Raw genomic sequence first — 144,179 nt, forward strand, 5'->3', positions numbered from 1 at the left:
AAACACACTGTTTTAATTTATGTGCCATCTATGCATTTTCTTATTTGTTCCATTCACACTGTTTGGAAAGACTGAAGTGAATAGTACAGAATGGCAAGATACTGGGTTCCTGTTATGCTATGATTTTCCCCGAAGAAGCAAGATGTGCCACAGCAAGCAGGTTTAACATAACAGAAGCATTTAGAATTGAATTCAGGAAGGGTGTGTACAGGTATGCTTTTATGAATTTGATTTCAATGGGACAAGTTCATGTGAAGGATTATATTGGATTCAAAGCAGTACTTGCATATCCTCATATTTCATTGTTATAAAACCCCCACAGATCATTTCCTACCACACAGTTCTGATAAAAACACTTAAATATGGTTGGAATGTAACAGATGAGAAGAGTTGTTTTTAAAGGCTGCTTGCTATAGGTTAAGTGGCAGAACAGCAGTTTTTCATATATTCCTTTGTAGATCTGCAGTGAAGAATTCCAGGGAAGATTTAGCAACAAACAGATAAAGTGGTTGGGATGTCTTGGTCTAATGATATTTTGCATTATTTTTTTTAAAATGGAGGAGTTTATTCCAGATCCTTATCCAAACATCTATTTGTTTAAGCAGTTTCCACAGTAATTGGCCATTGCAAACACCCAGAGTCTTATAGGGCTGGCATAATGGCCCTGCTCTTAATTTGTAAGAATAAATCACAACTTAGATGTCGTATCGCAGTTCCATGTAGGGAACTGATAGCCAGCTGGAGAATGTTAACAATATGGTAGTTTACTTTTTTTTTAATACAATGGCAGGAAATTTGTTTCCAAGGTTGACCAAAACCACAAGAAAACATAACAGCATCAAGACTGGTTAGCACAAGCCAATACTTTGGGTCCTCATTGTTTTCAGTGTGGAAACTGGCTTTTGGTGAACTGTACATCAGAGAACTCTTCAAATTACGTACACACATACACAGGTACCGTATAATTACGTATCTTTCCAATGTAAGGTTATTCCCTGCTGTTAATTTCTTGAAGCTGTATGAGCATCTTCCCCAAAACTGGCAACAGTCACCAGCTAGATCTGCCTGGAAGACAGGAATTTCCATTTTTATTAATATCTTAGAGTCTTCAGCATTTGTTTTGTCCTGCTGTTTTTGGAAGAAAAAGCACATTGGAATAAAAATTGCACTGGAACAAAATATTCCCCTCTTAGGAGAAATAAGAAAGACCAGCCCTACCATTGCAATACATATTGAGGGACAGATACTACAACTGTGCCGTTAAGGGAGACTAAGGTTCAGACCCCTGCTTTGTCTCCTTTGGCCACCTGTGGCTTCTGGGCTACAAAATCAGCCTGTTGTCCTCATTAATAGACTGTATTTATATACTAGCAAAACCAATGCCAACCAAAACAAACATCTTTTGTTGAAGTAGTAATTTCCAAACCAACTGAAATGCCTCCACAACCACAATAATTAGTAGTTGCTTACAACAGAACCACAAAGTCCGTGAACCTTATATTTGTGCATGTAAAATAAGACAAACTTTATCCCATGCAATAAAAGCTAGTTAAAAAAATAAACAACTCTTGCACCAGAATGAACCTTTCAACAACAGATAAAGGATACATCCATTATTGACAGAACGTTTTTCACTAAATAATAGTTCTATTTCTGAGCTGACAGAGATGATTTTGCAGGGAAGCACATCTTTAGAATGTGTGTCTGGAAAACTGATATTTGTTATTCTATTAGATATAAATACACATTGACCTGCTACAGATACTGGTTTTATAGCTCATTACAATCTTGTCGCCCACATGCTGATCTCACTCTATGTCACATACATAGCAAAATAACCCTCTCATCCAAAAAATTTAACTACTCTTTTTCATCTCAATTCAACTAAATTATCAGTCCAAATGGAATAATGTAAGACCTTTTAAAACCTATATTTATCTTTAAGTTTCATGCTCTGACAGACCTAATTGCATTATTTTTTTTTCAGTCTCTTGTTTCTCTTTTCCAGCTATGTCTGCTGGAGTAAGAAGGTACTATATTTCCCTATGACACTTGCTTCTCTGTCTTCTGAGTTACAACATTCCTACTATTAAGTTATATACTTCAAGTTTCATTTCAATTTCTTATTGTTAGTAACAAAGGTGAAATCTAGTATTTGAAGTAGATTATGCTGTATCATCTTCCTGAAAGGGTTTTGCAAAGCTTTTCTATCACTGTTAGTCATTGCTGTCACGTTTAAGATACCAGAAAATGCCACATAACCTGTATTCTATGTAATTCTTGTGTACTTGGCTAACTAAAATGGTCCAAAAAGTCAAATTAAAGCCATCTTCCCATTCTGCTGCTGCTTCTAAGTTGCTGTTCTCAGCTGTCTCTCCTTCTCTCGCTGCATGTGACGTTGCTCAGAAGGCACCCAGTCAACACCCTATTTTGACACTTACAGAGACAAAGGGACATCTGCAAGACAGACTGGAAATATAAGGTCTGTGGATTTTAGCGAGGTAAAAGAGAAGGGATGCACCAGAAAGGACTGGTATAAGGCATGCAAACCATGTAGTTTTGTTTATTTTGACCTATAATTCAGGAGCAGAGGGAAAGCAGTAGAAAAGTCTGTAAATATAAAACTGATGAAAGGGAAGGGATATTTCAGCCATAGTCCAATTCAGTTACCTTTTCTCTGTGTCTATTTTGCACAGCTAAAAAGAGTGGAAACCAGTAACAGAATGCTAGATTCTTTTAATGTTAGAAATTATAACTGCATATAGACCAGAAGTAGCTATCTTGAGTAAAAATGTATCATCAGACTTACAAAGCTACTTTAAAGCTTACTAAAGCTTACTAAGCCAGTTATTAATAGAATCCTTCAACTTTAAAATACTAACAAATATGTATTTTAAAATATATTGCAATAATTGTGCAATATATATTGCACAGTTTATAGTTACTGTGAAGGGAGAACCCTAAATCTAATATAACCTTTAAAGTCACTTGTTTCCGGACATGAAATGTTCAGAACGATGAATAGTCAGGATAATAATCAGTCAAGATAATGATGTTTTGCATGCACTTATGTGCACATAAGTGGGAATACTGTGTGTGAGGAAACAGAGGATTAGTCCCCATTCACTTTAAAAATTTTTTAAAACATTAAAAATTATCATTTTAAACAATGGTAAAAAGATCACTCACTCTCTAGTGTAACTGAGATAAAAAAGTAGGCTGCCATAGATTTTAAGAGGTTATCCAGTCCATTCTCCTACCGTAGGCAGGGTTACATATAAGCAAACTTCAGTCTCAAACTCACCTGGCAAATGTTTGTCTAAATTGCTCTTTAAATCTCTAGTGAAAGACTCCACAGCTTCCTGAAGCAACCTAATCCAGCACTTCACTATCTTGCCATTAAAAAGCTTTTTTTGCTAATGCCTACCCTAATTCTGTTGAGGCAATTCAAACACATCATGTCTTGTCCTGTTCATAGTGGCTGTTATCATGTCTCTGCACAGTCTTCCCTTCCCTAGACTAAACAAAACCAACTCTTTCGATCTTTTCTCGTGAGTTGTGTTTTCTGGACCTCTAATAATTCTTGTTGCTCACTTCTGGGTTCTTGCCAATTGGCACAGACATTTCTCGAACTGTTATCTGCCCTTAGCTGGACATACCATCCCAGACGAGAGAGAGAAGAATTACTTCCTGTACCTTTTATAGAGCACCCCCGTTTATACAGCCTGTATGAGGGTTCCTTTTTTTGCTGCAGGATAAATCTGCTGACTCACATTCAAATTCCATTTTGTAGGTCTACCGCCTACTCAGTTGTTCCACATCACGTATTTGTCCCCTTCACTGTTCCTATCAAGGTACAGCACTTCTTCCTCTTTTTCTTTTTACTGGGGCACTTCTTTGAATTCTTGAATTAAAAAAAAGAGCAATTTCTGACTTCAAAAGATGTGATGCTCCAATCCAAAAGAGGAATTGTACAGTGGTTTATAATGATGGACGCACGAAAAAATTTGTTGCCATATAAAATTAGATGCAATTTCACGACTCCAAAGTTATCATTAACAGAGTCTCTAATCTCTCATTGTAAATGATGACAGTAAAGTGACCTCTGGTACAAATTACTTCATTCTGGCAACATTTGAATTTTGACTTAATAAAAGGAATCAATAACTTCCTACTTATAATTTGTAAATAAAAGTATGTGATCTTTAAGAAAATTAGTGAATAGAAGGACTTCAGAGAAACGCAAAAGGATGTGTGGGACTTACAGTCTTCTCTAGAAAATTCAGGAAAAGAACTGCATTTTCTTTACTTCCTGTTTACTTTTTAGAGCAGGAATTTTAATTCTCTTCAATTGAAAGGTTGAGAAAAAGTCCATATCTACAAAGAAGTACTTCAGTACAAGTCATCTTCTTTTCTAGGAACATGAATCATTCCATGATCAGCAGAACTCCTGAAGCCTGATTGCCTGGAGTTCCAGGTTTTGTGTTTGAGCTCTCCTCTAAATAACAAATTCTGGACAAAGCTTGTTTTATGACCAGAGCACTAACATTGCCTTGCTGCTCTGTTGACGCTCTGGTTTCTGATATTATATTTGAGCTTCTGCTCCAGGTTTTCTCTCAGTAAAGACTGCTTGGGATCTTCTTCTGTCCCAGCCACCAATTTATTGAAATTTGCAGTTTAATGTCTCTGAAAAATGAAGTTATCTGTCAGAACTAGCTGAAAATGGAAAAGGGTTTCGAGATTATGAGTAGAGAGGACAATAACAGATATCAAAACTGGTTGTTAACGTGAATCTTGTTTCCACAGGAAATCAAGCTAGAAAGCCTGCTGCTGTCTATGCACTACCACATGGCTTACTACAAAATACCAACTGCTTTGTTCAGGCTTTCTAGAAATAAACAGGACCAAAAAGAAGGACTGGCTATAAAAGAAACTTTTTGAGGATCTGAGTGTGAAACAAAACCAAGGAAAAGGCTCCCATTTTCCAGAGAGAGTTTGTGTAAAACTCATAGAACACTGAGAAAAGGGGTAAAATGAAAACTGAAATTTTGTGCTTAATTGTAGCAGGCATCAGTGAAATCCCCTCTCATAATTCACTCCGCAGCAACAGCAAAGATGTTATAATGACGCTATCATTTAAATGGCAGTGATAGAAGAACAGACATGTTGGAATTTGAGCTGGCCAAAGGTTTAAGGTTTTTCATTTTAAATAATTCACACATTTCTGTTACTTTCCCCTCTTCCCCTCTTCCTTTAGAGATATTGGGAACTCTCAGGTGTAAAAAGCAAACTGTGGAAAAACTGTGGAAAACACTGAAAATTTTATGAGATCTCAGCCTAGGTGTTTTCTAGGGTCATATATCTGAAAAGTGAAGCAATAGCCTACTTGTCAATTTTCAGTTCTGATGTATTTTCTTTTTCAAAAAGTAAACAAAATCCAGTCCTTCTCTCCTCCCTTCCAAACCAAAGAACTGTCAGGGTGATAATTACATGTATTTCCACTTAAACATTTTTTTCTGAGGAAAAGGATTTTTAAAAAGAGAGAGAGAGGAAATAAACTAGCAAAAGTATCTCTGATCTGTTTTGAACTTGATCATTAAATAGATAATTTTTCCTACCTTCTTGCTTTTCCAAGGTCCCCTCTGTCTTTCCTTCAGAAATTCTTTGCATTGTTTCAACAGCAGTTCCTAGTTCATTAATTCAGGCTTAGGCATCCAGTTCTTTTAAAACAGGGTTCCCTCAGTCATTTTCTGGTCATGCAAGTAACTTTCTTCTCAAATAGTACTTTCTTTTTTCTCTCAAAAGTAAATCCACCAGTATTATATTTCCCTACCAGAGAACAAATATATGAATTACAAATTCTTCCTTCTCCCCCCTCTCCCCAACAGCCTATTGATTTCATGCACACTTTCCCAGAAAATCCAGCAGCTTCACATTCTCCCTGCCCCCAAATCCATCAGATTTCCCATTCCCACAGTCTACTCCGGCCCCTCTGAACACACCATCCTTCTTATTCCCAAGGACTCAATAAACAGCCCAGAAGCAGGGTGTCTTCGCTGGCAGCTCTTCCGTATAACAGCACCAGCATGACAGTGGCAGCAGATCGGCTGCCTTGCAAGCCTCTGCTAACAGCACGATGTGACAAACCAGTCTTCCTGTGGGGCTCTAATTTTTGGCTGGTTGGCAGGCTAGGAAGTGGGAGAATCTGACCTCCCTCATTTCTGTACATTAGACAGGAAACAAAAGCCTTCCCCTCCCTCACTGATTTCAGAGAGAGACAGGCTTAAGACCTTCACATTGTGCAGACAACACAGACTGCCCCATCCTCCTTTACAGAGCTGGAGAAGGTAAATGCTTCCCACTGCTACATCATCTGCCTTCCCATGGCATGCCAGGAAGATGATTCCTGCTGTATACACCTGCCTCTCTTGCTTCCAAACCACAGAAAAAGGACAGATTGCTGTTCCCTTGCCTCAGTGATGAGCAAAGTATAGTGTGTGTGTGTATGTGTGTGTGTGTTTGGTAAAGATCCTCAAACCTTTTGGAGATACTTTCTTTGAAAATAATGGCAATTTCTATCATGATACCTCAACTGTAAGTAGTGAATTTCCAAGTATTCTATTTCTTTAACTTGTTTGCCTGCTGGATTTATTAGGCTCAGCCCTCTAAACATTCATGAATGTTTTTATGTTACTAATATTATTATATGGAAATCAGTTCAGGCAAGTTCACACAGTCAAAAAGAATAGGTGTTAGGAAATTTGGCTGCAAAAATCAAGGTTATTATAATGAAAGGGAAGCTCTTTCATTTTCCTGCATGGCAGAAACAAAATGAAGATCACCATTTGCAATTTTACTTTGGGGAACAACTCCCAAAGGCTGTCCTTTAATATCCTTTCAAAGTAATTGAATTACTTATTATTTGATCATCCAAATATGGCATATGGAGCTTCATAATAAAGACAGGGTGCTGTATTCTGTTAACAAATGTAACTTTATTAGCATTTACGTCACTGTAACACTAAATAATTACAACATGAAAAATTATTTTACTTAGAAGAATATCCTAACGTAAAACCAACTGATTTCTCACAATATTTCTCACAAACTGATCTATTACAAATACCAATTTTCTCTCTTCTTTCTCTGCTTTGGAAACACACTCCAGTTCTGACAAACTGACAGACCATAAAATAGTTACAAGCTAATCCTTGCGGACTGGAAACTCCCAAGATTTCTTGTTCCCCTCCCCCTTGGCAAGAATTAAAGACTTCCTCTTTCACACGGCAAATCTTTTCCCACATATTTGCTGTCAGAGCTGTGTTTCACTAGGCCCTTTACCTTACAAATCCAAATTCTTTCTGTTTTTTTTTTTTTTCCTGAAATCCATATCTACAGGCAATAGAAGTAGTAAGAATACACATACTCTTCCTCCTCCTGTACTTAGAAGTTCATATATACCTTGCATATGTATAGAAAAAAAATGCTGTGATTCCTGTCAGATCGCTCATCCATGTCACCTCTTCCTCCGTGAGTTGCAGAGGCGGTACAGATGAGGAAAAATGTGGGTTGGGGGCTGTTCTGCCTCGATGGAGGAAGTACAGGAAAACCAGCATTATCCCCAGTTTTACATTACTTCATAGCTGCTGGAAACCCCCCTCGTTCCTCAGTTGACACCTCCTTGCATCAGTGAAGGTTAAAACTGTAACAGTCCACCTTCCACATGAAACGCATCTGCAAACATAAGTGTTTCTGCATGAACATAGCTAAACAGTTTACTTACAATCGTTCCCATCCTTTTCCCTTGGAAAAATATGCTTGTGTGTTACCACTCCCACTGCACATTCATAATTCTCTAACTTCAACCTTTAGGAATCTGATTACGTACAGATCTATATAGCTGCATTATATGTGTATTCAAAACTCCCCTGTAAAGTTGATCACAGTTTGTAATGGGCTTGCAAAAGTTTCTGTCAAATTAGTCATATCTTGACTTTTATGGTGTGAAATGTATAGTAATTATTTGTTCCAGACTCAAACACTAACTCTACAGTGAGTGTTTAATGGTAAGTATACTACCTAGCATGCTTTTGTCTCAGGCCAGCTATCCCTGGTGTGGTTCAGGGAAGGTCATAGCCCCAAAACTGCATCCAATAGGCACTTTAGATGCAGCCACCCTGTTTCAGGGAGAAAGAAAGTTTAGGCACATGGACATAGAGCCAGGCCATGGCACTTGGCTTACGCTGCTGGTTGTGAGCATCTTAATGCAGAAGGCAAGACACGAGGTAATTTCTTACAGCCAAATCCATTGTCAGCTTGGACATTACGACCCATTCTTGGCACTTGTGAGCCAAGTCAGAGGCACCAGTTTGGGGCTGGGTTTTTTAGTAGTACAGACAAAATCTACATCCTATGCAGTGTGGTTTTGTATTTCTCCTGTGAAAAATAACATATTGAAATAGGTGACTTTGATTGAAGGACCAATTTAAAACACGTAAGTTACGCATGCTTTCCTGCTCTGTTATTCTGGCAAATTGTACATTAGAAAGGAGCAAGAAATTATGAAAAGATATTTTTCCCATTAAAAACAGATTTTTTTAAAAAAATACTAGTATTAAAAGCCAAAAATGGTCAAATAAAAGTAATCTAGTTATTCAACTATTTTTTTTTCCAGTAAAAAAAAATCCCTTGATAACAGGCTGTTGTATGTAAATTGTTATTCAGGACAGATTTCCCTGCTAATCATTGATGATGTTTTCCCCACTACTTTTTTGACTCCACAGTTATTCCAATATTGAACGGATTCCAAGACTATGCAGTTAATGTTCAATTGGCTCCATTTTTCCTCTGCTCACTTTCAGAGATTTTTTTTGCAGGAGGCTTTAGTAATGTCATCAGTCCACTGGATTTTGGGAATATGGGCTGAGTTCTGTGCTGATTTACACACTGCAGAACATAGAGTCTGTTGGTATCAGTCAGGCTACACAAGATTGCATGGAGAAGAATTTAGAACCAGTATATTCTTATTGCATGTTCTCTATTAGTTTGCTTAACGTCCACAGAATGAGATTTTTTTTTGCTCTAGAAGAGTTTTATCTAACTGGATAAGAAAGGTTTACCTTCAGATTTTTTATAATGAGATTTCTTTCTTGTATACAATATAAGAATGCTGGAGAATCAATGGTAGTATTAAGTAACATTTTTGGTGTGGTGGGTTTTTTTGCACTGCAGACAAAACCTTCTGAATACAAGGCATGAACGTATGTGCAGCATTTTCTGCATGAAATAACTGTGGAGAAAGAATGTACCTGAGTCAAATTGCCTGGGTGACAGGAAAGTCCTTTGCAAATGTGGTAATGATAACTTGTGAGTGCTAAGCTTTCTTTTTTCTCCAGCTTTGTTGCTTGGTCTAATAAAAACATCTGTCCCTGCAAGGTTTTCTTCACTTAAAGTGCTGATGTCACTATAAAAGTAGAGTTGATATACACTGCATACTTTAACTAAAGACTGTCATTGGCAAATCAATATGTTGGCTGAGATGAGAGTAATTTAGACTTAACTTAAACTATCCAGGGTCTAAGATTTTGAACCACTAATGGCTTTGAAATAAAAGAGTCAGCTAGTCCTATAAATACATCAGGCAGTAGTCAGAATTTCTACTTCTGGTTTTGATAAGAAACAAATCTGTCACCATTCCTGGAGATGTAGAATGAAGCTTTATCATCAGCAGAAAGAGGGTACTCAAGTGACAATGAACTACTCGTAAACACATCAAGAATGCATTAAGGACTGAGACCGCTTTTGGTGTGCCTGTGCTCATACCTACTTGTGTATGTTTTTATGGCTTTGCTTGAAGGCTTTCCATGATACCTAGTTATGCATTAAGATGTCTGACGAGTTTAAGGAAAGGAGCTTTACCTTTGGGCTTTGTCTGGAAAATCAACTAGAAAAGAATAAAGTTACAGCATGTCAGATAAAATTCTTTAGCGACACTGATATTTTGAATTCTTCCAAGGGTGGTTTTTGTGTCATTAAAACCTGCATCAGCCTAAATCAGTGCGTCAATGTATACATATAGGTATATCTAGGGTCTTGTTATCACTAGAACCAAGAAAAACCTTTCAAATTTTCAGCCCCTGCTGCATAGTCAGGAATATATGTGTCTTCTAGACTGAAATGTTACTTGTCTGTTACTCAGTTTAATTAACACTCCAGGTAAAAATGCTTTGTTAAGTGATTTATCAATTAGCCAGGACGTTTATTGCCTTAAAACAAAACAAAACAAAACAAAACAGTATTAAGAAAATGCCAGTAGTTCAGGACTTTTTAACAGACAGTTAAGGCCTGATTACATAAGTTTGAATTTCAGTAGGCATCCTTCTGGGGTAACAGTGTTAGGGTATCCTTCAGATTCTGCTTCTGATTTGGTTTTGGAGGCTTCCCCCCTTTTTAAAGAAAGGTAGAGCATCTCTTTTTGTTCACAGACACACACATTGAAGTATAGGAGTTCTCAGATCAGTTGTTATATCTGCATTCACTGTGGCATTCTCCTCAATCTGTCTTAATGCTTCATATGTAAATCAAAGGGTCATCTTCACATAAGATGACAGCTACCTTCTGCTGGCTGGTCCATAGGGGAATAGAGCACTGACTCAATCACCATTCCCTCTCTCCTTTTCCAGTAAAAGTTCATAGAGGAATAAAGCAAATAGTGCATGCACTCCTAAGACTTACCACTTTGACTTTTATATGGGTTACCTGTTTTGTAGGATCTCCTCACTTACTGGAGATCTGCATGAAAATCGAGAAGCATTTAGCATGGTGAAAGCAAACTGGTTGGCTGCTGATGTCTGTCCTTCACCATTTTCCTACCTCCTGCTTCACGCTTGTGGCACAGGTCAACCATTTACTGCTTTGTTGGGATTATACTTTCTCAACCATAGATCTCAAGCATCAATTTCACACACCAGATCCCTAAAGCTTGATCAAATAGTGTATATCCAGTTTATGTGTTGCTCTCCAAGCGATATGTATCTTCACTAATTCAGGTCTCAAAATTGAGCCAAGAATGCTACAGAAATACAGGACTGTAAAATACTGTTGTAATTTTAGTAAGGACTAAAACTGTTGCAAAATTAGTAAGGACTTATGTGGATGAGGATCAGGCCACTTTTGCAAACTGGTGCATAGATTGAGATGATTATAATTTAAAGATATAATTCAGAAAGGATTTAAAGCTGTGCTTAATTTTCACATGTAGGCAGTCTCAAAGAAATCAATGGGATTTTTCATGTACATAAAGTTAAATGCACCCATAAATCTCTGTGAAGCCATGACCCAAGGATCCAATCTTTCATTTATCTTCAATATGGATTTTACAACTAGAGTCAATTTCATTGATGACTTGAATACATAGTAGTATCTCATATTCATGGCTGCACGTATCTGGTTGATCAGGTCCTTAGATAATAAGGAGAGTGGCAGAAAAGAGATATTTTTTTTTCGGTCAGCTCACTTTTAGCATTGTAACCCCAAACATCTTTAAATAACCCTCTTTCCTTGCATTTTAGCTTTGAAAAGATAGAAAATATTCCTTAATACTAAGTTAGTTCATTTCTTCAGTGTTTCTTCAGTGTTTCTTCAGGACTTCTGATTCCACCACCCATGGTGCTTAACTTTAGTTTATAATTATATCATTAGTGATAAATTGCTCTTCTCCTTACCCATGTTTGGACTAAATCATATTTGATTCTTTTATTATGGCTAGTTTAGTGATCCCTTTCTTGTAGGAATTTCCTTTCCCTTTACCTGGGCAAATATGATCTGCTCTCATGTAACTGCTTTATTTTTGACCCTTTGACACTCATTGATGTATATTCAAGCATCTTCAATTAAATATAACTGGGCTAAAGAGAGGGCTGACCCCATATTTTTACAGCTGTATCACAATTTCTTCTCCCCAAGGATTTCAAATTGTATTTGTTACTATTCACCACTTCTCATTAAAGATATATCAGAAAAATATTTTTTATATTTATTGAGAATATCCTGATGTTTACACTCATCTGCCCTAAAATTCTAAAATTTCCACACCTATCTTCAAAGAATTAACTGGATTCTCATCACCTTCCTTTGAATGACTGTTATCTGAAAATTTTCTGTCTTCAAAACACTAATTCTGTAAACCTGAAAGATAATTTCTCCTAACGAGCTTCCTCGTTAATACTGATTCTCCACTCTGCCATTGAGTCTTAATGCAGTATATCTCTACAGATTTCAGTAAAATCACACTGATATGGAAACATCATAAAAGCAGAGGAAGAGACCACATCAATTTGAATCATATGGTTTGGAACCACAATTCTGGTTTTCCTTCACGGGTTCCACAAAAAATGACATTTATTAACTAACAGCAGCAGAATTGTATTGGTCCAATACCTGTATACAATCAGAATCAATATTTACATAATATGGTCAGACAGATGGAAGCTGGAAAAAATGCAATCATCCAAATTTACAATTATCTGCCAGTCACTGTATATTGCTCTGAAAAACACGTAGTGGCTATAACCTGAATTTAATCAGTTATTAAACCCTTCTACGTGTTTGGGCATATGGTGTCCAAAATGCTTTAATACGATCACATATTATTTTTAGAGTTAGCTAAGTTTGACTTTGGTAATATTACTTACCACTTTTAGCTAATCCTTCCATCCAGCAGGTTTACTATAGCAAGGAGGCTGCTAGCTATTCTCCCCCGTGAAGGTTGTGCTTGGGCTGCATATGTTGTGTTGCAACAACTTGGGGTTTAAGGTTGATTTAATGTGTTTTAAAATCTGTCCACAGGCTTGAATTTTCCTGATACCCCCTATCTACATGCACATGGGTGAAAATTGAGCTACCCCAGAAATGGTTTCCTGAGGCATAGAGTCCAGTATAAAACAAAGCTCTCCGGATGGTCTGCTGCCTCCCCTGCTGCTTGTTTTGGCTCACCTGGGGCTCAGCCAAGGACCCCTGTCATGCTCAGTCTGTTTCAGCCCTTCAGGGGAAGACATGATAAAAAGGTTACTGAAGGGCAAGTTTGGAAGATAAACATGCAGTCTGGAAACAACACTTATATCAAGCCTATGTAAGGGTGTTCCCAGACAGACCACTGTCATGGTATTGGAATGCTTCAAGGTGATGTGCTATGTTCACTTATTCTGGCCATAATCAAAACCCCCAGGGTGAACACGCCACATGGAGAAGTGATCTACACCCATCCTGGACTTATACACATTTCAGGGTGGCTTTGTTTTAATGAGTCTGGCCTGGCACCATGGGCTGAATTTGTAGCTGGCATGCGGTAGGTGTGCTTCTGGGCTTCTCCTTCCAGGTTAATTTCATCCCAAAGGAAAACACTTTATGTTCTTGGAGAAAACCCTGTGATATAAAGCACAGCATGGTATTAAACTTACTGAGACCAAGCTTCTCTGGAACTAGTGCCATAATCTGACTAAGAGAGGGAAAAGGCTGATCCACATAGAAATCAGAAAATGCCTGTCTTTCTAGTGAATGTTTCAGATGCTGAAATTATTGCTAGTTATGAAGAATAGTATTACTTTCTGATTTAAAAAAAAAAAAAAAAGAGAGAAATTGAACAAACTGATCAGTGAAAAAAAACCACAATCCTTTATAAATGCATGTTTAAGTCTGACAGTTCCAATCACACAGTTCAGCAAAACTCAAGCCCATAAACCCTAGGAAATTAAGACTGATGGTACACACTGCAATTTTACTGTTCCCAAACAACCCCCTATAATGTCCAAATGCATGTACTCTGCCTCGGTCTTGGTATTGTCCAGACAATTGGGTATATGACCACAAAAGAGGGAGCTAGTATGAAGCACCTTCACCATGCTAAAGCAAAACTGATGTTTGAAAGAAATGCAATAAGCTGCATTTGCTGTGCCCTTTGAGCACATTCTCAAATAAGAGCTCCATACCTACTCCATTTTAGCACCCTTTCATACAGGTTCCCATCTTTACTTGCTCTTTATGTCCTGCTGCCTCCCAGCTGACAATATCCCTGGTAAAATGACCCTGGGCATCATTGCTGAAATGGACACAAACATAGCATCAAAATGCAGTAAGCTGAACCTCTTGAAGTGCACATGCACCTGTTTCTTTTCATTCAGTGGCAGTGAAGGGCTGCTAGACATGACCCCAAATAACCTTCCATCACAGTCCAAGCACTGTTAAGGTTTTGCAACTAATGCCTTCCTTCACCATTAGTCCATTTATACTTAACTCAGTGAATGCAACTGGGTTATATGTAGGAAGTTTTTAGCAGGAATTGATAGCTTCAAGGTTGGAAGAACAGAGTCATGGTTCATGGATATAATATTGTACTTCCCTGTTTTCAGAAACCCTAATTTGAATTCCTTTAGGTGTTAAGTCCTTAAATTAGTACCAAAGGAAGGAGGGAGGGAGTTTATTTATTTCTCAGGAGAAAAAAACTTCTTAGGAGAAAGACAGACTGTGGAAGAGACACTAGGATTTAGGAGAATATACCATGATTTAGGAGAAGGTACCTTAATGCTTGGGTTTGCTGTAGTCTTTTTGTAGCTTGCATCATTTACTTTCATCAAGTCTCCCAGACCTTCAGGGTCATTGTGACCTTTCTTCTGCCTGTTTGTTATGCCTGCTGCCGACAAGAAAATATAATTTCCATCCCTAACAGTCAGTCCATGGTTCAAAGTTTGTTTCAGAATCTCAGTGAAGTTTTAATCTGACCAAAAAGAAACTCTGAAAACTGTCAAGTAAGAAACAGCCCAATGTTTCACTTGATTAATGCCAAATACTTGTTTCTGAAAGTAGTTGTTAGAATCACATTAAGAGCTGGATTCATGTCACATAACTTGACATATAGGCATGGCATTTAGGGCACACTGGCTGCCAAGACTTGTTCTGCAGCTGAATGAGAGAATACCTAAAGAGGCAGCTCATCCCATTTTCCTGGGGTGAATGAATACATTCTTGGAGGTGTTGCTTCTTTAACCACAAGGGTTGCCTAGATATCTAGCATTGACTGGATACCTGTAAGACATCAATGTGAAATAATGTACAATCTACACCACAAGACCCTAAAAGCCTCATGAAATGAAACAAAACTCCCAAATTTTGATGTTATGTAAAGGAACAGGAAAATTGAGGGGTTTCGTCTAGATTTGAAATGCCGTGGACATGCTTATTTTTTGTAAAATAAATGCAGCTTCTTCTTCAATCAGGCTGCCAGAAAAGGGTTTGACAGCATATTTTGACCAATTCTAGTTATAACCTTGGGTGCTGGCTTGACAAAGGTCTCTGGTCTTTTAATGCTCAGCATTTGAAGAGTGCCTAGTCACAGGAGGGCTATTGTTCAGCAGGGTTTGTAGGGAGCTTGGTCAGCCAGACAATGATAACTAATTTACAAGCTGTGGACTTAAAATTTTATAAGTTCCATGAGAACAAGGTTTACAACATGCAGAAGCTTACAATCACGGAAGAAACCACTTCCTATGCTCTGTATGGACCCTATCACATGATTTTTTTTACTGCTAAAATGTTACATAGTGGACTTCTTATGCATTTAAGGACACATATTATTACATCCATATTATTTTCATCTTCTCTTTTTCTCCAAGTGTCTAACAATATTTAGTGTTCCACAGTGGGATACAGATTTTACTTTTTAATTTGCCAATACATTTCAGAAAGTGTCTTCCAGTTGTCAGAGAAAAATCCTATAGCTTTAAAATACTACTGAAGTTTTATGTCATTGCTTCTTTAAGCAATTTTTGGATGTTGTAATGAGCCAGGGAGGCAGATTTCTAGAAATTTCAGAAAAAAATCTCACATTGTGCAAACTTTCCTGACTCAATGTCTTATTAGACTGTAGCTGAGGTTTAACGTGGTCTGCTTCTCTTCGGGATGCCAGGTGTATTACTGTTTTAAACGACTATTTCATAAAACTATTTAGCACCAATGTGCTATGAATCACTAAAAATGTTGCTTGCAAGATGGCTTTCATCTTCGTCATGTTTTGCTGTAGTAAATTTCCACTTTAATACAAGTTACAACTACATCTTTAAGTGGAAATTCATTACCCTTAAGCTGAGTGAAGATATCTGCAAACAGAGCTTAGCTTTTGCTCTTGTTGTTAACTATTAACATTTAATAGGTTCTGACAACATGTTCAGCCAAATGCAAGACAGAAAAGACAGCCTTTTGACTCTTAGTGATTTCAAAAAAAAAAAAAGTGACAGTAGTCACATGTCAGTTCAGACAGCTAGGGACAGAACCGGTGGACTTTATTCAGATACTGATTCTGTAGGTGACAGGATCCTGCCAGAAGCATAGCCAATAAATCCCCTACAGATCACCACTTTTGTGCATACTTCTTTATAGCTCCAAAATGTGAGCAATAGTGTGAGTAAGTCTCTTCAACAGCACAGAGGAGGAAAACTGAGATACGAGCACAACAGGAACAGAGAAGTCTGTGGCCATGTAGGAAGTGATCCACTGAATTACTGTTTCTGAGGTGGTCACATTTGTGTTTTATAGATGCTTGGGCTGCCAGCCATGATTGATGGCTACTCATGAACTGCACATAGAGTAAGCTATTACTGTGGGCTTTTCACCTAAAAGTTTGTCTGATGGATCAAGTCACAGCCATCACAGATAGCTGCTATTGTGTTTTGGTCTACATTGTTTGTTTCGTCTTTTGCCTGAATCATACCGTCCTTTCATTTTTACCGTACTGACTGGATTGTAACAAAACACCCATCTTCAACAAGCCTGGTAAAGGGTGAGTGCTCCCATTCTTAATCCTGAAGAAAGATCCTGAACATTGAAGAGAAGAGATGGTGAGAAAAGAAATTTGATATGGCAGGTAAGGGAAATTGCATTGAGGCCACAGCAATGCTGTATTTTTGAAATGCTAGTATGTCTTAATAGAGAACAAAGGATAACATAATGGCAGATAGTTTAAAGCAATGGAGGAGTTTTGCAATAATTTTCCAGGCATTTCTGCAATTTCAGAAATAAAACACGAAATACAAGCAAATCTGTAGTTGGTTAGAAATAGTTTCTCCCATTTGTTATTCTGAACTTGAAAAATCAGTCAAAATTTAGATAATTATTTGAAACATTTTGCTAGCTTTCGCCAGTACTCTTATTGCTGTCCTCATTACTTCTATTACAGAACTAGATGGGAGTTCAACTTATGGACCAGACCACACTGTGTAAACACAGCCCTACCCTAGTCTTATTGTTTCTGTTTAATACAAGAGAAAACATCGCTCAAGAAAAACAGGGTGCCACAAGGAAGCAATGCAGCAATGCTGCTTAGCATAGCAGAAAGATCAGCATGTTAACCACTAGCTTCCCCGTAAGCATCACCGCAAAAGAGAGGCTAAAAGAGGGATGTGAAGAAAAGTGGCAATGTTTTGCTAGAGGGAAGTCCACCAAAAGGGAGGAAAGTTTGAGAGAAGGGTTAGCAATGACTGTCAGCTAAATTTAATTAACGATTTGTGGAGACTGGCATAAAGGACAGAGGGAAGAGTCAGCACCTACAAGCAAATAAGAAAAGAGAGTCTGAATGGGAATAGAGCACAAAATGCACTGAAAAAAATAAAATCAGCACCTTACTTAGAAAGACAAGAGAAGAAAACAAAGAAACAACATTCTGAGAACATCTTCTGGGGATTGAGGATCTCTAGAAAAGAATAAAACCAAACTTTCCTACAACTCATTCCCCAAAGAAAACCAATCACCTTATTGCTGCGAGACACAGTATAAAGAAATGACCCAGCAGAGTATGGGCGCGCAGTGGTTAGCTCAATACAAAGGCCTGTTTTGCCTTAACCAAATACATTTAGAGTGGGAGTATTTGTCACTTCTGAGAGTAGTAGTTCTGAGAGGAATATCTCATAGCAAGTATTTCTTTAAGCTGGATAGCATCTTCCAGGTGCTCCTAGCAGAACCAGACATATGACTGTACAGTCTCTCCAAACACAGGTTGTGAGATGTTTTTCCTTAAGGTCAAGGGGCAAAAAGGAGCACAGGCAACATAACACTACTGAGCTCAGTTTGCTAAGTGGGCCTGATTTAGAAGAGCCATTAGAGAAACCCCCATACACTTTAACTTGTCTTCTGAGTAGAGCCTTCCTCCTAAGCCATGCTAGAAAAGTTGATAGTCCTTCTAATTTTAAGAGTCACTCCATGGTTGCAAAATCATGAACAAAAGAACCAACTCACAGGCAACACTTAGAAGAATCCCTCAAACTCAAAGTAAAGGCCCTGACAATCTCTCTCTAGTGACCCAGAAAGAGGAACACAAAACCTGAAATTTGCAATATACCAAACCTCAGGGAGAATAAAGATTAACCCTGCATGATGCGATATTGTGTATGGTACTACTGTACTACCCACAGCCATGTAATTCATTGACCTGCATACATTTTACTACTTCACCTTTCCCCTCCAACTGTCCTTAGCTCTGTCTCCTTCTGGTCCTGCCTTTTCGGAGGTAGGGAACCTTTCTGAATAGCTTCTGTACTCGTCCTCTTCAGCATGCCACTTCAACTTTAGTTTTCCTGAAGTCCTGAATGTACAGAACTATCTTTAAGCACATCGTTAAATGGGATTGACGCTTCAGTATGTTGGATTCATCAGGAATGAATAGAAAATAGAAAGTAGAAAGAAAACCTAAACAAAACATCTTTACTTCAAACAAGATTTTTTGATGGGAACCCAATCCAGTTCTTAAAACTACATTGTTTAATTATTTATGATGTTTAAAAAAATTCCCCGCAGTCACTTTTTTGCACTTCAACTTGAAAAATTTAACATGTCCATCCAAGGCTTTTTCTTAATAATTTTAAACTTGTACAGTTATATAAAATTTTAGCCTCTGCATCTTTCCCTGTAGATATCTTTCTTAATTTGGGGGAAACCAGGTGTAATAAGAACTGTTCCACTTTGCATTCACAGGACAGATAGAGAGGAAGATAAGGTTATGGTCATTGAAGCTGTACAGTTTGGGCCCTTTTGGCCACACATTCATACTTTGTATATTTTTAATCCCTTGCATTCTCTCCTTTTTCTGCATTCACTGGGCAAGTGTCAGAACAGTGATGCTTCTACTACACTTGGGAACTAGATCATTATGGGTGAGATTCATCTTTATTGCATGCACTAATTTTTGGGTCTTGTCCTGTAATTCTTGTGCACTCCAAGGTTACATTCAATATAATGGATAGTTTGGCTTTGCAAAGAATTTAGTTTCAGGTTATAAGTGTTTAATATCCTACAGCAGAGTAATGACAGGCATTACTGTGGATTCTGCAGTTACCAGTCAGTCCCAATCTTCAGAACAGCTAAATCACAAACTATCTATCATAACCATGGATTTGGGAACTTTGAGTGAATGAAGGCTAGGCGTTTTTTACAGGTTTTAAATATTTGGAGCTGAAATTCTCAAAATATCTATTTTAATAAACAGACAAAGTTATTTCCAGTGAAAAAAGATTAGGAAGAAAAGACTACCTGTCATCTCTGGTCATGATATCGATTAAGATTGTTAGAGGAACCTAGGAAATTTCTTGCATCACTGGCAGTTTCCATGTGTTCTTCAGAAGAGAGGAGCACAGAAAGGATAAAAAATCTGTTTAGTTCCAAACAATGGTTTGAAACCCTGAGGTGTACTACTTTTTATTTTAAAAAATTAGCTGAAAAACATTCTTCTGATGTGTCTCTCAAATGTTTCACAAATTAATATATTTCAGGTAAAACCAATACAGACAGATAACTAACACCTGTGATCTGCCTCTTATTCCGTGGAACTATTTTGGAGAATATTTATTAATGAAGCATATATTTGCTGATGTAAATACTTCATAAATACTTCATGAATAGCCATAAAGCAATTCAAGCTAGACATGCTTTTTCTTATTGGGAAAAAAAAAAAAAAAGAGAAAGCTCATTTTTCAGCTAGGAGTTTGGGTAAAAAGAAACGCTACTCCTTTACTCTATGCTACTATTTAATGAAAGGAATATTTTAAACCTTTATTTCTGAAAATCTTTTAAAACCTCTTGTCATATTTCAGAATTTTGTTATGAAGGCCTCAAGATATTTATGTCTCTCTCTAAAGTAATAATAATAAAACCCACATAAAATTGTAGAAAGAAAAATTTGAATTTAAAATATTTTAAAAATATTTTTAAAATTCTACATAGAAAAGTCTATGTCTGCAAAAATTTTGATTTGAGGTACACTTTTCAGCCAGGCACATTTGTATTCATATAAACCCGATGTGCCCTATGTTGAATTGTATGTAACTTAAAGGATGGGGTGTCAGATTTAGCTTTAACATTCAAATGGACTCTGTGTAACAGCCTTCTTTCATATTGTTTTCTTGTCCAAGATTTCTATTCTAAATTTGAATATAGCATGCTCAGGTTCCTTCTTATAAATATAATCAAGAAACAATTATAACAGTACTTTCTGAGGTTAAAAGAATTCAGAAAAACATGTTGGATGGGATGGATTCTTTAACTTATAGTAAGTTTTAGCACTAATCATTCTCTGTAGGCTAGGATAGGCACTGGATTAACTTCAGTGGCACTACTTTTAATTTAAAACAGTGGGAAAACAAAGTCAGGTCTCTGTGTGCAATGACTCACCACAGGTATTATAATGCATTATCCTACAATCTGTCTGTTAGGTAAACAGAGTGGCTATTGACTTGAACAACAGTCAAAGAGGTCTGTACTGAGTTAGAAGTTGTTGAGTGAATTTAAGAAAAATGTGTGTTACTATTTAATATTAAGGGAAACCTCATGATAGCAAGAGGGATGAAGAAACATCCAAAACTTTTCACATCCTAAGTTTCATTCATCCATTCATTTGTTCATCTTTCCTTTAATATAGTCCTCCTGTTTTTAATTATTACTTGATTTAAAGGCAACAAAACCAAAATAATCTGCAACTGAAGGCTACTGTGTTTATTAGCTAAGTTTAACCTGGAATTTTATATGAAATTTGTCATGAAACATAAATGAGTATTACTTAACTGTCTTTACAGATCACCAGCTATAGTCAATGAGATTATTGTCCTCTCACATTAACTTGTGGTTTGACTATAATCTGGTTCTACTGTGAATGTCCCATGGCTTTGCCCTGAAGGAAATTTTGTTCACTGCCATAAACAATAAGCCTGAGTCTCCTTGATTCCCCCGCCCCAGAAAATTAGAGAAAAATAGAGCCTCTTTTTTTCTTTTTTTTTTTGTTTTTTTCTCAGTAGTTTCTTATGGCTTGCAGTCAGATTTGGTGTCAGTATTCAAAAAGGGGAAAATTATACTTTAAAACCTAGTGCTGCAACTTTTGTATATATGAGTAGACTAATGTTCATGAAGAAATGAGCCCTGAGCCGTGCTCAGCCTGAATATATGGTTGGAGGTAGTTAATCCGAGAAAGAGAATGGGATACTGATTCTGTACACATAGAGAACCCTTTTCGGTAAACCTCGTTTACATTGTGAAGGGCAGGAGTACTTGCATGAGTAAAGGCTACAGTACATAGACTATAAATTATATACAAAGCATCATAGGAAAGAAAATAAGATGAACCTGTTAGACAGTAAGACCTGAAAAACTCCTTTTTTTAATCTACACAGAGACCCAACTCGGACATTTCTTCTAACTCTTCTGAAATCAGCCTCATGTGCACAAAAAGCTACATGAAGACATGTGTGAGGAAAGGAAGCTCTATTTCTCTGTGAAGACAGATAGGTTCAGGACAAAGACAAAGCAGAGACTGAGTCAGTGCACAGTGTGTAGCAGCAAGAAAGGCGGGGAGAAATTTAATGAAATATAACAAGGGCAAGTGTAGAGTCCTGCATCTGGGCAAGAACAACCCCATGTATGAGTACAAGTTGGGGACAGACCTGTTGGAGAGCAGCATAGGGGAAAGGGACGTGGGGGCCCTAGTGGACAGCAGGATGCCATGAGCCAGCAGTGTGCCCTTGTGGCCAAGAAGGCCAATGGCATCCTGGGGTGTATTAGAAGGGGTGTGGTTAGTAGGTCAAGAGAGGTTCTCCTCCCCCTCTACTCTGCCCCGGCGAGGCCGCATCTGGAATATTGTGTCCAGTTCTGGGCCCCTCAGTTCAAGAAGGACAGGGAACTGCTAGAGAGAGTCCAGCGCAGAGCCACAAAGATGATTAAGGGGGTGGAACATCTCCCTTATGAGGAGAGGCTGAGGGAGCTGGGTCTCTTTAGCTTGGAAAAGAGGAGACTGAGGGGTGACCTTATTAATGTTTATAAATATGTAAAGGGCAAGTGTCATGAGGATGGAGCCAGGCTCTTCTCAGTGACATCCCTTGACAGGGCAAGGGGCAACGGGTGCAAGCTGGAACACAGGAGGTTCCACTTAAATATGAGGAAAAACTTCTTTACGGTGAGGGTAACTGAACACTGGAACAGGCTGCCCAGAGAGGTTGTGAAGTCTCCTTCTCTGGAGACATTCAAAACCCGCCTGGACGCGTTCCTGTGTGATGTGATCTAGGTAATCCTGCTCCGGCAGGGGGATTGGACTAGATGATCTTTCGGGGTCCCTTCCAATCCCTAACATTCTGTGATTCTGTGATTCTGTGATTCTCAGATGTATTACAGGGATTGTGTCCTCAGCTTCCAGGCATCTAGACTGGCCTCGTCAGATTGCAGTCTACAAATAGGATCATTGTACTGTTAGATTGAATGCTTTTATACAATATATTGAGATTAAAATTTTTCCTTGACTACAAAGTGTATGCTTCAGTTTGCACAATTGCCCAGATTAAAATTCTTTTGATACAAACTCTTGTTTTCATGTTTTCACTTCTTCCTGGGGGAAAACCTGTTTAGGATTAACTCTTATTGCAAAATCTCTGTGTGCAGTTTAAGCATAATCAATTTTGAGTTCATCGTGTGAAAAGAAAACCTTTGGCTGCCATACTGTATATAGCCTAGCAAATTTTTACTCTGATAACTATGAGAATGTTGAATGTAGAAATATGGAACTGAACTTGCTTATAGTTCTCAGAGGGGTGGTCTGTATTCATAACCAAAACGGAAAAAAACCACTGCCTAGGGATTATAAAGTTCTGACTGTTTAAGAGCTACGTACTGGGTAGTTACAGCAGGAAATGTTATTAAATTTGAGAATTTGCACCTGAAAGGCCATTAACAGGAGACATTTCCATTCATCTGAGTGAAAGATGTGGGGATGGTCTGTGAAGGACCGTCTTGGGGTTGCATATGTGAGCATCTAGGAGTTGAAAGCAGAATTTGGGGTTCAGAGTATTTATCTAGTGAATTAAACATGAGACTCATACAGGGGCACACACATTACACCAAAGAAGAACCAGAACTTCTTTCCCACAGAAAAGTAATCTGCCTACTCTAATAAGTAATGAGGGGCAGAAAGGGAGAAGGGAGGAATCCAGATGCTCACAGACAAATGCCAAAGAAGAGCTTTTCAGTATCTTGAAAGACTGTAGTACTCCAGAAATCACCCAACGCACCAGAAAAAGAAAACTGTTTCTTGATCCGCTTTGGGAAATTAAACTGTCTATTTAACAAAGGACCAAGCCTCAACTGCCAGAGATTTGAGATAAAGGACATACTACTCTGAAGTATCAAATTATGGATAGGAGCTGGCATAATCCGCAACAGATTGACAGGTCCACTTTTTCTTGTCTGGAAAGGCTGGAAGCCCTTGGTGTTTCCTCTGGCTGCCCCAATGCTTGTTTGTGTTCAGAATGACCCTGAGGACATGTCAGGCCATCTGCTGGAGAGGGTGCTTCTGCGAACCAGTACTCTTGTCTTTCTGTAAAAGTAGCTACAACCTTTGCTCACTACTCAAATCCAACTGCCAGTGTATAGGCAAGGGCAAAACAGCCGATTACACAACATAAATGTATAAAGTTTAACAGCATCACATCACTTCTGAATTTGGAACTGCTTAGAGCTTCTAGCAGTGCTTTTCCATGTTCCCTAGGCACAGTGGTGTTGGAGTTGCTTTTTATAGTTTTAAGTAAATGTTTTCTTTCTTTTGTTGGTCAAAATAAAAACAGGGCGAGAGTGCAGCCAAAGCTAACCACAAGGTCTTTGTGAGCTCAGTTTACTCTGTACTTTCTTTTCACAACTGAGAAGAGCTGTAAACCTTACCTAGAAAGCTTGCCTAGGAAGAAAGGTTTCTAAGAATAGTGTTCCCTAGCAGCTTGCTCAGGCAAGGCTGTCTGCAGCTTACCCTGTGGGATGTAAAATATGTTTAGGCATTGCCGAACAAATCAGGCTAACAGTGCTATGTGTTGCATCATGTGTCTAGTAAGATTTCTCTTCTCCAAAGTTCAGAGGGTGGATTCTGATTCATAAGTCAGTGGAAAAATGCCACTGGTGTCCGCAAATGCAAGCACATTCTACCTGAAGAGAAAATGAGTTGCTCTTGTTGCACATGAAAAATTCCTGTCAGAAAAAAATTAATATATTCCAGGGACAATAGCAGCAAATATCAATTCAGTGTTTTAAGAAAATAAGGAAACCTTTGTGTCAATCACAACCAATACGATACTCCTGAGTGGAAAAATTACTTTCATCAGCTAAAAAAGGGCAGTTATATTCGATGACAAAAATTCTGCTAGTTGAAGGCGACAATGATGCACATGAAGTTTGAAGTAGTAATATGCTTTAATCACTTCTGAGATTCTTTGTTTTGCCATTTCAGTTTGGATTGGGTGTGTAAGTTAAGTTTCTAATACTGACAGATTTATAAACTCACTTGACATAAATCAGCATAGCCTTACTAACTTCCAAGCAGCAAAGATGATTTACATGAACCAAGGTGCTGGCCTAGACTTTTTTAATGCGTTCACATAACTTTATTCTTGCACATCTCCGGTTTTTGACTGCCTGTCTGTGTTATATACAAAATAGCTTTCACGCCCCCAAATAAAGGTTTATTGAGAGTAACATGGAAAGGTTTATTAACTTAGAGCTTGAATTTGAAAATGCTGACCACAGACTACCCAAACAAAATCGGTGGAACTACATCAATTTAGAGCAGTGAAAAATCTGACAACCAGTGACCTCTCTCTTAAAAATATTCCAGATTTTTTTCATTGAGATCTCTTTGGTTTCTGTTTCTACTTCTTCCTTTAAATATAAATTCTCTGAGGACTGCACAGTAGAGAACTGTTATGTTACAGAGATTGAACTTCTTTTTATATCCTTTTTTTTAATTCAAAGTACAAAGGCTGAAGTGCTAAACTTTATGAGGCCTATAATAGGTCCTTGGCCTGAAAAATAGTAAGAAATAAAAATAATTAATAATCATCTAATACCAAGCACTTATGTCATGCCTTTCATCTGAGGAAGTCAAAACCCTTTATAAACAGCAATGAATTAATAGAGGAATGTTTTGCCATAGGCAAAAGAGCGTAACAAGAAACCATCCCTCTACTCCCTGCTGCCTACTGAGCTCCACAAAAGCAATAATTCTGTGAGTGAAAATCGTACCACTTTTTAGTGCTTATTTCTTAGCACTTCTGGAAACTTGGATCGTGCTGTTCCTCTACACAAACTCTGTCAGTATACAAGGAGCCACGTGGTGGGACTGGTTCAAGTAAATGTCAAGCCTCTGTAATTTTCTTTTCCTAGTTTTTCTGCTGTGCCATCGAATACCAGGGAAGGAGATACAAATCACTGATGCATTCATTTGTTACTGGTTTTCTCCTTTTTTGCTCTTAATTGCACATGGGTGAAAATAACCATTTCATATTCATGAAAGAATGGGGGGGCAACCAAAGAAAGTCTGGAGTAGAGCAGTAAGAACCAACTGCATGCCTGAAAGACTTGACCTGTGAGCAAAGATCAAAAGAGCTGGAGGTGTTCACCCCAGTAAGGAATAAGGGCAATCACAGCAGCAGCCTTCAAGTGTAAAATGGTTGCTGCAAAGAAGAAAGACATAACCTGTTCTCCCTGGGCGTTGTAAGTAGGATGAAAAATAATGGACTTCAAATACAGCAAAAGTGGAACACTATCAAAAAAACGGTGAGCTGTATGAGAGCTAAGCCCTGGAATAGACTGCATTTATTGTGGAGTCTCCATTATGGAATGTCCTTTGGATTAGATGAATATCTCTTGTGTGGTGTTACTGTCATTGCTGGTCTGGCCTTTGAGCAGAAGAATGGCTCAGGTGGCCTCCTGAAGGCTCTTCCAGGCCCTGCTTTCTATGAATCAGCTTTTAGGACAATAGCGAGTTTTGCTTCCAGGGTCAGGTTCAACACAAGGACTCTAGAGGCTGTAATCCTCCAATTTCACATTGCTGAATTAAAGACAAATAGATGCTAAGTCATTAGACAGCATTTTGGGGAGATCTGCACCTTTTCCTTATGAAACTGCTTAAAACCACCAGAAGCACTTTTTAAAAAGTTGAACGAGGTTATGTTTAATTATAAAGCAGAACAGCACCAAAGTTTTTTGAAACAGACAGACTTTTTAGGTAATAGTTTAACAGAAAGGCTCTGAACATATTGTGTCTATGCACCTTCCAATAAACAGTCAGTCAATAGAGTATTCAGCATGTTTTATCCAGTATCCTGGCAAAGAGAAATGAGTCAAACCTAGGGAGATGTACCAGACTCATGTAACGATGCTTCCTTCTTGCATAGTCGTGAAAACACATCCACCAGTTTCACAGAAGTGTGACCGTATTGCTTTCAGTTCAGTGAAAGTCAAGTGAGTTTTGCTCACTTAGGCCCTCTATATCTAGTGAGGCTCTTTTAGGGATAGACAATGATCATCTTGGCAGTGCTAGACAGTGAAACTTTAGGTGCAGTTTTCGCTTGAGACAATATATACCTAAAGCATTGCAGGCAGCTAGTCACACTGTTAAGAGTTTTCTCAGGTGGTTCTCTTGACAAGAAATAGCTAAATTATGCCTAATAAGCCATTTAGACTCTGACTTACAAGAATTAACTAGATACAAACATGAGTTTTTACTTCCAGATTTGATGAGTTTTTTGCCTCCGCAAGCTTGGGACACCAAGCTGCTCACAATGCATGGAACCAGGACTATGATAACATACTTGTGTTTTAGGGGGTTTCCAGTCCCAAAATTAGGCCTGCTCCTTTTGGAGACTTTTATCAGTTCAGAAAAGCAAGAGGAATTTAAGGCTGAATTTTCAAAATCTTTTACCCTGTTCAGAAAGCTAAGTGTGCTTTCTTACTTGCCACTTTGTGCTCTGCTGCATGCCATACACAGACATTCATGAATCTCCAAATACATACCTCAGTGGTATAGATTTTTTTCTGCTCACATGTGAGAAATGAGGCTCTGATCCTCACTCTAAATACACTAGCTTTTGATGTATAAACTAAAGAAGAACCTGTTTAGACACTGACGGCCCACAGACCGTGAAATGCTAATGAAATGTTTCCATTCAACAACAGATTGCATGCATTTTACCTAAATAATTTCCATCTTATGTAGCTTCAGCAATTCTAAGAACGACTTGATCGTGATTTCTAGCACTTTTAATTTCCAATGCATGCATCCCTGCACTTCCTACCCGCCCAGAGATAGTCACATTTTGAGAAGTGCTTAAAAATCTTCCTAATTATACATCCACATTTTCAATAGAAACTTTTGGTTTTTATTTCCTATACTGTTGCCTGCCTTACAGTAGACATGTTTGAGCCCAGCTGTCAAGGCTGACATGCATTCAAGACTGCCATTAATTTCCACGAGAATAAAAGGTAAAGTTAACAAGGGAGTTGCTCATGAAAATTAACAAAAGGTCTTTTTCTCAATATTTAGGGGATTTTAGTTTTGTGTAAAAAATGTAAGATAAAAATTTATCTTGGCAGGCTTGGCAATAACCCCACATAACCTGAATCTGAAGATGTATTTATCTCTACCTTTTCCTTTGAGTGGCCGTGCTGAAAACAGTAAAAGGATTTTCAGAACTAAACTTCAGTGTTATCAGAATACGTAACTAGTACGAAGTAACTTTTTTAATAGAACAGAAATCTCTCTAGATAAGACAAAATCAAAATTCAGGAGTGAATAAATAAAACTTCCTTGGCCAACTGACCAGTTCTTTGTGGGGCAAATTCTTCCCTGTGGACTTGTTCTCGGACCAGCAGGTACTAGTTTCTTCCTGTGTTTCCATAAACTCTTTTCAATTCCCTAGAAAATCTGTGCGTTTTGACCACCCCTGAGGTTAGACTATCTGCTGGTTGCTGCCTTCCGCAGGTGTTTCCCAGCTTTTTCCTCCTATATGAAGCTCCTTCCCTCTCTTCCATGGCACTATAGATGACTTCTAGCCATAGACATGTCATGCCTCTCATCAAGGTTGCAAATTCCTCTCCTTTCCTCTGATGCAGAGTGTAGAGGCTAAGATAAGATGAGCAAAGCCATCTCCCTACTTCCTGCCATAGTCTGGCAACACAGCAGGACATACAGAAAATGGGTGAAGTCAGAAATAGAACAGATATCATTTCACAGAGACAAAAAACAGCTTTTAGGTAATACTGCTTATGCAACCCTCACATTACCACTTGTTGGGGTGATCGTTGAGCGTATGATTTATTTAAAGAAAACTTTCCGCTAGTCCTAGCTAAAAGCACTCAGTTCCCTGTCATTGTGGTATGAAAGCGGGAATGTCTGAGGCCCCAAATACATCATGACACATTTGGGAAAATGTTGGCTTAATAACCCATGTAGAAATCACCTCAAGCATTTAAGAGGGCAGTGCCTTCAGCACTTTCAACTATAATATTCAGCAAATAAAACGGGAATTTAATGTAGTGTTGAACATCACCAAAAATAATCAGCCAACAAAAGGCCTACATTTAATTAATGCTGGGCAGGGGGAGGTCTAGGCACTTTTTCTAAACATGAAAGTCAATACAACTGTATTTGTTCAAAAGGCAGGATGGAGAGTGGCTCTGAGTTTGCTTTATGAGTAATATGGGCTGTCTCCAAAGGATGAAGTGTCCAGAGCTGGATATTTTATCTCTGTTTGTGGTGAGAAAGGATCCTGAGAAGGGCAGTGAAAAAGCCCTCAGACCTACTGGGAACCCCCTGAACTAGTCAACACGTAACTATAGTCATGTGTCTGAAATATCACCCAGTACCCAAGGGTCGACACACCTGAATGAGACCTGTCCATCAGTACTGTAACCAGACTGTACTGAGAGGTTTCTTGGTGTCATTTTCTTCCAGATGAGCAGAACGATGTCTGTTCTATTCAACATTCAGCTACATAGGGGGCCGTCTTCTATTGACATAAAAGCAGTCCTCCACAAAGTAGGGGAGCGGAGTTCACTCCTTTGAATTTGTATTTCTCACAAGTTCTTCTCAGTCATCAGTTTAAAGGTGCATTCTGTCCTGTTTTCAGAACTATCCTTCTGTTTTATCAAACGTGTTTTCAGCGTGGATAGAAATAACCCATTAGCCAGACACATATATCACCAGGAGTCTCTAGAGTCTTGTTCCCTCCTGCAGTTGCACATCCTGAACCCTATAAATCTCTGTACAATTACAAAGCTTTAAGAGAGCAGGAAGAACACATTCTTGCCATTGCTTATAACCCAAATAGTTCCCTTTTCTGAGCTTGTGTGTGTTTGAGTCTCTTATGCTGAGACAGGTCTTAGAAACAAGTCTTCGGCTTCCTTGGTCAATGTGCCATTCACCCATCCATAAAAGTGAACCCCATACCACTGCCTTTGGCTGACATAACATTTTGAGAAGGAGACATCCACTCCTGTCAGTGTCTGGAAATGTAGGGCATGGTATCCACACTGCATGTTAACTGGACCTTCGTAGTGCTCTGATGGGGGCCAGGTCCAAGTTGTGGCAACTCCAGCTCCACGCAGACCAGCCATATGTGTTGGGGGTGTTTAGGAGATTCACACAATTTGGCATCTGGACACCTGCACCCTAAGCTTAGTGCAGTTGTGTTCCATCACAGCCAAACAACGTTAGACAAACACACAAAAGTATCCCTGCTGATATCACCTTTGTAAGCACGGAATATTTCAGTGGTATTTTCTAATAGTTTTATTTCTCCTTCTGGCTCTGTGCCCCAAAAGCACTCATCATGCCAGAGAAGGATATTTTATTCTGCCATCAAGAAGATGTGCTTGGTTTTTTTTTCTTCCAAGAGTACCAAAGCCTACTAATCATGAAGCTTTGTTCATCTATCCCTAAAGCAGTGAGCAGAGGTGAGATTTGAAGTAAAATATGTTGATTACAAGATAGCTGTCATTGAAAAACAGCCTTAACATCACCCAGACAGCCAGGATCTTGAGTTGACTGAAGATAAAAAGACAACATTTTAACTCCCCTCCAAGTCTTCTTTAAGGCTCTTGCTCAGCAAAGCACTGAAGCACACCAGCAAACTTAGGGTTGTGCTTGATCCCACTGACTTCACCAGGATTATTCAGGTGCTTAACACTATTCACATGGTTGAGTACTTTGCTGGATTGACTCTTAATTTCAAGAGCTTGAAAATGACATTCTGAACTGGTGGGGATTAGAGTGTACAAATCATAGAATCATAGAATAGTTTGGGTTGGAAGGAACTTCAAAGGTCATCTAGTCCAACCGCCCTGCAGGGAGCAGGGACATCGTCAGCTAGATCAGGTTCCTCAAAGCCCCATCCAACCTAACCATGAATGTTTGCAGGGATGGGGCATCTACCACCTCTGTGGGCAACCTGTTCCAGTGTTTGACCACACTCATTGTAAAAAATTTCTTCCTTATACCTAGTCTGAATCTACCCTTGTCCTATCGCTACAGGCCGTACTAAAAAGTCTGTCCCTGTCTTTCTTGTAAGCACCCTTTAGGTACTGAAAGGCTGCAATACAGTCTCCCCAGAGCCTTCTCTTCTCCAGCTGAACAACCCCAACTCTCTCAGCCATTCTTCCCAGGACAGGTGTTCTAGCCCTCTGATCATCTTCATGGCCCTCCTCTGGACCCACTCTAACAGGTCCGTATCTTTCTTGCACTGAGGACCCCAGAATTGGATGCAGTACTCCAGATGGGGTCTCAGGAGAGCAGAGTGGACCAGAAGAATCACCTCCCTCAACCAGCTGGCCATGCCTCTTTTTCTGAAGCCAAGGATACATTTGGCTTTCTGGGTTGCAAGTGCACATTGCCAGCTCATGTCCAATTTTTCATCCAGTAGTATCCCCAAGTCCTTCTCCACAGGGCTGCTCTCAATCTCTTCATCCCCCAGCCTGTATTGATACTGGGGATTGCCGTGACCAAGGTGCAGGACCTTGCACTTGGCCTTGTTGAACATCATGAGGTTCACATGGGCCCACTCCTCAAGCCTGTCAAGGTCCCTCTGGATGACATCCCTTCCCTCAAGTGTATCAACTGCACATTGAGCCTGGTGTCATCTGCAAACTTGCTGAGGATGCACTTGATCCCACTATTTCTGTCATTGATGAAGATATTGAATGTATGCATTGCTTTCCCCCAGATCATTCTCCATAGTCAAATAGACAGAGGAATCCCTATTGTATAGTATAAACCTTCTGTCTATGTCTTTCTCTGTCTCATGTGCATGCATACATACACACACACATAAGCACAGAGACACAATACTCAAGGGAATATGTGGAGATATTAATACAAACTCACTCCATTTGTCAGATGTTTTTTAGATTTTCTATGAAGTCCTGTAGATGAATTACATACTTCAACTGCATGTAATGTTTTACAGACCTTTCACAGTTTCATGGAAGAGTCAAGAGGCATGTGGGTACAGGAAGTTACCAGCAGGGCCACTAGCAGCTGTGCTATGCAGCAGGTTCACAAATGGTCCAGAAGTGAGAAGGCTGACTGGAAGAAATGTTGAAATGAAATTTTGATAAATGCAAAATAATGTACCTAGGAAAAACTATATTCAGGATTCATAAATCAAGGTAGGTTCTTATTCAGTGTGAGCAATATGCCCTGCTTCTGACCCCAGGTAATATACCTGTGTGACACTGAGGGCATTATCTTGAAAGCACCAGAGAGCAGTCAAAAGGTAAGAGAAATCTTTATCATGCCACTGTGTGTGCATCTGATATACTGTGGACAGTTTGGATCACTACACCTCACGACGAACTCCATAGGACTAGGACAGATCTGGAGAAGGTTGACAAGGGTGGTCAGAGACGCAAAATGGCTTCCACATGTGTAAAGACTGAACAGACTACAACTCTTCAGCTTGGAAAACAGATGTCAGAAGGGAGCTATGATAAGATCTATGAAGTAACAAATGATGTGAATAAGGTGACTGAGGAATGATCGTTCATTATTTCTTATAGAATAAGAATTTGAGAATGCCAGAGGCGTGATTTAAATGAAAATAGGAAATGTTTTTGCACAAAATACACAATCAAATTACAGAATTCGTTATCACAGAAGAATATGTACACCAAATATTTAGACACACTTAAAAAGGTACAAGAGAATTCCTGGAGGCTAGACAGATATTAAACACCATCTTAAAGATACAACCTCCAGATCTGGAGGTTTCTGTTTATGATTGTAAAATGATGTAGCATCTCAGAGTAGAGATTACTGTACACATCCCTGTACTTAAACTCTTTCCCTGTAGATTGGGCCAGATGGATCTTTGGTCTCACCTAGCACATCATAGCTCATGTTTCATTAATATCTATCTTCTAATAACCATTAGCCAAAATACAACTTCTGGACTTAACTGATGCTTAAAGACTGATTACCTATTTTTAGAGAGAGTATATTTTATTTTTTTCAGGAATAACCTATATCCTTTTATAGATGTAATTTAATCTTTCAAAAATTCCATGAAACCTTGTATGAAAATATCTTTTAAAAGACCCAAGATAGGTGTAAAAGTAAGGAATGTAGTAGAAGTATTGTGGCTTCTGATCTAGAGGTATATGATCTGGTATTTCCAGTATCATCGTACACAAACAGAGCCACCATACAATTCAAGACAATAAATCTTTCTGGCAAAACAAACAGCCTGGACTTACCTAAACAGAACTAGGACTAGGTATCCTGTCAAATTGGGATGAGGAAGATCTTCAGCATGTTCATTATGTGCCTGCAAAAATGCTGCTCAAAACAGCTGCGGGCACAAAACTGCATGTGAAAAAAAAATGGAAGGAAAATTAAGAAGCCTTAAGAAAAAAAAATAAAGAGAAAGATGCTGAGACTGGCTCAGGCCATTTTATGCTCCCAGCATTGTACAAATCATTTTGAACAAGACCCGTATTAGTACTGGGAATCTTACGCTGGCATAAAATCAGCATCTTGTAGCTATGCCAGAAAGAAAAGAGATGTTTGAGGGAGAGGACAGGCATAAGAAGAATTTGGTTGGAAGTCACATTCTAGGTTATATGACACGGTTTGGCAGCAATTCCTCAGATGACCTCTGGAGTTAGGGCGAGTTAGAGCTGGCCAAATGAGTTAGGAATATGAAATAAGGCAACAGAAGAAGCTTATGTAAAAACTGATTCAGATTTCAAGCCAAACCAAGCCCCTTTGTAAAGCACTTAAAACGCAATTGGAAGTCACAAGAAAAGAAAAATACAAGAAGCAGTATACAAAAAGAAAAATTAATTTAACATTTTTTAATGATTTGAATATAATTAGTGTTATAAACTATTTCCCAGGCTCTGGTAATTATTCATGAAATGTCACTTCCATTAACATTTATTCCTTTAGTATGTGAAAGACACATCAAAAGACAATACGTCAAATCTAGCAGATATGTCCATTTCACACATGCAAAATGTACAAAGCCTTGTGAGCACTTGCACAATGATTTATCTTTACTCATACAAGTAATCCTAAAGAGTTTGAGGGAATTACTTTAGGGAGCAAAGTTAAGCCCTGCATGTTTGGATGGGAGAGGAAAGTTTTAAACATCCTGCACATAAGGTAAGATACCATTGCTTAAAGCAATCCTTAGGAAAATTAGTCATTTCAGCCTTTTTCTTAATGTGTTCCAGCTGCACAGCATGTAGATGTGTTTATAAAACTGCAGTTATGTTCCTTTGTTGGTTGCTGGAACCTCAGTATACAAATGTACTGGAGACAAACTGGATGGAGTACATAGAGAAAAAACAATGTTGATCAAGGAGCTGGAGGAACTGACACAGAGTGAAGAGAGAGATAGCTTAAATAGAAGTTGACTAAGGCAGCGGACATGGCTGCCTGAAAACACAGAATTTGCCAAACAGAGAATGAAGCATGACTGAGGATGTTATAATGGAGGGAGAGAGTTCCACAGAAACAGAAGTCAGTTAGGTTTTCTGTTGCCTTGACTGTGTAACAGAAAGTTATCCAGAAATATCCAAGGTCTCCCAGAAATACATTTTGGATAAATACACGTTTCCCAATTTTTGGTGAAATTTCCTTACAAACAAACTTGCAATGATATATCATTTAATTAAGAACCAAAGTCTGTTATTTTCTTTGTGACTATTGAAAAACCTGTTTTAACAACTGACTTTCAGGTAATTTTCTCTTTTTTCCCTCTGTTTTATATTTTTCCGCTTGCAGTCTGCATCGAAAAATTGCATTTGGGGAGACAAAAAACTCAACCAAGAAGAACATTCAAACTGCTTTTCTTCGGGTTAAATAGAAATTAGCAAAAATGTCAATTTAAACATATACGCTTACATGCAAATAGGAAGAAATGTATAGAAAAGGACCAGAAATTGAATAACAAAACCAATTTTATACTCCTTTCAGTATAATGCTTCTTATTACAATGAGATTTTGTCTTTCCAGGTTTTGTGGATCCAAATTTGTGCCTTCACCCTGAGCTGATGCAAGCAGAGTTGCACAGCTGTGATGCTACTGGAGCAGACAGAGAGCAGGTTCTGGTTTTCTAGTCATAATTTGCTCTCAGGTGTCTGTCAGCTGTGATGGGAAAAGGACTCAGCACATCATTGATTAACCTGCGTGCTGAGCTATATGTACTTGCTTCCCATAGTGTTAGGGAAAGAGAAGCAAAGCTTTGCCTGTACCATGTTCCACATGATGTTCGATATCTAGGAAGTGATATAATAGCTCAGCTGGATCCATTTTCCTTCCCACACTACACTGCCCAGCAAGCAGTGAAGAAAGAGTAAAATACAAGAAGACTGTAGTCATTTCATTCATTGAGTGTCTGATACCAATATTTGACTTGATTTATTCAGACCAGTGCCGTATTTGTTTCTGGCCATCAGCAGAACCTGCAACAACAGCAAGCAGAGTGACTCAAACGGACATAGGAAACCACGATTACATTCTGTTACAAGGCATAAGCCTATAAGATCGATTCACTATGCAGTATTTTTTGAAAACAGTTTGTTCCCTGAAAAACATGTGGTCCAGTAATAACTCGGACAACAACATGCACAACAAACTTAAAAGCAGAAAAGGCTAATTAGGTCTAAAAACCAAAAATATTTTATTAACAGAGGTGCCTTTTATTTAGAATGAGGTTTGTCAAGCAGTGATTTTATTGTTTTGAAGCACATAAAGCCTATTCTTTAAAATGCAATTTATAGGGAGTAACCCAATGTACCTCCAATACAGTACTCTCAGCCTTTCTCCCCCCTCAACCCCCCTTCCTCATGGCTAAGTGGATCTTTACAGCTCTAGAAGAACTTTGGCTGTTATGTGGTAGGTGATAAGGTTAATGGAAAAATCAAAGCCTTATACGTGCCCAGAGGGTACAGTAGTGATGCTGGTCAAAAGGTTCCTCCGGCTGCAGACAAGCAATTCAAGCCAGTAGGAATTCCTCCCTGTGGCTGAACATCAGCATTGAACTATTCCCTGGGTAGCACCTTCCACAAGCCACTAGCTTGATGGTATGGCAGTTTCATTATGACTTTGCAGCGTTTACAGAATATTTCATTACTTTCCTACACTCCATCCCCGTTTTAATATTTGTTTAATCATTGGTGTCTGTATTTCTAACGAGGATTTCAGTTTCAAAATGGGCTTGAAGCCAGAGATGTAAATGGAGGGCACAATATATTGCTTCCTGAAAGACGACGTGTTGTAGAGGGGAGAAGAAGAGAGCGCAGAAGGAGAAAGGAGGAGGGGCAGCACGTGGGAAAAAATGTGTTCCTAAGATTCAGGCTAATTGAGCACACCAACAGAAGAAGATGCATGATCCTCCTGGGCAATTAGCAGACTAAGCAATATTAATAAGAGTCTTTTAGAGGAGACGTTCAAGAGAGATAAAATGGTTCAGATGAAGGACCTCAAAAGAAGAGCTCTGGAGAGTGATGTGCGAGGGAAGTGAAATGTACAGAGCAGCCACTAAATCGAAATAGCTAGGTTTGCATTGTTAGAGCCAAGTAAAGCGAAAGGTGGTTTTTGACAAATAGAGTGGCCCTTCTGAGCATTCAGGAGGGCTCAGCCTTCCTAGTGATGAACAGTTTCCAACATTCTGGGCCAAGATCCCATGGTAATGGTAAATTCAGAGTCAGCAAGGTACTTGAGTCTCTTTACTAAGCAGTTCTTCAGTAGCATTTATGCCTGCCTGCAGCCCACCAGCTGCTGGCACAAATGACCCATCCTACACAAAAAAAAATAGTTCAGATCTTGACAGTTAACTTCTGGACTATTTTTTTGTCTGGTCTTTTTTTTTTTTTTTTAAATTCTGAATTCCTATTCTTTAGAACCATAGGACAGAGGATTGAAAGGGGTTTTCCAGGGTCATTGAGATCTAACTATTGCAGTCTCAGGGAACACCATACAATCTCAGTAACAAACCCATGGAACTCTACCTTGAAAACAGCTTGGATTATTGCCTCACTTCCCTTTTGCTCCTGCTGAATGTCTGTTGCAAGAACCTCTGTCCTTGAAAACTTAGGAATGCTTATCAAATTTCCAGCCTAGATGTATTCCTGGCTAGGTTATACCCATTTGTTCTTGTGCCAATGTTTTCCTTTAGTTTAATCACTCTTTTCCCTCCCTGGTGTTTACCTAATTGCTTTTATCTGTTTGATTTAAGAGCTTGTTATGAAGTGGTTTTAACTCTCTTTTAGTTTGTTTCTAACTTGACTGTACAATGCCCCAAGGGGTTTGGCAGGGGCTTTCTGTTGTTATAATTCTGTGATTATTCTTAATCTCTTGAGCCATTCCTCTATCAGGGATGGCTTTGAGGTAATTAGAAACAGCACTGTCATAGTGTCACTGCTTGGACCAGGATAATAAACCCAGAATATTCTGTTAACCAAAACCCAGTCCCATTTACAGTCATGAAAATTCAGAATGCAGACTCATTGGGGTCTGTGGGGTCCCATCAAAATGATGCTGAGACATTTTTCAATTTAGAGCAACTGAACTACTTCATGGTCCAAGGAATAATTGGACACTGTTCACAGGGCTAGGGTTATTATTTAAATATGACTGGGGTCTAAGTAAAGTGTTAGCTTTCAACAGATACTCTCAGAAATAAAAATTATATTATTGATAATATTCCTGTAACTGTTTAAACATTTATATAAATAAATATATATATAGATCTCTTAGTGTGTACAAGACTCTCCTGCTCTTTTCTCTCTCCAATATATTGCAATTTCTTTACCTAGCAGGTTTTGTACCAGAAGATAAACACTGCCCCTCCCATTCACTCACACTTTGAAATGTAATTCCTACAGCTAGATGGAGATGACTAGTCTTTTACTGTGAGTATCTAAACCAACAGCAGTTCAATGGAAGTGTTTTACGTGTGGAAAGCACCACACCAGTAATGTGTCTGTGAGACTGATGTCTTGCATTAAAATGTTAGAGCAGTTCCCCACACAGTAAGTCCCTGGTTGCCTCTCCTTTGCTGGGACCCTGCAGCTTGCCTGTGCTCAGCTAGGCAGTATGAGCAGGTGAGAGATAGCTGTAAGCTTTCCATGTAACTGTTTTGCTACTTCTGAGCCAGCAGACAACATATGTATCTGATTTATTTAATGAATGGAAGACTAATTATAAAGCAGAGGAAATCACCAAAGCATGAATTTATGGGGTCCCTGAGATCACCCCACATGTTGACAGGAATTAGTGGTGGGAATTAATGTCGTGGCAGCAGCAAAGATATGAGGAAGAAGGTGTATACCTGGAGGTTTTCCGTGATTCCTAGGTGGAGTGGGGTGACAGGATGAGGATGTGCCAGCAGCAGAAGAGGCTCAGCTGGCAATGGCTTACAAGCAAGTATCTCCTTGAGACCAGGATGTTATGACAAGTGAAATATGGAAACTTGGATAAAAAGTCGAGCATGTTCCGACAGCAGCCTGTCCCACTGTTTGGATATAACATGAAAAACTGAGTCATAAAGGACTGAAGCTATACAGTGCAACTTTGTGCCCATTTTTGGCTACATCTTGAATTACAAAAATTACAATGACTTCTTAGAAAGGAAAGCCTTTCCTTTCTACAACTACGCTGTAATATTCCTGGAAGGGAGCCAATGTGTCAATTTAAGTATCCTCTCAAAGTGCGAGGCACTGTGATATTTCCAAGTCACAATGTCAGCTTCTCTTTTGGAATGTGTGCCAAAGTCCTTCCACTGAGAAGAATGCCTCACATTAAGCGTGTCATCCCTGGGCTGGCCCTCTGCTCCCTCCCCGGCCCTTGAGTCTCAGCTTTAACCTTCATTCCTCTATCCTGTTTCTCAGCCCCATGGAAAAAGAAGCCATGGAAACACGTCCCCCCCCCCCCCCCCCCCCCGCCCCCGTCCTCCTTTTACACATTAATGCGAAATGAAAAATTCTCATGGCTGACTGTTGAACAAGAACAAGGGAATCCTGCATGGGGAATTTTAATGCCACATTTTTTTCATAACCTGGATGCTATCACGCGTATCCAGATTGTACTGACCAGTACAGCTTGTAATTTGTAGGTGTCTAAGGACCCAGCCTTGCAGAGGCGCTCATGACTATGCAAAGGTCCACATTTGAGCTGTCCCGAGAGAAAGCAGCAGCAGTTTTGTCTGGGTACAACTTGTTTCAGAAACATTTTCTGAGACAGGATATCTCTGTCCACAAGAGTATCTCCACACTTGTGTTATTTCCATTGATGCATCAGGTACTTAGAAATCCAGCTGATGATTCATGCACTTGTAGTTTAATGGAAATAAAAGGACAGCCCACTTTACAGCCTGACTGATTGAAACTCAAGCCCTTAGAAGAATATAATTAGATATATTTTCAAAAAGAAACTGAAATTTTTATGAGGTCAAACTCCCAACAATTGATAATTCCTGATTTGGACATCAAGAAATTTAGTCTACTTAGCATGATTTTTCAAATACAGCAAGATATTAATCTGCATCTTGACTTATTTGGGCCTCAGATATTTTCAATTTTTTCAAAAACATTGGAACCAAGGGGGGTGTGTGTGAGAATAAAAGGAAAGAAAGCACAAAAGAAACATCTCCTTGCAAGTACATAGCAAGAAGATTTTACACTTTTTCTGTAAAACATGGAATGGCAATTGCCCTTTCAGATCACAGAAATATAAAGATGAAAAGGCACAAAGAAAAGAAGCAAAAGCAACCAAATCAAACCGCTGTCACAACTGACTTTTCTATAGTGTCCCGATACTCAAGCTGATCCTTGGCCACTGTCATTACAGGCACTGACGATTTCCTTGATTTCAGTTTCAGTTTCCCTGACATTCTAGGTGTCTGTTGTAGTAAGAAAATGAATTTGAGAATGTCTTCATTCACAATCAATTTTAAGTAACTTTCTATAGTACTAGAATGGGAAAAAGACAGACCACTCTAAAGAATTAAAAGATGACTAAAATCAATAGGCTTTTAAAATTATACTTTTCAACTCAGTTTACAGTTTAAGGAGGAAGATTTTTAATGTTTTTCTTTGACAGTGCTGCAAGATCAGGAATTAGAGAAGAAAACCTTAATCATTTTTTATCTAGATCTTTCTTTTTAAAACAGATTTGGGCAGGAAATTATTTTTCCATGCCTACACATCAGTGTAAAAAAATAACTAAATAAAAAAAAATGCCCCAAACCCTACTTGGTATTAGGGGAGAAGTTGTTCAGATTTTTCTTGATCAAGGTGAGCTGCATTACTCACTAACTTCAATTTAGAATACTCACCTGAAAAACAGGAGACTTCAATCTGAACTCTGTGCCTTTTCCACACTCCAAGATGTCCCCTAACTAATGGGCTATGGGCTATATTGCATATTTTGACTGTTTTGATTGTATTCCTGTTATAGCCTTAAAGACAGTCACCCGTAAACTGCTTTTTTAACTATAAAAATTGACATGTTCATATTATCTCGCCATTCTAGGCTTTGGCAATGATATTGTAAAGAACTCTTGTTTGAAATTAGAGTATACAGTTGTAGGATCAAGGTTTCTAGCATACACAGAGAAACAACACCTGTTTCATTAGGCAGTTGCAGCAGTATTCCTGCCAGAAAGTTATAGATTTGCAAAAAAATAAGGATATCACAACTTAATAGCAATGGGAAAATCACAGGAACCTGACATTGGTGTGAAATTATCAGATAGGTAGAAGTCTTCTAGGAAAATGGGACTAATAATCCTAATCTTGTAAAAAGTGACAGTTTAATGACCCATTTTTCCCTCGGGAGGCCCACATACACACTGTGATATAGGGTGTTTATTTTCAGTTTGAGTTTACATGTTCTGAGGTAAGACCCACCATGGCCAACACCCATACTTGGCCATCATTTTAACACCGTTCCCAAGGGATTATTATCATTTATGACTGACATGCCTTGTTCTTTAGTGGTTTGGGTTTTTTGCTTTTGCTTTCAAAAAAAGTTTGGAGAGAGAAAGAATTAACTACCTTGGAGCTCCAATAGCATTCTAGATGCACATAGTAAAGGCAGAGGTTATTTAGGCAAGATGAAGGAAAACACAGTTCTTGCTTAGTTCCCAAATTCCAAACCTTGAATCCTGGGCAGCTAAGTCCCACCTAGAAATGCTGTGCTGGGGGAAAGGGGTCTTTGTAGGTCTCATCAGTCCTTTTTCTCCTAAGATTTATTTTTTTATAATATGGGAACAAAACCTAATTCTGTAGTGGGTTTTGCATATACAGTCCATAAGAACTGATTTCAGGTGACATGTAAATGATTAACAATTCTAAATCTCATTTAAACACACAGTTAACATATACACACTGTCAGATAGCTCACTTATTCACAGAACTCACAGCATTTTTACTACCTCTGTTGAAAGAGCTGTGAAATCCAGACAACTTGTATTGGGTTTTTCTTTTTTGTTTTGTTATTCAGTCCATCATTGTTCATTTACAATTAACATGGAAATACCACCATTTCCCCCAAGATCTTTGGAAGTTTCTGTTTTGCTTTGTTTTGTTTTGTTTAATTAAGAGATACAGTAAAGGAGATGCTCCACTGTTTAAATGAGGATAGTGTCAGTGATTTAAACAGTCTTTTAAGACTGACTTAGGATATAGTATTTAGGGTATGCGTTCTCTTTTAGCTGGATATGGAGTAAATTAACAGAACTAGATTTTTGTAATTGTTTAACCTCACAGAAAGATAATGGATTAGGCTGAGGACAATATCTAAGAACAAACACATATATATGTATATAATTTAAATGCAATCTATATGTAACAAATACAATTATTTTAAATAAATATAATAAATAATATAAATGCACTATTAATACATTTACATTCATTAATATTTGAATTTAGTTATTAATAATAGTTAAGTTTATTAATATTAATATTTAATGTATTTACATCAAGAAAGCTGCTTATTTGTTGGTTTTTGCTTTATAGTTGGGAGAAGCTAGCCATAATAACACAGATGATAAAAATTTGGAAACTGACATGGGCAGAACAGGCTGACCATGAACCTTGGAGTGTCTCTTGTCAAAGTTTCTTTGGGGATAATTTGTGATCAAGTAATAAAACAAACAAAAAAAAAGTATGTGCTGTCAATTAGCAGTCTTTTCTTAGAAAGAAAAAGTCTTCCCTAATGGCTAACTTGGCTTCTCCTTCTTCATGAGGGAGAAACTGGTGGGGACTCACCCCTCAAACATAATGCCATCTCAGGATTTGGGACCCTACAGATGAGGAGCTGGGACAGTCTTTTCTTCTTGTTGTAAGTGAGAGGAGCAAGTTTCTTAGAGCATCCACAGAGAAACTCTGACACCATTTCCCATGCATTTTCTTTGTTCCTACACTTTCTTTAACCTTAGGCTGTCATAGAGATCTTGCAGTCCCTTCAGAGAGGGTCAAGCTCTCTTCTCAGTTATGCTGGTGAAAATCCAGAGACTGTTTTGGAAGTATCCTGGGTTTTAACTGTTGTTTGGATTTGGCTACCGTGGGAGCTGATCCCATAAGACACTGAGTCCTGCTGTTAAAATGAAAGGTCTCGATTGTGATTTTACACATGCTACTCTTTCACTACCACAAACCCACTGGTTTAATTGGGTTTGTTACTGATTTACACCTGCGAGGGACCTTTCTGTGGCCAGAGCAGCAGCTGAATGAAGTGGCCTCCTTGGAGGACTGGGCCTGCAGTTTGTTTATGAGAAACCGATATGGGTCTGAAAAGCTGGAGTAGTGATTACACAAACTGCTCGCCTGCTTCAACTCCGTCCTGTGTGCCAACAACAACAGTGTAACACGCTTTCGGAATCAAACCTGCACGTGAACACTGGGACGCACTGAGGCAGCAGTCAATGAGCAGGACTCCTGCCAGCTTCCAGCCAGCACGGGTGTTTTGTTCCTTTTTAACTCACTCAGTAGCCAGATTACGCTTGTCTCTGGTATTGGGCGCAATTCAGAATTGCCTAAGGAAACCAACAAGAACATTTTCAGAGCTTTGGCACAGTCCCCACTGGCAGCAGAAACCATCCACTTGGTGCTATTTCCTTCCTTTGTTCATCCCCACAATGTCTCCCAGCTCCTAATTTAATTTTACCACTGAATAATGTACTGCAGCTTATTCAACTCATGTCCTCACTTTAAAATTGGAATGCTTGCATTTCCTTACCCATATTGATTAATGAACTTGAGACACAATAAAGTACAGTTATTGTGGGGGGAAGAGTCAGGAATACAAATAGTATGGATTGCATAGATAGATAGAATTAAGCATAGTCACCTTTAATAGCTCTCTCTATATATTTGCTCTAATAACGAGAGAGAGAGAGAGATGTATACATATATAAGCTGCCTCTAAGTACTGCCTAGAGAGAGAATGACTTAAAATACGTAAATGCTTGTCAAGGACCATAACAACACTTAGTTCTTCATCACTGAAAGATGTGATAGAAATGCAAATGAACCTCTGAAAATCACAGGGTAATTTATATGCTATACTGCTCACCACTAAAAGAAGACAGAAGTGATTACAGTAACAATGAAAAGGAGTTCAGAGGCCAGCATGCTGGAAAAGCAAAGATGATAAAGGCTGGATCCTCAACTGCAATAAATCAGTACGCCTCTTATTGAATCTACAGAGCTTCCTCAATTCCATGCTCTTCCCATGAAGTAATTAAGTGTTCCATTGTAAAAATTTCCCAATGCATTTAGGGAGGGAAAAGGTTAGACAGTTTTTTATTTAGAGAACACAAAAAAAAAGGTGTAAATTTTAGTGTTATAAATTCTTGTAATTCCACTGAAGCAAAAGCAACAGCTGCTTACACCTGCTTTGATCTAACACAGCTTAGCACCTTTCAAAAACGTTTTCTAACATCTTCTAAGCACTTGCTGGAGTTTTTGTCATTTTGTTTTAATTAGATAGGGGGAAAAAAAACTCTAAAAAGATAAAGGGAAAGGCTTAAAGGAATGGAATGCAAAGATCTGTGGGATAAGAGGAAAAAAACCCCACAAATTAAGTTTTAGGCAAAGGCAAAAAAATTTAACTTGTGAATATATTAAAACTATTCAGAGATTGCAAAACACTTTAAGTGTAAAACTCCCTAGATTTTGGAATTGATCCTGAAAAGGGATCAAAATAAGTATATACGGAGAAATGCATCAGAATCACTACTATTTGCAACATTTCAAGAGAGTGTGTGATTTTATAAAGCTGGTAATAATAAGATTTGCTTTACATTTTTGCAGAGAGAAAACACTACTAATTGTCTCTCATACACATAACCAGAAACTAGAGGCAGATAAATAGCATTTATTATGCTTCAAAGACTGTTCAAACACGAAATTCATGTGCTAATACTGTTAAAAATATTTGTCCTACATTGAGATGCAAAGCCAAAACATCACTTTTTCATACATATTTGTCTTTTAACTTTCTGACCAAATAGAAATAGTTCTGAGCAAACTATTTGGGAACATATTGCTTTTCAGCTTTGTTCAGCACAGTCTTCCTTCACTCAAGATCTCCTTAGGATTCATAGGAACTGTATTCTAAATTCTTCCTGTCACTGTTCTTTTTCAGTCTTGGACTGAACACTGTTTCCTGAGATATACTTTGCTCCTCTGACGCTTGTGACCAACATTTTTTATACGTTGAGGTTAAATGCGATCCGTCATGCAATGACTTTGGCCTGCATAGGAAACTAGTATTATGAGACACCTGAACTGCAGCTCCCAGGAATATTGCAGAAGAAAGGGAGAGCCTGATTAATGTGAAACTACCCCAAAAGAAACGATTCTGCTTGAAAAATATTTTAGTATAACCAATATCAACCAAAAAGGAGTTTCTTACTTTTCCCCACTCCTTCCAGTGAACATCCAAAAAGCTCGAGGAAAACTCTAACTTCTTTCCTAAAAAGAAATACAATGGTTTTCATAGAAGCTCAGTCAAGTAGTCCAAGGCAGGAGTCCGATTTACATTGTGGTCACTTCTATATCACTCTGCTAGTGGAGTTATAACACGAGCAAGAAGTTACCTTGGGTTCACCAGTTTTATTCATTTTGTTTTCAGCTGGATGTAAAGCAATTTTATTCTCAGTGGGTTTTAAACACTTTGACACTAACTTTGGAGGATAAAGAGAGTTTCTGAACTGCCTAAAACCTGCCAAAGGGACCATTTTACCTCTCTGCTGGTCACGAAGCCGTTAAAGGATCAGTATACATACTCAATGCTCACAAAGCTGGAAGACTTTCATAATCATATCTAGTGAAATAGAAAGGCTTTTTTTGCTGCTTTTCTTTCCTCCAGCAACCCAGACCAAAAGCAAGGACATTTCTCAGCAGAACAGTCACCTGCCAGCAAGGGATCCAAATGTTTATCCACCTCCCTGGGGGCTGAAGTGTGCTTTTCCGCTCGTTATGTTAACCCCTAATACCAAATTTTAGTCTTGCCTGCCTTGTGTATGACATTAGCAGCCACAGGGGAGTTACGAAAAGAAAATTATTATTTTGGCTCTTCATAGCAAAACAAGAAAGTTGGGCCATTTGTTCATACTTTCAGATGCTGTCATGTGATCGTTAAGTATTTTCTGTCTGTGTTGTCTCAGTCATATCCATCCATAATACAGGAGGTCCAGTACCTGATCTGTGTTTGCCAAGTTGTGGACATTTTTTTTGAACCTTAGATATGGAGTGCCCAGGAGGAGACTTCCTATTACCTTTCTGCTCGCTTACAAGGAGGTGAGGTCAGAGCAACTGTATAAGCCAGCAAACCCCAACTCTGCTTCAGTAGAAGTTATTAACAAAATACTCAGGACCAGATTTCATGTGTCATTTATACTGTGCTATGCCAGAACAGAGTTGTCAAAGTCTGTTAATTTTTTAATGCAAGCTGGGTGGATATATACATAAATATAAGTTAAGTATAGCAGTAACATGTTATCCTCATTTAAGTTTTCCAATTCTTTAACTTAAAATACTCACTGAACATTTTTTGAATATCTGATCGAGATTGATATTACTGCTAACTTGGTTTTTAAGTGGACTTTGGGAACTGAATCCTTTCAAGTACAAATATTTCAAAACCAAAATAATCTTTTAAGTAGAGATTTCAGTGGGGTTTTTTAATCAGACCTAAAACTACGTTTTTTCCTCACATAAAATGTAGGTAAAGTGTTAGTAAATGTTTGGGTTTTTTTTCCACAGAAACAAAACTGCTATATATTTTTGTTAAAGTGCAGTGACAAAGTGAACATCTCATTTGAGATCTTGGAAACGTTCAGTACTGGCACCAACTGCTCATAGTAATCTGGGACTAGTGGCAAACGACTATGTTTTCACTTCAGAGCTAGACTCTGGGTGCATTTTTTAGTATAGAGGATGACTATTCAATTGTAGCTTTTAACAACTGGCCTGAGTAGGCAGTAGTGTGAAACAATTGCAAAAGTGATTGTGCCTCAGGCCACTGTAGAAGCAGCAAAGTCATGTCTTATCACCTTCCCCTGCCTGTTGACACAATTTTGTAGCCTCAGTGTGCACAAAAAAAGTGTTATCTTTGTTTCTCTAAATTGCTCTAACTGCAATTATTCTCGTGCTTTTCAGTACTATTTACTTCTCCAACTAGCTATTCCATTCACTTGTCCTCTTATTTGCCTCCCACTTCCTACACACTATCACTGTACTTCACTTTTTTCACACAAAACTCAGAATCTGTCTTATGAAAGGGTAGGTGATGTGTTAAGCACTTGGTTGAGACCAGAGAGTGTGTATTATACACACAATCCCACACATGCAGAGCTCAAGGAGGTGAAATTGTCTATAAATAGGGGTCAGTGACAGCAGCCTGCACACTGAGCAGCAGTTGCAATGATAGACCAGCACTTCAGAAGGAAGTCACTGTAGATACCACAGTATTGGCATATACAGCTCATCTCTGTTGGGAGGTGAAAAAGAGCCAAGAACTGAAAAACAGCCAGGAGATATTAGCCCAAGGCACTGATTATGTGCAAGCTGAAATTCATAAGCATGGAGTGTACCATATAGACACCCTAAAAACACAGGCCATACAACCCCACCAGGCATCCGGGCAGTGAGGACCTCTCTGTTGTCATGCAGTAGTGCAACTTTTTAATAAATTCACACTTAAATGCAAACCCTAATCTTTGAATGTTTTTTCATACCTTCCTTTCGTAGGGACAGCATGACTATCCCCTTTTTTCCTGCCACCTGCATCAATCTGTGCATCCCACACAGCCATATACAAGACTGTGACACAAGCAATAATTGCTAACCAAGCTCCACAACAGTAGGGAATGTTTTAACAGCACAAGCTCACATGTGTGAGCAGGGACATGTCTACTGAATTTAATAAATAACCCAAGCATAATTCCATAGAAGTTTTGAATATTCTTCATTTTATTAAGCTGATTCAGAATACCATCCCTGGGAAAAACACAGTGAAGCATGGAAATTGCCTTAAAGAACTTGAGACAGGACTGCAACAGAAATGACATGTGGCATTTCTCTCAGTGCAGAGTAAGGCATGTTGCATGGTTATTTTTTTCCAAGTGAAACAATTACAAATTGCTGTAGGTATCACATCACAGGACAAAAACCTATGTGTGTGTGGGTAGGACTTAGAGCTGCGTTGCATGCTAAGAAATTTTTTGGTTCTAGCTGGGCATTTTTAGAAGGATTTTCTGAAATCTACTCACTTGCTCAGTCAGAACCCAGATCTGTTACCTTTTTAGATGCAGTACAACATCCATTCGTTTCCTGAGATATTTCAAAAGATAAAAATCTTGTATGGAAGAAGGGGAAAGGTTTCAAAAAGTTAAGGGAGGATACAGGGAAGGTACCAAGATAGGACAAAGAAAGTGAGGTAATCACTGATTATGTGGAGTTTGGTATGGACAAATTTAAACATGTGATTATTTGTTTAACATTCTGGGCCTAGCCCGTCATGTTTCCGTAAAGAAATCAGGGATTCCTGGGCTTTTACTTTGTTTTGGGCTGATGGGAGTCCAAATACTTGTCTTTATCAGCTGTGTTCTGACTGCAACACTGACCAGCGCCTTGCTGCAACTTCAAGAATAATCTCTAATTTCAGAAGAACTAGCCACCCAAAGAAGTTTTATTTGCTCTCAGGTTAAAAATTTTATCTTATACACTTCATAGTGTTTAAGCAGAGACCATGACAATTAAAGGAAAGCCGAAATGCATAATTAGACTATAAATAGTGTCATAAAAACTGTCCTTAATACCTTTAGATTGCAACTACTTACACACATTTCAAGCCATTATACAACATAATGATGTCTTGCTTTATATTAAAACCAAAGCCTGCAGGGATGGAGCCTGTCTTTAACAAACACTGCTGGCTACCGAGAGAAGCCATCCATACTGGGGAATTACCTTCAGAAGGAACTTCTCAGCAAGGAGAGAAAGCACTGAATTAAACACTAAAGAAGAAATAAAAATCAAACACAGTATGTGTCTTAGAGAGAACATGCATGCAATAACCTTGTAACAGTTGTAAAGACCCATAAAGTTTCCTATTGTTCCTTGTGTGACCAAGCTTGCATGACTCATGCATTAGGCTTTGCCAGTCATGGACAATTGTGTGACCATGCCCATCTTGCTGTAATAAACACTCTCTGTTGTTCTCTGCTCAACACGTGGTTTCTTCATTTTCCTTCCTTTCAGGGCATTAACCTCAGTTGCTATTCTGGTCCTCATGGTGCTTGATAAAGAAACGGCTCAACTACAGAACTGGAATGAGACACATGACAGACAACAAAACATGTGAGTAGGAACCTTTTATACAAACACAGGCGTGGGTTCAATACCAGTGATATTTGGGAAGACAGATTTGCCATGACCACGTAGCAGAAGAGTGTTTGGCATGAGTTGCCTTATAGGGCAGAGAGAAGAGTTAGTTATAAACTAAGAACTTAACTTAAATTTAGCTTCAAGCATGGACAGCCTGAAGCAGAATCAGGCTCAACTGTCAGTAATACTATTCAATCAAAAGAACATGTTGGCTTTTTCCATTCAGCCTCTTCTTTTTTTTCCCCTTCCTCCTGTGATGAGAGCTGGGGTCAAAAGTCTAGCAATGCAGTGCCATAAAGTCTTCAGACTGAGAAGAATTTATAATTTTAAAACCCTCTATGCCTTTGCTTCTTTCCTTATTTGCCCTGATTCTTTACAGGCTGAATTTTTCCTTCCTTTCCTTCCAAATAAAAGTGGGGAAGGATGGATTCTGGGTGAAAAACATTTGTCTGTTTACTTGGTTAAAGAAGAGACACATGGCAATGAAAAAAAAGGTATTCTCTTTCTTTGAACTGAGATCACAAAAGACTCTGAGCATGCAAAAAACACTGCTGTTTGTTCACACAGTTCCTAAGGAGTGTTCTTGACTGTAAGTGTAGTGCATTTTCGATCAGCTATCTTCATGAGTGTGTCTCACGCTGCATGCAGACCACCAGCACACACCTTGCCTGAGCTCAGCACTGCATGATGCCTCCAGTCTCTGGTCCTTGGAGCCTTACATGTTCCAGGGATCAATCTGTGGCTCTGCTGGAAGTTGCCTTTGCAAGCTTGCTTTCCATACAGAGAGCCAATCTGAGCTTGAGAGCAGGCTCTGGACTTGTGTATTTCCACTTAAGCCCATACCACTTACTCAACCAGGACTCTTGCAATAGTGCACCTTAATGAATTCACGTTGGGATCCTGTTCCTACAGTGCATGGAAGACCCTGTTGAAATCACTGCTTGCATCTGACACTAATAAACTAAGCATTCCTGGGCACCGAGGCCAACAGGCATGGAGCAGCCCACGTCCATGCTAACGACCTGCCTACAAGAGGGTAGGGGCATGCAGACTACCTACTAGGGATGGGCCTGCAATGGTCCAGCTGCCAGACCTGCCTGGCAGCTGCTCGGGAGACCGTCATTTGAAACAGCCCCAGGTCAAGCCGGGAACTTTCTAACAGTTCACTAGTGCAGACAATCACAGTGAGCTTAAACTTAATGTTATAGGCAGACACCTTAAATGTTTTGTCTATAGATACTAAAACGAGTATTTAGGCAGATAGATAAGCATACTGCCCAAGTTTGGGAAATATTCTGTTTTTTAAAAAACATAGGCCAGGGTTGACAGAGAGCATAGTTTGGCCCAGAATTGTTTAAACCCCCCTGCCTATACATCTGCATTAGCTCAAGCAGGACTTTCAGTTTTAGGCTGCCTGAAAGTTGATCCATGCCATGTTTGCTGCTCTGCCCCTCCTCCAGCAGATGTGATTTCACACTAAGCTTTTAGAGAATTAAAATGTAGAAGCTCAGCCAAATGGGCATCAGCACCCATCAGATAAAAAGTTTGGATAAAAATTGCTTTAATTCAAATAAAAGTGCCTTGTAAGGACAGAAGACACAAATATTAACTACAGGCTACACAAGCTAGTGCTGAGAAATTTCCCGCTGACTTCAAAAGCTGACTTCTGTTATTAAACACACCTCATCATCTGTACTTTAAATCAAGAGTTTTTCTGTTCTAGCAAACAATCTCAGAACCTTAACTGAAACAGTTTAAGAAAAATGTCTTGCCCAATTATATTTACATCATTACACTAACTTTTGTTGCTGCTTGCAAGCAAGTGAGCAAGGCTGGGGAGCATTTCTTTTCATGAAGTGTTTTACTATTTTACCTTCCTTTCTTTGCTTTGCTTTGTTTTCTGTTTCTTCTGGTAGGGGAAACTGACAAATGAGAAAACCTATTTTTGACACTAAGATTAGGAATGTAAACACAAAAGTCAGGACACATTTCCCTGTGGCTGGAGTATTATCAGATGCATTGCGTGGAACTGTGCCTTTCATTTCAGTGATGGGTTACCTGCTTAAATTTAACAGACACAGCTGATGCCATGTTGGCAAACCAGCAATGCTGTGAGGCCCTTCACTTTGGAACTGCTTGACTTAGTGATAGATTTTTTTTCTTTTTAATTTTGAAAAAATATATTTGTCTTCTCCTTTTCCTTCATTCTCTTTCAACTTGCTTCAGATATTATAGTTCCACTGGACCTCATAGATACAGAAGCATCAGGCAAGGAATAAAAAACAATATGGAGTTTTACCTCCTTGCTAGGGAATTTTTAGTGTGTACTAATGTTTTAGTAAGAAGCTCTGCTGTGTGCAACAGTCAGTTTCCCAGTGATAAAGTCCCTTAGTGTCCCAAAGAAAGGGATATGAATATCTAAAAGAAACTTCCTGAATGATTTCACCAGGGAGTTTTCTTCAAAAGCTAGGTCAGAGCACTAAGTACATGAAGTTCCAGAAAGTGTTTGTTTTCAAGGATGATGTAAGTCATATAGTCATGGGAAAGATGGTCTGGGAGAGTCTACCTACAACTTCCCTTGCCCCAGTACAGGATCAATTACAGCCCTGTGGGTCACGACAGATTTATTTACCCTGTTGGTGAGGACCTTCAATGAGGCAGATATCACAGCAGCCCTGGGGAACCAATTTTGGAGCTTAGGCTCTTCAGTTTTTCCTCATGTCTAATTTGAACCTGTCTTGCTGCAACTTATCAGTTCTTGTACCAGTCATTCAGGATGTGAGCTAGTCTCTTCTTCTATGCAGAAGCTTTTTATGAACTTGAAGTATTCAATCATAAGAGCTCACAGGTTCTTTCTTCCTTTGTAAGCAATTCAAATTTTTCATTTTTCATCATACGTTATGTTTTAAATGACAACACACATTTGATCATTTCTTCTGTGATTTTCCAGGTCTTCTCTGACTTGAATTCCGTCAGAACTGGATCCTACATCCCAGCTGATGCCTTACCAGAGTACTTTGTACATCCTGCAGGCTAGGCACCTCTTAGTATGTCCCAGTGTGGAATTTGTCTTCCTTGCAAAAGCATAGTGCTGTGATTCCAAATACCTTCTTCCTCATCCAGGATCATTAAAAACTGAAGGTACTTCTTCCCAGTTCCAGCATAAGTATTAGAACCTAACTTCATGCAGGTTTAATCTGACTTTTTTTCTTAGTATTTATGGAAGTAAGAAATGACTTTACAGATAGTCATGTGAGTTCTCTTAAAATAATTTGATAATTGTAACAAATGAGTAGAGGCTAAAAGTATTCCTATTGTTACAAGAAAGATTTTTTTTCTTTCCTGAAATGGTGCCTATCATCAACTAACCTTGTTCTGCTGCAACAACTCTTAATTATTCCTGCAATAAAGACTGTCTCTGGAAAAATTAGATACCATCAGAAAAAGACAAATATTACATAAGTCCAGAATATGGGCTAACCTGACAAGTGATGTAACACATCAGTAGAGTAGAGAGATTTGTAATGATCCCTAAATCTATTGCTAAAATATAGCTGTATATCGGCAAGTGGAAATCCCCTCTTGTATATTACTTAATATATAGCTTTATTTTGATATAGGAGTACAAATTCCTGTATTTCACTAAACAGGGAAACTTTGAAATTAAAAGTATTTGTAAAACACAATTTTTGGCTGAATACTGCTATGGTGTGTTTGTGCAAAATATTTCACATGAGGAAGTGCTAGTATTTGTACTTACTAGGTACGAAATAGTTTGTTACTTATTTTTTTAATTAAACTATATTTAGAATCTCATTTAATCTCACTTTGGTAATTCTCACTCAAGAAAACAGGTTTACAGGTGAACTACATAAAAGGTAACTCTGCAAAGTGCATTGCTTTTAGGAATAGCTCTGAAGAGCAATGGCTTTCAGGGTGTGACCCCTGATTCATGGTTCTTGCCCTGCATTTTTTCAATCCTACATCTTGGCATGTCCACAGCTCAGGGTACATGTTTTTCACTTTGTCTCTTTGATCTACCATGTTAATTGTTATGAGCTGATCTAATTATTTTAAGAATTTCTCTTATTTATTTTTAATGAAAGAGGAAAATCTGCAGAAGACAACTTTCCAAGAAATGTGTATCAGAACCAAATTTGACCTTATTTGTGAGTGTTGCTTGGAATTTCTCTTTAATACGTCTTATTTCTCTAGCCTGAGTGCAAGAGTGTAAGGAAAACTCAAACATGAGCGTACATGATGGCTCAAGTTCAGCACCAATGCAAATGTATGGAAGGCCAATGTCAATGAGGATTCAGCAATTCTTTCAGCTCTGAAATGGTACAATTGGTATTCTTAAAATAATGTTTAAATAATGTCTAAATAAATAATTTCTTTCCCATCACCATTTCCACCAATTAAAGAAAACCATGCTTGGATTCACTTTTAATTTTAGTAAAACATTTACAACACATGCCAAGGAAAAATCTTTTCTACAGATGTTGTTAGACCCTTTATTAAATTCCGGAAACTTGGACAAAAGTGATTTTGACATTTGAAAGGTGAACAGCCTCCTGAAGTTCTTTCTTAGACAAAATATTCAGAGTTAATCTTCTGCTTCCACTTCTTCTTTGCCTTTACTTCAAAACTACCATCTCATAAATGGAGGACCATGTGGCTGGAACATATTTCCATTGCAGGTAAGTGTGTTTGTTGACACATATCAAAACAGCCATGGGAACAGTGTAAACTTGCTGAAGCGCATGTGGTGTCCCAAAAGACATTCCCCCTTTCAGTATCTATTCGGGACTTCGACCACAAAGTGGTGCTGTTGCAAAAGCTAACGGTTAATGAGGAAAACCAGTTCCCTGCTTTTATAATGACCCAAGGCATGCATTAAACCCAATAAAATTTTCATCCACTTACATAGCAACATGCCTATATTCTCTATAAATATTCAATTTTTTTAACATCAAACGTAATTACATTGGTATCTGTTAATACATAGAGAAAAATACATGTCTTCAAAGTATATAAAATGTTACATATTTTGAAGTCTGATCAAGGACCTAATTAATCAGGTCAATGTCTAGTAATTATTCCAATCAAATTCTCCAGAATTTAAAGATGAATTTCTACAGCATGCTTTGAGCAATATTTCAAATTCTTCAAGACAGAACAAAGACGTGTTCAAAGTAACAATTTTTGCTTGCCATGTCAGAACCTTGGATCCAAGGGCTACACATAAAATAAGGTGGCCATTTGGGAGCTTTGTTTCTCATAAAAAATTCAGAAATATATTTAAAGTGTAAAAAAAATCCACTTGTGCTAAGGGTTAGCATTAAAAAAAAAAGCACACCCAGAATAATAGATGAAGATGTAAAAATATCTAGAACAAAACAGCTTCAAAACAACAGAAACGTTTTTAGAGGAGAGGTTGGAAAACTGCGAGAACCAAACGTCTCCATTTTCTATAGCTGTGAAAACACCCTGTCTACAATGCTTTTTACAGTGCACACATATTTGGCAAGATTAAGGTGTCACATCTCAAATTACAAGGCATCTGATTGCCCACAGACCCAGACACAAGTACAGGGCAAAACCCCTCAACTTGTGCAAACTGCCTGGCTCTGATAGGTTTGCCTCCCATCAGAGGGAGGCAGCCCCTCTGCCTAGGACATTTACTTGTAACCGACTTATTTTCCTTCTTTTTTTTCTGGACTCGCTGCAAATGCGAAGTTCCCGGGCTAGGGCTGCCTTCAGATGCTTAACCCTTTGCCTACATCTCGGGGAACGTTCACCAGCCACAGGAAAGTTTTCTATTCCTAGCACTGTTTGTCTACTTCAGGAGATTAAAAGCTGAGTCATATTTTAGGCATTTCTCAGATCCGACTACAGTGCTGGGGCAGAGTGGGACAGGATTTAATTCTGATTCCCTCCTCTTAGCTGAAAAACTCTAAAAAGGATGGAAACTGCATTCAGCCAAGTGGGGAAGACAAAAAGGTTCTAGAGTTATTCAAGGTTTGAGTGGCTTTTTGATTGGCAAAGCAGCAAGTTTTAGTAGAAAATTCTTAGGAGGCAACAGTGGAAGATGACTCTCCTTCTGCACCTGGACAGTTAGAGGGGATAAGCGATGCAGGCAGTATTTGTGAGACAGATACAATTTGTAGAGTTTAGAGTTCCCTAAATAGGATCATTTTATGATTGAAAAAGTCAGATAAAGGAAAACAACAAAAAACACTGACTGTGTTTCTATTCACAGTGGAATATATTTCAATAAAACTTCAACGACTGCCTAGGTAGATTGAAATGTCTTAAAGAAGATGGTACAATGCTTTGACAGCATGAGAGGGCTAGTCATCCTTACACAGCGAGGGGAAAGAGGAAAAAAATTCCGTGGTTAAATAACAAAAGAAAAAAACTTCATGAGCTAGTAAAGGAAGTATTCTTTAAGGAAATGATCTGGTGGCTCTTAAGATTTGAAGTGTTGTATCATATCTTATATGACCACATTCTTATAGTTATGACTTGCTCAATTATGCTCGAATCAAATAGAAAAGAAAGATGACTTAAGCATGTAAATTTAGAGGGAGACTTAGAGGCATGCAGCTAAATTTATCAGCCATCTCTGTGAGCGATCCTCTAAATAAAAAGTTTGGAAACCAGTCGCTGCTGGTTGCTGATGAACTTTCCATGTTTTTGGCACTCACCATCTTTTACTTAATGGACTAATCTGCAAATCAAAACAGCAGGAGTGGCTGGACTCAAACGCATCCTAAGGTCTGTTCCTAACAGTGGATATTTCTCCCAAAACTTATTTTTGTGTCATGGGGGGTGACATGGTTGACAGAAATGCTGACCAAAGAAATAAATTTGTTTAAGATTTTGAAGTAATTAAAAAGAAAAAAAAAGAGGAGCCAGAGGAAGAAAGCAGAGGCTTATGGCATTCTAGTTCTGTCTCTCTATTTCACCTGTTTTACATGTCCTATAATGACTTCTGAATACCGGTAAGAACAGCAACACATGCTGGCAGTTTGACCAAAGGGTGTGCGTGTGCATGTGTGTGAGTGTGCATGTGGGAGACAGAGAGACTATGGGGGAGAGGCAGGGGGGAAGTGGATGGACCATTAGAGTGCAAACACAGAGACATTCCTGCAATAAAATACTTGTCTTTTGAGAATCACAGTCCGGAAGAGATGGTTATGATTTAACAAAAGAATCCTCTAAAATGTTCCCTGGTGCTAATACGGTTCTTAATAACATGAAAAGATTTTGCCAGGAAGAGGAATGAAACTGTCAATCGGATTAAAAAATGAAAATAGGCACATGATGGTTTTTTTAAAGTACACGGGGGGGGAAAAAATGACCTTTATGACGGTTTTGTCATTTTCAAAAAAATGCCTCATTCTCTGAAATTCTCCCACCAGGCAAGGTTATTATAAATGGTAGGTAGGGAAAGCAGAGCGTGGCAATAAAGGGGTTAATCTGCAGAGCACAGAGCCATCTGGCTGAGCTGGTTTGTTATAATCGAGCAGATTATGTTCACGGGACTCAGAGTTTAAGGCTCCTCTCCCATAGAGCAACTCTGCACAACCCAAGCAGACCAACTTTGGGACTTTGAATGAACATATTTACATCCACCTTTCTCTTCATGTCGACTTTTCTGGAAACATTCACACGGATGCCATGGTTACTCCTACCACGGTAAGGGAAATTTGACGTTTTCTAATAGGGTCCTAAGAGGGCGGGGAGGGGAGGGGGGGAGAGGGGTGCTTTAAAGAAGTATAATGGGGAGGAGGGGGGGGGTCTTGTAAGCAGTAGATCTGTCCCAAATGTTGTTGCCTTTCCCATTGTGCCTCCTCCTTCCCCCACCCTTACGTGCCCTATAGCTTGCTTTAGTCCTGAGGTTCCTCTCTCCTCCTGCTCTGCACGCTGTTGTTCAGGTCCCTGGCAAGAAAACAGCAGAGGAGAAATATGAGGTGCTAAAGGAATCTGATTTAAGAGGCAAAAGCAAAGGAGACGCAGTTTTATTTTAAGAGGGAAACCAGCAACTTCAGATATAACAAAAGGGGTTGCAAACCTTGAGTGCAGATTGCAAGAACCAGCCTCAGTATACGTAGCATGCATGCCCTCAGGGAAAGTTAGAGCCCATGACAAGCAAAGTCCAAATTCCCAGTTTCTAGACCTCGCCTGTCTCAGGTAACTAACTTCATTGGAGCTTTCTTTTTCTGTGTGTGCCAGACACTGGAAACCCTGTTCATGACCTTTGAATCAGTCCCCATTCTCCTCAAACCCAAACACTAAATTTTCTGGGAGGAACTGGAGATCAAAGGATTCCCTGCACATCTGTGTCTAGGTGAAAAAGATACACTCACTTCGTGCTAGGACGGTAGGAAAGCTGTTCTTATGCTGCAATTTACAGTGTTTGGTGAGTGCCTTCTAGGAATGCAGCACACAACTAATCAACACAGACACACATATAGAGAGCAAAATAGAAAGCTGTTTCTCATCTAAACAGCTGAAATGCAGCTTAAAGCGTCAGTTACTGGCGAGTCCTTATGGAGACACCAAACTCCTATTAGCCAAGCAGGGAAAAAGTCCTTGAATGGTTTAGATAGTTTTCTGATCAGTTCTTAATCCTTCATTAAAATAAACGGGAAAGCTCTGTGTTGGTCCTATCTCTTGAACTATAAATATGCAGTATCTGGAGAGATGGATATTTTGGATTGAACAGGGCTGCTATGCACACATTCTCTGGTTCCTATATTGCAAAACCAGTTATTTGGAGATGACTGTGTGTGTGTGAGGGGGGTTGCTTTTTCCTCCCCCCCTTTTTAAATAGACAGGGATGTGTGCTATATGGTCCAGTCAATTGTTTACAACCTTTCAGAAAGCACTCTTTGCTCTTAGGCTCATATGATTTGTTGCATGAGGAGTGCAAATGGTATGTAAAGTTTGCCTTTACATCGTGCCTTCGGGAAAATACCCAAATAGGAGAAACATTCTCAGGCACAAAAATACCTGATCTGTGTGAGCCTGTAAGTGGAGGAGAGGTGCAAGAAACACCTATAAATAAGACGTAAGAAAAAGGAAAATCTAATAATAATAATAAAAAAAAGAAAAACACACTTTGTGGCAAGGCAGACAAAAGCAATAGTGAAAGGAAGAGAGTTCAGCATGCTTCCAGCTGCTAGTAGTAAAAAGACTGGTCTTAGATACATGTCAGTACCAGGAGCTCTGTGTTAGCATGGCAGGGGAAGGAAAACTAGACATGATTGCAGGTGGTGGACCCAAAATGTGCGGAGAAGAGGTGTAGAAGTGTGCTATATGTTGAGGTATGCAATACATGTAGGTTTAGGATTTTTTTTTTTCCAGAGAAAGAAGAACTAAATGGTACACTGAAAGACAGATGTAAGGAGTTTGGAGGGAAAGCGTTATATACCAAAAATAAAAAGCTATGTATTGTGTTGTGTATTGGGGTAAAAAGGGCAGATGAGCCATACAAATATGCTCAGCTTAAAAGGGGGACTGCCGCAGGTCAACTGGAAAAAGAGGATCTTTGTGGGTGGAAAGAAGTTTAGAAGCTCAGAAGGGGAAGTAACCCTTGAGAGGGATGGGAAAAGGTGCAGACTGGAGGGGGGGTGAGGGTATGAAAGGGACATACAAGGATGCTAGGGTCTGCCAGGGGGAGGTAGGGTCTTGAGTGGGAGTGGAGGGAGAAAGGTGAAAGCACAGGGCACAAAGGATGTTTGGAGGAGGAAGAAAAATGTGGACTATTGTCTATTTGGAGAAAGGTATGGAAAATAATCAGCTACATGATGCTTATAGGGGGCGTCTAAAGGAGACACCTTTGATTCTGTCAAGAAATAGATACGAGGATGTATTTGTGAGGAAGGTGTTAGAGTATGAAAGGGAAGACTTGCGTGGTGATGGAAACACATGCTGAGGACAGGAATGTAGAGGAAACAATGAGCAGGATGGAGATAGGGTGTGGTGATGGGAAAAGGGTATAGGGATCCATAAAGGTATGTGAGGGGGGTAGTTGCTTAGGGAAATTTCAGAGGATGTTGGAAGCCTGCTGGAGTAGTGCTATAGACATGTGCTGCCCAGGTGTGAGGGAAAGACAGAACTGAGGAAAAAGCCATGTGAAGGTCCTGTGAGGAAATGCAAGATAATGGAAATCATGGGGGCAGGGTGAACTGTGACAGGACTATAAAGATGTGGCAGGTCTTGAGAAGCATGAGAATGGGGAAAAATGAGGAATGTAGGAGGCCTGAGGATGAAATTAAGAGCTGTGTTTTCTGTAAAGATGACAAAAGTTGGTTTAGAAGAGGTATAGGGCAAGAGAGAACAGGGTGAGAGGAATTTTAGTTTTGTATCACTTTGTAGGCAAATAGAGAAAGTAGTACAAAGGCACAGGAGCAACTTGGCGAGCAGAAACAGAGGATGCCTCCTTACTGGGCAGTTGGGATAACACAGGGGAAGAACAGGCAATATGTTACAGGGGAATCAGTTGGGGAAAACAATGGAAAGTAAGGAATAATGTGAGGGGTGTCGGAGGAGAACACATACACAAACAAAAAGGAGTGATTTTCTGTTAAGAGAGATGTTACAAATGTGTTTATATCTCTGTGGTAGGTACTGGCTAAGTGAAGCAGCAAGAGGGAATGCAACAAACGTGCTAGTGGAGAAATGACTAAAGATGTAAAGATGTGGGAGGAGAAGGAATGGGAGGGATAACTAACTGGAGGGTCGTATAAGCCACATGTCTGTACTAAGGTCAAAAGTAAAGTGTGAAGTGCACGGGGAGGCGAGTGGAATTAGGATCTGTAGGGCATGAAGTGGAAGTGAATGGGAATGACAGTTCATGTTACGAGGGGTGGGAAGCTTAGCATAGGGTGACACACGATGGTGTGCAGGCAAGGAAAGTACCTGCCAGTTTGTGCCTGCTTGTAAGGACTGTGGAAGAGAAGGTGAAAGGAGTGAAAAGTTGTGTCTGATAAGAGAGATTTGTGCACACAGCATGCTCTAGGTAAATGAGGGAAGCACAGGTAAGGATTGCAGACCTGGGTGTGGGGCCTGGGAGAAGGAAAGCAGCTTATGGGGAAGGGAAGAGTGATAAGGAGTGGGAAAAAGTTTATGATGGGTTAAGCCATCTGTAGTTATCTGCCTCTTAGTTTAAGGGAGGCTGTTTAAGTGTGCAAGGGGCCCTACATGCATGCATAGCAGCATGAGAGCAGGTTGGGAGTTAAGTGCAAAGGGAGAGCAAGTAGGAGGCACAGGTAAATGCATATAGTCAGTAACAATAGGTGCACGGATATACGAGATGCTGGTTTTGCGATTGGATCAGAGACAGATGTGTTCAGTGGGTGTTGTGCTTAGGTGACTGGCGGAGTGGTAGAGGGAAGCATGGGTTGAGAACAATGAGAACGATCCAGCCAGTCTGCAGGAAGAAGCTGAAATTGGTGAGGGGCATGTAAGAGTACCGGGTTGCTGTTAGGGATGTATGTCTCTGTGGAAGTTAAAAACATGCACCCAGGAAGCCATGCTGATGTGTAAGAAAGATGGCTATCGGAGGCCAGCTGGAGAATCATGTGTCCACTGTGTTTGTGGCACAACTCTTTGTGTTGAAATAAGTTATGTAAGGCACACAACAGAGGTGAGTTTTGTGAGTGCTAAGAAGCAGTGTTTGCATTGAGAAGGAGGGTAGGGAAAGATGACTAACTGAGAAAATGGTTTGGTGCGTGGGTAGCAATAGGATCAAATGTGCACTAGATGTGCTTGCCTTCTGCATGATGTGCACAGCAGGCAGACCTTCCTTTAGAGATTTTGTAGGCTTTTTCTAAAGAACTAGTGAATAATCCTGAGAAAATCTCAGGATGTCTAACTGAAATATTTACACTACCTTCCTTCATTTGGAGGCACATCAATGCACCTTATTTTCATGCCTTAAAACTTCAGTATACTACTGCTGGCACAAAATAGCACAGAGATTTCTCTAGGACCAGTTAAGAGGGCTACTAGGTAGTTAACAGGGCTGTTGGATGAACAACCATTGGGTTGAAGTACACATTAGGAGTACAGAAGTCAGTCAAAGCAAACAAGAAAGTACTAGCTTTCTCCATGGCTTGAAGAAGTACTGGAGTAATGTGCAGCTGGTTGAAGGTTGAAAACATAGGATACATCTTGGGTATGACAGAGAAACACTAAGAATGTCTTTCCTTTCAAAACAATTTCATATATTGACAACATCTGTTCTTCAGATCTGTTTGACAAACATCTTCAAATTTTGCAGCTTGCCTAGGGCTTCAGTGTCTTCTTAAGCACTGTCCTATACTGGGTAGGAAAGTGCCCATTTCCATCCATAGCTGATTAGAAGATTGTGAGTAATCCTGTCAGACTTACACTGGGAGAAGACAGTCTGATCACACCGACCTGCTAGGTATGAAGGCTAAAGCTTCTGGGCCCAGAGCTTACATGGCATCAGTCACATAGAAGTTCATGGATCCCTTTCTGGTTCATGCCAAGGATCAATTCTTGCCAAAAAAAAAATAGGTAGCCTGCAAAATACTTAGATAATAGGCAGTTAGTGCTTGTGCAGCCATGGCCTGTGTTGGGAACCTGTTGTGCTACTTTATGTATTCGTTTCCCACTGCAGAGTCCAGTTCAAGCTCTCCAGCTGGATAATTTTTCCTGGCAGTGCTTGGAGCTTGTTGTACTCAACGTAAAGCCCCTTTCTTCTCTGGTTGTGGTGAGCTTCCCACCATGGCACGTTGCAGGCATGGGGGACAGTGAAGCAGCTGTCCATGAGGGGAAGATGGGTGACCACAGCCAATGGTCCTGGCCACTGGGATTCAGCTAGCCTGAAACCACAGACTGCAGCCTGCTCAGCCCACTGCTGCCAGCACAGCCCAGGGTAATGCCCTGGCCTCCAACTACTCTGCTTCTTCCCTGAGAAAATAAAAAGCAAACAGTAGCATCAAACTGTCAGCTGGCTGGGAAAAGAAAAAGGGATTGATAGGTACAGTTATTGTTGAATCGTTGTAGGAAGGGGATCACAGAATCACAGAATCACAGAATGGTTAAGGGTTGGAAGGGACCTCTGGAGATGATCTAGTCCAACCCCCTGCCAAAGCAGGTTCACCTAGAGCATGTTGCACAGGGTTGCGTCTAGGCAGGTTTTGAATATCTCCAGAGAAGAAGACTCCACAACCTCTCTGGGCAGCCTGTTACAATGCTCTGCCACCGTCAAAGTAAAGAAGTTTTTCCTCATATTCAGATGGAACTTCCCATGTTTCGGCTTGTGCCCATTGCCCCTTGTCCTGTCACTGGGCACCACTGAGAAGAGTCTGGCCCCCTCCTCTTGACACCCACACCTAAGGTATTTGTAAGTGTTGATAAGATCCCCTCTCAGTCTTCTCTTCTCTAAGCTGAACAGACCCAGCTCTCTCAGCCTCTCCTCATAAGAGAGGTGCTCCAGTCCTTCGATCATCTTTGTAGCCCTTTACTGGACTCTCTCCAGTAATTCCTTATCTTTCTTGAACTGGGGGGCCCAGAACTGGACACAGTACTCCAGATGTGGCCTCACCAGGGCCATGTAGAGGGGCAGGATAACCTCCCTTGACCTGTTGGCCACACTCTTCCTAATGCACCCCAGGATACCACTGGTCTTCTTGGCCACAAGGGCACATTGCTGGCTCATGGTGAACTTGTTGTCCACCAGAACACCCAGGTCCTTCTCTGCAGAGCTGCTCTCCAGTAGATCAGCCCCCAACCTGTACCAGTGCACGGGGTTATTCCTCCCAAAGTGCACGACTCTACACTTGCCTTTGTTGAACTTCATGAGGTTCCTCTCTGCCTAGCTCTCCAGCCTGTCCAGGTCTCACTGAATGGCAACACAGCCTTCTGGTGTATCGGCCACTCCTCCCAGTTTTGTGTCATCAGCAAATTTGCTGAGTGTACGTTCTGTTCCTTCATCCAGGTCATTGATGAATAAGTTAAACAGGACCGGGCCCACTACTGACCCCTGGGGTACTACACTAGCCACAGGCCTCCAACTAGACTGAGCACCGCTGATCACAACCCTCTGGGCTCTGTCGTTCAGCCAGTTCTCGATCCACCTCACTGTGCACTCATCTAACCCACACTTCTTGAGTTTTCCTATGAAGATGTTATGGGAGACAGTGTCAAAAGCCTTGCTGAAGTCAAGGTAGATAACATCCACTGCTCTCCCCTCATCAACCCAGCCAGTCATGTTGTCATAGAAGGCTATCAGATTGGTCAAGCATGATTTCCCCTTGGTGAATCCATGTTGACTACTTCTGATGACCTTCTCCACATGCTTAGAGATGGCATCCAGAATGAGCTGCTCCATCACCTTTCCAGGGATAGAGGTGAGTCTGATCGGTCTGTAGTTGCCTGGGTCCTCCTTCTTACTCTTTTTAAAGACAGGAGTGACATTGGCCTTCCTCCAGTCCTCAGGAACCTCTCCTGTTCTCCATGACCTTTCAAAGATGATAGAGAGTGGCTGGGCAATAACATCTGCCAGCTCCCTCAGCACTCGTGGGTGCATCCCGTCGGGGCCCATAGATTTGTGGGTGTCCAGTTTGTCTAAATGATCTCTAACTCGATCCTCCTCAACCAAGGGAAAGTCTTCCTTTCTCCAGACTTTTCTCTTGTACCTCCAGGGTCTGGGATTCTTGAGGGCTGGCCTTAGTAGTAAAGACTGTGGCAAAGAAGGCATTCAGTAACTCCACCTTCTCTGCATCCTCCGTCACCAGGGCACCCTCCTCATTCAGCAGTGGGCCCACGTTTTCCCTAGTCTTCCTTTTACTGCTGATGTACTTGAAGAAGCCCTTCTTGTTGTCTTTGATGTCCCTTGCCAGATTTAATTCCAAGCGGGCCTTGGCCTTCCTTGTCGCTTCCCTGCATACTCTGACAACCTTCCTGTATTCCTCCCAAGTAGCCTGTCCCTTTTTCCACATTCCATAGACTTTCTTCTCCCATTTCAGTTTTGTCAGAAGCTCTTTGCTCGTCCATGCAGGTCTCCTGCCTGCTTTGCTTGATTTCTTACTCATAGGGATGCACCAATCTTGAGCTTGGAGGAAGTGATGTTTGAATATTGACCAGCTCTCATGGACCCCCCTGCCCTCTAGAGCGCTAACCCATGGGATACCCCCAAGGAGGTCCTTGAAGAGGCCAAATTCAGCTCTCCTGAAGTCCAGGGTTGTGGTCCTACTTATTGCCCTGCTTCCTCCATGCAGAATCCTGAACTCCACCATCTTGTGGTCGCTACAACCCAGGCTACCCCCAGCTTTCACATGTCCAACCAGACCTTCGTTATTTGTTAACACAAGGTCTAGCAGAGCACCTCTCTGCGTTGGGTCCTCCACCACCTGTGTCAAAAAGTTATTGTCAATGCTCTGTAGGAACCTCCTGGACGGTGGGTGCCTAGCTATGTTGTCTTTCCAGCAGATATTGGGGTGATTGAAGTCTCCCATGAGAACTAGGGCCTGCGATCGCGAGGCTACTTCCAGCTGTCTGTAGAAGGCCTCATCTACTTCCTCTTCCTGACCAGGTGGCCTGTAGTAAACCCCCACAACAGTGTCACCCGTGTTAGCCTGCCCCTTAATTCTTACCCATAGGCTTTCTACTCGTTCTTCATCCTTCTCTAGGCTCAGCTCGATACATTCCAGTTGCTCTCTCACATAAAGGGCAACTCCACCTCCTCGCCTTGCTGACCTGTCCTTCCTAAAAAGTACGTAGCCATCCATGACAGCATTCCAGTCATGAGAGCTATCCCACCATGTCTCTGTAATTGCAATGAGATCATGGCCCTGCGACCTCACATAGATCTCTGATTCTTCCTGTTTATCCCCCATGCTGCATGCATTGGTATACAAGTATTTCAGAGAGGTAGCCAAGCATGCAGGTTTCAAAGCACGAGCAACCAAGCTGTGTTCAAGCGCATAGAACATGGGGTATTTGTACCCGCCTGGACTCCTTTGTAGCCATGACATGGACAGAGAAATGTGTTTGCGAGGGCTGGAACATCTGTGTGTCACTGCAGATGCTTGTTGGTGTGGGGCCATGTGTGTGTCTCCTCGTGGTGACTAGGAGCAGACAATGAAAAGAAGCAGAGTGTGGGTAGGGATGACAGAGGTGGATGGCAGCTGTTTCTGTGTGGGAGACAGCCATCTGCGTTCGTACATCTGTTGGTGGGGGATGTGGAGATAAGTCGCTTTCTGAGGGGAGAGATGGGATGTGCGTGTGAAGAGAGAAGTGGTAAGGGTGGATATGGAGTAGTTTCAAGGTTGTGAAATGAGTGCTAGAGGGAATATACAGAGCTATGTTCCTGATTGTATCATGAGCCTTAAGTCCATAGGGGAAGAGGACACCTCTGCAGAAAGCCTCAAGGAAGATTATACTTCCTGAGGAATTAAAAGAAAAACACACCCAAGCATCCAGTTCAGTTAAGACGCTCATCTCCTTCACATGGTACAAGTATCTTGCTGTGTGAGCAAGCTAAGCAAGGTGCCTCTTTCCTTCAGGGCAGCAAGCATTTGGAAAGAGCAGAACTAGATAGTATACTCCTCCCTCTCTTACCTTTCTCTGCCTCTCTCTCCTCTCCATCTCTTCACACACACGCAAAAGGGACTGTCTCAATTCGGCTTCTAAATTTCTGTTTGAAATTTCCCTCTTCAGAAATGTGCAATAAGGATATGAGTGGATGAGGACACTGGTGTGTTGGGGAAGGCTGTGTGTCTGTACATGTTGAAACAAGGTTCACTGGTAGTCATCTGGAGCTCAGAGAAGTAACGTGTTTGTTGCATTTCAATGCACATAGAAAGGATAGCAGGTAATTCAACGTTTCCATCAGGCAGTGCTGGGAAACCTGCATGCATGACTCACTGCTACTCTGCCTGTATTTGGAGGGAGTCACCCCCTGCCTCACCATGTAAATATATAGATTCCACAGAACAAGCTCCGTTTCTGTTATCTGTTACAAACCTGTACCAGAGGTGATGAGAACATTCTTGAAGAATTGCATTCTACAGGGTAAGATTTGCAGCACTCCTCCAACATTTCTGTGCCCATAATGGAACCACAGCAATAAACATGCTTCTCCTCAGTTGCCCTTTCACACCTTCCAGCAATAAATTCTTTTATTTTGAGTTTGTCCCTGCTATAGATTTTACATGTTTTATCTTACATTAGCTGACTTAGCATGTAAGAAAGTGTTAATCTAGTTAACTCAGAAATATATATTTCTAGGCTATGACCTACAAAAATTCACCCACATTTGCTGGAAGTCTAAATCGATATTGTCAGACGTAACTGGCAGTTAAATGGAGAGTTACAGAAGGAAAAAGTACATTGTACTCTACATGAATGTTTAAAGGATTGTCTACACTCAGTAGTGAATTGAGGTTGTGAGTGTGAAACATAAATCCCACAGCTGCTTTTGAATAGCTCTGTGGTTTGACAAGTTCTAAGATAGCATCCTCTCCTGTGGCTTCTGCCTCAGCCAGGAGGTGGACAAGCACACTTGCAAGACAAAAGCAGCTTTTGACCCCTTGAGAGATGGGATTTGGACAGTATTTGGTTTCTGCTCCAAACCAAGGTCAGATGTTATGGCTTTTAGCTATCAAATACAGACATCATCAATCTGATGGAGACATTTAACCAGTTTTCCCAGTATGCTGTATTTGAAGCAAACTTGTAGTATCACTAGATGCTGAGACTTGTGATGGTCTTGGTTTCAGAAATACTAAATGATAATGATAAAACCAAGGCCTTAAGGGAATAAAATAGATAATGTATTAGATAGACAGTCAGCTGAGTCAAAATATGTTCCTTAGATGCAAAGTCTACAGCAGAAATATTTAAGAAACGCTTTGGAAGAATGCGGAAACACGTCTACGTGTGTCCTCTCTCCCTCTACCGTTCCCCACACTTTCCTACCCACTCCTAGCATGTAAGCAGTATGCACAAAACCAAACTGCAAGGTAGCAGCAAAAATAAAGTCCAGTGACACCATCTTAGAAAAAGGGAAACTTTACCCTGCTCCAGATTAGGTAACAAACCATGGTCATTAAGAGGGAACATGTCATTTCATGTGCTGGCGGTCTTTCCTGGATTTGTACATTCAAAAGTTAGAAAAGATTTATTCAGTTCATTATTTTCAGGTCCTGTGATAAGTATAAAACTATTTCCTCCAATCATTTCTCAAACGATTTGCACAGTCTTATTTCACATGACCGACTTTCCAAACGGATGATGAAGATAATTCCATAACATAAAAAAATCTTCCTGAAAGTACAGCCTTTCTTTGCTGTTTATTGATATTTGCATATTCTCCCACTTAGAACCCCCAACATCTTGAGCAACTTTCCTTCGTTGTTACTGTTTACTAAATATATTCCTCAAATACTTGACATGAGTTGTCCTTTGTTTAATCTCATTCTTTGTCTTACAGAGTGTATATGATTTTTTTTTTTGTTAAGCTTTTTCTTCTATTTTTTTAAATTATGCTTTTTTCAGTTTTCTGACTTCCCTCAATTTTGCTAGAACGTCCAGGGATAAAGGTGACGTTCCAAAAACAGGTGACCTCTTTCATCTCTTTGTCTGCCTTTGTAATTATACAGTCTTTTTGCACTCTCTAGTTCTCTTTTCTCTTTCTCTCTTCTGCTATAAAAAAACTTCTATGTAATAAATCCAGCACTAATTTATTGTTTAAATCATGGCTAACTAATTTTCAATATTATGCCTTTCTGTCTTCCTCCCTGACATTTAATATAGGTGCTTTGAATTGATTTTCCCTAGACCTATTACCTTAGGCTTTTCCCCTCTGAGTCTCTTCTGCCCATTTTTCTAACCACTCTCTGTCCTTCTATGTAGCAACTTTTTTCTGTCCTTTCCATCTTTCTATCCATTTGCAGCCCATTTCTTCTCTACTGTTCTATTTTTCTGCAGCTTTACCCCTTAATGCTTTCAGACTGCTCAATGACACAACTGAAAAGAGTGGTAGATCACCAGACACTACCCCAGCCTCCACAGTCATCATTTACCAGCATCCTGTTTTATGGCTTACATCCAGTTTTCAGGCCAGGTTTGTTTTGCAGAGTAGATGAGAGACACGTATGAGCTGAATGTACATACGTGCAGGGATGATGCACGCATGTGCGTGTGCGAATGGAAGAGGAGGGGTCAATATGTGACTGCACTGCAAGAACTCTGCATCCTATTTCTTTGTCCTCCTCTTTCTGACCTCCCTAGCACTGTCCTTGCCCTCCCCTTAGGCCATTTATACTGCCATATAATCGTCCTTTGTTGCATTGATCAAATCATTCCCCTTCTTGGAATTTTTCTACAAACTTGTGCCTATTTTCCTGTCAGGGAGTCAGGCATCTTGTCATCACGTCACCGTGCTGATTAACTCCTTCTCCACCTCAGCTCTGCCACTCACACAAGCAGTATCTGTTCACCGGCCGGGCTCCCTCACTGTGCTCCCACCTCGTCCTTCCTGACCACCATTGACCCCACCCACTTGCCCTCTACTTTCTGTTCTCTCTTAAGCACCAATTTCTTTTGTAACACAGGGAAAACAGTTGACTTAGACTGGAAGAAGTGATATTCCTCAAGACTTTGGACAAAATAAACTTCTTTTTCAAAAAAAATAAGGAAAAGAAATTTTCATCTGATGAGCAATGCATGTTATTAAAACATCTCCTATTCACAGGGACTACCTAGCAGCTTCTTCAGACATATAAAGTTGAAAGCAACTGTAGTTAAAAACTCCTTGGCATTACTACCAATGAGGGCTATCAAATTTTTGAACCTGATGGCCCTAAGACCCAGAAAGCAGGATTTTCAAAAACCGAGCTGACACTTGTTTTCAAAAGTGAATGGAAGTTTTAACATTGATAGCAACAGAAGCACAATTAATACAATACTATGAGGATCTGAAAGTCCTACAAACTAGAACACTCCTAAATATTCTTGGCCTTGTAAATAAGAATATGAATATTTATGCTTTACAAGTCTGTGTGTTAAAGAAGAGTCACCCTTTCTGCTCGGGCGTGTATGGTGAGTACCACCATTTGCCAAACACATCCCTCAGTTCTTCTGAGTGGCACCTGCACATAAAGCAGCCTACATGAAGCATGCTTTGCATGCCAGTGCTTGACACCATATCCTAGGCCTGCTTTATTTATTAGTATAGGTGCCACCTGAAAGTCAGCCCTGGAGAGACTGTGTACTGGTGGTATAGAGTGGCTAGTATAGTCTGGCTGTTTCTGTTAGCAGACGTGATTTACAACAGATAATTTTACAGAGTAAAACTCTTTCTGAGAGAGGTGGCAAACATCTCACCATACCAGAGCACTTTTTAGAAACATTGCTTTAATATGTCTTTCCTCCCGTATAGGCTGTATATGTACTGAGAAAAAATGTCGCGTCAATTTATTAATACAAACCTATTCATTAAGCAATCTGGACAGAGACTTTATTTTTCTGCTGAGAGGTTGCATTTTCTGTATTCAAACTGCCTTTAAGTTTGAAACACTCAAGAACAATGTTTACCTTTTGTGTTGAAAGAGTAACTATTACAGGCTCTGAGAAAAGCAAAACAATGTAAATACTACTACAAGATGAGTTTGGGTTTTTTTTTATTATTATTTTAATAAAACATCCCAAAACCAAACAAAAAATTAATGGAGTTAAATCTTTCCCTGGGAAGCTGAAGCTGCTTTTCACATCTGCTAGGATAGGGAGTGGTCTCCCTTGGAAGAGTTTGCATTTTGGGGAGACAGATATGTTTTTAAAGTCCAGTGAAATATTCTGAATTTTCTCTTTTTTTTCTTTATTTCCTCTACTAGGAAATCTTCCTGTTCATTTTGCTTTTTTCTCATAGCTTGTTCTCATTTGTCTCATTCCTCTGAAATAAAAGCTGATGACTTTTCAGCATTTGCTGTCCTTTGAACCACCATTAAGCAAATCTGATTGGTTTAGTTGTTCTTTGTGAGTTCATTTGTTTACCTTAATCTTACTCTGCATCTCTAGTTCAGATTGTGCCTTTACTGACTCAGCATCTGATGAGAAGTGTGATACCAGCACCTCCACTGAACTCAATGGATTTATTTCTGATTTATGTAGAAGCAGAAGTCTCCAGCTGAGCAAATGTGGAAGTCGACCTATTGCAGGCCAAATTCTGACCTCAGTTGCACCCAGGCAATCCTATTAAAATTACTGAGACTGTAACCAAACCTTAAATTTGAGTCATGGTGTTTGTTTTTTTTAAAACCATGGGTGCACATCCAAAAGTATGCCTATATTAGATGACTGGTATACTTGATTGGAAAAATTGTAGCAAATTAATTTCTTTGCTGAAATTTGCATTTCCTCAGAACTGCAGAACAAGCATTCCCCTGTTTGTTCTACTAAATCTCAACTAAGCCCCCCTGTACATCAAAGTTTAAAAACCTGGCAGGCTTCCCCCTTGCTCAAAATCCTGTCTCCTTGTTGACCCATCTGTTGGCTGCTAGAGACACCAGCCATCCACAGACCAGGAAAGTGGTACTTGCAGCAGGAGAAAGCCGGAGTAGTCTGTTGACTCGGGGCAATCCAGGACATGATATTGTCCCCTCACAGGGGACTCTGAAAGCTGATGGGCTTGAGAGGTCAAGTGGAATCCCTCAGAACTGAAATTCCTCAGAACAAAATCCACCTCCTAGTAGAGTTTTTTATCTCCTAATATGGTCTGTGGTCCTAAGATGCAGGCCAGACAGCTAGCATGTTCTTCAAAGCTCTGTCATGTCTAATTTTAAATTCATCAAGTGACTGGACTTCCATCACTCCACTTAATATCTTCATGCCATCCCCCATCCAACTTGAGTTCCACTCATTGCTACAATATTAAATGCTTTTCCATGTAGAAGTTGTTAGCAACACAGTCCTGGGTGGCGGCAGGATGGCTGGCAAGAGATGTTTTCAGAGTAGAGGTTTGGTTTCAATTTTACTTTTCATTAGTTAACTTCCAGTGGTGATTTTTTATGATGCTATTCTTTGAGGAAGAATTGCAAATAAAAGGTATCATTGTTGAAAATAATAGAAATATTTTAATAAATAATATATTCTTGGAGAACAGCTCTTTTTCAAGAGAAAGACTTAGCAGCATCTCCCAAAGATAACTGAGATATGTCTATAGCCTGGCAGCAACCTGGACAGAGAACCAGAAAGAAACTTTATAGAAATCGGCATGCCTACACAATACAGCACCTTTCTCAAGGAGAGTCTCCTCATCCTCCAATCAATTAGCAAAACTGCACCAGGATAACTAGCCTTATTTCTGCTTGGATGACATTGCAAAGCTCTCCAGAAACAAATTGCCCAAAGACACTCTGTAGATTGGTGTTAAGACATCCTTAAGTGTAAAGAGGCTCAGGTGGAGCAGAAGAGACAGCACTTTATAAGCCAGCACCCTTCAGTGCCTGCAGCACAAGCACAGGCTGTACCATGCAGAAGACAACCACTTGCTCTGCCGTGTCCATGCAAACATGCTGAGGCTCCCTCTCAGGTATTCAGACTGTTTGGTGGGGAACATGAACTAAGCCTTTTTCCGGTTCCCTCAGGACAACATGCTCTTTTAGGATGACTGGAGTCAGAAATCTTCTTGGTCCACAAAGGGAACTGTGCCAAATCAGTGGCAAGAGAAAGGTACAGACAGCTTCTTGCTATTTAAGATATTCAAATGTGTGCACACATGCGTACCACAGCATTCCTTCAGCCAGGTCCATAAATTTGATTATTTTGATTTTTGCACATAAATATCCCTAGAGACTTGTTGATTCTTGTTGCTTTCTGAATTTTCTCCAGATTAACTGATATTTTTTAATAATACATGGTAACTTCTAGATTACAAAGTAGCATCCAAAATGACTTCCTGGTTACCTGGCAGATTCCATTGATGGATTTCACTTTGGGTTTTTTTCTGTCTTTTCCCATCCATCAGCTTCTATCATCCTCCTGCTCAATTTTCTTGAATAGTCAGTTGTTAGCTCTGGAGATAACTAGCTTAACAGAGGCCTAATTCTGACCTCACTTACATGGAAGAAGCCTAATGGACCCCCAGGGAACAAGTTCATCTTGAGACAGTAAAAATTTAGACCAGAGTCAAAACCTGAGAACTCAACAGAGAAATATTGCAAACAACCAGGGAAATGAGAGTGGTTGTTTCTGCACAAAAAGTTTTCTTAATGTAGAAACAGTTTTCCAAATCTGAACCAGCAAAATTTCACCTGAAATTCTGCTCTGACCTGTCTACTGCTAGATGGCATCAAATGTTATCTAATCACAAGTCTGATATCACTCTTGTTTGCTTGCTTGCTAGTTTGTTTTGTTTACTCTTTTTGCAAGTATGTACTGATGCAATGACTCTGGCTCTTTCAAATTTTCCATCTGTGAATTTCATCTAGATGAATTATCTCAAGCAAAACCTGAAAAATGAAACCCGGAATTTTACCTTTGATCTGAGGTAAATAATAGTAGGTGCCATCACCAGCCTTCCACAGGAACATGGTCCAGAACAAAGAACTTGAAAATAATCTCAAAAATCCTTCTAAAAGTCATTAATTGTTTTAGAGATTTCATTTTTTCCTTCCTTTTCCTTCCTGAAAAGGAACAGATGGGAATAGAAGTAAACTGTGCCATCTGGAAAGACTGAAAGATTAGTATGAAAAGGGCCAGGTGTCAAATTTGTTCAGCACCAGTCCATCTTTGCCAATTATCCACATAAAAACCTAGTCTCAACAAGGACTAAATTATGCTAAAGATAAATGGTTTTGGAAAGCCATTTCTTCAGTACCTTTTTGTCATTTAGTTGTTCAACTGTCTTGAAAACTACAGTTATGCACAGAAACACAAAGAAATTAATTTGAAGTTTTATCTCTTATATCACAGGAAATTCTCTGCCTTGGTCTTTCCTACACTACATTTAATACTGCTGTCTGGATTCCAGTTAAAGTCCATTAGCAGTGTCACAATCTTGTAATATTATGCTAATTAGAATTTATTTATGGGTAATTTGGACCTTGTTCTTATAAGAATTTGAAATGGAAATACAGCACCTGTAAATCTTCTTTGAGTGGGAAATCAGAAGCCTAAAATCCGTCATAGCTCTGTTAAGTCTCTCAACGGTGTCTGGTCCACTGACATTTCTGCTTTAGATATTGGAAATTACATGTGCATATGTAATACATATATATATGTATATATATGCGCATATATATGTACACTGTACATAGAACACGACTGAAGATGTTCTGTTCCTTATCTGAGTAGATTTTCTATTTGTTTTTTTTTTACATTACAATTATGATAATTCACAATGCCTTTGGTTTTAATCTTATGATTGATTACATAAGCAGATATTCTTGCTTTAAACTTTCCACTGAAGGACGTATGAGCAAATAATATACCTTCTCCATACTAATGAGACTGGTAATAAAGACTCCCAGAAATATATTTTCCCCCAGAATACACAAATGAACAACCTGTGTCAACCTTGGACCATGGTTCTAAGTTCTGGGAAATCACCATCATTAATGGCGTGAATTCCATTTTTTAAAGCTTTTTTTTGTTTGTGTTTTGATCTTCCTACACGTCCTTGAGGTAAACATATTGCATCTCTGTCTCTCAGTTTCCACTTGTGTGTACCTACTTCTCTTAAAAAAAATAAATACAGTATCTCTTAACTTAAACTTTGGGACAACCTTGGAATAAAACGCTGTCACGTAACACCATAACGTTCCTTGATACCTTCCCATCATTTCAAGTTTCGCTTTAACTTGGGCACAAAAGCAAAATGTATAAGTCAGAAAGTTTTAATTTGGATTCAAGGTAATGATCCAGATAATACATGTAAAAAGCTATTCAACAGTTCCAACAAATACTTCTTCTCCTCAACCATGCAGAATGCATGCACACTGAGTTTCTTGGCAAATACCCTCAGTTCTGTTTTGCCATCTTTTGCAGAACTCCTTTGCTTCTTATTTGCAAAACAATTCTTTCAAAAAGCTGGAGCTGCATAAGTTGGTACTTTTGTCTGGGCATAATACAATCCTTTATGCTTTTACAAGTTGGCTCTGATTGTCTTTTGTCAATATTTGCTTGTAGTCCTCAATTTTCTCCTATGTCTACATGTTCCTATGGGTTTGTGGTTTGGTAACCCAGTCAGCTGGGGCCTTCTCTTGCTTTCCCCCCAAAACATGTGATTTGTTTTGTTTCTGCTGTGCAGCCTTTTCATAGCTTTTTTTTTCCCCAACATATACCAGAAGTTTGTAACTTTTTTCCTCAGTTTGACACCTTTTTGTCCCATCACATCTGAACAGGTAGGGTCCACAAGCTCCCTTGAAATGGCTTGTTTGACTGAAAATGTCTCAAATACATTGTCTAAAAAAGTTTTGACCCCACTTTTTTTCCTTATATGATGCTAATATCTTTCAAAATTTACTTCATTCTTTATCGCAGTCTGGTAACTGTCTTGATCCCCCTCTCTTAATGCCATAGTATCAGGCAAATCTAGGGCCTCTGGACATAAAGACATAAAAGATATAATTATTGTTGCTCATGCTCTTTTTCAATAGTGTTTATCTTTGTGAGGAGGCAAATTCTTGCTTGAATTTCTTCTGCTTGACTTCAGGAAAGATTAGGCTATTCGGAGACCACTGATATCTCTATTTTCTCACTCATAGTCTCCTTTCTGCTCTTGATATTCTACATATATTCTTTTTCTCATTTTTCCTCCTGCTACAATGCATTGTGCCTTGATGATAGTTAGATAGAATTCAGACAGCAAAAGGAATTAAGGGAAAAAGCATCTCTGCTTCCCTCTCTCAGAAAGACAAAAATTGAAACTAGCTTTTAATAGTTAAAATCAGTATTTTTGAAACTGTTTAGAGGCACAGAAAAAGTATGGCTGCATGAGACTTCCAAACTACATCTCCAGTAGTGCACCATATAAGCCTACAGTCATGATTCACCAAAACAGTTTCATCTGAGGGGTGTTAATAAACCAGTTGTTGGAGATGTTATCCTTCAGGGTGCTCTGCCCTGAGGGAAGAACCATGTCTGTGAATAAAATTGCTGCAATAGAATGTTGTACACAGAGAATTGCTCTGTAATTTACATTGAGTTTAGGGAAAAAAATAAGTGTTGAGTTTGCTAAGAAGATATAAAGGAAATATCTCATTTGATGCAAATCACATAGAGTGAAATGTTTACTGTTAGCATTTAAGGTTTAATGGTGAAAATGAGAAAAATATTGCCAAATCATGAATATCTAATGCAGAACATAAATTGTATAGAAAGCATATTTTACATGAGCTCAATGAGAAATTTTCAGCCAGTTCCATTTCTAGTATTGCTGACTGCACCTGGCTACCAAGCCTTAACTCTTAGTGCATAGTTTTCCGTCTGTATTAATCCACAATTTTATTTGAAAGAAACAGGCACAACCACACCACCTCATTGCCATGCAGCATGGTTGTATTGCTGCAAATAGCATCTTTGCTCTAGTTGTAGAGAAGAGTCAATGTGTTTCTCGAAGTCAGACTCATAAACTCATCTGCTATGAATGTCACCTGGGTTATTTTATTTGGTGATGCGAGGCAGAAAATAGAAGGGATGGAAAATTCCCCCCTCTCGTCATTCTGGCATTGAAGAGTGCTGTAGATGATACTGACATCAGCCATATCATCACTGTGTTATCTCACCATATTTAGCACACGTCGAGATGATCTGGTGGTGAAAACAGCAATGACTGGTCTAAATTAGTGTTTCCCTCATTGTTGGCTCTGCTAGAATCACTTCCCCTCTCCCCTAGATTAGGGCTTTTTTGTTCTTTTCAAGAAAATAAGCTTCTTTCCAAGAGATTTAACTGTCTCTGGAATCACTGATGCCATTTCAGTATAAAGTGAAAGAACAAAATGAAAGCAAATGTTTGCCAATTTCAACCCTTAAAAGCTGCTTTCAGTTATGTTCGAAACAGCAGTAAGGTTATTTTAATTCTTTTTTTTTTTTTTTTTTGAGGGAAAGGCTGTGAATATTGTCATGAGTTAATGGTTCATATCACCAGCGCACTGGTGCAATATCACAATTTGTATCAGAAATCCTAAAAGTGCAGTTCTAAAAATAAATGCAAAAAATACTTCTTTCACAATTCCTCTCCAAATGAATGGGTGTTCCCAAGTCTGCTTCTTTCTTTAACTCATTTATAACATCCTTTATTACAAACTAAATTTCAAAGATTTCCTGCATTTATAAGTGTGATTGCAATAATGTTTTTTCAGCAGATGCAGTTCCTACTGGTACTCCCATCTTTGTTTGCTTCTCAGCCATTTCCACATTTCATTTATGTCCCTAATTTCATATTTCACCTAAGAATGCAAACGAAAGATTTTATGCATGCAGACACCTCCTCATCTAGAAGGGAAAAAAGCTTGCTCAGTTTCAAACTTAGTGTCCCACTACAACATATATTAGAGAAGTAGAATTTGCAATAAAGAAAGCAAGCTGCAAAATTTAGGCTATGTCTCACTGATAAAAACAAAGAAACACCCTCTGCAAAAAGATTCTAACAAATTATAGGGAAAGACACCTCTCAGGAGCACAGGCTTGATACTTCCAGCTGTCCTGAATTAAATTATTTTTAAATCTGTATTCTGAACACATGACCTTGATGTTATTCAACAGCTTTCAAAACAGAAGACATGTAGAACTTAATCAGGTGATGATTTAACTGTTTTGTTCACTTGTCTTCCCATTTCATGAAAGGCTTTTACTAATTCTGACCCTTGCTATATTCCCTCCTAGATGTCATCGTTCATACAAATTTAGTATAATGGCTACGTCTTCACTACAGAATTAGAATAAATTATCCACAATCAAAATTGTGTCAACTTTTCTTCAGACTTTTTCTTGGCAATGTCTAATTCCCATACAGTCAAAGTTCTTGTTCATGGGAAAAAAAAAACACAAACAACTTTATTGTAAACCCTAAAGTGTGAATTTAAAGCAAGCTATGAATTTACCACCATGTCCATGTGGACATAATCTGATTCTGGTATAAGAGTGTCTGGTTTTGAGTTTAACATAAATTATTTTCCAAGTAACAAAGACTAAACCAAAACAAGTTGTTTGTTGGCAGTTACATGAATGAAGCCTGGTTTCTTATGAACTTGTGTCCTGTGCCTGTACTCCTTCCCTGAGCTTCACTCCCTTTCATTCTTCAATACCTCAGCTTCCTCCTACTCTCCTGCTCTCACCTCCCTGTCCTGTAAGCACCTACACAGTGTTTTATCTCTTTTCCATGTTCTCTGACTACTAGCTTGGCAGGAGTCAGCATATGCTTTAGCTATTTGGGAGTGCTGCCTATGCTAATGCACAGCCTAAAAGCTACTGAGTTTGCAACACTTTGCTCTTTATGAGGCAGTCACTAACCTGAGTGTTGTCTTCCACTAATTATCATGAAGCTTGTAGTGACTTAGTATTTTTGAGAATTTTGCACCTCTAGTAGATTTGGTTAAAACAAACTTGCAAAATCAGAAATTACTGGGAGGGATTAGCAGACAATGTGATCACGCAAATATTTTTCCTTAATAAAACAGTCTAAAAAGGCAGAGTTGGAGTGCACAGGAGGAGTTGCAGGGTAAAGCAATACCTATATTGCTAAAGAATATTTCTGTTCCGCTAAATATTTTTACGTTTATTTTGTGTCAAACATAATTTTTAACAATTATTTAGGAGCAACTGGGGGTAAGTCCAGAACGTCTCTGTGTTGCGAAATTCTGGAAAAGCAGTCACCTCTTAGTTATTTTTTGTTTTCTGGATTACTTGCTCGAACATAATTCAAAGAGGGCTTTACCCTCTAGTTCACAAACAAGGTCAATCTGTTCTCCTGTTTCAATTTGTTTATTGTACATCACAATACACCTCTCCTATTAAGAAAGGTCGAGAGAGTTGGGGTTGTTCAGCCTGGAGAAGAGAAGGCTCTGAGGAGGCTTTGTTGCAGCCTTTCAATACTTAAAGGGGGCCTATAAGAAAGATGAGGACAAACTTTTTAGCAGGGCCTGTTGCGATGGGACAAGGGGTAATGGTTTTAAACTAAAAGAGGGTAGATTTAGACTAAGTATAAGGAAAATATTTTTTACAATGAGGGTGGTCAAACACTGGAACAGGTTGCCCAGCGAGGTGGTAGATGCCCCACCTCTGGGAAGATTCAAGGTCAGGTTGGACGGGGCTCTGAGCAACCTGATCTAGTTGAAGATGTCCCTGCTCACTGCAGGGGGTTGGACTAGATGACCATTAAAGGACCCTTCCAACCCAAACTATTCTACGATTCTGTGATTCTATACTGGAAGCACTTGTTCACAGACTAGACCAAGAGCTTCAGTGCTGACAGCCCAGTTTGTACAGTTGTCTTATTTAGTGCCTTTGTAAACCCAGTGAATTCAAAGGTTTATAGTGGTGCTGGGTATTGCTTTGGGTCCTGATACTGGAAAAGAAATGTACCTGTTTGACTTCCTGATCAGTACAGCTGTTTCAGAGGGATCAGCAGTCCCTGAGGATTCATAATCATGCTATTGGAGAAAAGTGGGACCAAAGCTTTCAGGCTCTTTCCCCCACAACAAGTAGGACCTTGCACTAGCACACAGCTTTAAGTTGGTAAATTCCTTTTATCACATGATTGTAGAAAGGTGTGCATCCGAAAAATGCAACTATTCTCACTGGCCAGGAGTATGCACGCTTTAAGGAAGATATCATGAACTGTAATTAGTAATGCACTGCTAGAACCTAGGTACTGCATGTTTTAATACTCTTCCATTGACTCTTATTAGTAATGCATTGCTAAAACCTAGCACAGCCTTCTGTCATTCATTCATTCATTCATTCATTCACTCTTTCTTTTATTCTTTGGGGCAGGTTGATTTATTTTCTTTATACTTTTCCATTAATTTGTTATGTACTCAGCTCTTGAAGTATAAGCTGATTCACTCAGATGAACAGAAAATTTTTGAGTGATTTCAGCTGGAACAGACTTCATCTTTCCTGTATCTGTTGCTAAGCTCTTTTTGGCCTCCATCTGTAAAGCTCCACGAATATAATTTTTATGTACTCATTGATATGACCATTCTTGATTTTTAGATGTAAAAATGCCAGTTACATTGACCTGTGTAGTTTCAGGTTATAGGTGATGCATCTACTTAAAAAAAAAATAAATTAACAAGTACAGTCTGAAAGAATAGAAACATTTTTTCTTGAACAGAAAAAAGAATGCCTATCAAAATCATTTCGCCAGTGTTCAGTACCCCTTTTTGTTTTGCTTTCTATGATCATTCCTTCAAGTTCATTCACTTTTAAAGGAATTTTGGACTTTGAGCCCAGAGTGGTTATTGCAAATTTGTAAAAATTAGTATCTGCATGGGGACTTGGAGTGTCTGTTGGAGAGGATGGGACAAACCCATTCCATACATGAGTGATGCATCTAGCAGCACAGCCTGACATTTAAGCAGTACGTATACAGTCAAAGCAAGGGATAGAGTGAGCAGAGCCATCACTTCAGGGAGGCACCAAAAGGAACGCATGCTAGAGCTGTTGCCCTTCTCCAAAAGGAGGGCCTGCAGATCTCCGGGGTTGAAGGAGTCTTTTCTGGCAGCAGCTGGAAGGAACCCAAAGAAGAGGGAAGGGAGGGCGAAGGGTTGACAAAACAGGCTCCAAATTGTCTTGCTGTGACTCTGACCAAGTGCTTATAACAAACTGTCCAGGAATGAGTTCCAGCTCAAAAAAAGCAGTCACTTAGTGGAGGTTATTTGGCATGGCTGCCTGAATAACAAATACGCTGAGGGTGGGGGTGTCATAATCCACTTAAAACCAGTTGTCAAAGGTTGAAGCTCACCCCTTACAGAGAACCAGTGATGGGCACTTCCATCACTTTGATCGCACTTATGGTCTATTATTCTAAGAGCTTAGTCTGAGCCCAGCCTCCTTACTAGTCTTCTAACAGAGTGAGTTTCAGAGAGAAGGAAGAAGGGAAATTAATTTAATATATTCTGTTTTTGGACATATTCATTCAGTTCTCCACACCTTAATGTTCTGCATTGATCCAGTGATATTTGGGCCATGTGTGGTGGTGCCAGCAGTATCCAAATTTGGGCAAATACCTATGAAACATGGCTTGTTATGCATAGTTTGGCAGTTCGGTGTAGGTAGTCTGCCAAATGGAGACAGGAGCCTTATCAGAAGGAGACAAGAAATTCTCAAGCAAATTTGGGAGTTGACTTTTGACTTAGGAGTGTTGACAGGCACAGATCCCTCTGTCTGGCAATTATCATTTCGTCCCCTTATAGCTGCAGAGCAAATCCAAGTGTCTTTGGATTTTGGCTGGGCAGGAGATGTGTTCAAGACTTGGTTCTCCAGAGCCACTCTAGTTCTGCAGTTCTGGTTCTGACTTTGGTCCAAAAGTGCAAGGGTCACATTCCCATGCTTCATAAATCTCAGAGCAGCATCTGTTGCTTGTGAAAGATTCCTATTCAACATGGCAGAAATTTCAAAACATAACTGACAAGATTGTGACGTTTTCAAATTAGGATATAAATTCAACACTAGACTAAATTTAACGCAGATCCAAAACACTGCCTAGGAAGTAAAAGAGGTGCTGCTGCAAGTCAGTTTTCCCTCTCGGGTATCTGTGGGGTCTTTTTCTGTCTTTTTCTCATCCATGCATCTCTTGGCTCTAACAGATAATTAAGTAGCTGTGATCAACTCTAGTTGTGAGGGTACTCATGTCTTTGTGTTAGTATCTTGCATGAGTGCTTCAGCACCAGGCAACACATTCAGACGCTAGCAGGAGTATGATCAGACACAAGGTGAATGACAGTTTTTCTTGAAGTGGAAAACTTACTTGATTTTCCGCTAAGTTATTCTGTCACTATCAGCAGTTTGTTATTTCCACAGACTTGGCTCATAAATATTGGATGTCTGCCTAGCTTGGAAATTGCATTTCCATTTTCAACACCTGCTATGTGCTAGACTTCTATGAGAGGGCTAGCTAGTTTTCTGCAAGGACAGGATACTTACAGTTAGTATTGATACTCGTGACTATTGTTAAAAAGTGGTTAATGCTCATCCTAGTTTACCTTTCCTTCAAGATGACTCCAGTGTGCTATTAATTTTGAAGTATGTTTGGGATTCTTACTTGACTTTTGTTGTTCTTACGATGTAACCACGTAACCATATCTCATGCAGACATAAAAGGTTCTACGCTCTTCCATATAAACCCAGGCTATGATTTTCTTGGCCGATATCTGTCTCCACACTCAGTCTTTCACAATGTATTTGTTAGTGGCTGTTTAGCAAGATGCAAGAATTTGCATTTCATGGCGCCGTATCTATAGAGGCTGCAGAGAATTCAGCAGTTCTACTGAGGTGTTATGTAAACAGAGGACATTTTTGATAATTGTAATTATACATGGCTGCACACAATTATTCATGGAAGCTCTGAAACTATCATTATATATTTTGTTTACCAGATCTCAATAACTGTTTTAGTAAGACAGACAGATTCAGGGCTAAATCTACTCTCTGTCAAGCAGGCAAACCAGGATTTCTGCCCGTAGACAGCATAGGTACAGGATCAGTACAATATTTCGGGGTTTTCTTACACAATAATGCATAAATATGCAAATGCTGAAATATTTGCCCCTGGCCTTGCCAGAGCACGCTGAAGTAGAGTGTCCCCTTAGTGCTATATGCCATGGACATATCCTTCCCTGCCTCCTGCTTACCTTTACCCTAAGGCTGAGACCTGCAAGGGCAACACAGGGGCATTCCTTCAAAGTCTCAGCAGCCTCGTCTCAATAAACAGATGCACACAGGCATGTATTATATGTTTAACATGGCAGATCAGTGCATACCCAATCCAGCCTAAGATGCTTTTTTCATTTCCTATAGTTTAGGACAACCGGCAAATTTAAACTGGTTATTTTGGTTGTTAGTTTTTTTATGATCTGTTGTCTTTTGCTTCCCGGTGAATTTACAATGACAATGAATTCAGAAATAGACATTTATGCATAACTTGAAATAACATATCACAGCATTTCCGTGCAAATTGTTTCATCTATTAAACATAAATTTGCAAACACATCCTAATACATGAGACATACTACTCTCTCCTCTTACAGCAGCCCTAGAGTTCTCAAAAAGAAAAAGATCCAGTCAAGAAAATCACAGACTCATAAATGGACACAAAGAGATCACCATTCTCTTGTTCACAAACTCTTCCCTGTAAATAAATATCTGTTTATCTAACCTGTTCTCGGTGTCCTCCAGTGATGAGAACTGTACGTGTTTTCTAAGCAATCTGTTGCTGTGCTGTAGCATCCATAGCTGTTAGAAGGACATCCTATGCCTGCCGGATCCTTTAGCCAAGCAGTACTGATCTTGCTTCACTGTCGTGTAAGAGGGTCAAAAATCTGTGCTGGCAATTTGACCTCATCATCAGTGGGGGAAACCTACATGGCAAGATCTGGAAAACATGAACTATGATTTCTCTCATGTAAAATACCTTGCCAATGCCATACACATATGCCATTGAACCATAAAGCAAGACAATTAGATACAGGCTGCTCATTGCAATCTCACTGGGATTTCTTTTCATAGACAGGCAGGGACAAATTTACTTTTCTGAATGTCTTAAGAGCCATTTGAGGTGCCTGAAACACTCATGCAAAGCTTGTCCTAGTTTATCAAAGATCCATGCCCTTCTAGAGCAACGCGCCTTATTGGAGGAAATGCAGAATTCCTTTGGGCATGTCAAATGGAAATAGACACCTGTGGGTGAGCACCAGAGTAAAGCCCTTAGCTCCCTGTAACAGTTACAAAGCAAATGGTCTTTACTAAACTCTCTCCTGTGTTGAGAGGCTTCTGGAAATATCTACACTGATTATCATGTTTTCTTGGCTCATATCTTATTTTATTCCTCATGAAACAGCCACTTAGAAACACAGGTATAAGTACAGGTCTTAGTTTGTAGCCAGGTTATATTACTAGCAGGGTTTGGCTGGAAAGATAACAGAAGCTTGCTGGACAGGTCATTAATAAATTTTCCTGCATCTTATTATGATAAGCATCTTATTATGATATGCATCTTAATATGATCTCTTATTCTCAATTGCAATGTTCAGCTTCATCCTCAGGTACACACTTGAGGTTCTTCTCCATTTCTTAATGCTTTGGTAGAGTTAGTACCAACAGCACTGTGCAAAACCTCACCTGTTAATTCTCACAGTTGCATCATGTAGACAAGGCTCCTCATCCATATGGTACAACTGCGGAAAATAAAGGCATGGAGTCAAAATGACTGATGAGCACAGTGGCAGGAGGTTCCTGTACTTAATGGATTTGTTGCTACAGCCTTCAAGTATGGGTTTAGCTTAGAGCTGGTGGTAGAATGAAGATGAAAATGCAATTTCCTGCCTTCCAGACTGAGTGAAATACACCTGTGAATGAACAGGACTAGGGAACACAATTGTCTGGAGTCCTAGAAGTGGAGGCTGGGTGGCATATAAGTTTTGCTGTGGCGCTTTCCATAGCGGCACATTTGTCTGCTGTGTTAATTCCTCCGGACTATGCTAAAGGTTATCACTGTTCTAGCTTTTATAAAAGTTTCAAACATTTACACATTAATCAGCAGAGATATGGCACTGAACATTTCCTTGGAACTTCTGCATATTTACTGTCTTGCATGACATATGTATATATCATTACTGGTTGTTGATAAGAACAAACGAGAAGGAAATATTTAACAGACGCAAACAAGTACTATACTTAGCATATGATTTATAAGTTTGAAATGGAGTCCAAATGTTAGTGGTGGGAGCCTTGTAAACTGCATATGCAGTATTATGTTCTGCATCACCACTTAAAAATGAAAAATTAAACATTACATCCATTTACTTAGGCTACAATGAATATCTTCAGTGCTTTATGAATTACCGAGATGTGCTTTCATGCCAAACTAAAAGCAAAAAATAAAAAACCCAAGTACCTGCAAGAAAACTCAAGTCTCCCCACTTTACAAGGCTTTTTGAGTCAGAAATCAACATGTGCTTATGCCATCAAACTGTAGTCTGGCCCAAGACAAGACAAAACAAAGAACTGCAGAACAGTTTGCAAAGCAAATTAATTCACTGGAAAAGTCCTTTGCAGGTCTCTGCTGCAAGGCAGAGTGGTCTCCATTTTCAGCCCTCTCCAAAATAATCACTTAACAGCATTTCAGAAGGTCGGGTCAAGTGGTCTCAGTAGATGATGATACCGATGGAAACACTTTTCAGTGTCAGGCTTCCCTCTATGACAGATAAAAATGGTGGTTTTAATGCAGAATAACAGTGAAGGAGAGGAAAGGGAGTTTTCATATAAAAGGAAAGCATAAACAGAGAACATTTCTTCAGAGAAATCAAAGTAAAGAAAAAGTAATCATTTTTCTGCTCACTCTTAAAGTGAAAATATTAGGACCCCATAGACCAGTCCAAATGAAGTTAATGGAGAGATTCCTAAGGACTTTGGTGGACTTTGGAACTACACTGAACTTCTGGTGTTTCATGAACAGGCTGCTGGCATGTGGGTAGGAGGGACCCAGTCCTGTCCACCTCATTTGAAGCCCAGAAAGGCCAACTGTATCCTGAGCTGCACCAAAAGAATTGTGGCTGGCAGGTCAAGGGAGGTGATTCTGCTTCTCCACTCCGCTCTGGTGAGACCCCACCTGGCGTACTGTGTCCAGCTCTGGTGCCCTCAGCATGAGAAAGACATGGTCCTGTGGGAGCGGGTCAAGAGGAGGGCAACAGAAATGGTCAGAGGGATGGAACACCTCTTCTATGAACACAGGCTGAAAGAGTTGGGGTTGTTCAGTCTGGAGAAGAGAAGGCTCTGGGGAGACCTTATTGCAGCCTTTCAATACTTAAAGGGGACCTATAAGAAAGATGGGGACAAACTTTTTAGCAGGGGCTGTTGCGATAGAACAAGGGGCAATGGTTTTAAACTAAAAGAGGGTAGATTCAGACTAGATATTTTTTACAATGAGGGTGGTCAAACACTGGAACAGGTTGCCCAGAGAGGTGATAGATGCCCCATCCCTGGAAGCATTCAAGGTCAGGTTGGACAGGGCTCTGAGCAACCTGATGTAGCTGAAGAAGTCCCTGCTCACTGCAGGGGGTTGGACTAGATGACCTTTAAAGGTTCTTTCCAACCCAAACTGTTCTGTGGTTCTATGATTTCAGAAATAATGCAAGCAGTTGATCACATACCTATGGGATCATGCCCTGCTTGTCCCATGGAAAAAGCTAGGTAGGCTTTTGTGGGGGTGGCAGTTTTCTTCCTCTCTCCCCTTCACAATGACTGTGAACTGAAAAGCAGGCATACAAAGCAAGACAACACTGTTGAGGCAGATAGAAATCAAGAGATGATAGAACAAGCTACACTAGCTGGTGAAGTTATGGTGCTTGGGGAGACATGAAGTATTGCTGAGATGGAGTGTTTACAGAAAAAATCCCACAGCTCATATTTGTATTATGTATTTATAAATTCCTGGAACTCAATTTTATAGGGTTTTTGATTAATGGCTGTACTGCAGTTCAGCTCCAAGCCTATTGAACTTACTGTACTGGAACTGAGCAAGACATACACTAGCCAAATATGAACACTGCTACTGGACTGTGATTTAAAGGTGGTTCATTACTCAAAGGCATTGCTATGGAGGCTCTGCTTATTGTACATGTAGAGCTCAAAACTAAAGGAGGGCCTCTCAGAAGCCTTCTTAAAATTAAAGTCAGATATGTGTTTGTCTCAGATAACTCCATAGTAGAAGAGGTAGAGGACAATGAAAAATGCTGTGATTTCCCCATCACTTTTACAATAAAGTGGGTGCAGCTCTTGTTGATGTACAGATTCTCCTGATATATATTTATGTCACTTCAATCACAGTATCTTCCAGGAGCATAGCCAAATGCTCGATTTTTCTATGCTACTGATGTATGCCAAGCATTCCCACACTGTGGTATTTGACATTAGTGTTGTTTCCTCCACACTTCAAAGACGACATCTGTGGTTATGGCTGGCAAATGCCGACTTAATTGTTGATTATCATAATAATATAGTAAAAGCAGTCTCATTCTGTTGAGGTGGGAGTCACTTCATTAAATACAGGCCTTATGGCTATTATGATTTGTGAGGCAAAACTTGATGCCTGTAATCTCTTGGTGTGCCAACTGGAGTCAAATGAAGGCAATGTGAAAAAAAAATGGATGAGAAATCTGAAGATCTGCCAATGTTGAAAGAAACTTCTACAGTCCCTTGGGTTATGGTCTGCCCAGACAATGCAGCCTTCATTGTAAGGTGGAATCACTTTAGAAGGCACAAACTCTTTTCAATCCCAGAGGTGGTATGTGAGAAGAGGATCACTGGGATATTTGACCCACCCTCTTGCAATCACTTCTCATTAAAAATAAAACAGAAGATTGGTAAACATTGTTGGTAACACAAATCTTTAGAAAACACAAGGAACATCTGTACTCCCTTTGAAAGTGCAGGAGTTAAGGCAACTAAATCTGTTTCATCTCTTTCTGAGTATAGCATAAACATGAAGCTGCATGTGAAATTTGGAAATGCTTAGACTCTCTCTGTTAAGAGAATAATCTCTTCTTCCATACACTGTGTAACAACAACAACAAAAAGCTGTTACACAGAGTAAATTCTGGAAAACTGAATTTGCAAGTACAAATGAAAACTGAAGAATTGTTTCTAAGAAAGATTTTCTCCTTTACTAGTTTGGCTTTGTGTTTTTAAAAACAAGAAACAGTTGCAATGATGCTGGCTTATTAAATAGTCCCAGTCCAAAAAAAAATGAAGAGGTATAGAGTTGCTGAAATTCATTTAATTACACTTTTGCAGCATAATGGACTTGACATGAAGACAAGACTTAGTCTGTTTTTAACGAAAATGTTACTAGTTATGACTTGAGTCTGGATGAATGTCCTTTATTGTTAAGTCTAAAATATTATACATAGGTAATTAGCATGATCTATTTATGGCAAAATTACATCTTTTTTGTTTTGTTTGCACTGGGTTTCTTCAGTACTCATCTTCAATTAACTTCATTTTTACTTAGCTGTTCTTATTTTCTTTGAGCTTTGCAAGGCATAGTGGCTGTCTTTTCTTACTCAGGGCACTATTTTGAAAGATAACTGTTTGGAGTGACTTGTGTGTTTCTTTTTAAAGAAAACTTTCATTCGTGTCTGTTGAAGTCCTTGTTTTCCAGATGGTTCAAATATAAAGCAACTTTTTTCTTGCTGTGTCACACTGTCTTTTGCTCTGCTGTGATGGTTCCGTCACAACTAACGGCTGTCAAGCAAATGAGACTAGTTTGTTATTTCAGAAGTCCCTGCTGCATGATTTAAGGGTGCAAAATGGGTCAGCCACCAGTCAGACATTGCAGCAGACGGTCAAGCTCCAATAAGAGTGACAGACAGTCATAAAGTTGACATTTTCATGGGAGAATACTGGAAAAAAAGTTACAGTCTGGTTATGTTAACTCTGGAGAAAAAAATAGTGGTGCTTTAAAGAGGAAAAGCCAAGACATCAAGAGTGTGTTCATATATCTATAGACCATCAAGGTTTTAGATTCAGATACACTCCTAGGCTGTCAAAGTAGGAATGATGTGAGGTAGTGTGAGTGTGTTTGAAAGTACCAGAATTTAGAGTTGAGCCTAAGAATTTGGATGAGTGTGAAGACCATTCACACTGGATAGTTAACTTACTCACAAACAGGTGTTCCATGCCATCTTGGATGTAGTCATGTCTGGGAGTATCAGGGACCAAAAGGGTGGAGGAGCCATGAGTGACCTCACTCTTCAACTCCCAGAAATAACGCCACTTCGACACTGTACTTAGACGAATGATATAAAGAGATGACAGCCCCCACTGTTTGGTATAGCTGTGGGTATAGTGGATTTAGAGGATAAACTCTGGTCTCCAGTATCTTGACATACTGCATTACTGAAAATGCAAAGGATTAGGGAATACTAGAGGGATCATGTATTTTCATCCTGACTCATTAAATAATTTTGAGTAAGTATTCCCAAAGGATTCCCCTGTGTTTCTCACAGCTTTATCAGTCCAATTCCATCTCACCAAAAGGAGACAGGCAGACTCCCACTGACTTCTTTTGGAGCTGGATTTGTCCTGAAATGTGCTGCATACAGTATATACAGCTATTTGCTCAAAAGCTCGAAAATAGCTAGAAGTATACTAACAAAGTGCATAGTTGCTCATTAATTAGAATTCTTTTTGTTTAAATTGTATGCATTTTGTGGTTCATGTTTCTGGCTGTCAGATTTTAAACCAATCATCAATGCAAAAGGCATAAAAGATTAAGAAAAGCACAGGATCACTGTCTCTGATTATGTCATGTATTCTGTGTGAAAAGAGAACAAGGACAGTCTGCCTTTGGGACCAGTGAAACTATGACTGTTTAACAGTATTCATACTTGTAATTCACTTCTGTGGGTCCATTTTTTAGGGTGACACCTTTTTTCTTCACTAACATACTTTAACTGTAACAACTAGAAGCCACTTTTATGCTTTCTCTTGTGAATTTAGTGTGAAAATTGGAGAAAAGGACTTTCTGAAACATATTGCTAGTGATTCTACACACTAACAAACAAACATTTGTTTTTTGCAGAACAAAATTATCAGCAGAAGGTAGTTGTACACAAACTTCACGTGCTAAATCTCATAGTGCTATGGTTTATCTGTGTAGGGAATATCATGCTGGATTCTAGTTTTTATCAGTTCTGCATTTCAGGAAGGCTGTGTCTTTGTCAGACAACACAGTAGCAGGACTTGTCCAGATGGTAGATGCATAGCGTAGAGGCAGAGCACTCATCTCATTAATACTCCTTGAGTATCTATAATGTTTAAAAATGTTAAGCCATTTTTCAAAGGGCATCAAAGGACAGGGACTCTAAAGTTATTGTCACTTCCCAGAGTGTTACAGAGCTCTTTGGTAATCCATTCTGAGATCTGCAAAGGCACCAGAATGCTTCTGGCAACTGAAGGAGTGAGCACCTTTAGACAAGTTTGAAAATCCTACCCATGATGCTGGGTTTTCCTCTTTGTTGGCAGAGGTGATGACTCACTGAAAGGAATTGAACACTTTTGTGTTCTTTCTTGAACTCACATTTCGGGTAAGTCATCAATGTGAGGTTTCACTATGTGTGAGAGGTGCAGATCCACAAGAAAACTTCATTCATATTATTGTGATCACCACAAACACTTTCTCATTGATAACAAAAAGGAGTCAATACACATTGTTTCTAGTGCTTACACATGGTCATGTAAATATTTATTGAGAATTAAGATGGTCACAGTTTGATTTAGCTGAAATTCATTCTACATGGCCTTATGTAAAACCAAATAAGGATCTGTGATCAAAAATAGTGTCTGGATAACTTTTATTAGCAAAATCAGTATCATGATTTACACAAACAAACCCAAATATGTGATCTAGCATGATCTAGCATACCATGAGCAAAAACCACTGTTAGAATCCTACTGGAGGTGAGGAGTGAGTGGGTTCACACCTTTCCCAAGCACTGTTCAGGCTAGCCACAGACCACTTGATCACTGTCTACATCAATCATGAGTCTCCAGGTCTGCATCTAGCAATATCATTTACAGCTATATTTATGTAAACCTTTATTACAGATATTCTGCAGCTAGGAATATAGCGGCAAGCAATAACCTAGCTTTCTCTAGGTTTTATTTTTAGTTTTTGTGACACAGATGAGTGAAATGTGCAGTTGAGACAAATAGCTAAATATATTTTTGCCCATACATGAATAAATCCAGGGAGCCTTGGGTACAAGAGCTGTTTTCATCTTCCACGGCAGCTCCCACTACAAATATAGTCTCTCAGTTTTTACAGTGTGCTCAACAGCATCATTGAGACAAAGCTAATTAGTAATATCATTCCCATTTCACAGGTAGAAAAGTAGCTTTAGACAGCAGCATTCTTCCTTTACTTCAGAATCACTAAATGCACTCTAGCTACCCAAGGTCAAAACTACAGTGAAGGTGAAACAAACAAACAAAAAACTTCAACTGTGTTACTAAGAGTCAACTTCCGCAAATACACCTCAGACTAAAATAAACATGCTTTGTCTTTACTGGTATAACATTGTGGCAACTACATGTTCATCAGTAATGCTACAGTAAAAAAATGAAGTTAATTTTAGCAGTGTAAACAAGTCCTTAATGTCTTTCCCAAACTTATAAAGGCTGTTCCCAGGGGAATTAGGAACTGAACACAGGTTAGTGACCTTAACCACCGGACACTCGTTTCTGACTTGTCAAACACTGGGAAGAAATTCTGAAAAATTTCTGGGAACTGTCAGCTTTTATTTGGCCTCAGCAGTACTTGAAGTCATGAGTGTTCGGAAAACCACAGATACAGCCTGCATGAAGCTGAAGGCCAGTTCTGATAGGACTGTAGATGTTTCCTTGCAACATTTTTTCTAAAACTGTATGAAAAGCCGGATTTTAAATTTACAGTACGCTATTCAGCTAGTTATCGTAGATTTTTTAATTATTATTGCTATTGCAATAACATCTGGAGGCCTTCATCAGGATCTGGCCTCACTGCCCCAAGACTGTGCAAGACGCAACTTTTCTGAGTTATAGTGAATGAGACCCAGCAGACTTCATCATGTATCGGGAGAGGAAGTGGGGACATGCTTCTGGCATCTGGGGCTGGCAGGCAACCAAGATGCTCTGTGATTGTCCGATGGGCACATGTCCAGTCAGGAGAAGGGCCATAGCACTAGGCTGCAGCTGAAAATAAAATCTTCTTGTAAGGCTGCTTTCACACGCAACACAATGAGATGAAATACTCAGCTGCAACGCAGGCACATGACGTTTCTCCTGCTTCGTGACCTCAGTTAATCCAGCGTGTAGGTTCACAGAGCAGGAGAGAGGCCACAGCGGTGTTCGATAAAGACAGGAGGTTTGGCCCTCCCTGCTCAGGAGTGATAAGAACCTCACACTTAGCGCTCAAGATTTGACAGAACTCTTGTACAGGCAAGAAGTGAGACATCAGTCTCCATCCCACAACTCTCAGAATCCGACAGAAAAGATTTAACATTTGGCTTAAGAAAACAAGGCAGGGAAGGGGAAAGGCTGACAAGAGAAGGGAGTATATTTATGTATGTAGCTGGGCGCTCAATTCACAGACATGCCCTCAGGCAGTCTATACCAGAAAACACAGCAGTAAGCTGTACTTTCAAATATATATTTTTGCTTACTCAAACTGTAAACAGTGATGACAGCTGGGATAAGAGTGAAGATGGGTAGGAGGGAGGAGAGGAGAGATTTTTTTAAAATTTCTCATGAAGAAATACATTTATCAATCTCAGAACTGGTGAAAAAGTGCACTGGCATCAACCATAAAAGTTCCTGCTTGACACATGCTGACAATCAAGGTTTGTTGTTTTTTTTCACTGAACAATATTGTTTCACAATACATTGGAACATTTTCAGTTAAGGGCCAGATCCTCACAGTGATGCAAACCAGAGTAATGACACTAGTCAGTGATGCTATACTACAGAAGATCTGGCCATCTAGGCAAAATTCAGATGCCAGTATGGTTAGACAAAAAGGACTTCCAAGGTTTTTAAATACTTTTCCCTCACGTCTTTTGGACAATATTGTTCGTTCTTATGATTCCACTGTAATGATATTATCCTCCAGGTTATTGACTTGCTAGTATGTAGCAATCAGACGAGACTCTCACTTCATAACAGCCACACCATACATCCCAGTCTTCCCAAATTCCTGAAAACATTTTGAATCAGAAAAATCCAATCAATTCAATACAAACCATGTGGAAGGAAAGCTTATTCACTTCAAACAATTAAACAATTTGTGTTTCTAAACATATTTTTTGTTTGTTTATTTCTTTTAAAGTTCAAGTCAAGCAAGCTGTTTTGATCTGTTGAACCCAAAATATTTTCAGATGGTCAGCTTGTAAACGTTTTGACATTGACTCATGTTTTCTCCTGTCAAATTCATGACTTTTAACTCTTTGAGACTCCTTCAGCTTTTGGGATTCCTCTCCTCAATTTTAAATAGTACTTCAAACCCCATTTCATTTAATCTTTTTAACTGAAACATGCTCCAGTGCTTTAAAACATTTTTGACCTTTTGCTTTCTGAAGACTTAGCTTAAAGAAGTTACTGCTTGCTTTGTTTATTTCTTCTAGGTGTTTAATCTTGTTTCCTTCTCTACGTACAATTCTACTCAATATAGATTCCTACGCTCTGCTCATCAGCAGACTATGTGACTGCGCTTTGATTCGGTGGGATTTTTTTTATTTTTATTTCAAATCCCTATTCTACTCTTTTTTATGCTAAATAAGACTGGTCTGTGAAGTAAGCTTTTTTTTTCTGGGATTAAACAGGCTGACAGGGTCCTTCAATCTACACAGAAAAGTTAGCATTGCAGTAGATATTTCTATTGAGTATGAAGAGAGGATTTCTCAGCCCTTCTCATCTTTGAATCAAATGTCCTATAGAAACAAATCAACATAATGATATAGAACAGAAATACTCAAAAAAGCAATTTGTGCAGTGCCTGATTATTACACCGTTCAAGCTGGAATGAAAGTACTAAATCAAAGCACAGGCTCTCCATACCATGGCATGCTGAGTTCAGAACTGAGATCCTTACACAAACTTTGGTTTCTTGGTCTTTGTTTATGCCAGAGAGCCAATTTACACTCAAATGCAAGACATACACTATTCCTGAACACTACAGAAGTGGTACATCTGAAATCATGTTTGAGGGGATGTCAGACTAGTCTAAGTGACTATATGTCAACTCAAGAATTGGAGTAGTGATATAAACCTGAATTGCTCCCTGTTAATTTGCTTCATTTTCTGCATTCTAAGTCTGGTCTCCTTTGTCTATCTGGGCTAAAGTTTTCAGGAACTTCTCCAGGGTCAGAAAGTACCTGCAACATGGGAAGGGGAGGGGGGGCTATGTTTTGCAGCTTCTATCCCTCCCTCTGGAAACCGTTCTGCAGAGACGACAGAGAGGAACTTTTTCTACTGTTGCTCAGGACTATTGGTAGAGGAGACATCAGGAAGAACTGGGGCCATGGCAGAGAATGAAATAACAATTTTGTGCTATAGAGTCCCAGAGGCTACAACAATGACAATAGGGGAAAAAACAGAAGTGTTTCTACATGTCTTAGCAACATGTAGCGCATCTCACCCAATTTCTGGCAATCTCTGTAATACGTGAGGTTTATGTAGTGATACAGTCTGTATGCCTGTTCATAAGTTCCTCTCAATAAGTTTTGAGCTTGGCCATTGTTGAGAGAGGAGCTTAAGGTGTTTGGCTTTTACGAAGGTCACGGAAACAGATGGCCAGAGAGGAAAGATGGGAGTGCTATATCAGTGCTCCCACTGAGGGAAGTCCAGCCAAGAAAAAGAAACTTGTAGACTTCAGTACCAGACAATCCATACAGCATAAAAAGTTAAGAACATCCGAACTGCATCAGGAGTTTCAGTTGCAGTTTGACTTTTTAGAAGACCAAAGAATCCAACCACAAGACACTAAGCTACAATAAACCAAACTTCATTATCGGTACTACTCAAGGAAGTGTACTACTGCAGACTGATTTTAGCCATCGAGAACTTAATGTGCAATATATCAGCAGGTCCAAACCCAGAAGCTGCTCTGGATACTGCTTACATTGGCTCATTTCAGTCCAACTCTGTCATACCACAAGCCTCCTGTGGACCTCAGGCAGGTCAGCTTGTCTTTTTGCCAGACAGTTTTTCACCTGCAAAACAGGAATAATTGGAGCACAGTTCAGCTCCATGGGGATATCATGAAAGTAAATGCTATAAAGATAAAAAAACACAAGTTTTATGAAGTTGAGGAGAACAGAAGGGGTTGTCTAGAGCCACAATTCTACCAGTTGCCTCTGCCAACAAAGCTCTCTAGTGGGGTGACAGCACATGACAAGAAAAGGGATTGAGCTACCAACAGAGACATGCCCTTTCCCAAGAATAAGCTATACAACACAAGGACTTTGAAGCAGCATATCTGTGTCAGTACTGTACAGGTAGAGCTTGTTTTACAGAGACTTTTTTTTAAAACACAAAAGAGCTATGCAGGAAAAACTCTAATGTAGATCTGGCCCAGGCCTACAGTTGTTTGCCACATTGACTCCATCAGCCCAGTATTCTGTGTAGGCAACGACCACCAGAGGCATGATCATGCATTGTATAGATATAGCTACCTTCCACAAGCAAAGTAGACTAAAGGAGTAAAAATCCTTTTTTGCCAGGACAAATTCAGAGAGTCTTCTGCCCATATGGTTGTGTCGATGGCAAGAAGAAGTAGTGCAGTCCCTAACTGATCCTGCTATAAAACTGCATCTTTGAGACAGGGTCAGTCAAAATTTCCTAGATGAACTGGTGCAACTTTCCTGTGATGTGGTCCATTCTAAAACTGTTTCTTTGATCTTTTTTTCCACCTGTAGAACAAGCACAAGCTAAACTGATAGCAAGTAGATATACTCACTGAAAAGGCACTGCATCAGCATTATAGATTTGAATATTTGAAGAATGTGAATATTGGGATAACAGATTAAGAAAGAGAGGGGGCCCCTCTTTTGTCACTCGTCCTTGGTTTGCACAAGCTGAATTGCATCGTCTGCAGTGGAGTTTCCTCCAGTCTGAACTAGTGCTAGAGGTGAGGCACAGGGAACATCAAGAGTCCCCAGTGAGAAGTTTTGAATTAGCTAGTGAACTGAACAGTCTGGACAATTTTTAAGTGCATACATTTCTTACATAGAAGCCTGATGGGAAGGCATAAAAAAATAATGCTTGAAGATGCTACGTGCAATTTATTCCAAGAAAAAAGCATCAAAGGGATTATTTGCCCAGGAAGAAATTTATGTTTTACACAAAGCATAGAAAAATACTTGGGAAGCCACTGTTAACATAAAAAAATCCTCTTTGGCATCTACTCCAGAGAATAGCAACCAAGAAAAAAGAAGATAATAAGCTTCTGTGTTGCATTAGTTTAAAAATTTACTTGAATGAAAGCAAGTAGTATAATAATGAACCGAGTCAGGGAGCACTGTTCAATTAGATGTAGAATTTAAGGGAGTTTATAATAAGAACACTTACAAAGACAGACATGGTTGGGCTTATAGTTACGGAAAGGGGAAAAAAGTTGTGGTGAGTTAAATGACATTTATAAAATAGGAGGGTCTGATCAAACTGATCCAGATTAGTCCTCCACAGCAGTAAGACCTTAAAATTAGGTGATGGGGATGAAAGGAGAATTTAGTCTAAACTATTTCATGCAAAGGCTATGTGACATATGGAACATGTTACCCTGAAGAGTAACTAAAGCAAGGAGCATGAATGTTTTCAAGAAAGAAAATGACAGGGAACTGCATAAGGAAATTTCCAACCATGGAAGTTTCAAAAGGAATACAATTCCTATTTATTTATGTATTTGTTTGGGGCAGTCAACCATTATCTGTGTTCTGAAGGGAAATTATGATAAGCATTATTTCTTCTTTCCCCCTTCCTAATTGTGGTGTTTGTGCGATTCAGTTTGTTTTGTTTTCATTAGAAGGGCTGCAACTTTGCCTTCCCAGAACACAAAGGACAAGAGCTAATAAAATGTTGATGGTTATGTATTTTCTTTCAATATGTAATGGTTTAAAGTGTTCATTCTTTTTATTCTGTTTTGCTTTCACTAGAAGTTTTATGAGTGTGAAGGGTTTTTTTAGTACACAGTGGGCACTTTATTTCTTACATATCTGGAAAAACTTTGTGTCTTGAAAATGCTCTTATGGCTTAGTCTGTCTAGAATTAGACACCAGCAAGCAATCACCAGAACAAGCCATGGGACAATTTGTGACAATACTGCTGGTCCTGTCCTGCTGTACTTGAGTTCCTTGAACAAGTTCTTACTCAATCTCCCTGCTAGGTATCTCAGATATTGTCTCCTGCACTACATGTTGGGCTTAAGAGGTACAGTGCTTTTTTGATTACTGTATATTGAGTGTCAACTTGGAACATAATGTTTTAAGACAGGTACAAGGACTAAACTAAGTAGAAAAAGGGAAAAGCCGAAAAAAGGTCAGAATTGCAACCTCTCGTCTGAACCCTTTCAGCCTGTAGAAACCAGATTTCAATCACAGCCTCAGAATGACTAATTCACAATGGTGCAGATTTACCTCGTTTAACACAAAACATACCATCTAGACAACTCAGCACAGAGAGGCAGGATGAATATTTGCCTTCAGTGTGCACACTGGAAGGGATTTAAAGTTTACCCTCAGTGACGCGAGGTGTTTAAATCCCTTAAAACAACTGTGGGGTTTTGGAACTGAAATTGAAGGAAAATATTGAAAATTAATCCAGAACTTCACTTTCAGATCTTGAACCTAAGACCTTATTGTAGTATGAAAATATCTTTTCAGTTAGAAACAAATTAAAGAAAACTGGAAACCATTGTCTTTATACTGTGAATAAAATTCTCTTTTCCACTGCCAAAAACTGCTGGTTAGGAAGAAGGCAGTGAAATTACAACATACTTTTGTATATGGAATGATACTTGCATTTTAAGGTATTTCTTTCACTATAGTGTAGACAAACTAGCTCCCTTTCTTGCAGAAATGTTATTTTCTTCCCTTCACATAGCTGTAGAACATCTGAGCCAGCAAAACAGATGACTCCAGGTTTCAAAGCATAGAATCATGTTTTCCCCAATTTAAGGGAAAGGAAAGAATTTGGAGAAATGGTGATCTTAGTTTCATCTTGTTCATAAAACACAGAAAAGAGGACAAGAAGATAGTTTGGTTTTACCATCTTGTTGTTCAGAAATGTCCATATGCTTCCTTCCTTCACTTTTGTTAGAGATTTGACATGGAAAGAACTTCTAAACACAGAGTCGCATCTTCTTCCAACTTGTGCCAAGGAAAAACTGAAGTAGCATCTTTCAAGTCAATAGAGTTATTTTAAGTCTAAACAAGCAACTTAACCATAAGACATAGCATTGTTTCTTAAATTCCTCCAATTTATTTAGAATCATGTTGATTGTAAGCATTAACACCTGACCCATTCCCTACTGGATTTCCTCATAACAACTTACCAGTACTGATATTAGCTTAATAGAAGACTGAGCAAGTAGAGACACTATGCCAGATTATGACCTCAGTTATATGCAACTCAGTCTACAGTCGCCTGCTTTCTGCGTGACCAAAGGCAGAATTTGGCCTTGAGCTTTAATTTTCAAGAGTTGCATATACACAATTGTCTCCAAGCATAATACCATTTAATAATTTAAAATGGGAATAAATGTTCTCTGCAATTTTCCTTAATTTCTAGAAGTCCCAAAATATGTGCCTTATCTTTTCTAAATAACTCTATCACAGTATTTTTCTTGTAAATCCAACCTCTGCACATGACTTGAGTCCCACAGTCCAGATGATCTGAATCCCTCAGTTTTGACCTGCCAGGTTCTTTTCTGCTTTCTTCTTACTTATATCTTAATTGAAACTATACTGAAAGTTTGAAATCACAAACTGTACCCTGATATGTATGCTAACAAGAAGGAGGCCTTCATGGCATGATTAGGGAAGACATTTCTGAGGCTTGATGTGCTTTCAGCCCAGAGATGTATGTTTAGGGTGAAATGATGGGACCATGGGACAGAAAAGACATATGTATATGTGTGATTTTGCCTTTTTCTGGGAGGGAAGAGGAGATATTTACTGAGTATGTGGAGGCTTCCCATCAGTGCCAGCCACAGGAAAAATCACCTTCCATTGGAAAAGCCCTTTACTCCTGCTTGCAGCTCGGCAAAGCTCTTTGTGTTCCCATTGTCAAAAAGGCCTGAGAACTTATTATCCCCTTTACATCCAGTTATCCCAAGATGTTGACTGACCTCTCACCTTTAGTAAAGAGTTTCCTCATATGTTTGCTTCCCAAAAGTTCCTAAGGATGTGATTGCTTTGTTTTGTTTTTGCAATGGGCTCCCTTCCATATTTTCTAGTAATAGCTTGAGATCAGGTTAGGAAGATGCTGATCTTTCACAGGTTTCAGTGAACATGCTGTCCCATTTTCTAGCCACTGGTAATATCCTGCATCATTTTAACATGGGCCTTTAATTTGGAATCTGTACAGAATACACTTGCTTGGTTAAACTCAACACACATTGCCAGGGCCAGTACCTAGTCAAATAGGAATATAAGAGGGAGGGAAGAGTGTCCTTCCCTCTCCCCCTCGGCACTGGTCCCATGAGTGTTCAAGGTCAGCTTGCTCAACCCACCTCTGCCTGCAGCAAGGAGAGCAGGGGCTGCTCACCCAGTGCTCCCTATTGAGAGGAAGTGGGTGGAGAGGAGGTGTTTAGATGACAGAAGTACAGAAAGCCCAAGCTTCACCCCACTCCCCTTCCTTGCTAGCCAAAGTAGCTGGCTGGGAGCATGGGAGAGTAAACTGCTCCATGAAAAAAAAAAAAAAAAAAAAAAGAAGGATGAAGTAATTGACTCTTGTAGCAGAGCAAAGGGAGTGCATGTGGTGGTGGAGGGAAGATAGGGAGGAACTGTGACTCTGACTCATAATATATTCTGTACTCTGCTCCTGGGGAGATGCAGCTGTGCATCTCCCCTTGTATAGGCTACACTGTAAGGTTACACTGTCGTCCAAAGTAAGCATCCCTAATTCTCCCACTTCCTGAAGCACAACAACATTTGGCTCCTTTTTAATCAGGGATTTCTACTGTGCAAATTGAAGTCTAGGACCAAGCTTTTCCTATGTGCAGAATTAAAAATCTCTCCCTTGATTGTTTTGTTGGTTCCTGGGAAAAACTACTGAACTGTTATAGCCGATTTACATTGGCCTGCTTCTTTTTTAAGGCTGATTCCAAATTATTCTTAATTCCTCAAAGCACATGAGATTTTCTACATGAACCAGCCATGGACACCTTTGGCAATGTTTTCCACATCCTTTTCCCTCCCTCTGCTTGCTTCCCAGTTACTTCTGACTTCACTAGGGTAAGGTTGTTTCCCTTTGCTACCGCTTCAATAGGAAGAAATATGGCATGGACGTACTTCTGATTTTGGCCACCTGACTCAATGGACTTTACTTGGGGCCAGCAGAGTGTTGGGAAGAACCAGAAGGAAGAGACTAGTCCAGTGGGCAGAACCAACTACAGCCTAGACCTCACGAGAAGAAGGTCTGAATGCCCACTCTCTCATTCTCTTCTCATATGACCTTGGGCTTGCGTAACCTTGGAAACGTCATATAACCTGTCTGGGCTTTAGTTTCCAAACTGTAAAACAACAGTAAAAGCACTTGATCACAAAAGCCATTCTTAATTATGGAAAAAAAGCATTATGTTGCAGTGTTGCCATGCCTGCAATAAGATTGCCAGCAGCCTTCTCTTATCCTCTCTTAGCTCTCATGCACTCACAGCATCTGCTCTTGCAGTGGGGATTGTGTGTCCAAGCCTGATTTCTTGCCTTTATCAGCACTGAACACCTGATCTCTCACAAAAGGAGTAAACTCCTGCAGCAGCATCTCCATAGGTCATATCTAATCTGCAAGCCAATTATCCAATGATGTAACTAACCCTTGTGGTGATCAGATGTCAGTAGGATTCTTTCATGAAATCTATAAAGTATGGTTATGACAAGAGGTGAACAAAGGTCTATTAAAAAAAAAACAACATTTTCTCTTCCTAGTTCCCATACCCTGAGTATTACTTATTCCTGCCCTTCTATAGATAAAGCTCTTCATATCAGAATTTCTTCACTAAGAAGAAATTTTCTGAAAAGACATCCTAGCTGTTGACTGTGTAGCTATTGACTGTATAACAAGAGGCAAGGCCAACGTTTAAGCTAGCTGCTGCACATCTAATTTGTCTCCTTCCCATGCCCAGTTTAAAACCTTGCTTTTCTATTAAATATCTAGATCATATGCCTGGCAGGAGACAGCATGTGTTAAAGTACTCCCAGTTCTAAAATTCTTCTTTCAAAGATTTTTGGCAAGGAGTAGTGGGGAGGCATTGGGTATCAACAGCAAAATGGCATCTGGATCAAAAGACAAGAAAAATCACGGTGGTTGCCAAAAACCAAGGCATTTTTCACATGAGTTTTGGACCTGGCAGAGGTGAGAGCCTGCATTAGTGCAATAGGAAAACACAGAGATCACGTTTTGACTTTGGAAGGGAGGGCTCAATTCGGCAAATTAGCAGACAATTTGGGTGCAGTTTAGCAGAGCATCCAACCATGTTCTTAAGGGGTGGGCAATCTACATTCAGTGGGGCAACTCACAAGCTTAAAAACATACACTCTGCTAGATGGGACCACAATACTCTTCCCATCCTTGAGCATTAACCCCTAAATATAGACAAACTCACAGCAAAGTGTTAACTGAGAGTTAAAATCAGAAAATTCAGTGTCTCAAGGAGAACTGCATGCTGGAAATTTTATCCACATGAACACTGATGAACTACAGGACTCGCAAGCAAAGATCCACTTCAGGCACATTTTTACAAGATAAAAAATGCAGAGTAGCGAGATTTACCGGAATAGTCTTTGCCCTCAGGACAGGCCTACATGTAAGCAATTTGCTATAAAGTAATGCCAATTAGTAGAATGCCTTTTTTTTTTTTTCTAAATGGACAATGGCTTTTTTAAAGATTCAGACACAATGGGAAAAAGCACAATAGTCTTTTATGGGCACACATTATGTTTGTGAGCTCTTCTCTATAAGAAGGATTCAGGGGTCTCACTGTGCAGCTGGGAGCAGTTCTAGAATTGTCATGATTTCACAGTGTAAAACTGAGCAAGGTTATTGGGAGAGGTGATCTCCAGCTTATTTAGCTTGTCAGAATAGAGAAGCTCTTAGTCATACGAACTCTTTTTAATCTAAAGGCTTACATTTTATGCAAAGAAACAAACTTCTAACCTTACATTTTCCCCCAAACCCTTACCTGTATTTTACCAGAAATACAAGACTGCTTTTCTCTGAGAATGACTTTAAAAATTTAATACTAAACTGGTTGTGAGCAAGCTGCTGCACCTGTGCAAAGATCATGGAAAAGGTATTAATTATATACTGAAATGCTAGCTTCTCACTATGGTCCTGATGCAAACAATTCAGTTGCATGCTACGTGTATGATAACATAAGAATCAAACATCAACTGTCTCTAGTCATATTGTCATTTCCTCACACCCCTTTCTGTGCAAAAACTTTGTCCAATTCATGATGAATTCAGTGAGGTCCTACTGGTAGTTTTAACGTATTTGGATCAGGCCTGGAGTCCTGTCCTTGAGAACTCTGCATCAGATACTTTGCACCTGCCTGTCTAACAAGACTTTTCTATTTGGAGGTTTGTGAACCTTTGAGGAACAGGGAGAGGCAATTCAGAAAGCAAACTTCGATTCATGAAGTGGCCATGGATGTATTTCTGTATGGCTTTAAAGAAACCTGGAGTCCTGGGCTTTTGCAAAGCAAACACAGGTGCAGCTTTGGCTGAAATGAAACGAGGCTTCCTCACCAAGCCTCTTGTGCCATGGCTTGCCCCAATCCCAGTCCCATGGAGCACACCTGGGGTGGCAGTGCATTGCATGTGGAGGTGCAGGAAGGCTCACACCTGGTGCTTGGGAGAAACTCTCAAGCAGCAGTGCTGTTCCTTCTAAGCAAACGGTAACTTAAAAATTTGACTGGGCCTTGTAAGAGACAGTGTTGCCCTAAGAACATTCCTACTCTCAAGGCAAACATCTATATTCAAGGGTCACAGTAGAGCTGTCAGAAAACCAAAGAAATGCTCTTTTTTTCAACAGAAATACCTCAGATTCTCTTCAGGAATTTATTTTATTCAAACCAAACGAAATCTCATTTAATTTCTAACTAGCATTCCCTATTATTGTATTTCTGTTTCCTTGTGGGTGTGAGGTCTATCTGTACTCATAAACTAGGTTTAAGGATGCAAGATTTTTCATAATAAGACTAACATTTTTGAAGATGTAACCCTTCTTTTCTTCTCTTTGCTTGCTTGATTTCACTGTTTTCCTTACTTCATTAAAAAAAAAGAAATTAGAAGGGATTAAAAAATATGGAAGCGAAAGTTTTCAGTTTCTAGACCAAAACAAAATAGAAACCCTTTTGTTTTCAGTGTAAAATCCAGCAAAATAATGATTTTGAAGTTCACAGTTTGAAACAGTTTTCCTTTTGAGATTATTAACATGAGAAAAACTAGAAAATAGTGTTTTAAAAATCTCTCCATTTTGTTCTACAATTTTTTTTTTTCCTACAAAATGGGTTGTCCAGTGGGAATATAAATGTAATAACATGTCAGACCATCCTACATCACAGGGTCTCTAGAAGGCTGCTCTTCCATAGCCTAACAGGGAAGGGGCAAAATTCTGATAATCTAAGAGTTGTTTCCCTTTCTCCTCCTGCTACCAAGTTAGATAAAATCCACCTCTGGCATTTAAAAATAGAACGACGAGAGCAATCTGTTATAAATGTGGAACACTTCACCTAACCCTTTCCATGGCTTCCCTCACTCTTTCCAGAAACATACACCAAATATAGTCATGCCTGTGATATATGCAGAGGCCAGGCTTGAACCCCACAGGATCATGGGGAGGTGAAAGAAGTGAGTTTCATCTGGAAGACAGCTCTCAACTTTAATTATGGAGAGCTTAAGCCCTCAAAGCATCTCTCTGACGAAAATAAGAGGAATTGCAACTATTGCCTGACTTTAATACAAAACAATTAATCAGCCCTGGTTGAGCCAAAGTAGGTCCAGGTTGACTTGAAAGGTTAATGGATCTTCAAACTGTTTTAAAAAAAGACTTAGATGGAGTTTCAGGGCTGCAACGAAACATGAAACCAGCCCTCTTTGGTGTGGCTTTGGGCTTGGTACAAACATCTTGCAGAGCTTGAAAACTGCTTTTGATGATCAGCCTAACTTCCCTTTCCTTAGTTTAATCCCATTTTTCCTGATTGCACTCCCTTGCCCCACCCTAAAGTGAATGCTCTCTTTCACGAATGCTTATGCTTTCCAGATCTTTGCACGAGTTTTTTTCTGTCATGCTTCTGTCAGCTCATATCAAAGTTTTGCATGTTCAGGACAATTTCCTCAAAGGTCAGTTATACAACCTTTCTAGTCACTTTTTCTGCTCTTTCCTAATTTTCTTTTCATATGACAATACCTTCCAACTTCCAAGCAGTTTTCCAATTTTTCTGCTGCGCTACAAGAAGTGGCACTCCCTTCCTAGTTCTGCAATACAATGCCTCAGTATTCGCACTTATTAAATACTGTGCCTTTCCAAAGTTTTAGATCATTCCTGGGTCTGATCAGGTACTGCTTCTTTCTAAATTTCTTTTCCCCTCTGCATATCATTGCTCAATACCACTATTCCCCCCGCACGCTAGCTTGTAATTTCTGCTTTGACTTTCATTTTGTAATTTTCTACCAATATTTTATGTCTCCATCTCCCCAGCAGAGATTGTATTTCTCTTTGCTCACTGCTGTTTGCATCCCCTCCAAATTCAGCTGCAAATTTAATTTGTTTGCTGCTTGGCCCTGTCGCTATTAACAAACAGTAATGAAAAGATTAACTAAAACATGAACAGTTTATATCAGCTTAAATTATCCACTACCATGATTTAGTTCTGGTGCTTTTATTCTTCTGTTTGCAAATGACTTCTCAAAAAAAAAAAAGAAATAGTCAAGAGCAAAGCTCTGGGCAAATCTTCTGTTTTTGTACAATTAGTGCAGGTCTAGTCAAGTCATTGGAATTTATTGATTTAGCTAAGGATATGACCTTTAGATTTCTTGTTACTTTGGACAGTTTTCAGAGCTACACAGCGCAGCTCTGAAAATATGTAGAAATACTTCAGCTTTTGTGGAAATTTTTTACCCAACTATGGCTTTAATTCTTTGCCATGACTAAGATGCAGCTGACTGCTCATCTTGGATGGCATTGTTTTTATTTCCTTGCATTTCATGCTTGTCATTGATCAATCAAACTTCCATACAGCATTCCAGATGAGCTTTCCTGATCCAGGCAGTGCAGCACGAAAAGGCAGGGGCTGTTTCCCAACTTGCAGCAGAATACCTGAATGACCTTGCAAACATCATCTGACTTCTGTGTATTCCAGTTACTCTTTAAAATTGGAACAATGGCAGCCCCCCTACTTTGTCAGTATTAACCAAGATAAATGCTTATGGATGGCTCAAATATCAGTGACATGAGAATGGTACACTGAGAACATTTATGAAAATATATTTGTTAAGATGCCTTGTTACTCTCAAAACAGACAGGCATCTCCCACGCAGCGTGCAGGACATCGTACTGCAATGCTATCGTGCCTTGTGTGGAGAATGGAAATCTTTACTTTTGCTCTCTTACCAGGGCAACAACAGCCAGCTCTTTGCAGGAGAAAGCAAAGGATGTCAGGGTATTTATCTAACGTAATAAAAGCCTAACACCTTTCCATAGGGTTCTTTATTTTGCAGATGTAGAAACTAATGAACAGAGATTTTAACTTGATCATACTCCTCTGACAAATCAGAGAAATCAGGATCCCCACCTCCCAAAACCTTGCCCTGACCTTCTCAATAAGCAGATTAATTAGTCAACTCGTTAATGCAAAATTATACAATGGCAGCTGAGGCAGACTGACAGGTGTAAATGTCATGTCACAAAAATATCACGGAGGAAAGGAATTAAAATAGAAAAATACCTAGTTGTGACTGAGGAAAGTCTGCCTACTTCTATAGTTGATTATAGACCTGGGGATGTAGCTAGTGTGGTTGATACTGTACCGGACATTATTAATAGTCGAGTCCCTTGGTGGGATTGCTAGAGGATGCTGGGGAGTGTCAAATGCCTCCAGGGGGGTCTCGAGTGCCCTGAACTCCAGACAATGTCAGCAGCGGGGGAGGAAGGTGCGGGGCCAAAACCTAACAGAATTAACTTTGCACAAGGTGTGAGAAGCAGCTGCTGTTCCAAGTAGTGAGGTAAGCACTGAGGAACTGCTCCTGACCTTTCTTTTGGAAATGGGCAGGTATGTGTAAGGTAGTCACATTTTGATCTCTGAAAAGATACATTTGTGGAAAGATCAAATGTAGACACACATGCCATTGCAATCATCTGTGTCTGAAGTGAACCTATATTGCTGTGGTTCTACACAGTGCATTTAACTGCTCAGAAAACAGATTGTTCCTCGCAGCATATGTATTATCACAAAACCGTCCCTCAGAAAGGTGTTACCAGTTGGGAACGCTTTCCTCAATGACTAGTAGGGTCATGGTCACAATAGTAATCATAAGTAGTATTGTAGATTGGTTCAAAGTGCAGATGAGTTTTTCACACTTGGGTGTACAGCTGTCTTGGTGTACTTAGCTCAGCCAGTCATTTAGAGAGGAAATGTCAGTGACTCAGTAGACTGAACTTCATTTCCATAAGAGATTAGGTATATACTGATCACTGGAAGCTATAAGGGCCTAGCGCTTATATGTGTCTTCTCTTTTGAAAATGGCCTTGAGTAATGCATGATTAAAAGCAACTGACCTGCTGCAGAGACTTAAGAAACTTTGGTGACCTCATCCTCAGATACGGTGTGTAGCCACACTCCCTAGCCCGTCTGCAAGACGAATGCGTTAGCTTCAAATTCCCTCACTCTAACTTACAGTTTTGTTGGCCCTGAGGATGGGAGGGTTAACACTTAAAGCTGCCATAACTCAGTCCCACTTGATTTGGTCTCTGAATTCTTAGGCTTCTTAGTGGGTCTGGCTCTTGTGAAATCTGTATGTGTTGAAATTTCCATATCTTGAGAAGTGGAAATGTTCAGGAGAGTCATAGCATCTCTCGGGACATTCAGCACTCTGCAGCAATCTACCTTAATAAATCCTTCTACAGGCACATATAGTAGAAGTAGTTGATTACTATTTTGAAATACAGTGCCAATTTTCATGTGCAATTATTTATACTGCCATTTTTCTGAATATTCAGAATGCAGTGATATTTTTTCTTGTTCTGTACGTTTCACTGTTCCCCTCAGCATAGAGGAGAAGGGCCACATTTCTTCTCAACATAGTTATTAGGATGAGAGAGTCAACAGGGCATCCTGCTACTTGTTGCTTTCTGTGAGTTTGTGAAAACAGTGCTTAGCAAGCAGTGAGAATAATTACACTGTCATCTTTGGCAAAAGTCTGAATAAGCTGTCAGCCACCACAAATGATCATTAGTTACTTGGTCTGAAGAACAAAAGCTACTTTTAAATTTTTCAGAAAGTGCCAAATACTTCAAGCTGACTTACATAAATCATGTTGGGTATTACAACGCTGAATGTAAAATTCACCAGTCACTTTTCTTTCTATTCCAGTTCCTCTTAGCAATGGCTTAAAAGTAAATACTTAGGCAGTACTTCACAGTACTAAAATTTCATTATTTTCACAGAACATATTAAGTGACACTTGGCTTTTCAGCTGTGTAGACTGTTCAGAGATTGGTCAAAATAAAGCAATACAGATTTTTTTTTTTTTAAATCACCACAAACAAAACAAAACAAAGCCTTCCATCACTACGTAAAGTGTTGCATCTCAAATGAGCAGGAAGTTATTTGCCAGAGTCTATATATATTGATGGAAGAAATAGGTAAGCTTATTTACTTTTTACTTATTTACTTTTCCTAAATTTAGGCCTTCTCTGAGACACCTAGATTAGACAGCATTCATACCCTGCTAACACTGCAGTGATAGGCAGGAACACAAACCATTAAGACAGAGTAAAACTAAGCTACAGTTGAAAGATCAAACAACTTTGCAATGCATAAGCTTTTCTTTCCTATGGTGTTTGCTTGTACCTGCTGTGCCACAAATGTCAGCAATCTCTAAGTCAAAAATTAACAGCTGGCTCTATATTACCAGGATATGCTGGTTTTCCTGCCATGCTGTGATGCGTGCTCCCACAAACCTTCTGGACCATTCATAATGCCTAATTGTCACTCAGTTCTACTCCTTGTTCACTTTAAGTGTCATCTTCGCTTCTGTTGCCATGTTTGCAATCACTTTTGAAAGCCAGGGTAGTATCTCTGAATAAGGGGGCACTAACACTCTGCAAAGGGACCAACTCAGAGAGACTAAATATGTCTTCCTCCCTTGATGCCCACTGCTTTTCCAAATTGCACTCAGCAGAGTGTTTTCTGAGCACATGTAAAGGCTGATTTGAGAGCCATGCACCCTCCACCCTCTTCTTAACCACCTCTAGCAAGAGCTCAAAGCATCAAAGATGTGTCTCAGCATCTAGAAGGCCACACGGAACAGCACAATACAAAACCAGAGCTGGTCCAAAGCTTCCCAGCAGCTCAGGAAAAACAGCCTTCTGGAATATGTCAGCAGCTCTTGCTGAACTCCTGGTATATGGAATAGAAAAGCAATTGGGTCATATAGGAGGAGAGAGACTGAAAACGGGGTGGATATCCCAGCAACAAGACCATGTCAGGCTGCTAATGTTCACCCTAGGTAGCTGCCTACTATCTTTGTGGCACAGGCACAAAGTGAGACGAGTGATCTACCATCATATCCAGCCACTGAGTCCCCAGTCAAATGTTGAGTTCACCATAAACAGGTAGGTCAACAAGGAATACCTTTTGATGTGAATCCAGAGGAAGTGCTGGATCAATTCTTCTGGATTCACACTATTTAAACTGTTCTACAACCACATGGCTTCCAGGACAGGTATCTAGTAGGTACTGCACAATAAGATGATTATACTGGTTCAAATGGATGTGTCATTATATCCAATATATACTGAAGACCTATTTAAGTCATGTACCTTCATACACCTTAATGTTGACTAGGCTGTGTGTCACAGCTAACCTGACAGTCTGTGGAAACAGAAACTGAGCTCAGATACCAGCGTTATTACTCCAGCTCCATCAGACATCAGGCAGAAATGAAGTGGAAGCAGTCACCGTTTATGGTCTTCTGTATTTCTATGTAATAACGTTACTTCAGCTGATGCTGGACTAGGGAGCATGCTTCTGGTCTGTGCTCTTATTCTGAGGTCAGCATAGAAATGCTTGTCTATGCCTATTTGGCACCTGGACCCAGGCCCAGGCTCTAAATATAGTAATCCAGTCTGTACTTCCTGTAGGAGTGTAAATAGTATTGTGTCCATTTCTAGGACCATTCATCACATTTACTTGACTGCAAACATTCCACAAAGACAGCTAAAATGAACCTTTTCAGGGTTTTACATATTGAAAATTTCAAGAAGAACCTTGAAGAATAACAAAAATATCTCACAATCATCAGCTGACTAGAGAAAGTTTGGCTTGAACAAAATCTGTCTTTCTACCTGAAATGAAAGATTTTAATTTTAAGAATTTTTAATGAGAGAACAGAAAAATTCATGTGAAGAACTAATTTATTGGGGGATTTTTACACCGTTCTCCAAAAGGCTGAAGAAAGAGCTATTGCTACTTGTGTTGGAGTAGCTTCTGCTAAGGTCCATACAAGCCTGTGCCCCAGGAGCCTGTAAGTTAGGTCAGTTTTCTCTTAGACAGGATACCCCTGTTGAAATCCTGCCTCTGAATGCAAGTCTCCTCTACATCTAACTTGCTCACTATATACGCACTCACTATACTGAGTGAAAACTTTTTCTGTTTTGTGAATTACATTGTGTAACTTTTGAAGCATGTCCAGAAACATGAGAATGATTTGATTTGAAAATATGAAAACATATACATTTCGATGTTTTACATTTTTCTCTCCTTTTATTGGTTGAACAAAAAGAAAAGAAAGTAAAAAGTACAAATTGCAAATTATCCTCATTTTAGACAGGCACAAAGTTCCATCTTGGCCAAAGAGCTATTTATCAAAAGCAATATTGCCCAGCCCTGCAACCAATACATTTTTAATGTGTCTTACACTCAAAATAGAGCCAAGGCCATAAACCAGATGCAGTTTCTCAGTGAAGTCCATTTCTCCTAGCTAGCATAGTGCCTTAGGCATATTCTTAGGTGCTGTACTTCACGGGCAGCCTGACAACTTTGAGTCATGGGCTGGAATTTCTGAACACACCACTTATGAACCTCCTAGGTGAATCGTCTTGGAGGAACTCCCTGAAAATGGTAATCTCATCAAGAGTTTGCATTTTTTTTCCAAATTTCGCACACCAAAACATCCCAGAAAAATGTAAAGATTGGTTCTGAAACATTTTTACTTTGCAGCAAATAATTTGCCAAGTACAAATCAAACTCCAAGTCAAATTTCAGAATAGTTTAACACCCTTCCCACCAAATCCGCATGACATTTTACGTTAGGTTCAGAAAAGTACTTTTTAACATTTTTTTTCATTAACAGGGTTCCTCCCTGGACAAGAAAAATAGTTTATTTGAACTGCTCTAATTCTGAGGTCCCTAGCCCTTCCTTTTTGTGTGCAGCACGACATTAAAGAGCCTGCAGGAACTCCAGTCATACTTTTCCCACCTCATCACCTGCTCCAACTTGTGTATTTTGCTAGTGCCACTTAGTTCTGAAACTAAGCAGACCAGTGATTACACGCAGCTGCATGTTGGCATGAATAATACTTTCAGCTTTTGAGCTGAGCATTGTCAGAGCTTTGCTCACCATCCTGTGGACTTGTGTGTCATACTGTGCACGAGTTAGCCCTTCTGAGTGTTCTAAAAAATCTTCTGAATGGCATCTGTGTCATAATATTTTTACTGTTTTTAAAAGTAGATAATTTACTGAGGGAAGACCAAATTGCACAGGAAGAGGTCTTTTTATACAGCACAGTCTGGGCTCTGAGATCCATCTACATTAAGTTAGTATTTGTTTAGGTATGACAGTAATTGTATGGTAACTGAAAATCTTAGATTTTTTTTTTTTTCCAAAGCATAACATTGCTGCAAGAAACAGTCTAGATTTAGGTGAACTCATACTGTGACAAACTGAGAATGGAGAAAACACATTTCTTGTCCATAAAAGGACAGAACACACATCCACACAGGGTAGCTCTGATTTTGCTGCAGTTCCAAACCATGAAATGGGGACTCACAGTTGCTAAAAGGAGTTTTGCTTAGAGCAGATAGAGGATTCTCCAGTAAATTTTTCTTTTTTTTTGCCTTTCTAAATAGAAAATGGTTTAACTTCTTAAACAGAAAATGGTGATTGGAAGCAGTGGAAAATTTTCTGTTTAAGATGTCTGCTTTCTCTGCAATTTCTTCTGGGAAAAATACAGAGCACCCAGAGCGTCACCAGCAGGTTGAGGGAGGCGACCCTTCCCCTCAACTCAGTACTGGTGAGGCTGCATCTTGTGTACTGTGTCCAGTTCTGGGCTCCCCAGTACAGGAGAGACATGGACATACAGAAGCAAGTCCACAAAGATGATTAAGGGACTGGGCCATCTGTCATATGAGGAGAGGCTGAGAGAGTTGGGGCTTTTCAGACTGGAGAAGAGAAGGCTCAGGGGTACCTTATCAAAGCAGAAATACCTGATGGGAGGGACTAAGAAATGGAGCTAGGGTCTTCTCAGGGGTGTCCCAAGAAAGGACAAGAGGCAATGGGCAGAAATTGAGATACAAGAAATAGTACTGAAATGTGAGTTGCTTTGTTTTGTTTTGTTTTGTTTTGTTATTTATTGTGATGGTGGTCGACACTGGAACAGTTTATCTGGAGGGGTTGTGGAGTATCCATCCAAGGAGATATTCAAAACCTGAATGGGCACAGCCTTGTGCAAGCTGCTTTAGCTGACCCTACTTTGAGCAGTGGGATTGGGCTAGATGATCTCCTTAGGATCCTTCCAACTCCATCTATTCTGTGTTCTCTAACTCTGTGCCTTCATCCCAGAGTGCTAGTTGTCTGACACGTAGTGGATGTGCTTGCAGTGCAGGAGAATCAAGTTCAAGACTGTTTTGAGTCACTTGAAGCAGTACTACAGTCAGGGCTTCCCACATGGTATGAGATTGCTCTAACACAAGTTTAGTATTTTCTCCTTCAATCCACTACTTGTGCAACAATTTCACTAAAATAGGTGTACTTCAAAGTGATGGTTTGATTCCATGATTTAGCATTTTACATTGAAAATTATTTTCATTTAAATATAAGTGCAAATACAAAATATACAGGTATCCACAAGGTAAAAAAAACACCTCCTTAGACAAATGCTCGCAGTTCTCAACTACACAAACAGGACGACAGAAAGATCTACCCAGAAATGACAAATGAGCTTCTAGAAGATGCTTAGGATCTACAACTACAAGGACACTAGAAGAATCCATATAGAGCAGTTCATGGCAAAGTACAGTACAGAGAAGAAGCACACTTTTAGGTCCAGTTTTCAAAATCTTGATCTTGAGTTCATTTTGGTCTTTTTAAACTAGATTCTTCAATTTTGGGTTGGGGGAGAGGTCCTCTGGCTGCCCTTGAATATTCTAACTGCAATCAATTTTCTTCCACTTCTTATAAATGTAATGAAGGAACTTCATTAAAAACAAAACAAAACGAAAAAAAACCAGGCCCCAACCCTGCAAGCAACCAGTACAAAATGGTCTGTGGATCCATCCGAACTTCTCACTTGATTTACAAACGTCTAACTACTGCTTTCTGAAGTTCAAAATATAAGAAACCCCACTTTGCTGCTTGACTGCATCCTTTTCCTTCAACGATACTTTCCCTTATAACATCAGAGAGAGAAAGAGAGAGAAAGAGCTATTGAAACACAGTATATATTTCCCAGTATAGGAAGATGCTCTTAGGGTAAAGTTAAACACAAGCCATTTGATGAATAGGAATTTGAAGGATCCATAAGACATGAACACACAAAAATTGACAAGACTTAGCAAAGTCAGAACTTCTTCATTTTACACCATTAGATAAACTGTTACTCTACATAATCTTGTAATTTTGAAACTAAAACTCTCTGTAGAATAGACTCTGTGAAAGTGACTTGGCCTTTGCCGGCTGCCAAGACCTGGGCATACTATCCCATGAGTAGCTACCTACCTCTATAGAGAAAGGACCTAACTTACATATCTGTGACTATACATGAAAAGAGGAAAAGTGGGATCATCCTGAAAAGTGCATGAAATATGGATGAAACACTGAAAAAAAAAGTTCGAAACCAGTTATATTCATTGTAAAATATAATGAAAAATTTTCTCATGTGGCCTATCTGTATCTATAATGTGCAGAAGATGCAAGATGTTAAAAACAAATCTGAATTTTCATGTCCACATCATCTAGTAAACTTCCCTATTTAATTGTTTTTTATGTTGACTTTCTGTTTCTTTTCAGATCTTACAGGTGAACAAGGTGATGTCCATCTTGTTTTATGTGATATTTCTTGCTTATCTTCGTGGCATCCAGTCTACCAACATGGATCAAAGGAGTTTGCCGGAAGATTCAGTAAATTCTCTTATTATTAAACTCATTCGGGCAGACATTTTGAAAAACAAGATTTCCAAGCAGATGGTCGATATTAAAGAAAACTATCAAACCACAGTGCAGAAAGCAGACACTCAGCAAGACATAGATGGAGATGAAAATGTGAAATCAGACTTCCTGCCAGTTATCTCAATGGATACAGACCTCTTAAGGCAGCAGAGACGTTACAACTCTCCCCGAGTCCTCTTGAGTGACAACACGCCACTGGAACCGCCGCCGCTGTACCTCATGGAGGATTATATTGGAAATTCGGTGGTGGTGAACAGAACCTCCCGGCGGAAAAGGTACGCGGAGCACAAGAGCCACCGAGGGGAATATTCCGTTTGTGACAGTGAAAGTTTATGGGTCACGGACAAATCGTCTGCAATTGACATTAGAGGACACCAGGTAACTGTGCTGGGAGAAATTAAAACAGGGAACTCCCCAGTTAAGCAATACTTTTATGAAACGAGGTGTAAAGAAGCCAAGCCTGTAAAAAACGGTTGCCGCGGCATTGATGACAAGCACTGGAACTCCCAGTGCAAGACATCCCAAACGTACGTTAGAGCACTGACTTCAGAAAACAATAAACTGGTAGGCTGGAGATGGATAAGAATAGACACCTCCTGCGTGTGTGCGTTGTCAAGGAAAATAGGAAGAACATAAATCTGCATCTCTTTGCTATATAAATTATTACTTTAAATTATATGATATGCATGTAGCATATAAATGTTTATATTGTTTTATATATTATAAGTTGACCTTATTTATTAAACTTCAGCAAATCTACAGTATATAAGCTTTCTCTCTCAATAAACAAGAGCAAAGGGTGTGTGCCTCTGCTGTGGGCAACTCCGGGTTTTTTTTAGACTATGTTTGTGACACTGCTTCTCAGCAGCATACCATAACCTTACTGTAAAATCTGTGTAAAATCAGTATTTTTCATTCAGTATTGTCAAGCCAGTGACTGTCATTTAGTAAACTTGTTAAAAATCAGATCAATGTCAAGAGTTGTGTACATATTTATATTCCCCGCTTTATACATCCATTGGATGCAGTGTTGACTCCTCACCACCAAAACAAAAATGGACCAAAATACATGTTGTAGCCTGCAGACGATGTCAACATTACAGGCATCAAGTAGCCATAAAATACAATTTCTGTGTATTATGCCATCTTTGCCAGTGAAATAACCATTTTCTCTCTGTTAGCATTTCAGAATGACTGCTAATAATCCAGTAACTTTTGTTTATGTTTTTGAAGCACATTTGTTTTGCAACTGTTTCTAATGCTGCCAGTTTGTCATAGAAAAAATATGAAAAAAATCTAAGATATTTGTAGCAGAAACTTACTGAAGCCAAGAACCAATCTAAATTGATAATTAATATAATACATGAAAGACGGTTTCTTCAGAATTTACGACTTATTACGATCAGCCTCTTCCTCTTCACATGAATCAATTATCTTCTGTTTGCATTGTTGCGTCATTCCTCTCTGTCTGAGTTTTTAAAGTAGAAACTAAGCTGGTGGTGTCTTAACATTAAAAGAGCCCTTGGCTTGCAAATTGTAATAAAGAAAGATACGATATCCTGGCATGGATATCAAAGCTACACACCCGTACAAAGCTGTTCTTCTCCTCAACAATCCATTCTCCATTTTTCACAGAGGGAAAAATGTGTAGAACCGCTTGACAAACGTGGTAGCTTTCATAGGGACATGAAATAATATATCTTTTTGAGCAGTATGGTGACTGAAATCTAAGTAGTCCATAGTTATAATGAAGTTCTTCAATTGCACAGGTGAGTTGTTACTTAGGACACACAAATGTGCTAGCATACATATACCTCAAACCCTTCTTTGTATTGTCATGTAGCTCCACTGGGGACAGTAATAATTACACTACTTGAAGAGATAGTCTATTACACGTTAGCTGGATAATGCCCTGGATGGGATCCCACCCCCATAAAAGTAAATGAGAGTCTTGTCATGGATATCAACAGAATTAAGAATTGACTGCATATATTATCTGTGTCTAGCTAGATCTTAACACACAGTCAGGGCTGAAAAATGCCAGTCATTCGAAAAGCATTACAGCTGTAGTGGTCTTAGGTTTTTACAGTATGGCTTTCACTGTTGTACTGTGTTCAGTATTGCAAATAAGAATGAGATCAGGGCACTCAGAACCAAGGCTGAAGGATGCCTTTGTTCATAGAGATTTTACTACTGGAGAAACAAGTTCAAATCTGCAACAGGTCATCAAATGCAGCAAATTGTGTGGTCTCCCCTAATCCCTTACAGAGTGAGTTATATATCGTAAAACCACTGGAGAACTGGACAGGTTGCTCATGAGATCAAGCACTGGAATAGCAGGGACTCTGAAAGCCAGGTTGGAGCGTGTAGGTATAATTCTGCAGGAGAGGCCATAAACAAAGGTTTTGAGAACCATCTTAATTTTCAACATGAGGCCAGGGGATTTACATTACAGGAAATATCACCACCTCACAGGACTAAACCCTAACTTTGCTTCAAGAGAACTTCAGAAGTTCAATACCAAGGCAATCATTAAAAGGAAAGATAGTATGTAATATAACAAGGAACTCGATATCTGATAGATCTGACTAGAATTTTTCCCATGTTCTCCTTCCTTGGCAAACATTAAAAAAAAAATCCTCAACAAAATTTTTTCTAGTTTTACTAGTAGGAAAGTTTAAGTTTCAACAGGGAAAAAATAACCCCTACCCACTAATTTTTTAGCTTGGAGGTATAAGCATATTTTTCAGAGTTCTGTCCCACTGAAAATTTTTGCAAGTTAAAAACCTAATTTTAGACCTTGAATTCCCAAATAAAGATATTTTTCAGATGCTGTAAGTAATTGAGAGCAGATATTGTCATGGATCATTAACTTCAGAGATCTCCATGCTTCACCATGCCAGATGATAGGTCTATCTCCATATGAGAAGAGGAAGTAAGAAAACTAACTGAGCTTGGTTAGTCACTATTGCTTACAGACCCTATATCCCATTAATTGGAAACTACCTTGTTCCTACAGTGTGGATGCCATGCTTGTTTACATCACTGTAAATCTAGAGAAATTCTATTGAAGACAGGCAAGAAAATGTAGGTTTATAGCAATGTAAACATCAGAGTCAATCCTAATGCCTTTATTTCTGCTCACCGAAAATCAAGGGAGGCTCATTCTTTATAGGTTCAAAGAAAAGAATTTGTCATTTTCAACTGTAAATCCAGTAACACAAACTGGTCTTTGACTCTTAACTTTACCAAGTATTTTACAAACGCCCAGCAAAAATGTATCAGATTAAATACAACGTCTGTCATCTGAAACACATTATATGATAAAGAAGCATGGTGCATAAGGTTATTAGATTGGCTGCCTTTTCCCACCCCAATATAACAATGAACGGAAGTGTTACCCTCTGGATCTGATCCAGTTTCCACTGAAGTCAATGGAAAAATTCTCACCTTCTCCAGTGGAAGCTGGATCGGGCCCTGAGCGAAGAAAAACCTGCAGATCTCAACCAGAGAGCAGAGCAAACACACACATCAGTTACGCATTCTTGTAAATCTTGTGTCCACATAAGATGCTGTATAATTTTGTAACAAGTTTGTAAACAAAGCCTGTAATAAATTTGTTAAGGTCTAATCCTGTTTTCACTGTAGCTGGGGATGGTTTTCTTGTCAACTTTGGTCATAGCACAATGAATTCAAAGTTCCTGTCCAACTTTTTTTGCATGTGTGTTAAGTAATTAAGTAAAATATTCAGCTTGCAATTCTAGTTTAATTTGAGTGTTCTAAAACTCACTCCCATTGGGCAGCTCAGATGCTCTGTCTGTATTGATTTGCTAATAGATCATTATAAAAGCACATTTTATTTAGCTTGTCTCCCAAACAAATGAATGCTATTCTGAAATTGCCCGTCTGTGTCAAACCGTATTTTCTCTATTTTTCCCTAGTTTTTTTTACAGTCCATTTAGTAACAGTAAAAAATGCTCCACTGAGGTTTTGGGAAACCATCTGCATTTATTTTATCACCTTTGAACATGTGTTCAGGAATGAAGTCTGTGCAGCGAGTTTACTGCTACCAAGAGATTTGTGAGGCTGCACCAGGAAGAAACTTCGACTGGACTATATACAGAGTGTGTGCTCGAAACCACTCCACTCATATTCTGTTATTTCGATGCTTTAGCAATCAGCGTATTTCACTCAGCTATGCATTGTGTATCTACAGACAATACCAAACAGGAAACAAGTCTGATTGAGAGTTCCAAAATTAAAAATTTAATTATAAATTTCTGCTATTTCTGACTTTTCAGAAAACACATTTACATAGCTCAGTAAAGTGCACAACCATTCATTTCATTTAATAGAAACTTTGTGGCAAAATCAATGGGATTCTGTATTCTCCACACTTGGTGCGTGTATGTAATTCATCATGCATGTGGTGGGGGGAACTGAGGGAGGAAGAGGAGGAGAGGATAATAAGCACTATAGCTTGTGAGAAGTAAAGGTCTGTGCTCCAGGTTGGAGCATTTTAAAGTGTGGAGGGGTTGTTTTCTGAAATGCTTTGCCTGTATTTTGTTACAGCAGATGGCAGAATGACGAAGCAAGCACAGATGTGGTGTAAAAAAGTCAAGCAATATAAGAATAACAAAACCTTTCCTGGGAGAGTCAGCAATTTGCTATCGCTGGAGGTCCATGCAGTTTTGTGCAGGTTGCTGCAGAGCTCAGCAATGACATTCCCAGTTAAATTATTTAACTAACCTCTGTGGCAAAAATTGCATTCTTTCGTGAAACTTATTACCTTCATGAGCTGGATTTTTTTTATTTTTTTTGGTAATTGCTAGTTGCTTTGGTACCTCTGATGAACAGCAAATGGTAATGCTTTCCATGAAGGTCCCCAAATATAGATTTCTCCTTTGTTTTACTACTGAGCTTCAAATCCAGCGGCACCTGAAAGCCATACTTTCACTACGGAACTGGCCTTTTGATGTCATGACCTCATGCCTCTGGACATTTTGATCACAGGCTATTTTGGAGCCGTTAGCCACTCAATTAGATGAGATCATGGCCAGGCTGCTCTAACTCACACTTGAGAAGTGGCTGTGTGCAGGGCAACTGAGGATCAAAAAGAGAGTGCGGCAGCCCTATTCCATCTTTACATCCACCTTCCCAAAGCTCCTGTTCTGCTTTAGTCTTAAGCTGCAGGTTTCAAGGGCTGCATAATCAAGGGTTGCTTCCTGCATGTCCAAGGGCTGAGATGTCAAGTAGACCTTTGACAGAAGAACAGTTTCTCAGTTCACATTTTTTGCCTGCCCAAAAGCATGCCTTATGTGAATCTGGATGGACCTTCTGTAAAAGGGTGATGTGGTTGCAGCATGTTAGTTGTCCCCTCTCTAAAATGCAGCATGTTGTTACTATTTACCTGTCTCACAGGGAAGAGAGAGCATCATTGATTGATAGACCAGGTCCATTATTTGTAAATTCCATTGAGACCACTTGACAGAAAATACTAAATTGTCCAAGGGAGGATGCTAAGGAAGAAGGTAGGGTGATCCTTTTCTCTAAGCAAAAATATTTCCATGGAGGCTAGGAGAGAAGGAAAGTAAGTGCTGAAAAAATCAGGGAGTCATAGCTGTTGGGTGGCAAACATCTTACAGAGATTTAGGAAAGCGAGGGAGAGAGATTGTTCAACTATAACCTCAGATGAAAGACTCTTTCCCGCTATGACAAGGGTTAAAGAAATACCATTAGAACATCTGAAACATGAATTCAAAAGGCAAATGAACTTCTATTAATTGGGGTCAATCCCACTGCGTTGATTAGGAATTAACTATGCTCACTGAGCACAGATGATGAAGTCTCGCTCTCGGTTAGACCTATGTTGTCAGCACTTAGGACTATGAAGCTGTTAAGTGAGGGCAGAATTTGGCTCAGAAGGTATTACATCCAAATTGAATGCATAAGGGGGAGCCTAAGTTGAAAGCATTATCCACCACACAAAACAAGCTAAAGTTTTAACATTGGTGTCTTAAAAATTGTTCATTATTTTGTCTACTTCGAAGGATTTAAGTTTTAAAATGTGTTTTGAACTGTCTGATATGACCAGTGCACAAATATATAGCAGTAATTTACAAAAGAAAAAAAAACCTGTAAATGGAAGTATGCAGTAAAATACTGTGTCTAGCACTGTAAATAACTTCTGTTGATTCCCATTTATGTTCTCAGTGTCTGAGAAAGGAATTTTATTACAAATCTTGGTTTTGTTTTACACATGGAATTTTGTATAATAAGCACCTCAACTTACTGCTTGTAGATGTTTGTGGTGTGCAATCTTTGTGGATAATGGAGCAGAAATATGGCTCTGAAGTTGCTGGGCAATGTAAAAGTTTTAAGTCTCACATTAGTAAAGTAGATAGTTAAACCAAACTTGTGACAGTGACAGAATCTGCTTCTGAGGCTCAAAGATTAAATAATTTTAAAATATCAAATGACAGCTTTTGTCGAGTGATTACAAATACCTTGAGATTCATATGTCAGATTCATATGTGACATAGCCTACTGCTCATATAGAGTGCAATTTTTTTTTAATGTTTGTTATTGCACAAAGCTACTAAATGTGATTCCCATTAAGTTCAGAAGATAAGATAGATAGAAATTTGTTCATTTCTACACTGCTGACAGAGCATACAACATAACCCCAATATATAAGCCACATCACAGGTCAAAGCATGATCTTTGAATTTATGTCCCGAGGAAAAAACTTCCAGGAAGGAAATTTTTCATTCTGCAGAGAGTGACAGCTCAGCTGCCACAGTCACAGTGTCTTGCCATGATATCACTAGGACCTATGTTTGAAGTCTTGAGGAGGTAGAAACAGGCCAGCTGGAGAGCTGAAGGGTACAAGAAGTGGGATGGGCAGGGCAATAATTATTGCATTGTTTCCTTGAAAATTAGACCCCTCAAACATATAAAATAGACAGTACAGCCGTCATGATCCTCCTGATCTCAGGATCTGACTCACAGGCACATAACTCCTAGGTCAATAATCTTGGCTGTCTTGGATTCCTGAGACTTGGTGTCAGGACATGGTACTTCTCCTAGGCAGGGCTAAATGTGAAAAAAAACCTTCTCCCACTATAATCAGATAAAGGTAATTATGCAAAAGGGTGTTCTCATGGGAACAGTTTTGTCTCAAACTCCCTTTTTTTTTGGTTTTTTTTTTTCCACAGAAATGGAAAATATGGGTTCCTGAGAAAGGCCTGCTGCATGTAGTTTTCTTGAAGGGATATGACGATGCTGGAGAATGGAAGGTAGACAGTAAGAGGAAAATTCTCCTTTAGCAGAGTCATTCAGTGATCTATTTTCCCTTCAGGTTTCCTCTTACCATGTTGGTGGTTCACTACAAAAATACGTGGTGCCTTCTGATATAGATCCTGCTGCAGGGAGCATTTGTATGTGAGTGGAAAAGAAGAGCACCACAGTACCATGACTGGATTGAGGAGAGGGGGTCAGCAGTCTCTGTGGCTCCTTCCTCTCTTTTTCTAAATGCCATGGAGACTGGGGTGTGTCAGTGGCACAAAAATGGAGAGCAATGACAGTATAGCTGCACAACACACTTCCCCATTCACAACAGCCAGATAAAGTGAGCATGAGGTCAACTCCATCATCTTGCATGCTGATCCTGGGACAGATCCTTCATCTCTTCCCACAGAATCAGTGTGTATCCAAGAGAAGGATACACACTGCCATTTCGTAAATCAAGTTTAAGAAATATCAAGGCAATCCTGCAATGGTTTGGACCCGGATCACACAAAGTGAAAGACTAAAGAGGAAGGCAAAAGTGTGTGGGAGGTTTTTTAGCAATATTTACTCTTGAACTGTTTCACTCGCATCCAAAACGTACAGAAAAAAACAATCTGAATAGTGGAAAGTGTTTAAGTCATGTATACAGTTTTAGGGGGAACCACCACACATACAACTAATAAATACTTAACTCTATTCTGATCTCACACAGATTTAATGTCTGACTTCAGTAGGACTAGTCCCAGTTTTTACTGATACAGTAAAGCTTGGAATTATGCCTCTGACATTTTAAAGCAGGTGGTGAGCTCTGTACTTAATCAGACTCTCAATTTCTGTATACCACATAGTTGCTGCCTGAGTAATTACATGATGAATACCAACCAAATTATTTAATGTGATAGTTTACAGGGGGCCTACACTTCTATGCTGTAGCAGCTTTAAACTACATCTGCTCAGAATGGAGGGATATTGTAGTCAGATCTCAGATTGATTCAATGCAGCTCACCAGGTAAACCCAGGGGCTTTCCATGGTACCAGCTAGTCTTCCCTGAGAACCACCACGCATAGCATTCAAAATAAACTGTACTTCTTGCTTCAGATGCAACTTCATTGGGCCTTATTTTGCTTGAAGAAATGATGAGAAAGAAGTAAAAGCTAGATTTGCAGGTACTGGCATTCAGAACTAAATTCTGAAATCTGGAACTATTGTCAACAGAAGAAACACTGGAAAATTAAGATAGCATGTGCACACTACAAGCTCAGTGAAGATGCTCTTATTCAGAAACAAAACCGCTTTAGACAACAGCAATCTAATCTCAGCTAAGACAAAGAACTCAGTCATGCTGAACAGAGCTGCCCACCTGAGTTTCTTTTTAATTCACCAGAAACTTCATATTTAGGCTTTCCCAAGAATTTTTCAGTAAACAAATATTGAGTGTAATTAACATGGTAACTTTTACTACATTAGAAGCACTCCAGAACTACAATCTGAAATAAACTGAAATGATTCATTCTGGGTAAGCATTACATCCTGAATTTTGTAGCCTTTACCAGCCTTCAGTAATGACTTGATATGCAAACAAGGGCATACAGATTGACTTTGTGGGCTTGGAAAAGTTCTTCAAGATTTTTCTCTTAATCTGCTTTTCCATAAAGTCTTCATAAATGCCAAATATTTTACAGTCCCTAAACATAATCTGAAGTGTCCGCTTCTGTCAGCCCTAAGGTCATTTGTTATTCCATGAAGTGTATACTAAATATTCCATTGCCCCCAGTAATGACCTACTCAGTGGGAACAGTGGAGGCTCCATAAGTGAAGAACTACACCTCAGGAGGTGTGACTACAGCAAATAACACAAAAGTTTATGGCAAGAAATTCAATGGAAAGCCAAAACTGGAGTTTAACAAGGATAACAATAAGAGAGAGAAGCAGAAGCTGAGAAAAAAAAAAACACAAAAGTTTGTAATCTTAAGAAAAAAGGATTAGCTGGCCTTTGATAATAGCAAGAATTCTTTTATTTTTTTTTTCTCATAGGGTTCATCCCTCTCTGATTACTGCCTTGTAAAATCCATTCCTTTCCCATGAAAGTAAAATATAATAGCTTGAGCTGAAATTCTGCTGTCAGGGAGATTTTCATACTTAAAACATGTAGTGGGTCTCTGCTAATAATCAGGGTAACCACTCCTAAAAAATTCTTCACTTAAATCTGTAAGCCCATGCTGTCCATCTGGCTGTGGGAGTGTTTTATCAATTCATTCTTAAAAAAAATATACAGTCAGGATTTACTGAGAGCCAGTTCCATAACCTGAGCTGCATTTAAATGGATTTAGTTCACTCAACCTGCTTGCATAGGTCTTGATCCAAAATAGCCCTTAAACATATGCCCAATTTTAAAGAGAAGAATAGCTGTCTTGAAGTTGGTAAAATTGACCCTGTGCTTAAAGCTAAGCACATGGTCAAATGTTTTTATGGACCAGAGTAATAATAAGGTTCCTTAGAGATTTTATTACTGGAAGTAATAGTGATTCACTAAAAAAAACAAATGGAACAAGAATATGAGCAAACCTAGTAGTTCCCATCCCATAAATTTTGCTTAAAATTCCTAGGAAAAAAAAGCATAACAGGTAATCTGTAAACATTTAAGACCTGATCCAAGGTCCATGGAAGTTTGTAAAAAGCTACATAAATTTCCAGTGGGTCCTGAATTATGTGCTTAATAAATGAATCATGATCAATAAAATGCCATGGATTTATAGGATCAAGAAAAGAACGCACCAAATAAAACTGATCATTTGTTTTTTTAAATCAAAGAACATAATTAGCAGATAAAGTAATATCTAGAGTGCAGTAAAGCATTTGGAAGTACTTCACAAATTCTTACTTGAAAATGTCATTCAGATAGACTTGGGTATGACTGCAGTCATCTGGACAGGGAGCTGGGGAAAGGAATATGAATTACATGCAAAGATAACTGGAAATGTGCTGAACCAGGGGAAGAAGTCATTCAGTGGGTAACTGCGGAAACAACTTTAGACCTGGGGTGAAATTATCAAGACCACCTTACTGACTTAGGTGCCCACATCACATGTTTGAAGGCAAATTGTACAATCCCCTTCAAATGAGGGGTTTGACTGTAGCACTTTCTAAAAGTCGCTGAGGAAACAGAAAATAAAATGTTTTGGTTAATAATTTGAGATTACTTTCTCCTTGCCTAGTGACTCTTGTTCATATAGCTGCCTAGAAGGTGGCTACAACTGCAGATTAATATTCTAGTCACATGCCCAAAGAAACTTCCCTGCAATTTCTCTGAATTTATCCCTCCTACCATTAATATAGCTTAAACGTCATGTGGAATAATGAAAGTACTTGGGCTATTTCCTTTCTCCATCTTCCTATGTGGGTCCTTCCTGCACTTTTGACTTGAATGCTGTTTAATATCGTCCTCACTGTCAGGATAGGTGAGCATCCTTCACTGTGGAGATCCAGAAGTGCTAAAAGAAAAGGACTAATAGCTGTCACTGAAGCTGACGAACAGCTGTTAAGATAGCATTAAAACCTGCTTTCACATCTCACTCCCCTCTGCACTTAATTTCTGGTTCTAGATAGCAGTGTCTGTGTTTCCTGGCTGCCTTGGAGGGGCTGGGCAACTGTCACAACTAACACAGGGAAGGCTATGAACTTATATGCCATGTAGTTAAAGAAAAAGTTACCATCTCTGACAGAAGAAACAACTGATTCTCTAAAAAAGCCAACCAATTCTAAATGAAAGTTGAATTATAGGGTGCTATTCAGGGTAAATCAGATTGCTGTTCATTTCCTTCCTAATTAGTTCTCCAGATTATTAGTCTATCACCCACGTGTGAGGGACTCTAAGGAAAGGTGGCCAAAACCAGACTGTGAGGTGAATTATTTGGCCAGCTGGAAACAGCTTGTATGCTACAGGCTGGGCATCCCTGTCTTAGGGAGTGATGGATCCATCACAGACATAAAAAGATAAACAAAATGAGGACATATTCCTTTTCTGTCAGGATCACAACCTCATTTGCAGACCATTTTGCTTGCCTTCTGGCCCAGTGTGCACCAACAGATTAAAAGTAGGAACTACGTATGAGGAGAAAAGGAATTGGGCTTATTGAGAGAGATTTTTGGCACTGACAGAGTAAGTGCTCAGAAAACATTAATCTAATCTAGTGCATAAGGAAATGAGTTTTCCCTTAAAATAATGAAAAATATAATAGTTCATTACAGGTAAATATACATTTATATACGTATTGATTCCCTTTTGCCCTTGGTACTAGACTGACTATGAGGTGGCTGTGATTTTTTACTTTACAGACCTACTGTGGCTGCAATTCCAGAAGCCTCCCATGGGCTGGAAGACTTGTCCCTAGTACGGTTTACCTACAAATCCCATCTAGGTAAAGGAAAGTTACATGGACTGAGAACCACAAGACCATCATTTCAACTTCAGGTGTTCTGTGAAGAGGAAGTCCCAGGTGTTTTCAGCACAAGTGTGAGCTCTGAAAATGAAGTTAAAGCTGTCAACACTGACCAAAAATGAAAGGGGTTATGTGACAGTGGAGACTGAAATCCCAGGGCAAACAGCTTCAAAGAGTGAAGAAAGAGAGGGGAAGAGAGAGGGAGGATGGGAGAGAGCAAGGAAGCAAGAGGCAACTTCTTCGGACATTTGGCAGCGGGGCCAAAATGCCAGTCCTCAAATAAAAAAGTGCAGTTTAAGATAGAGATGACGAATTGGGTACAGGACAATCAAACATTTCTTGGCTGGGCAGGGGACAGGATAAACCAAGAAGAAGATTGACTAAGGTTAAGGAATAGTTGAGGCCAAGAAGCTGAAGGCCACCCATGAAGATCAAATAGGAAAGACTAATGGGAAAGACATTTTGCAAGTTAAAAATATAACTGATTCCTTAATCTGGGAACACAGTGCTGTAAAAAAACAGCTGTACAGCAAGGCAGAACAAAGTTTTCTTTGGTGTTTGAATGAAAGGTGGTTGAATGGAAAGACACCGTCTGCTTTATCAGAAATAGGCCCTGCCAGGCCCTCAGCCAGGACAGCTTCGTGTGGAGAAAGGCAGGGTTGCATTCCTCTGAGATGGCAACACAGCTCTGTCCCATAGGCCAGCACAGCAGCCTTCAAAGTAACAATGAAATATTAGACGTTTTAAAAGGATTTCCCACTATATTGATGTTGTTCCCATAACACAAGCCAAGTAGGAAGGCAGCACATCAAAACACATTTGCATGCACTTGGAAACAGGTGTCTCTTCTGTACCAGATAATGCTTTCTACTGCCTGTAAAGGCAACATTTGGACTGTGAGTCCATGGAAAAATCTTCGGCACCTGCACCAAAGGCAGGATGCTGAGAAAGCAGCCTCCATTGCAGAGAGTGTTTGAAGTAGTTAACCAACCCACAGGCATGTTGAACCCTGTAGGGATGAACACTGTTTCTGCCCCAGTGTTCAGCTTGACCACTTCTACTACTATGAGGACAACATCTGGCCCTACAGTTTAGGATTGCTATGACTGTAGTGGCTGAGCCAATGTAGAGTATAGACATGAAATATACTATGATTCAGGCTTAATTGCATAGCACTTGTGTGCACTTTAGTTCAGAAGTACAACTGGTGCAATGCAGGCAAGATGTTGCTAAGACTGTTGCAAGGAGTTACTTATTCATCTGTCAGTGGCACCTCTGCTTGAGAGTGAGCACTGGTGACACCCAAAGCACCACAGAAGAACCACTGGTCACAAGGTGCAGGAGCCTTGCAAACTCCGGAGCTGAAAACACTCTTCCCAACTATCACATTTCGTAAAAGCACAGAACACAGTCATTGATACTGTCTGCCTCTCCGCACTCTTCTTTCTGCCAGCTCAGTGTTCCCTGCTATTACAGCTCTTAAATTTTTCTTTCAAGCTACAGTACACAACAAATGCAAAACAGTGACAACTTCTACATTTTTTTGTCTTACAGTCTTATCAGCTCTTCCAAAATCCCCTGCAAAGCTTGGAAGAGTCATGAAGCAGAAAAAGGTCATTATCTTGCAGTGTAACAACTGACTGCTTTGTGACGTAGTACCCACTACTCACATGCTCCCCCGGGACAAGGTGTTGGCATGCCAGAATAGGAGGGTAGCTTACTGAGCTTACTTACGAATTTCCTGCAAACTAACTACATTCATACAAGAAGACCATGTAGGTCCCTTGGTGCTTCATCAAGCATGAATTTGTAGACAAGCCTGTCAGTAATTTCTATTAAAAGTTCTGGTTTGTGATGGAAATCAGGCTTCCAAAATTAGTTCCTTATCTTTGCAAACACTATTCTTTATTATTCCAAAGTTATTATTCCAACATCCTTATTATTCGAGTATCCTTATTAACACTGTGTTATTCCATATTACTCTTCAGGAACTAGTTCTAAAGCATTCAGTGGCATCCAGATTTTTAGCTACCATGATATGATATATATCAAGGGTGGAAATATTTACTGATACTCTTTGGTGAATCAGTGCATGAGAGAGACCTGAGAATGACATCCACTGACATCTGTTTGAGATGCAGCATATCTTTTAGCTACCCTGCCTCTCATGACCATCAGCTGCTACCTCTGCCTTTTATTTTCAAAACCAAGGACACTGCAAAATTAAATTTATTTATGCAATAAACAGGGCACCTGTCTTGCACCTGTTTTAAGTATTTACCAATGACAGGGAGGCACTGTGCTGCCTAAGCTAGAGACAAAAACAAAAATATCACTTAAAATTGCAAGGGAAAGAGCCTACAGAAGACTGCTTAATCAATATAATCTGTCAAAGCGCTGCATACTGGAACAGACCCTGTTCTTCAGTACTGGCTAAAGAATAGAGACAATTTTTCAAGGCTATGGACATTCTTTTAATACTAGCAAATGATGTGTTACAGCATTTTCACCATGATCAAACACAAAAGAAAAGTCAGACTTACCGCTGGATGAACCTTTTTCAATCACATGTGTGAGATGCAGGGGTAAGAAGGAGAGGGCTGTGAAAAAGCATAACAGGTACTAAACAGTTAGGAGGCAGAACAGGCACCCAGCAGTCAGCAGTTGCAAAATGGCTACGGTAAGACTGGAGCAGTTCGGCTCTGTAAAACTTAAAGGGCCAGATTTATACAAGCACATTGGGGGAAAGCCTGTGTAAGAGCATAATTCTCCACTGTGAGAAGGCAGGCCCCAGTCCTGGAAATATTTAAGTGTGTCCTTAACTCTAAACATATGAGTACTCCTATCGACTTCAGTCTGTGTATTCCTGTACAAACAATTAAGCATGTGTATGAAAGTCTTCAGGACTGTGTTTACTGACATACAAAAAGTTACCCAGGAAGGTAATACTCTAGCATAGTGCTTGTTACAGCTTGTTACAGGAATGGAGTATGGTCACAGTTACTTCCCCCTCCGGCGAGTTACTCCAATCACTGAATAGTCTTAAGATACATTCTAGCCCTCCAGAAAGAAATAAAAAAAAAATTAAAATTTGCCCTAAAACAATCTCAAATTGTTGGAACAAACATTGTTCATGTATTCACTCTAGTCTTTCTATTTTATTCAGTGTAATACCCATAATAGGTCCCTGCCTAATTGAAACAATTCAAAAGCACTTTGGACTGGTCAAAGTAAGTGAAAGTAACCTCAATTACTGATTTACAACTCCCCTCTCCTCTATAACTGAATCATAGAGATGCAGTCAATAGAGTGTCAATATTTTTGAAGTGAGAGCAGAAACATCTCCATGACAGGGCACAGGTAGGCTTACTATTGGCACAGTGATCTTATACATACCCATGCTCTGCTTTAATTTTCTGCTCTCTGTCAAAGGAATTACAACATTTCCTCACCTGCAGCATTCAGTGACTTTCATGATTGATAAGCATTTCAAGTGTTAGCACTTGCTTTTACAATGACCTAGATGGGAAGGAGACTTTAAAAGCAGAAGACACCGAAATGGTATCAGGGAGTTTCAAAGGAGGGCTCCCTTTTAGCCTTGCTGCCCAAGATCATCACAGCATGGCTGCATATGACAGTTGGAGCCTATACTGTATGCCCAGCCCTTTGACCACTGCAAAGACACCCTAAACAACATATCTGAGTTTTCCTTTCAGCCATGCCAGCTGACATCATGACTTTGGGACAGTCAATAAGGTATTTCTCCAGTTATGTGGTATGAATAGGCAACAAATTTGGACTCAGGCTTGCTCTGAAGTCTGTTCTGTAGGGCCACAGGGATGCAGCTATTGGGTTGCTGATGTGATTTATTTCCTTACATTGAATAATATAAGTAGTTAAATGTTGACAGAATTGAAACCCTAGTTTTTTGCATATTTTCCCTATGATTAGAAGTTAATCTTAGCAGTTTTCCTGCTGCCATAATTTTCTTCCTGTCACTGAGTTTACTGTATACTCTGCTCAGGTTTCCACAAATATGAAATCAACATTAGAATCTATTGGAGATATTTTACTTTGTAAAACTTCATTAAATTCGTATCACCAAATAAAACCCTGTATATACAATAACGCTGACTTGCACAGAACCCATAAACTACTCATCTTTGATTGTCTCCAGACATAAAAGGCTATGACCTTCCCAAACATCTTAGCACCAGAGGAATTGCTTTGCAAGTTTCATTTCACAGAATCACAGAATCAGCCAGGTTGGAAGAGACCTCTGGGATCATCGAGTCCAACCCTTGCCCTGACACCACCCTGTCAACTAGACCATGGCACTAAGTGCCATGTCCAGTCTTTTCTTAAACACATCCAGAGATGGTGACTCCACCACCTCCCTGGGCAGCCCATTCCAATGTCTAATAACCCTTTCTGAAAAGAAATTCTTCCTAGTGTCCAACCTGAGCCTCTCCTGGTGAAGCTTGAGGCTGTGTCCTCTTGTCCTATCGCTAGTTGCCCGGGAGAAGAAGCCGACTCCCACTTCACTGCAACCTCCCTTCAGGTAGTTGTAGACTGCAATAAGGTCACCTCGGAGCCTCCTCTTCTCCAGGCTAAACAACCCCAGCTCCCTCAGCCGTTCCTTGTAGGTCAGACCCTCCAGACCCTTCACCAGCTTGGTCGCCCTCCTCTGGACTCGCTCCAACACCTCAACATCTTTCTTGAAGTGTGGGGCCCAGAACTGGACACAGTACTCAAGGTGCGGACTCACCAGTGCTGAGTACAGAGGGACGAAACATGTTACAGTATGTTTCAGGAAACATGGTGAGTTTTTCCCCACTAATTGAAATGTCCTGAAACATTGTGAGGTTCATTGTGCTCTTACTTACACCACTGATTTGTACTATTTCACAATCATCTCAATGAGGGTTATACCAGACTCCAGTTCCCTATGCTTAGTCCCAGTAGTTCCCACTTCACATTTTGTGTAGCTGTGTGGGTCGTAGCTTTTTTACAGTGTGTCATTAGCACGACGGATCACATGTTATTAACATGTCATGAAAACTTGCCAGATGCAACTTAAAATTGAAATCTTAATGAATATCTGGACCTGAATCTGCTTTTTCTAACACTTTGTTCACTCTGGAGCAGCAACTCTGAAGGCAATGTGCACTGGAGTGAGATAAGAAGGGATCTGTGGGCTGAATCCTACACCCAAAACCAACTCTGAAGATATTGGGGTGGGGTAATGGACATTGAACACATGGCAGTTGGAACCTGAATTTTGCTTTTTAATTGCTTTTGTTTTTAATGTAAACATCACTAATAGGGTAGGACTTAATGTATTCTGTAATCAATTAATGGGGTTAGGTTTAAGGTCTCAAGGCTTTTTAATAATAGCAATTCAAAGGCAATCAGTTAGGGGGATTTCTTTATACCCTGCCATTAAAACAAATGTTCCTTGTAAGGTTTTAATGCAGGTGGGAAGAATTTACCACACAGGGATAAGAAAATTAGACAGGAAATGTTCCAATGATTATTTTAAATGTCTCTGGGTGAAGTAGCAGATAAACAAGGCTACGGAACTTCAGAGAGTTTGAAACCTTTTGCTGTCTGAGCCAGACTGCCCTTTCTAGAGGCATACTCCTAAAAAATTAGGTACCAAAATACTTATTAGCTGGAGAGGGAAAAAGTTTTAAAATATTTTTCTTCATTGCTTTAACGTGAAGCAACTGAGAGTGTGTGTCCCCCTAGATGTGAGGGCAGAATAAGATTATTCCATGATAAAACTATGCTTTGATACAACTAGTCACTTTATAGCTTGCTTTATAGCTTGCTATAAAGTTTAGTTTAATTGTTTAAAAGATGAATTTGTGCTCCCTTGAATATATGTAGACATAAGAATGTGATTAAGTAAACATATACTTTTTTATTGTATTGGAGCTTAAAAATTTATATTTTGCTGTATCAAATGGTATCACATTCCACATTAGATGCTTATACCACACATATATACTGATGCTTGGTGTGCAACTTCCTGCAGCCAGGGATGTGTCAGGCAATGCTTTACACAAAATGGAAGTGCTATTTAGCATACAATTGTTTGGTGGTTATTTTAGATTATGTAAAATCGCCTCTTCACTGTTACTATTTCCAAAGGCAAAAAAGGTTTCTGTAAAGACTGTTGGCTTTTTAACATTTAAAACATTTAAACAATTATGTTAAACAATTATGTTTAAACAACAATGTTTAACATTTAAAACAATGTGATAAGGAAGAAGATAAAGTAGTTGGCAGCAGAAACCTGTTATATTTGCAAAAGAAAAGGTGAGGAAGTAAAAGAAGCAGCCCTGATGGAGGAAAAAAAAGAGAGACTATAGAAGAGATTTCCTGTCTAGTGAAGACAATAGGCACTTGCTTGAGAAAGCAGAGCGGAGCAGTCAACAGCAGGAGAAATGTTTCCAGTGGTTCTCACAGAATTGGAACACAGAGTTTTCTTTGGCAAATGAATTAGCTGCAAGAGCCAAATGTCTTCAGAAACAGCTTATCCTCTGGTAGCTGTCTTTTGCTTAAACTCTCTAAAAAAGCATCTGTAAAGCACTGTGAAGCATGAAGCTATTCCAAATGCAATCAGTTAGATAAGGTAGTGTCCATTCTGACTTAGCCACTTGTTCTTACACACTTAGTAATTCAAAGCTCTGTGGAGAAGAAACTTCAGGCTGCCTGCTGCACGGCAGGATGTCATGGATTAGGTTCATATATACAGGCTAAGTGTTTACCAAGAACTCAGCCAAGATTCAAGGACCAAAGGGAAAATCCTGCTCTTAGATCTTCAAGGCTGATCTCAGACCCCCACATCTACGAAATCAGAGCGCAGGTCTACCACTGTACATTTTTCCTCCTGTCTGCATTCCTGGGAGAAAGCACCAAGTGGAGAAACAGCAATTGCTTGCAAGGAGTTTACCCGTTTGTTTTCTGTATCTGATGTTTGATGGGAGGAGGGAAGAGGCCGAGGACAAGAAACATTAGTCTCTAGCATTCCACAAGAAACAGCTTTTCTTCTCTAGGGCATACATCAAAGTTCCCCAATAGTCGCATTTTAAATTCATTCCTTACAGAGCAATGATCTGATAGAAGAGGAAAGTCTCTGGGGACACACTGGCTCATGAGAGGAAATTAATGACTGGCACGCAGCTTATACATTGCTGGTTATGTCCTTGTTTGTCAGCTACCAGCAATACAGACAATTGGGAAAATTCAAGTCCAGTTGAAACCTGGATACTGGTGGCCAGCTAGGCACTAGCCTCCCTACTGTCAGGTCTTACTTGACAAAAAGTTCCAGTTTTAGACTGACTCAAACGTTTTATCTCTTATATGTTTTATATAAATAATGAAAAGGACCTGAAACAAAGAAAAAAAATTGCTATAATGTCTTTTTTATTACCTACACAGACCTGGGTTCAGGGTTACGTATTCTATTTAATTCAGCATTAATTTCAAGAACATAAGTGAAAAAAATAAGAGTCATCTGAACCAGGATCCTCAGGCACCACTTATATGAAGACTTACACATGTGCCTAGCTTCACACAGTGCAAAACCTGTATATGGCGACACTGTTTGCAGGTTTGAAATGATGTCTGGAGATTTTGTAAGACTAGACCCCTGGTTTGCTACTTGAAATAGAACTTCTGTAAAAGTGCTTCGTACATTGATGCATAAAAACGAAGTACATTTTTAAAATTGTGAGTAATCCTACAGTCCCCTAATGAGTAGAAGCTATCTTTTCATAACAGATGGGCAATAAATAATAGTTTCCTTATTTTCACATGTATTATACCTTTCTCTGAAATGGAGAAGTGTGAAATCAGTTCTCTTTTTTAAGTTAATATTTGCATTTGTTTTATTTCCTCTCTTTTGTCTTAGCATTGTCCATCTTTTCTACAATAAGAAAATTTTTCAAATATGCGACACAATGATTTATGCTCTCTTTAAAGATAGAAATCCATGGAAGCTTGTTATTTATTGTAAGGGAGCTAGGAATTCACCTGGAATTTATCTAATTATTTGTTTTAATTTAGGCACACCCAGCATTTCATGGGAAAGAGACAGTGGTATCCCTGCCTGACAGGGCAGGGGGCTAGCTCAGGATGCAAGGAGCTTAGAAGACCTTGTGTGACCTAAGTCACACCTTAGAAGACCACATTTCTGCCTTCTCAGCATGTGCACAGTTATCAGAACAGAAGATGTGTTCCCACTTTGCGTATTCTAACCATCACCACTTCAGTTTGATTCTTTTTCCCCTTTCCACAGGGGACTTATAAAACAATCATGAAAATAATCATACATAACTATTGTTTTTGGATACCTCTGTTTCCAAGCCATGTTTTGGTAAATATTACAGTGTAATTAGAATGACTCCCCTGTAATATTGTTGTGGTCAGATTTATTTATTTAGCACAGAAAGTGAGTGTTCAGCTTCTTCTTACTGTGCACAGAACTGCCAAAACCATTCCAAAAATAACAGAGCTCATAAGCACCTATATATGCTTCACTCTTAAGTGTTCTTAAGACACTCTTAAGTCTCTTCACCTTAAGAAAGCCTCTGTAAAGGCTTTCTATCAGAGTTCTGTTTAATATCCTTCATGTTCTGCCTGTTGGAAGTCAAAACAAATATTTAGGCCTGAAAAGAAAAAACAGACTATGCACATCTTGGATCACTGGGCCAGTCCCAGGTAACATAGAAGTCAATGGAAAGACTTTCCTTGACTTCAGTAAGGTTTGGGTCAAGATGTAAGCCAAGAAAGAGAACAAAGGATTGCTATAACAGTTCCTCTCTCCTGATGGCCAAGTTTCAGAGATGGTAAGGGGAGTTCTGCAGGGCTTTTGCCTTTCTTACTCTATTAAAGAGTCTATATTTGGCAATGGAAAATAGCCCTATTTAGAGCATTGTTTGTAAACAATGTTGGTTATAGGCAATGAATTTTTTCCACTGCCTATATATAGTTATCTGAAGAACTGTTATGTCCAGGTCAAGAGACAAAAAGTTATTTAATCTGACTTAGGTTTAATGCCACATTGAACTGCTTTAACTCGTCATTGAGAAACAGTTGTACTCCATGAGCAGTTTTAATGCATGTGTCCTTACAGTATTGTTAAGAGCGCATCTAATTTACCAAGATCAGATTATCTATCAGTAGTCAGCAAACATAAAAGTGTAGCCCCAGGCACAGTCAGAGACCACCTTTGAAAAACATGTAATTCCACATCCCAAATGAGCCAGATATAGCTTCACAGGGTGTTGATTCTCAGTTAGGTAAGGGCGTACATCACAGGAAGACCCAGACAAGCTGTAAGCATATAGGGCATCCTCTTGGCCACAGGGCTCATCTTAAGTGTATGCCATGTTCCTGACTGCTCCTTGGACTGTGTTTGTATATATACATCCAGTGAGAACATTGATACCTTTTGCAAGATGAGACAGACCTTGATCTGTGTAAGGATTTAATGTTTTTAATGAAGAATGTTACTCCTGAAGCAGATTTCAAAGGAATAATCACTTGCACTAAACTACATGAAATTTTCTGTATTCCATTGCCACGACTACTGGATGGTTACTCAAACATATTTGAATGATTGCTCTTTTCTCTTTAGTCACACCAAACAGGAGCTGGTATTTTCATTGTCTAAACAATAAGTGAGTCAATGTTTATTAGTAGTCCCTTAGGCCTCAGAATCAGAACTAATATCCAAGGCACAAGGCATTACACAAACATAAAAGCCTGATATATAAAATGGAAAAGACTCAAGGCAGCAGCAAAGGAACAAAACTTTTCCACGTTGTTATATTGAATTATAAAACTCATTGCTGTAGGATATCACTGAGGCAAAACCCATAGATATATTCATATAAGAAAACTATTCATGGAGGCTGACCTTATTGGCAGATATTTAGCACAATGGCTTAGATGTCTGTTCTGGGTCATGATGTCTTCAGAAGCAGGGAAAAAGTTTATGCTTCTTTTTTGTCTCCCAAAGTATCCACTGAGCCACCACTTAGTATGGGTTACCAGTCTAGAAAGGTTTTTTTCAGGTTTAGAGCAGTCAGGCTCGTGGTAAGTGCAGTGACTTGTTTAAAGACACCAGGAAGCTTAGCAGCAGACCCAGCTACAGAACTACAGCCTCCAAAATCCCATTGTTTTGCTTTTTTTTTAAAAAATCTGGTGTTATCCAAAGGTCTGTGAGTGCAGCCAGGGCTTTGGGAATCTTTTATGGATGACTAATTTTTCTCCATTTGGGTTACCTTACTGAATTATCCTAGTATTTGATGGTTCTGATACACAGAGTTGAAATTAACCTTGTCTTCTCTCTTGTGTGAAAATACACAGAGAAGTCCGTTTCAGTCAATATGTCACTTGTTCTCTTTGACCCCAAAAAAATATTTCATTTGAAGTATCTGGGAAAAAAAAAAGGGAAGTCAGGGAAGAACTAGAGCCACAAAACCACCATGGGAAGATATGCACCTGCTTTGGTTTTCATCCACTATCTCATGAAGTACATATAGCTTTCAAGTAGGATGTGAAAACAAGGGTTCATTACTCCTCTTCCCACCCCAAAATCATCTCACAGAACGGGTCATACCTATTAGGCTACCTAGTAATGAAGAGAGGAGACAGTGAAGGGAAAACAGTGTTCCTCTTCTTAATTCTGTATAAATATTCAGAAGAGTTATTTATGCAAACAGATCATTGTGAGTAACAGAGAGTCACAACGTACTTGCCTGATTGTAGCCCAAAGTAGTATAGTGTTTTGGGTGCCAATCTGAGGGATAAAGGTGGGGAATATCTCCTGAAGCAGAGAGTTTGATGATTTTTTTAAATCTTCCCTCTGCACGAATTCCCCAGGTGCTAAACACACCCTAGCATCTTCCCAGCAGCAAAATGCAGTTGAAGTCCTGTTCTTCTCCTGCACCTATTGTGCTTTTCAACTCAAATTTTTTGGGAGTTTTTGATGCTGAGGATCTTTGGTGAACTGCACATGAATTTGCTGAATACATGAGGGATTATGGAACTGCATTTTTCACTACACTGGCTATGCTCAAGAACAAAATCCCAGTCATCTGGAGACTTCTATTAAAAAATTAATTGCATTAGCAAAAGAATATTTGCTAAAGTTAAAGACCCTTGAATCAGCCAGTAAAGTAACGGTTTCATCTATGGTGGCCTATGATGATGGGAACCTCTCCTCCTCACATGCCAATGGCCAGTTGTGGTAAACACTTTCAAGGAGAAGTGCAGGATGTTTTTGTTTCTTTCTAATTCAACTTTGTGTGTTTTCTCTGGGCATTGCATGTGGAGGAGATGTCAGGATTTGCTCTTTCCTCTCTTGCCTAACTCTGCTGTGGGTTTAAGGTTTACTTAAGGACACACTGACCAGGTGGAAAAGATTGTTTGAGTTAAATTTTGCAGAAGTGCCCAGAGTCTTTCAAAGCAGCGGGCGCCGGGAGGCAGGGAAAGAAAGGGACATTGTTATTATTTACTGTGCTAGTTTTGGCTGGGATAGAGTTAATTTTCTCCATAGTAGCTTGTATGGGGCTGTGTTTTGGATTTGTGCGGAAAACAGTGTTGGTAACACAGGGATGTTTTCGTTATTGCTGAGCAGTGCTCATACAGATTCAAGGTCTTTTCTGCTTCTCACACCACCCACCAGTGAATAGGCTGGGGGTGCACAAGAAGTTGGGAGGGGACACAGCTGGGACATCTGACCTCAGCTGAGCAAAGGAGTATCCCATACCATATGACGTCACACGCAGCATATAAAGCTGGGGGAAGAAGAAGGCAGGGGGGACTTCAAGAGTTATGGCATTTGTCTTCCCAAGTAACTGTTAGAAGTGATGGAGCCCTGCTTTCCTGGAGATGGCTGAACACCTGCCTGCCGATGGGAAATGATGAATGAATTCCTTGGTTTGCTTTGCTTGTGCACACGGCTTTTGCTTTACCCATTAAACTGTCTTTATCTCAACCCACGAGTTGTCTCACTTTTACTCTTACAATGCTCTCCCCCATCCCAACTGGGGAGGAGTGAGCAAGTGGCTGTGTGGGGCTTAGTTTCTGGCTGGGGTTAAACCATGACATTTACGCATGCACTCTCAGCTTGTTTCTGTTATGCCTCTCCTCAGTGTTTCATGTCTGAAATGGGCATACACTCATGGCATGTCTTTCCTGGAGTTGACTCAGATGCTTGTCATGTGAGGCTTTAAGATGGGCAATTAGCTTGGACTGAAAACACCACTGAACAGCGAAGCATGTACACACATGGAGGATCACACCATCAGTCATAACGTTTTGTAATTTATTTGACCTGTGAGTGCATACCCTACTTCTCGGCATCCTGCTGGTGCAGGTTGTTCTTGAGAACTATGCATTGCTTCCATACATGAACTATCCAATGATCCCGTACTTGTCTACCCATTAGGGATCAGAAATGTTTTGTATCAACTTCCATCTATGTTGCCACATCAAACAATCGGAGCAGACTCTTGTCTAATACTGCAGACATATTTGTCCACGTTGAAATTCCAGATCAGCATGTTTTAAGCACGATAATAGTCACATCAGTGGGAACAGCAGAATTACAGTACTGTCCCTTGCATGAGTGTAGAAAAAGTGAAGGTAATCAAACTACAGTGTCTTGTAAAAAAGGCTGAATACAAACCTCTGGCCACCTGGAAGAGATGATAATGAATCCTCTTGAAACACTGGCCATGCAGTGCATTGAGGCAAGGTGGAAATGTCTACCTCAGTCACAGAGGAAAGACTAGCACTCCAGAAAGGGTGCTGGCCTGGTTCTGTGTTTCCTCACTGGGAGTGACAGCTCAAGCAGATCATGCCTTCTTGTGCCACCAACAGATGTCAATGGGCCTGCCAAGTGAGGTGGGTAACCTTGCTCAGTTTTGCAGTCCAGTTAGCTGTGCAACTGTACAACTAGCATCTGAAAGGAAGGGAATTGCTTGAGTCAGCACTGCTGTCAGAAGAAATCTCATCATGGTCATGGTCAGGAAGAAAAGTGCCTTGGAGACCACATTTCTAATGAACTTACTCTCTTCTGGGGATGGTGAAAGAGAATTCTGCCTTACAAAGTGTCTTATAAAATATAGTACTCATCCCTGTTTACATGCAACCAGTTCTCCAATCCATTCCTTTAATGTCTCGTTCTCACCCTTTTATCCCAGGGAAGAAATTTAAATTGCACAGACTCTGCCTTTTCTTACTGAAGAAGACCTCTGAAGTCATACAGAGGTCCTATCACATTCTCTTATCTCCTATATCCTGTCCATGTCCACAGGATTTTCACCCAAGAACTATATGGCACTTTGTAATCACTAAGGAAACAAGCCAGCACAGGGAACAAAATTTCATTCCTTCTTTCTAGAAATAATAGTGGAAACACGTCCAATCAGCACTTCTAGCCCATGCCTCCAATCGGTGCAAAGCAGCAGTAATGTGAGCACCAAGATGGGAAACAGGGGACTGAATTTCTAATATAGCAGTGACAAGATGGATGGCCTTAACTCTATATTTCAGTTCCCCACCTGTGGAGTGGGAATAGGATGATGTACAATTAAGAAGCACTGTGTTAGAACTGAGCATTGCTATGTGACTGCAGATAACAGAACCTGGTAGGCTCCACCAACTAGTTCTTTGGAAGCCAGTTCCCCCTAAAAGAAGATACCAAGACAGTGGAGAAACTCCTGCTACCCTTTATCAGGCAATTCAGTGACACTAAGAAATCCTTATAGACCAAGAAGGGCTGCATCTTTGGGCAGGTTTTAAAAAAAGATAAAAGCAGACACAGCCGTATTGAAACACAAATGACATCCGTTCAGAATTAACTCTGCCCCTTTTATCTTTGTAAGAAGTCAAGCTGAACTCCAACCTTTGGATTCTCCTGAGGCATTAGCTTTTCATTATGAGTAAATGACTGATCACATTATGACAGACAAATGATCGGCAGCAGAAGGGTTTACCAACATACCATACACTCCCACAGTCACTGAGGGGGAAGTCTAATGAGCAAATAACCTGCTGCAACTTTCTACATATTTCCTGTAATTGAGAACTCTTCTGTACTTCATCTGGAATGCAGATGCCTGTCAGTCATGGGGTCATAAATAGGATTAGGGGCTGTTTCTGGAAAGGCAGGCAACTAGCTTTAGATGCTCAGTTGAAAATACAGATGTTTTCTGGCTGCATGACTGTTGGGCGGTGGTATCTACAAGTCTGTTTAAGCAGGTTTGGCTACTAGCTCTTGCCTGAGGCCTCAGTCTTGCCACTGGTGCAGATCCCTACTAAGAGTGCAGATCCCTACTAATTTTTGCCTATGCAATCAGTTGTAAGATCCAAGCATTAAAAGCTCTTTTTAAAGATATACAGCACAGAACTGACTCCCCAGCCTCTATCAAAATGATCTCCAACATCTAATGGGCACTGAGACCTTTTTTCTGTTCAGAGATTTGTTTCTGACCATTGCATGAAAATGATTTAGTCTCCCCATAAGGAGAATCCCTAAGTAACTTCCCTAAGTTATCCTGAGAAACCTGATAAAATAATAGAGTCTTCTGAGAACTTTAACATGCTTCATCCCAATTATAGCTGCTGTATGTGACAGAAATGTCTTAATAATTGATATTTACCAATACTTAGTTAGGGTTTTTTTGTGGCACTGGCCAATATGTTTATTTCACCACTACAGTTACAAAAAGCAAATATTTCAAGAAAATAAAGTTGTTTACCAAAAAAAAGTGGGTCTTTTGGTTTGGGGTTTTCTGTGTGTATGTGTTGTTTGTTTTGGTTTGGTTTGGTTTTTTACTGGAAAGTCTTAGTACCAGCCAAACTGCTTGTGCAGAGACTGTGAAACTTGTATAACTTTTGTCAAAGTAACATGACCTCTTATGGTAACTGACAGGCTCTGCCTCATAGCTTTGCTGTTCTGTTTGTTCATTCACTTCCCTATCTATATTAGATCTTGTTTCTCTTGTTGGTAGAAGCTATTTCTCCTGTCAGTAAACCTTCTTATTTTAGGAATGTTACAAAAGAACCTTAAGATCCCAGTCAGGATCAGGGCTGGTAAGCCACTTCATAAGCATGCAGGAACAATCCTGAAAATCACTTCAAACCTCAATAGCCAGGATACAAAAAGTATAGGACGAGAACTACTGCAGTGAAGAAACTTCCTCAAGGTCACACAGGAGATCAGTGACCAGACCAGGAATGAAACCTTCACCTCCCACACCTCTCTGCTGTGCTCTGTTTTTCTTTAGTAGAAAGGAGCCAGTGTTGAAGCTTATTGGTTTCATCCAAGGCAAATTCCACTGGATTTCACCATGATGAAGGTAGGGAGAGGGGTTATATCCACTTTAATCATTCTACCAAAGCTTACAAAATCCTTGCATGGAATGCAGCTGAGTACAAAACCCTCCCATTTCAGCAGCTTATTCAGGATATGCAAACCAGATGGAAGTCTATGTATTACATGATTAAATGTACTCTAGATCAGAAAGGAGCAATCGTCAAAATCATTCAAAGCAATGATATGAGAGAGGTCATTGTCTTCCATTCATCTATGTTAATGTCACAAAAGCCGCCACAGAGATAAGGGGATGTGGTCAGTGCCCCGAAAGACTGACACATTAATTACAGACAGAACAAAGGGGCCAGAGGATAAAGCACAAGCTAGGGTAAAGGAATGACACGGGGTGATGAGGATAAGGCCACAAGGTTATTCAGCAGAGACATGCTCAACAAGACTTCCCATGTCTCCTGCCAGCATTGGGTTGATCCTAGTGCAGACAAGGTTCCGCCTCTTTGGGGATATCATTGTGAAGTGGCCATACCCAAATGCAGCCTTTTGTCACAGGACACAGAAAAAGGTTTCAGAGGAATAGTTCGTTCTGCTGAACAGTGTTCCCTTATTCTGAGATCATTGCCTATCTCTAAGTCATAGCCAATCTTTCTCTCTCACACACACAGATACATACTGCATTTACAGTAAAAAAGATGTTCTACCTAACTGACAGCCCTGCTTGTGGATTTTATTTCCAGACAGTGTATCACCCTCAGCACAAATTCATATTTTTCAGGTAAAGCACACTTAACAAGAATGTTGAGTTGGCAGCTGAGAGAGGGGGTAGGTATTATCGTAAAACCCTTGTATTTTCCCTTAATACATTTTACATTACGAAACACAAAACTATTCAAATTTTGGAATCTGAAACATTTGCATGAGTTTATCTTGAAACAAAAAAAAGAGACTGACATGCTTGCAAGTTTTTGATTTAGCATCATTCAAACTGCCATGAAGAATGGCTATATTTTGTCCTGTAGCTAAGTTAAAAGATCTATCAAGGATGCACCAGTCAGAGCAAATGTAGTTCAGTTTAATGTGATGTTTCTCTCTCTCTTCCCCTCCCTAACATTACATTTGCCTCAGCAACATCCTGCAGCAGTGAATTCCACTTGTCGTGTACACTCATGCAGGCAAAAGGGAGTCTTAAATTAGTACAGGACATAAAGTACTTCACAGAAAGCGACTTTACCAACCACTAGTATCCTACGTGTTTCCAGCACATAACTAACAGCAAGTGACATGTCCATGAATTATTTTTATGTTGCCAACAGCAGCATGGGGTTGACACTTAGATACCTCAAGTAGTTAATCAGAGACTTTGAGACATGCCACAAGATGGACAGCAGACCAGGACCAGCCCCAACTTCAGAAGCCCCCAGTCCTCATTGCCAGATTCTCAAATGTCCCCAAATCTCAACATTTTCTTTCCTTTTTCCAGTTGGACTCCCACAGCCATGAGGACACTGAAAGTCTATTACTTTGGGTCTGCCAAAGCCCACTATTTATCCCTTGAGTTAGGAGATCTGTGGAGTAAATAGATGTCATGTTTGTCTAGTCACTTTGTGACCACAGTAACACCCTGTGATAATGGCCAGCAGGTCTGTAAAAATACTTTGATGCCTAAAGACATATGTGGAACTAGCCAAAACTACCAAGTTATCTAAGATCCAGTGCCACAAAAGCCATATTCCTGTCTCTGGGGAGCTAAATAACTTGACGAGTTTGACTTAGAAAAAAAAGCAAAGAAAAAAAAACTTGACCCTCTCTGTTTTCAGTGTTGAGCAGTGTTTGAGTTCATTAAAGAGAACACTCACAGAATCTTTAATCTCATCATTTTTCTCCTGTTTATGGAGTATATGACTATAAGCTTTCCTCCCCTTATTCTTTCCTTCAGCTTTCTGTATCAGATGTCACAAATTTATCCATGCCTGTGCACCACCTGGCTCACATCTATGCTGAACTACATTGACCAAAATCCCACGGGCATGCACATACCCACAAGCTTCTCAAATACCCACTGTCATCCTGGGGTGGCTGTTACCTGAGGTGATGGACTTGGACAATCATTGCAGTTCCTCCTTCCATCCCTGCTGTGAAGCTGTATCAGCCCCACAGAGAAACAGCACTCACCATCCCCATACATTTCACATCCCCTGTGGCATCAGGTCTGGAAACCCTGTTTTCCAGGGCTTTTCTCTTTTTTGCTCCTCCCAGCTCCCTCATCTTCCTCCCTTCCCTCTCTTCCTATGGCAGAAGCAGCCATTCTGTAACTTCTCACCTATGAGACAGTAAAATTTAGTTTTGGGCAACATTGCCAAGAAGCTCGCAGCTGACTCAGACCGACCGCAAAATGTGTTATTTACAACACAGTGCAGATAGAAAACTGGGCAAAAAGGAGAGACCAAGGACTCGATTCAGTTGTCTTATGCACTTGTCTCTGTCCATTTGAGCTCTCTGAGCATAGCCCAGCTCACTCCCAGCTATCCTTATGCAAAGGCACAGAACTTGTGACATATCAGACAGCCCTATGAGGATGTTTCCAATAGCCCAGAATGTCTCCAGGCAGCAGAACTTGATTGTATGGGGGTAAACGAATTGATCCTCGAGTGACTCTTCTCACTTCTCATAACAGCTAGCTGTGAACCTGTGCTTCCCATGCCAATGTCTCAGTCATAAACCACCTCGCAAAACAGGACCCCTGGAGAAAAGCTCCTTTTGAAAAGATTCTTTATTTATTTGTGTCAGGTAGACAATGGAAATCTAATGACTCAACCATCAAGAAGGATGGGCCAAGGTAGAAAAGGTTGGTGACAGTCACCAAAGTTGCATCATGAAACTACATGAAGGAAAATAAGAGGACAAAGGGAAAATTAACAATTTATATATTTGATAGGAACAGGACCCAGGGGCAATGCAGCTCTTTCAGCAGTCCTGCATGTGTGTTCATGTACTATCTGTACCAAGAGACTGGCAAAGAGTAAATACATTAAATCTCCAAAGGACTGAAGGTAACATAGACCTCACCGTGTTTCCTGGCCTCCAGGCAACACATTTTCAAAATCAAAAGTGTTGCCTGATGCCAGCCCTGCCTGACTGTAGACTGAGTTAAAAGCCCATTGTATCTTTCACAAGGCTGTCCTGAGTGTGGGTGTGCGCCCTGAAAGTGGAAGACTGCCGTGTTTTCAGCTTTCCTACCTATGAAGACCAAAACACCCACTACCACTTTAGAGGCAACTGGGATATAAATGACATTAGCACTGATACTCAAGAGTAGTGAGAGGGCCTTCAGCGAGCAGAATGAGGTATTTGGGAAGGGTATTAGGTAAAGCATGCTCTCTGTCATATCAGAGACATGGAGAAAATGTGCCTGTCATTGGACTCATCAACGGGCAGTAATCAGTTTGGGGCTCTATAATTATTTTGAAAAGGGCTGTATAATTATTTTGGAGAATAATTCTCCCCTCCAGAGGAAAAGTCCGTACAAAAATCACAGAGCAGCCCAACCACTACATACTATTTTTCAAATTACTAAAGAAAGGAAAAACAGTGAAGATCATAGTTTTATCCTATTAAGTTATAGCTTCTTTCTAGTCTCTGTAGCTAGTGAAAACACATTCTTATTACATTAAAGAAGCGCACTGCTTGTGCTGCCAGTGCAAAATGAGGCTAACATTAGAGGACTGTTTCCCTAGGACAGTTTGAGCCCCTGCTTCAGCCTCTTACCCTATAGCAAGCTCTCTGATTTGCACCATGGTTCCTTAATAAACACAATATTAGAGCACCGAGCTGACATGGTCGGTTGATCCTAATATCTATGTGTTTCCATTCAGAGCTGGCTTGGATACCTCTGCCTGGCACTGCACCATACGGTTGTGGGGAAAAAAATATTTTTTTGTTATAATTCCCTGTTGCTTCTTGGTTGTAAATTCACGGCGAGGACTTTGTTTAGTTGTGAACACAACATACTCCTAGGCTAAGATGACTGCTGCCAGAGAACAAGTAAAAAATTGTCCCAAAAATGGGTATGTGAAATATCACTCAAGGATCTCCACTTCTCTGCCACTAAGATACAAACAGTGAAGACTTAAAGAGCAAGTAGTTTTGTAGGAGGCTGAATGAGCTCATGAGAGGTAAAGTGAGCTGAGAGAAAGCATTATATCCTACACCAATGAGCTTTATAGAAGGGCGTAGAGATGTTAAAGGTTCTGGAAAAACAAAAACCTAAGATCATTCTAACTGTCCACCTGGTAGGAGATTCTTTTGACCATTTAAAAAACTAAACCAATATAAATGGACAGAGGAAGATATTAAGTTCTCCATGCCTTACATCTAAGGTAGCACATTTTGCACAACACTCACAAAATTTTCCTTTCTAGAACAGCAGTGTATATACAGTTAAGCACGCTCAAGTGGATGAAAATTGGATGAAGTACAACAAGTAATGGGCAAAAAATTTATCTGGCACTGTTACAAGCTGAGACGAAGCATGTAATTAGCTACCAGAAAGGATTCAGTGTTTAACTTGGGCTTGTTAATTTTTTGATTAATTAAATATAGCACACAATATTTTCTGTACACTTAGTATGCAGTTAGATTTTGATCTTGGCTACAGGGTTTCCCACATGTGAACCACTGCCTTGTCTTTTCTTTTTCTCCCCACTGGCTGCCTGCACTGATAGCTGGTAAAT

General features: G+C 39.7%; 1 protein-coding gene across 1 annotated transcript; it reads left to right on the forward strand.

Moving 5' to 3' along the window:
* Window positions 1-56,273: 56,273 nt before the first annotated feature.
* On the forward strand, window positions 56,274-115,992 carry NTF3 (neurotrophin 3). Its single transcript, XM_068401137.1, has 2 exons — window positions 56,274-56,442; window positions 112,203-115,992. Exons 1-2 carry the CDS (start codon window positions 56,425-56,427, stop codon window positions 112,995-112,997), a joined length of 813 nt encoding a protein of 270 aa, XP_068257238.1. The 5' UTR covers window positions 56,274-56,424; the 3' UTR covers window positions 112,998-115,992.
* The last annotated feature ends 28,187 nt before the right edge of the window (window positions 115,993-144,179 follow it).

The sequence above is a fragment of the Nyctibius grandis genome, chromosome 5, assembly GCF_013368605.1.
Source record: "Nyctibius grandis isolate bNycGra1 chromosome 5, bNycGra1.pri, whole genome shotgun sequence".
NCBI lineage: Eukaryota > Metazoa > Chordata > Aves > Nyctibiiformes > Nyctibiidae > Nyctibius > Nyctibius grandis.